At 48.8% G+C, this 143,180-nt stretch overlaps 2 protein-coding genes, 2 long non-coding RNA genes and 1 pseudogene across 13 annotated transcripts; 1 reads left to right on the top strand and 4 right to left on the bottom strand.

Annotated features, from left to right (window-relative positions):
- Positions 1 to 29,230: 29,230 nt before the first annotated feature.
- Banp (BTG3 associated nuclear protein) lies at positions 29,231 to 107,129 on the bottom strand. Of its 7 annotated transcripts, none has more exons than XM_087900509.1 (14): positions 107,024 to 107,129; positions 83,785 to 83,925; positions 81,006 to 81,097; positions 77,439 to 77,638; positions 67,394 to 67,510; positions 65,769 to 65,944; positions 57,308 to 57,547; positions 53,900 to 54,067; positions 47,062 to 47,192; positions 45,758 to 45,829; positions 45,064 to 45,102; positions 35,126 to 35,251; positions 31,685 to 31,828; positions 29,231 to 29,799 (listed from the first exon to the last, which is right to left on the bottom strand). In XM_087900509.1, exons 2-14 carry the CDS (start codon positions 83,852 to 83,854, stop codon positions 29,728 to 29,730), a joined length of 1,647 nt encoding a protein of 548 aa, XP_087756635.1. In that variant the 5' UTR covers positions 83,855 to 83,925; positions 107,024 to 107,129; the 3' UTR covers positions 29,231 to 29,727. The 7 variants fall into 7 exon arrangements, with proteins under 7 accessions (XP_087756635.1, XP_087756637.1, XP_087756639.1 ...); XM_087900511.1 differs by having other exon boundaries at positions 45,758 to 45,820; XM_087900513.1 differs by lacking the exon at positions 35,126 to 35,251.
- On the bottom strand, positions 93,472 to 96,053 carry LOC148118544 (protein PALS2 pseudogene; annotated as a pseudogene).
- A 1,073-nt stretch (positions 107,130 to 108,202) lies between the features above and the next one.
- On the top strand, positions 108,203 to 137,599 carry Ca5a (carbonic anhydrase 5A). 4 transcript variants are annotated; one of them, XM_048437440.3, is made up of 7 exons: positions 108,203 to 108,476; positions 114,060 to 114,257; positions 126,446 to 126,564; positions 129,818 to 129,913; positions 130,509 to 130,571; positions 135,472 to 135,627; positions 136,503 to 137,599. In XM_048437440.3, exons 1-7 carry the CDS (start codon positions 108,329 to 108,331, stop codon positions 136,713 to 136,715), a joined length of 993 nt encoding a protein of 330 aa, XP_048293397.3. In that variant the 5' UTR covers positions 108,203 to 108,328; the 3' UTR covers positions 136,716 to 137,599. The 4 variants fall into 4 exon arrangements, with proteins under 4 accessions (XP_048293397.3, XP_048293399.3, XP_048293398.2 ...); XM_048437442.3 differs by having other exon boundaries at positions 108,280 to 108,476; positions 136,572 to 137,599; XM_048437441.3 differs by lacking the exon at positions 108,203 to 108,476 and adding an exon at positions 108,852 to 109,106.
- LOC146890194 (uncharacterized) lies at positions 114,945 to 120,566 on the bottom strand. The gene is made up of 3 exons (XR_014999075.2): positions 119,765 to 120,566; positions 116,065 to 116,186; positions 114,945 to 115,894 (listed from the first exon to the last, which is right to left on the bottom strand). It is a non-coding gene; the product is annotated as an uncharacterized LOC146890194 (long non-coding RNA).
- Positions 121,093 to 127,805, bottom strand: LOC146890193 (uncharacterized). The gene is made up of 3 exons (XR_014999074.2): positions 127,482 to 127,805; positions 123,357 to 123,579; positions 121,093 to 121,642 (listed from the first exon to the last, which is right to left on the bottom strand). It is a non-coding gene; the product is annotated as an uncharacterized LOC146890193 (long non-coding RNA).
- Positions 137,600 to 143,180: the final 5,581 nt, after the last annotated feature.

Raw genomic sequence — 143,180 nt, 5'->3', positions numbered from 1 at the left:
CCCCAAACATACCATCAGCCCTGAACCTTAAATCTACAGTCACCCCAACACACAGTCTACCATACACTAGGAGACTGGTTAAGAAAAAGACAGATTGGCCTGCACCCCAAACACACAGCCTGTACCCTAAACATGGTTAGTGCTATTATATCTCAAACACAGTCTGCGTATACTGAACAAGAAGTCAGTACTATACCCCAAACATGAAGTCAGCCCTGTACCCCAAACACCTATGCAATTAGGTTCTTGCTCACCCAGAGCTCCTAGAAGCTATTAGCCTGGGATCTACAAGAACACACATGCCACGCAGCTCACTTCAAGTGTGTGTGTGTGTGTGTGCTTGTGTGAGCATGTGCAGAGGCCAGAAGTCACAATGCTGGGTGGCCTCCTCAACCCCTCTCTACCTTACGTTCTGAGATGCATTCTCTCACTGGGTCTGGAGCTCGTCATTTCTGTTAGACCCGCCCACCTGATCCAGCTGTCTCTGCATCCTCAGCACTGGGCTTACAGATGTGTCCCACCACCCCAGCTTTCACGTGGGTGCTGGGAACCCACACAGGTCCCCAACTCCTCAAACGCTTATGTTAAAAAGTGCAAGATAAAACCCGAGAGAGAATGCTACAGACACAGACATGCTTGCCCTCAGCACGCCCTTAAGCTGTGGGTCGCGATCCCTCACTGGGTCATGTAAGTGAACGCGGGATCATGAAAAATCTGGCAGCAGAAAAAGGCTTCTGAGCAGACAACAATCCAAAATTAATTCAAAATTAAACACAAGGAATCAGAGGTGTTTCTGGCAGTGCTCGCCATGTGTCATGAGACTTCACGGCAGCCTGGGGTCTGAACACACATGTGCACTCTGCCCTGCAGATGCCATCACCCAACGCCAACAAATGTTGCGTGAGGAACCTTGCTCAGATTATTACCGTGCATTATGAACAGCAGCATTTTAACTGTATGTTCGGTTGTCTGTTCTTACAGACATAAGGGAATACAGAGAACAGAGGCCTTGAATGTGTTCTTGTATCATTCATTCCTCCGCATGTGAGCACAGTCTAGGAGAGCTTTCAATGGTATTGCACTAAAATGTTTCATTTAAAAAAAAACTATTGTTTAAATTGCTGGCTTGAGTTTCATAGCTAAGTAGTTATTAAATGAATTTTGGCTTGGGATGAGGACAGGCTTTCCAACAGTTTCTGAAGGGGCTACAGATACACGTCCACCATTTTGCATGATGTGCTTTTAAGAGGTAGCTCAGTGGTGATGATTACAAAATCAAAATATCAATCAACTATGAAAACCCATCGGAGATCTCTGTATCCTGTAGTATCAAACGATCAGCCAAGATTTAACCCTTGCATATGCACCTCATTAGTGTGCAAATTGGTTTTGATCTTTAATAAGTGGCCAAAGTTTATGCCCATGAAGGTAAGATAAACCTGTGAGCCGATGAGATGTGCATCGGAGCCTGTCAACATGCCTGAAGACCTGAGTTCAATCCCTGGGACCCACACGGTCATGAGAAAATAGACTCACGCAAGTTATCATCTGACCTCCATGCGGGTGCTGTGACTTTCATGTACCCCACATACACAATAAATAAATAAAATGTAAAAAATACATTTATTCAGCAAATATTTGATTTGTTACAGATTCTGTATATTGGGGTTGTACAAAAGTTTCTCCAGAGGATAGGGGGTATTAGTGAAAAGGGAAAACGGCCCTGAGAGATGTCCAACAGCATCTGCCCAGCACAATCACACAGGCCCCACCAGCATTGCCAGTCCGCTACCCATGGACACAGCATGGGGACAGACGGAACAGAAAGGAATGCCCAGCAATGGAGCTACTCAGCATCCCACAGGCTTCCGAGGAATGGGCCTCCACAGCTCAGTGGTCTGTGGCCAGGCTCACCCACCAGAGTGGAGCAGACAGGAAGACAAAACAGAAAAACGTCCTCCACCCGACTCCCAACACAGACAGGCATCAACACAGGGACCAGCACATAACTGAAATTTTGGAATCTGGGGGTCAGGAGAAAATATTCAGACCTAGGGTCACACAAAGAGTCTTTTTGCTAGATCCAAACCATGGTTCATAAAAGGGAAAATTGGTGAATTGAGCTGCATTAAAATGAGACTTGTTCCATGAGTGACTCAGTTAGAAGGATCACAAGAGGACACAGTGAGGGTGGAGACATTTGCAGAGGTCCCTTCTGAGGAGCTCCCAATCTAGAACATACCAAGAAGTCTCAGAACTCAAGAGCAAAAGCAATGGGTAAGCCAACTGGAAAACGGGCAAAGGGTGTGAACAGCCCTTCCCTGAAGAGGGCAGAAGCTGGTGATGAACGGCCATGAACAATGCCTAGGCTGGGGGGGGAAGCGCAAATCATAGCCACAACAGGTCCTCACTGCTCAGCCACCAGAGAAGTCAGAATGAGATGGTGGCCATCAATGCTGGCAGGGACTTCCAGCTGCCCTCTCCACTGCCTGGGCACAGATGGGAGGAGACGCCATCACAGGACAGTGCTACTATGCCTCCTGAAACTATGTACACAGCTGGCACCAAGCCCAGTGTGTGCACACATGGGAATTTATCCCAAAGAAAGGCAGACCCATCTTCACATAAAAACTACAAGAGGGTCCCCATATTAGTTAATCTTCTCGTTGCCGTGGCAAAGCACCAGACGAGAAGCTACTTACGGAAGGAAGGATTTCATTTGGCTGACAGCTTGAGGGTACAGTCCATCTTGGTAGGGAGGGCACGGCAGCAGGAGCAGAAGGTGGCTGGTCACATGGCATTCACAGTCGGGAAGCAGAAAGAGATGGAGGCCAGTGCTGAGCTTGCCTCATCCTTTGTATTTGGTCTGAGACTCCTACAATGCAATGGTGTCACCCACAATTACAGTCATCCCATCTCAAGTAACACAATCTAAACTCCTTGAGAGATATTCCCAGAAGTCTGTCTCTTAGATGACTCTACAGCCTGTCAAGCTGACAATCAATATGGTCCATCACAAGCCCCAAACTGGAAACAGCCCAAGTGTCCCTCAATAGACAGAGACCTCCACAGCTATTGATGCTTCAAGCCATCTCCCTCTTCAATGGGTCGACACTCAGCACCCCACATTCCAGAGGACTCTGGGTGAGCCTGGACAAAGACTACTGAGGAGATGTAGGTCTGACTGCACCCACTTCCAACTATAAAAATGCCACCAATGCCACGCTCGAGCTGAGAGCCCTAGGGAGCTGACAAAGGAATCATCCCAGAACATCTCTGTACCAGAAATGTGGTCCCCAGATCTAACACTGAAAAACCTTTTGCTGCGGTCCTCTGCTCCTTAGTCTATGTCTTCTGTGCCTGGAGAGCAGCCATGACCACACAGAACACAGGCTCTGTCCTCCTCCCTGGGTCATGTCTGGCAGACCTATGTGAAATCCACTCCAGAACCGCGCAGTGATCCATCAACAGTCAGTCCCAGGGGTGCCAGGCTCACCCGGAGAGTCAAGCACTGTTGACTACGGAACAGAAGAGTGCCAAATCCCAGTGCGAGAGTCCTCATATCATAGCAGGGGTTGTCCCCAACCCGGCATCTTAGGCTGCTTCCATAGACACAGTCACTATGAGAAACACCAAGTGCTCCCAGACCAAGAGCCCTAAAGGTAAGACGATCCTTGGGGTTCCTGCTTCATGAAAGAGTCTGCCAGACATTCTGCAGGACACAGAAGAAAGTGACTGACACACTGCCAATACAGGCAGAACTGTCTTTGAAATTTCCTGCTTTGTGGGAAAGTCTGCTGGATACTACGGGCCTGTAAACTGAAGATGGATGTCCTAACGGTACAGAAGAAACTTGGGTGACCGTCCAGGTAGTGAGATGTCTCTGTCAATTCTAGAGTTTTGGAAGTTTCTTACAATGCACTTCCTGTTTACTTAGGTAATATTATATCTTTCTGGGGTCTTTGATGGAGTTGAAGAATAGATAGAAAGTAGATACAAATATTGTAACTGTAATTCTTGCTTGATACCTGTTTTGTTATATGTAATTTTTCTATGTTAAAGTTAAAACCTTCCTTTTGATTGAAACAGAAAGGGGGAGGTGATGTGGGATTCCCCTCTGTCCCAGGCTTCACTGCACTGCCAAACCCACGCAGGCATGGGTCAAACCCAAATATTCCATCAACCTGGTAGAGCAAAGCAGAGGAGCTGAGGTCTTCTGTCCATGGGTTCTGGTCTTTGGAAAGACTTTGCAGTTTATATATATTCATGTGTGTGTGTGTGTGTGTGTGTGTGTGTGTGTGTGTATGAATACTGCCCTATTTCAAAGTTGAACAGATATATATATATATATACACATACATACATACATACACATGTGTGTTGTGTGTGTGTATAGGAATGTTGTCCTATTTCAAAGTTGAACAGTACCAGGGCAGATTTTGTCATTCAGTCTCAGGACCTCGCACCAAAACAGAGTCCTTTGGTAAACAGAGCATGTGCCACCTCCAGCCCAGGAAGAAAACAACCCCAGGATGTTTCAGCCCCTTCCTAAAATGTCTGGAGCCCCAAAGACCTGAGGTGAGAAATACACGCCCCCCACCAACACTGTTAGGTATGAAGTGCTCCCTGCCAGGCTTGGTGGTGCTGTGGACAGTAAGTGGATTATCAACAGTCGGTCCACTGGTGGATCCCTACAGGGATGCTCTGTTAGGATAAAGCCTGGGAGGAAGAAAGGGATCATTGCAGGAGATGTCTTGTCCCTGGATCCTCCCTCCCTGCCCTGTTTCTCTGCTTCCTGGCAACCCTGAGGTAGCCGATTTCCAGGGCCACACACTTCCACCACGCTTCAGTCTTTCCACAGACCTCGAGGCAATGGAATTCCAGCCATGGATGGAAACCTCTGAAGTCATGAGCCAAAATAAACCTTTCCTTTTTTCTGTTGATTTTTCTTGGGTGTTTTGTCACAGTGACAGAAACTAATAAACCCTCCAGGACAGGCTACCACTTGCCCCTGACAGCCGTGTGGTCGGCCAGCCACGGCTGGACCTGCAGCCCACAGGGCCCCCTGACTCAGGCAGTGTCTGCTTCACAGGTGCCCGGGTCTTGTGTTTATTTACTTTCCCGCCTTCAGAGGAAGCAGAGGGGTCATCCAGTAATGTCTCCCCATTTTCTATTCTAGGCTGTCTCTTTTGCTAATTATAATCACAAACCCTGGTGTGGCACAGGCGGTAACAGGCTCCCTATTCATTATACACAGGACTGGCTAGGGCCTGAGTCTCCTGTGACAGTCAGCGGTCCCCTGTGTGCCAAACAAGCCAATGAAGAGGGCATGGAAGCCAAGGCTGCCAGAGCTGTCATTGGACACGGGGAAGTCTCATGCCACACCTGACAGAAATGATCTTTACAAGGGGGTGGAGTGAAGGAAGCAGCCTTAGGCCAAAGAAATGGCCATGTTTCTTCTTAAGAGACAGAGGATACAGAACACCGAAGAAGCTGGCATCTGCAGTGGCATCCCTGGCCTTTGTGTAGATCTCAGATGGTCTATCAGGCAGATAGACTTCTGCCTGAGTCACTGGGATTCCAAGGTTGTTCTGGCTTCTCAGAGCATCAGAAACATGTTGAGACGCCACATCACAAACATGAGATAAGGTGTGGTAAACACTGGGTCCCTCAGAGGCTCCAAAAGCTACCTACCTCTTCCAGGCAGCTCTGGCAACCCTTGGTATGTGACCACGCCACATCTGTCTCTGTCTAGTCGCTGCATGGCCACTCCTTACACCTTTGCCTCAGATGCCCTTCCGGAAGGACACTTGCTGTTATACTGGGTGGCCTGAACCCTCCAGAAAGATCTCTGTCTATCCTGAATCATACCTGCAAAACCATTTGCTACAAAAGGGGGAGGTCACTAGCTGAGGGGGTCACAGGGTATCTTTGGGGTCCATGATCAGTTTACCATCATCATCTTTTCTCAAAACAGGGAGGTCACAGCACTACCGTGGTGAGTGGACAGAGCAGGCCCCGTGCTTGGCAGAGGTGGACATGAAGCCAATCTGTGCCAGCTGATACTGAGATTGGGCCACCACCCCTGCTCTGCTCTCTCCGCTGTGGTATTGAGTAGGTCGGTTCTACTCTGAAATCTAGGGATTCCAGAGCCATCAAACCAGTGTCTCTCACTGGGGCAGGCACTCTGCCCCCAACAGTTAAATGGAGCTCCTTTCTGGATACAGTGACTCTGGCCAGATGCCGCACAGGGTCAGCAGGGCCATCTCTGGTGAAGCAGCTCTGCTCAACCACTGCCATGCCAAGAACAAAGACTTGGCAAGCATTCACACAAAAGCCCCACCTAGCACACAGCACACCTCAGTGTCTGTCCCTTGGAAATAAGAGCAACCAAGGACAGGCCAGCCCAACTTTGCCTTCACAGGGAAAGGAAGAGCACTGAGGCCTGCGGTGGAGGTCAGGGCAGATGACCTTTAGGGGCGACACTGTTAGAAGTGGCTCCTGTCACCTTCCATGGGAAAGGACTGGTCTTTTCATCCTTTTGTGGTCAAATAAAAAGAGATTTCTTTTTTATTACATGTGTAGGTATTTGTCTGCATAAAGGTATATACATGTGTAAGTGCTTACCCACAGAGGCCAGGAGAGGGCACTGGATCCTCTGGTACTTGAGTCACAGGCAGTTGTGAACCATATAATGTGGGCGCTACGACCCAAACACCCGTCTTATAGAAGAACAAGAGCCAGGCGGTGGTGGTGCATGCCTTCAATCCCAGCACTCAGAAGGCAGAGACAGGCAGATCTCTGTGAGTTTGAGGCCAGCCTGGTCTACAAAGTTCCAGGACAGCCAGAGATACACAGAGAAACTCTGTCTTAAAAAACAAAGCAAAAGGAAGAAGAGCAGCACATTCTCCTAACCATAGAGCTTTTGCTGATCTTTTGTTCTACTGCTCCTACTGAACTGAAAACCAGGCCTTCCAATAGAAATGGATTAGAAGACTATAAACGAAGACAGAGGAGAAACGGCACTGAAAGTTCTAGAACACAGGCAATGACAGGCAGACTCTCCACTCCCTCGAAAGCACACGGATTTTGCCCCATTAGGTGGTCAACTGCAGCTGTGGGGTTCTTCTGAGAACTCTTTCCCATAAAGCCCCTCTGAGCTCTGGCAAGCACAGTGCAGTAATTGCCCGCAGTGGGATATGGAGGTGGGGTGTACAGGAAGGGAAAGACACAGGTCCTCTGCTGCCCTGCTTCAGAGGAGGGGCTCAGGGGCAACAAGCCTGCTGGATGCTGGCACCCATCCATTCTGTCTCCCTCCACAGGGACCCAGCCAGCAAGAAGAAAACACCGTGCCTGCCAAAGTTGCCCGATGCTGCTGGCAGGAAGTGGTTTTAGATCCTCGATTACTATAGGGTAGCTGACCTGAGGCAGGACAGTGGCCTTTCATCTCCCTAGAAGCAGGACCCTGGATCTTGCCAAGACTGTGACCTCAAATTCCAGGGAGCCTCTGAGGCCTGGTGGTATAGCTTGTGCAAGAATTTATCTTTCTGTCCACACACACGAGTTGGTGTGAGCACTGGCCTCAGGAGGCAGCCCAGCCAGTCGTGACTTCTGGGGTCATTTTATTTTACTAAGACAGGATCTCACTATGTGTCCCTGGCTGGCCTGGAACTTATTCTGTAGACCAGCCTGGCCTCAAATTCATAGAGATCTCTGCCGCCTGTGTGCTAGAATTAAAGGCATGTGCTACCATGCCTGTTCCAGGGGTTTTCTCGCTGACTGTGCTTATACGCTTGCTATAACCGTATAGCAAGGATTCTCTTCCTATCCCATAGCAGGCTTTAGCACCCAGTCACTGAAGCACAGACGGGGAGGGCCTCAGAACTTGCACACAGGACCTCCGGCGCCCTTTCCCTGCCTGTTGATACCCATCTGCCAACCTTGCCTGAGATGCTTGCCTCGGGCGCCATGTTTAAATGCCCCCAGGTGGGGACTGGGGCTGAGTTGGTAGAATGCTCAGCTACCTACCATTCAAGAAGCCCCGGGTTTCTCCCCAGAACCCCATACACTTGGGGTAGTGCCCCATACATGCAATCCTAGGGCTCGGGAGGTAGATGCAGAGAGAGCACAAAAGTTTAAGGCCATACTCAACTCCACCATGGGTTTGTCCAACATGGAGTACACGAAATGAAAATGCTACCAGAATATGCATAGGTGACAGAGACGTTTTATGGTTTCAAGGGTCAAATCCCTCTTAATGACCACATGGCTCCTCTCCAGAAGAAAACTAGCCAGAGGCCACACTTTGAACATAAGCAGCAGCTCAGGCCTGGAGAAAACAAAGCGGAAGCTCCCAGTGGGCACAATCTTCTGATTATCTGGCAAGGCTTTAGCTGTAGCATTTCGGCAGAGCAAGGTGTATGTACATGGTAGACAATGGGGTCGCCTACTGGAGAGTGGAACTGGCCACACCAGTCGAAGCCACTAAAGCTGACTTTCCTTCGAGACAATCCTCAAGTCTAGTTGGCTGAGAGCGAAATATTCAGACCTCATCCGCAGTGATTGGAGCTGTACGGGTGAACCTCAGAGCTGGACACCATGAGAACAGCCAGGCGTGGGGGCAGACAGCCAGGAGACTCCTCATAAGATGTGTCCAGACAGATACAGATAAAAGACAGGCAAGGGACGGCCTGGGCTGGGGACATGGGCCGACTGCGTAATGAAGACGGGGCCCTGCTCGGAGTGACGGAAACACTCTAAAGTTAAAGCGGTAACGGGTGTCCCGCTCAGCAAGGACACGGAAACCCAGAGAGCTACACGCTTCAACAGAGAGAACTGGACACTACGTGGGTTGTACCTCAATAAATCCTTTTTTGAAGATCTCATCTGGAAGGCAGATGCTTCACAGTGGGACAGCCCCGAGCTGCAGGCAGGGCTCACGGCTTCCTGGCCAGGTGGCTCTGGCCAGTATCCACACCTCTCTGAGGTCCAAATTTCACTGACCGCAAAGGGAGGTTACAACTGTTTGTCTTGCTCACTTGTTTGGGGCTCTGTGAGGATGGGAAGGTACCACTCAAACTGCCCCGCATACAGAAGACAGAACGGCGGGAGACCTCAAAGAGCAGCCTGGCACTGCCACAAGCACGGAGGCTGAGAGCCTCACGGGTGATCTGTATCCATGCCACCTGAGCCAAGACCAGCTGTTGTCATCGGCTAGGAGGACCAGGGCTGGAAAGAGTCACACGGCAGCTGGACACTGGGGAATGACACGGGACAATAAACACCTCCTAGTCCAGCATCTGACATGATCATCATATAGGCCCGGGGACACTCAGACAGCCCGGCATTCTTTTTTTTATTATTTAAATATTTTTAAAATTTATTTACACACCAACTAGTTTCTCCTCCCTCCTCTCCTCCCATCCCCTCCCCTTTCCCATCTCCCTCACTCCCCATCCACTCCTCCTTCATCTCCATTCAGAAAAAAACAGATTTCCCATGGGGTTTGCACAAAGCATGGCACACCAAGTTGAGGCAGGACCGAGCTCCTCCCCTTACATCCAGGCAGGGCCAAGTAATCCATCATGGGGAGTAGGTTACCAAAAGCCAGCCAAGTGCCAGGGAGAGGTCCTACTATCACTGTTGGAAGCCTTACTAAGAGACCAAGCGCCGGGCGGTGGTGGTGCACACCTTTAATCCCAGCACTAGGAGGCAGAGGCTAGCCTGGTCTACAAGAGGCACCGGGGCAGGCACCAAATCTACAGAGAAACCTTGTCTCAAAAAAAAAAAAATACACCAAAACAAAAAAACAACGATTGTCACACACATGCAAAGGGCCTAGGTTGGTCCCATTCAGGTTTCCGTATTGTTGGTCCAGTGTCCATGAGTTCCTGCGAGTTCAGGTCAGCTGTCTCTGTGGGTTTCCCCATCATGACCCACCCCGTGGCTGGTACAATTCCCTTCTCCCTTTCTTCCACAAGATTCTCAGCACAGAGCTTGTCCGTGGATCTCTGCCTCCGCTTCTATCAGTTACTGGATAGAGTAGCACTGATCAGCCCAGCATCTTTTATATATATATTTTATTGCTTTTAATTGAACTATACATTTTCCCCCACTCCCCTTCCTTCCTCCCCTCTTCCCTTCAACCCTTCCCCCCTTGCCCCCCATGCTCCCAATTTACTCAGGAGATTTTGTCTTTTTCTCCTTCCTAGGCGGATCCATGTATGTCTCTCTTTGGGTCTTCCTTGTTGTCTAGGCTCTCTGGGGCCGTGGACTGTAACCAGCCCAGCGTTCTTAACAGCACTGTAACAGCAACTGGTGATCTGGGCCCGTTTTTAAAAGCAGTCACCTGTGCCCTGGGGATACCAGAGGGCACGTGGAACCATGGCACATGGGCACCACTCACACATGTATCCACCCCAGGATTCTGCACAAAGTGTGACCAGACTTCAGCGGGAAGCAAGGCTGGTGCCTCAGGCGGCCTCACGTGAGCCCCATCCACTTTCGTTCCGTTTTGAGGCTCCTACCCCTTGCTGCTCCTACCACCCTGCTGAGAAATACTGAGGCCGACCCCATGCAGGGACTCTGGCTCCGGCTATGCCCACGGAGGAGCCTTCCGAGAGAGTTCCAGGAAGTTTATGCTTGGAAGCTGCCGTTGTCACTTTCGTTCATGGCCCAGCTTCTTAATGGGAAGCAGACACATCAAATAACTACCAGAGGGGCCTGCTTTGAGTCCCGTCCAAGGGAAAGGACCCGGGCTCGTGAAGAGCCCGGTACTTAGAAATATCGTAAAAACGGGTGTCTGACAGGAGCGTACAGCTAAAGTAGATCGTATGTGGCTGTAAACTGTCTGGTCTGGTCGGCAGGTTAGCGCGGTGGGAGAACTCAGCCCGCCTGCCCCCCTACTTTGTCAAAACAAAAAATAAAAATTTAAAAAAAAAAACGAAACAAAAAAACCTATGACCACAGGCACATGCAATATAATGTCTGGCTAACCAAGTCTGTTTGTGACATCCATACCCAGTCCTGACAGATAATCCTGACACCTAGAAAGCGACACAGAAGACTCAAAGCAGCCATCGGTGAGGCCCTCGCAATGCCAGACCCAAGGTATGCCCAGAACTTTCTTCCTTCCTATTGAGCAAGTCTGCCTTCTGAGCCCCCAGACTTTGATCCAGCAACTGGAATCTTCAACAGGAAAACAAAACACTCTGCTTTGCCTTGAAGATGTTTCCAGATTTCAAGCTCACATGACTCGCTTGTAAGTCTGAATGTATTAATAATAAGAAACACAGATTGCCCTGCCCGCACCAGGTCCGAACCCCTCACAAACGGCAGCCCGCAGTCCCCGCTGCCCCTGAGCTGGTGCCCGTCGTTCCGCTTACCAGAGGTGAGGCTGTGGCATGGCTGTTGTGGGTCTGTGGTGGCAGCGATCATCAAGGCCTGCGTTCGCAACCTCAGTGCCCGCTGTAGCACGTCTGGGTCTGCCTCTCGCTCACTTGAGCTGGCTCTCAGCTGGGAAGTCTCAAGTTCCAGGCGGCCTGGGATTCCCTTTCTGTGCACAGACACTTAACCCTGCTGTGTCTGGGGGAAGGGGGTCTGGACTGAGCTATCTTCTCCGTTAGGACTCCAAGGCGGCTGCCCTCACAGGCTGAGCATCCGTCTGGCTTTCCTTCTTGCTGGCTCCTCAGGAACTCGAACACGTGGCTAAGATGCTGGGAGGCGCTGCTCCAGAGTGGGTGGCTTCACAAAGGCTGGCTCTCCTTTCCAGGGAAGCAGGGGGTTATGCACCTGCTGGCAGAGACACTGAAAGGCCCTTACTTACTGGGAGGTGGGGGAGCTGTACTTGTGTCTGTTCATCAGCTGCAGGGGGTATTCCCAGAAGAGTCAATGCTCAGACCCCCATCTCAGGCTCCGGAAAGCTGTGGGGGACCCCAGCCTATTCCTCACTTCTTCATGAGGTCCTCGGCCTGCCGTGACACTTCCAGAGAATGCATTACAGAAACAGTGCCCATCTGATCGCAAACTCAGGCAAAACTATACTGGCCACTGGCAACCCATGCGTGGGGCAGAGGCCACACTGGCTTCCCTCTGAGCTGAGTGGCCCATTCTGTCCGCTTACAATCTCTCTGGTGCTCCTGAACAACTAGGAAAACTGAGTCAGCAGCTTTAATTCATCTGGATTATGCATATCTACCAAGATTCTGCCACAGCAGCTTTAATTCATCTGGATTATGCATATCTACCAAGATTCTGCCATAGGTTAGGGCAGGGTAAGAAGGAAGCAAGCAGCCCTCAGGCTACTACCCTTCGGCCACATCTCAAGGGCAGAGCCACGCCTTCACCGTTTACTGCTTTTGTAGTGGTCTTTAGAGAGCAGTTAAGGCTTTACAGTCTGGGAAGGGAAATGGAACCCTGGCTCCCCCCCTTTCCCGCCCCCTCCCACTCCACCCCTTGCTTCTTCTGGCTTCTTGCAGTAGTTCTGAAATTCCTTTCGTAGTTTCCACTTTTCTGTCTCAACCCTTATCTTACCATTGGGGATTTATTTCAAGCCCCCTCCATCTGCCTGCAACTTCCCAACAACCGCTGTGGCCCCAGAGCTGTGGCCTACGAGCACAGTGGCCCTTGGTGTGCCATGTGAGTGGGCTCTGCCAGCTCCACACTCCGCACACCGCAGACCAGGGAGAGCCTGCCCTAGTCCGAGCTGAGAAACCACATAGTGTGAATGAAAAAAAAAAAAAGGCTCTGGATTCTAGAAGTTTGTAAAAAAGTAACCTGTGCTTAGGGACAAAAATCAACCACCATCCAGCCAGAAGGAGAGATCTGGGATGGGGGCGGGGGAGGGAAGTATCTGGGGAGCAGCATGGCGTCCCTGGCCTGTGTACTGTGGAGTGGGACCCACTCATTTGAATCTCAAGCTTCAGGCACCGACTGTTTGATGTCAGCTCCCAACAAGGGTAGGGACAGACACAGCCAAGGCAAAAGCACATGTACAAAATACGCACGTGACACACATGTACTACTCATCCCCTGACATGTCTCTTCTAAGTTTTTAGGTGAAATTCAGCATAAAATTGGCTTTTTAAAAGTATCATCGCTGGCATTTAGCCCACTTCCCTTTAATGGTTCCAAAGTATTTTTGTCTCCTCGAAGATTCCATATCCTCTAAGCTTCTCCAACCCCGGCATCAAGCAATCTGTTCTCCACCCGTGTGGAATGTCCTGCATGATTAGCAGGTCACATATGCAGTGTGTGGCTTCTGTACCCCCGCACCAAGTTCTCAGGGTCCACCCGTGTGAGGTATGGGTCAGTGCTTCGCCCTTTTCCTAGCTGAGTCTTGTTCCACGCTGCAGCCAGGCCACAACTTGTTTATCTATTGTTGTTACAACTGGCAACACTACAATGCTTCCGACATTTTTGGTGCTTTGTAGAGCTCTGGCCTCCTGAGGTCCCCCCTCAGCTGTGTGCTGCAGTCCCCTTAAGTTCCGACTCAAGCTGGCCTGCTCTCTGGCACATTCCTAATGGTTCTGTTCACCCAACACTTCCAAATCCTGAAGGTCCCGGAGAGAATTGTGGCCCCCATTGCTCCTGGTCCTAGGGGTTGAGTGGCAGGTGAACCTACACCCTCTGTACATACTGCTTAAGGGCGAATTGTGTGAGAAGAATCCAACCACTGCCCTTCCGGAGGGTGAGTTGTCCTGACACTCAAAACATGGATCTTCATGCTGAGGACCCACTGTGGATGCAGAGCTTCAATGGTTCATGTCCTTGGGTCAAGACGTCCCCAGGCTGCCGTCTGAGGTCCCCATGAGGCCAGGGCATTGCAGGGTTTTCGTGTGCCACCCTCTCATCGCACGGACACCTCCTCTTATCTTGGTCACATCTGCACTGACCACTTCCAGATAAAGTCACACTCATACATAGGTCAGGGGTCAGTACAGGTACTTGTCACTGTGACAGACACCTCGCTAAACAATCAAGGGTCCGTATGAGATACTTTCCTCATTGCTGTAATCCCATATTTATCGTGGCTCACACTCAAGGTATGGTCCACCAAGGCTAGGAAGTCACAGCGGCAGAGACTTGAGGCAGTTGGTCACATTATGTCCAAACTCAAGAAGCAGAGAATGGTGGCTGTTGATGCTTAGTGCCCCTCCCCCTTCTCCTTTATCCAGTCCAGTGAATGGGATGATCCACAACAGGAGGGGCTTCCAGCCTCTGTCGCTCTAACCTCAAGAATCCCTGACAGGTGGCTTCAGGCTTCTGTATGATTCTGGATCCTGTCAAGTTGACAATCGATATTACCTGTCACAGAGGAGAGGCCTCTGGTGTCATGGCTTCAGCCCACTATGGTGAAGCAGTGCTGCTCACATCATGGTGTCCAGGAAGGGGAGAGAACATGCCTGCGCTCCGGGACTGCCCCTCCTGAATCCCCTTTTGTTAGACTTGTGCGGCTCAGGCTACCTTCCGATCTACTGCTATCTCCCAAATGCTAGGATTACAGGTCTGGCCACCAGACCGTCTCACCTCTGTGTCCCCTCTTATTCCATCTGGTCTTCAGGAAAGGGATTCCGGGTTGGCTGATGCTCTCTGGCCCCATCCACACAAACCCAGGCCAGAGGAGTGCCTTACTCATCTCCTAGGGTCGACTCTTTACTTTGTGGGGCAGAGGCCTGTGGGCTGAGCTTGGCTCTGATTGGCAATGTAGGTAAGGACAGCAGGGTGTCCCTGTGGCTGCCAAGGCTGCCAGCTGCTGCTCATTCGACTGTTCACATTTGAGTCCGCCTCTCTGGAATGGAACCCATCTTACCCCTTCATCTTACCCACGGCAGACCTCGCCAGCAGGGAGCATTGGTGACCATTTAGAAAGGCACAGAGCAGAGAGATAGGGATGACTGTGACCCTGAATCAGGACGTGCTGGCCACCCTCAGACAAGAGGCCCCAGGCTCTCTCAGATGTTTTGCCAAACCAGCCTTCCCTTCCCCTCACTGCAGCCCAAGACTCCCAGCCACCACGTCTGCCACTGTCTGAAAGTTGGTAATGAAGAACCCTGACACTGTGAGCCACCATGGTAACTGAAGCAAAAACTAAACTCTCTGTTTAGTCTTGTGGGTATCTAGCTTCTTGGTCTAAACAGTGTCGCAAACAATAGAAGGCTGTCCTTCTTGGGTGGGAGGACTCTCTCTGGGTCTGGTCCTACCTAGGGCTCCAGCAGGCCATGCCCTTCCCCAGACACTGCAGGCGAAAAGCGGCTGCCTCCAGAGCACCTGGTATGAACCCTGGATATCCAATAGATGCAATGTGACAACTGGAGAGAGAAAAGCCAGCCCAGGTCCTCGTGGACACTTGCTGGTGGATAACCATGATAACCATGGTAACCATGGGCACAGTCATGCGTGAGTACTCACACAAAGTGGGTCACAGCCCCTTCCAGGTCCATCTGCTACAGTCAGGCTCTGGCATGCTGTCTCGATGGTCACCAGTACTGTGGAGTGTGAAAAGGGGCAGGCTTGGTGGAGACTGGACGGAGATCTGCAAAATGACATGGAGGTGTGTTCTGGGATATCCGCTTAAGATGTGTTTCGTTCGGTTATGCCGTGGAACGTTTGTTTAATGAGCAAAGATGTGCTGCAGTCGCTTGTGTTGCAACTCTGTGAAGCTGGGTTACTTTGCCTGCCTAAAACACCTGATTGGTCTAATAAAGAGCTGAATGGCCAATAGCAAGGCAGGAGAGGGATAGGCGGGGCTGCCAGGCAGAGAGAATAAATAGGAGTAGAAATCTAGGCTGAAGAAGAAGAGAGAGGGGCGAAAAAAGGAGAAGAGGACACCAGGGGCCAGCCAGTCACAGAGTAAGAAGTAAAGAAAGAAATACAGACTAAAGAAAGGGAAAAGTCCAGAGACAAATGTAGTGGAGGAGAAATGGGATAATTTAGGTTAGAAAAGCTGGCTAGAAACAAGCCAAGCTAAGGTTGGGCTTTCATAAGTAAGACTAAGTCTCCATACATTTATTTGGGAGCTGGGTGGCAGGCCCTGAAAGAGTAAAAATATAAAATAAAATAAAATAAAATAAAATAAAATAAAATAAAATAAAAAACAACTACAGAGGTGTGGCTCACACACAGAGACAGCAGAAGCTTGAAGGGGTGCAGGGCATGTCCACAGCCTTCACATGTCCCACCAGAAGCTAATCAGTAAAGAGAGAGAGAGAGAGAGAGAGAGAGAGAGAGAGAGAGAGAGAGAGGGAGGGAGGCTGCTGGTGGATGAGGGGCTGGCAGACAGCAGCGCAGCTCAGCCCAGCATTCCCTTTGCCAGTAACAGGCTAAAGTTTCGCCTGCCCACAGACACAGGGAGAGAGCTTTACTCCCCAGTTCATCCAGAGAGGAGAGGGCAGCCTCAGTCTCGCTTGCCCGGATAAGATGAGGGACAGGACAATCAGTGCAGTGATTGACAGTGGGCCCTCAAGTCCCCAGGTCTCTAATGGCCCCGCTGGACTGTGTGGATTCCCTGGCTGTGATGGCCAATCCTCACTGTCTACTGGATTTAGAACGAACAAGGAAATACACCTGTGTCTAGGAGGGTGCAGCTATAAAGATTCAACTGCAGAGGGAAGATGTACGCTGGATAGGAGCGGCACCACCCCTAGGAGGCAGGCCCCGGCCATGTTAGTGGGAGATTGTGTTAACATGTGTGAGAAGACTCCTAACTGCGCCTGGGCCCATTCCCTGAGCAGGGGACCCTGGACTGTGTAAGGTGGAAAAAACAGCTAAACGCCAGCATGGATTTGCCATTCTCTGCTTAACAATGTGACCAGTCATGCTCAAGTTCCTGCCACCACGCCTCCTCCACCATGAAGGGCTGTAACCGTGAACTGTGAATAAAAACCCTTCCTTCCTTTAGTTGCATTAGACATCGATTTTCTCACAGCCATGAGAAAAGGAGCACCCAGCAGATGAGGCCAAGTTTGAGCAGGACACTTCGACATCCATGGCTCTGTGGATGGAAGTGCCAAGGCTGTCTGTTCACTTCAGCCTGGCTCGCAGCCACCGCCCATGGGTCCCGCCTCTGCTGAGCTGTCTTTTCGCAGATCCTTCGCCTGCAACCAGGTCAGAGCAGCCTCTAGGTGTGTCTTGGCCTCACCTATGCAACTCTGGGAATCTGGAGAGGCTGATCTGCCACAGACCTTCCTGATGTACCATTGAGCTGTGCCTAGTAACCAGGTCCAAACCCAGTTATTGAGGAGGGGGCCTCTCAGGGCCATGGTTTCAGAAGGACAGACAGGCTCTCTGTATTCTGGGCCTTCATGTTAGTTCCCTGAACTAAGCTGTTCCTGAGGACCCAGTGCAGGACAAAAGCTCTTCTCAGAAGGAACCAGTTGGGCATCCCCTGGGCTCTTCCGACCCTATTACCTCAAGTCTTCTAAGGAGGACATGAATTCCATGTGGATGGGGAGCCCCGGTTTCTCTGAGGGAACGGAGAGTCTGACTTTTCCTTTTTCTCCTCTCTCTCTGCTTCTCTCTTCCCCCGTATCTCCTATACCCAGACTCCATGTCCCTCCCACACTGGATGCCTGCCACAACACCTCTCAGCTGTGACAAGAGGAACCATCTTTAGACACAGGCCACTGTCACCCCGGTCCTGGCCAAGAACAAGATCATCTTATGCCTCTTGTCCAAGGCAAAAACTAGCCCTTTGCCTTGGTCTGACCCTCCTTGGCTTCACTAGCTCTGGTACCCATGGCTGGTTAACAAAACGACACCCAGAACTCTATGGCTTGGCCTGGGGGGTCAGAGGGAAGAGTGGCCTCTGGCTGAGGAGAAGCATGAGAAAAAGGGCCCTTTCAGGGCTTGCCATAAAATTCAGTGGGGAGCAGAGTGGGGCTCTGTCCTGTACCCACACCCACCAAGCTGAGATCATTCTTTAAAATCCCTTTCTTACAGGGAGAAGGCAGAGGCGGGAACAGGGTGCCCTCAGGGACTTCTGGAACTTCTGGCCTCCCAAGATGCTGCTCCTCCAAGCTGCCGCTCCCCCAAGCTGTCCCCCGCCCCCACATAGAGTTTAGCAGGCCTAAGCAGCCTCTCTGGCCCCTGGGACCACCGAGATGCTGTGCCCACTCAGCCTGAGTGGGAGCTAGTTGATTCGTTTGTTCACACCCGGAGGTACTCACAGGCCAGCCAGAAGACCAGGTCCTGTGAGCCCCTCAGCCTATGGTCTGACTGCCTCAGGCAGGAAGGAGAGAGAGAGAGAGAGAGAGAGAGAGAGAGAGAGAGAGAGAGAGAGAGACAGGGAGAGAGAGGAAGAGAGAGAGTAGGTGTGTTCATGTAGGGTCCGAGTGGAGCAACCCTGCTGAGTAGGTTTCCATGCTGCTAACCTGAGGCTCAGCAGCCAGAAGGGCCCCATGGTCACTGAGAAGGGGAATGTGCTGTCTCTTCATCAGGCTCGGGATCCATGATCCAACATCTGCTCGCCCCAACCCCGGTGTCTGAAAGCCTAGTAGGGCTGAACTCCCAGAAACTCCTGATCTGAGAGTTCCAGGGCTGGTCCAGACTTATAGACAACCAGATTCTTTGGGCTTCAGGGATCAGGGCTCTTCTCCAATATGAGCATTGGAACCATGAATAGCACCCTCAACTAGGGTGAGTATGAAGCTACATTCTGTCTCAGTTAGTGATCTGGTGGGCATCAACCCAGTATTCTGCCAAGTATGTCAACTATGGCTAGCTGGGACCTGCAGGAAGCTGTATCCAGACTTGGGTAGCAGTCTTCCTGCTAGACACACCCACCAACCCAACTACACGAGTCCCCAGCTTGCAGCCCTGGCAAATTCCAGACATACTGCAGTCACAGCTATGCCAGGAATGGGAAGGCCAGGGTGATGGGGGACAGAGAAGGAAGCTTGCCTGAGCAGGTGGCCCACAAGGGAGTGCCAAGCGATTCCTGACGCTGTGGCAGGGCTGCCTTCTGGCCCTGAGTTCTGCAGTGCTAACCAGGAGGAAGCAGGCACAAGGGTTTGGCACAGCCAGAGTTAGGATTCCGCCTCTGCATCCTGCAGAAAGGGGCTTTGAAGACAGTCGAGGCCCCCAGATCCTGTGGCTGGAACCTTCCTGGACCCAGCTCACTTCCTGCTGCTTTGGAAAACATCAGTCTATCTGGCTTTGCAAGGTAACATCTTCCTGCCCACTAACTACTGGTCCAGCCTGTGCCAGCCCTTAGAAGCTAAGTCCCTCTGAGCTCGAAGGTTTATACAACCAGGTTTGTTTGTTTTGGGGGGGGGGTGTTGTTTGTTTGTTTTTGGCAGGGGCAAGAAAAAGAGTCATAACCAAACTGACCGGCAGAAGCTAGACACTCCCATGCCAAGCGTGTGGCCTCTGTGGCAGGCAGCCCACTCCTTGGCAGGGACTTGAAGCTCATGATCATCCTGCCACCTCCACACATCTAGGAGGAAAGCCCTACTGGTTCCACAAGTGGTATTTATCTGAGCTGCAGACTCTAACAGGAATGAAGCCTTACCAAAAAATGAGGCTCAAAGAAGCAGCAGAAGGCTCACCCAGATGAGGCTGCTCAGCTCCGGGCACCCGCCGGACCGAGAGGCAGCCTCAGAATTTCCTGGCATCTGCTCACTGGTGTTGCAATGGTGGAGGGCGAGAGTCAGGAAGAAATGGAAGATTATTAAGTGGTTTTCCTCCTGAGTCAGAGGGCCAACTGGGCACACTGAGACCATCTGCAAAACCGCTTGAGCTGACTGGTAGGAAGTGTCTGCCTGAGAATTAACCCCTCTGGGACCTGGTAGCACTTCCTGGGGAGCCGATTGGGGATGGCAGCTGTGAGCACCTCTGCAGGATAGATTATAAAGCAAAGGGTTAGAGATGGTGGTGCAGGGGTTTGCACACATCTCCTGGCCTCTCTGTGCCTCCCTCTCCTCTCGCAGCTGTTAAGATGGGGTGTCCACAAATGCACAATTAGAGAAGTGTGGCGCTGAAGACAGCACCGTTCCCAGCTCTGAACGGGGCATGGCAGGGCAGTGACAGCAACTGGCCTCTCTATGTCAGGTGGGACTTTGATCTTGTTCGTTTGCCTAATAGCAAGGCCACCAGACTTAGGGCCATCTGGGACTTGGGTAGGACCCCAGGGAGCCAGGCAGAGGGGCAGGGGGTGTCAGCACTCTGGACACCAAACAGATGAACCTGAAAACACTAGGCTGAGGCGTAGTTTTCAGCGAACAAGGACACCGCGAGACCCACCCCAGACCCCAGCCATGGACACTGCACACGCTGCTGTGTTCTAGCAGGAGGCACCTGAGGCAGCTGGCGTAGCAACTGCCCTCCATCAAAACCATTTCCTTTGTACAAGCCGATGGTAAGATGTAGGGACACAGGCACGCTGTCCCCAGCCACCTGACAGGCAGAGGCTTCCTGGGGACGGGTGTTGGGACCAAGGTGGTGGTGGGGTTCAAATGCTGAGCTGCATCTGAAGTCATTTTGTTTCTTTCACAGCTGAGATGAGTGATGCCCATGTGAGAAGCTCCCACTGAAAACAGCTCTCTTACCAAGCCAGGTAGCAAAGTATCAAGGTCAACTAATGTTGGCATCTTACAAATACCCAGCTGGAAGTGCAGGAGGAAGCATGCCATGCACGCAACGCGGGGCCAGGAGAGGATGGCATCCCTGAGGATGAGCCTTCCCAGTGGCAAAACTCTGTGCGTGCCAGAGGTCCAACCAGGTCCAGGGCCCTACTGGCCTGGGCATTCTAATGCCGTCGATTTCACCCATGACGGCCTGAAGGACCAAAGGACCTGGCTCCAGAGGACCCAGGTTCAAGCCCCAGCACCCACATGGCAGCTCACAACTGTCCATAACTGCAGTTATAGGTAATCTGACATCTTTGCGTCATACACATAAAAATAAAGTTAAATATTTTTTTAAAAAAATATGGAGTCTGTATATATATATATATATATATATATATATATATATATAAACACACACACACAGATATATATATATCTGTACTTCTGTCTGATCTCTATGTCTCTATTCTAACTCTTTTCTGACCCTCTGCTTCCTGAGTACTTTCAGAGAGAGTTCCAGATTCTGGAAGCAGAGTGGGTCCTTGGGTCTCCAGGCTAAGCAACTTCTTTCTAGGCAAGCAGAGCTAGCCACGAAGGAACCTCATGTGTGAGTCAAGAAGACACCTATCTAAGGCTCCGGGATCCAAGGTGCAGAGCTGTGAGGTCAAACAGGCTCAGAGAAACCAGAGCAGGGCTATCACTCGCCCTGGGGCTGCAGAGCAGTCTCTTCTCCTGTCAGTCCCAACTTGTAAACTCACCAGTCATGTTCTCCGAACCCCTTCTCTAAGTACTTGGTTCCGCCTACCTGCCTACAGCTAGCTGCCTCTGCTGCTGTGTCTGGGTTCATATGTATGTATATGGACTCCAGGGGTCGGACTGGGCATCTTCCTAAGTCATTTTCAGATAGATAGATAGATAGATAGATAGATAGATAGATAGATAGATAGATAGATAGATAGATAGATGGGTTTATTTAACTTTTATTTAATGTGCATTGGTGTGAAGGTGTCAGATCCCCTGGAACTGGATCTTCAGACAGTTGTGAACTGCCATGTGGGTGCTGGGAATTGAACCCAGGTCCTCTGGAAGAGCAGTCAGTGCTCTTAACCACTGAGCCATCTCTCCAGCCCCTCTAAGTCATTCTCCATCTTACTTTTTTGAGACAGGGTCTCTTGCCAAACCTGGAACTCTCTGATTCAGCTAGAAAGTGGCCAGCAAGTTTCAAAGATCCTTCTGGCCATCTCAGGAATGCAGACATGTGCTGCCGTGCCTAGCTTTTAATATGGTTTCTGGGAACCAAACCCAGCCCCTTGTATGGAGTACACTTACTAACTGAACCATTCCTTCAGAACTAATAGGTATTCTTTGTGGGGTTGTTCTTGTCCTGGTTTATCATTTGTGAACCAGCCTCATGATCTACTTAGATTTTAAATGTTGTCTGAGTAAGGAAAGACAGTGACCACAAATCCTATGAGCAGTCACAGGCCTATTCTGATTATCCATGATACCTCCATGCACAAGGGACATGCATGGGACCCACATCCAGCTCAGGAAGACTTTAAGGTACCATTGAACCTACACATCCCTGCAGACGTATGAATGGGTAGCAACCTGAAGGAGCCTAGAGACAGCAAGGGTAACAGTCCTGGGTCAGTACTTGGCATGGCCAGGCTGTGAGGTGAGGCCCATGGAAAGGACAGGAAAAGCAGCGAATTCCCAACTTTCCTGGGAAGGTGCGCTAGTCACCATGTGACACTTGGCCCAGAGCCTCATCTCCAGCTCTTTGGAGCCACTTATGGACAAAGAGGCCCCACTGCACCTAGTGTTTGTGACCTCAGTCTTGAAAGTATGAAAGTCGGGCAGTTTTCCTCCCATCAGGCAGCAGCGTTCCTTCCTCCGGGGTAATCATGACCTTGGCTCACTTGCTTCCTCAGCTGCTATCCTGGCCCATCCATCATCTCCTGTCTGCTGGGTGTGATGGTCTCAGATAAAACTCGATGGGGCTACATTGCCAGCAATCCATCATCCATCCTATCCTCCTGGGTGCCAGATATATGTTGACAGTCTGATCTGACTCCAAGGGACAAGAGATTGAGATGGGTGCTGATGCGGCCCTCAGGCTTCTACTGGCCGCTCCCCACCTTCTCCCCTGCCCGGTGCAGGGCCCTCAGCTCTATGCCCTCCCCATTCCCCTTGTCTGATTGACCCATGTCCAGGCTGTGGCCCATGCCTGCTGTCTGCTAGAGGGAACAGGGTGGGCAGGCAGCTGTGGGAGCAAAGGGAGGGAGATGGCATAGTGAGGCAGAATGGTGGCATTCCCCCCTCACCCCCGATTCGGTAGAATGTGTTGGTGCTGTGATGGTGGAGTGAGGTAGGAGATTGTGGAGCAACCTAGGGCAAGAGAACAGCAGTAGACAGGTAGCCAGTTAGTGTTTCCCTCCCAGCTCACAGGGGTGGGGTAGGTAAGAGTTTGCTTTCTCTAACTTGACAGTATGAGCAGGGGAGGGTGTAACCAAGGGTCTGGGGTCAAGGTTACACATGACTGGAGGTCACTGTGCCTGTGCCAACAAGTTCCTATAGCACCTTATGTGCCTTCAATGGCATTCATTTCTTGGCACTATGATTCAAGGATTGGCATTTATGTTTTACAGACAGGGTCTTGCTGTATAGCCCAGGTGTCTCAAATGCCCAATCCCCCTGCCTCAACCTCCTGAGAGCTGCAATAGCAGGCAAGCACCAGCACACCAGCTAAGGCTATTTTAATGATGGCTTTTATTTTGAAATGCCCACTGACAGAAGGTAGAAACAGTAATATTGAGAATGTTGATTTCTGACCCATTAATTTATCTCTGAGAGTTACTGATACTCTAGATATCATCTTTGGCCAACTACCTGGAATTTTCTAGAATTGTCTGCAAATGAGTTCTGCTTTTTCCTGGGCCTCCTGTTGGTTTTCTTCTCCTGCGCACACCTGAACACAGATGTTACCAGGTCTGTTTCTGATCACAGAGTAAGGTCCCCATGCTGTGAGCTCCAGGTTTTAGTGAAAACCCTCAGCGAAGTAAAGGAAGTTCTTTCTGCTTCTACAATGTCTGGGTTTCTCTAGTGTTTTAAGTGGATGCTATTTTTTTTTTTAAAGCAGCTTCTGCTGAGGGGGTCTCATGACCTGTCCATGATTTACCACTGGATACCAAGCCAAGTCAAATCAAAGTGCACTTGTGCAGGGGACGCCATGTGGCTGTGAGGGGCACCTGGAGGGCTGAGTCATTCTGCTCATCTGTGACTTAGATAATGAGTTAGGATGCTCATTGGGACAGCAAACAACACACACAGAACCCCCACGAGTGTCCTCCACCTGGTGGAATTTGATTTGCTACCCTCTGGCCGTGTCTTGCAGTTGTGAATGAGGGACGAGTACTGTTTCTTTCTCTGCTGACCGCAGGTCTGCAAGGCTAAGACGTGCCTGCCTCCTAAGTGTGGGGAGTGCACTGCCTCCTACTTTCTGCTGCGGAGAACAGGACATCCCCACATTGTCCACAGGGAGAACACACTTCCTTCTGGGTATTTTCTACTTTCTGCCCCGCTCAGCAATCCCCCACCCCGCCAGGCTGGCTCACCTGCCACTACAGCGGTCAGCTGTGCTTCTGTTCGTCTGTTGTCTAGCTGCAGAATCACCACCACTTGGTTCGTTGCTTAAATCCTCCACAAGGCCTTGATCTCTGCGGTGCCGGCAGAGTTATTTTAAGGCCGCCTGCGGTGACTGCAGCATCTGCCTCTCTGGTCTGTTTCTGTTGTCTACCGCTGCCTGGGGCTTTCCTTTCTTTGCGCTTCACTGCTTCTGTCTGCGAGAGTGCCTGCGGATAGAACCTGACATCCTCCTCCTCCCCAAAGGACTGGCACTCGTTCCCACCAGGCTGCTGGGGACACCAGCAGTCTCGGCCACGCAGGCCAGCCTAATATCAGCAAGTTAGCTGAGGGGCTGCCCTGAAAGTCAGGTGTGCCCCACCAGAACCCACCCAGAGGAAAGGGGTCCACTGGGGCCTGGACGTTTTGATGTCTGGTCCCAATGCTTGCTCAATGAGCACATCCACTTAAGCCTGAGAGGCCGCCCAGCCCCACAGAAAAGTGACTTCCATGGTGCCCAACTCCCAAGTGTCCCTTCCTCACCGGAGCCTCCCTTCCTCCAGTGCTTCAGCTGTCCCTTCAGGGGCTCCACTATCACCGTGCCACTCCCTGTGCCCTGTCCCTTCTTGGGACTGGCTGGGCATTCTTCCTGGTTGTAATTATCTCTACCCTGTCCGTTTGGAAGTGATACTCTCTTCTGTCATAGTGACAGCTCCAATGACTAAGGAATGTCCGTCCCATCTTGTATTATCTGTCCAGACTTCCTCATTCTGCCTGTAGCATGCGCTGTTTGGACAAAAGACACAGCTCTCTTCTCTGCCGCCACTTCGTTAGTCTGCCCACAGGGGTGCTCCTTAGCTCTTCCCATGTCCGGCACCCTGCTCCTTCTGTCACGGGAGCCCCTGCAGTACAGAGCTGTTGGCAAACAGCTTCTGTCCTGTATGTCTAGTAGCACACCAGAGGAGAGTGCGGCACTGCCTGGTATACAGCCTGTGGTGCCCCTCCTACCGGCAATGACTGCAGTTAATACAGCAGCAAGGCCATAGTGTCTCAGTCCACGCTACACAATCCAGCTTGTCAGCGACTGCAGGGAGCTACCTGCTCCTCCTCTCTGCCCGAGTCTCCTAGGGCATTGTCATCTGTCTGAAGGTGACCAGTCAAAGGCTGGGGAAGGGTCATCCCTGACCAGCAGAGCTCTGGGCTCTGGCCCTGCACCTGCGCTCCCTAGGAATCACTAGTCCGCCCTCTATGGAGACTGATAAGCCATCAGCTCACCCCAGGGGTGCAGCTGTCCAATCTTCCCTCTGCAGGCTTCTCTAGTAAACCTGAGTGGTTAACAGGATCCCAGTGCAGTGAGGCCGGTCTCTGCATGCTTATTAGGCACACAGAGACCTGGAGGACATGTTCAGTCTTTTGTCTTTTTGCTATTAAAGCAGAACAGACTCTCAGCAGTAAGAGGCAGTCTCACTGTCTTGCAGTAACCAGAAGGCCTCCTCTGCCCCTCAGGTCCTCTTGAACCATGGAGCTGTCTTTACCTCTCAGACCTGCTGTCTCACGAGTACTAAGGAGACGGAACCATCCTCTCCTAGGTGCTGGGATCTCCTTTAATGGTTTTGTTGTTTTAACAGACAGGGTCTCATGTAGGCGAGGATGACACAGAACTCCTGTTTCTGCTGACTCCATCTCTCTGGTGTTGGAATCACAAGCTGTGCCGTCGTGTGCACCTAAGCAGTGTCTTCTGGTGGGAGCTCAGCATTGTTGGCTTTTCCTTTACCACAGACTTTTATACCCAGCAAGGCACCTTTGCCCAAGCCAAGGTCGGAGTCCACCACCTCATTTACTACACCCCTCACACTTGACTCCTGTCCCAGCAGCCTCTGCTCTCATTGTGGGTCTGAAGTCTCACAGGGTTCCACACTATCTGCTGCTGGGCCACACACAGGCCCATCAAGACAGACAACTGTCATTCTTAGAGATTTATTTTTTTATTGTGTGTGTAGGCTGGTCCTGGGAGAGGGGAGTGTGGGGAGTCAAAGGCAGCAGCAGCACTCTTAACCAGAGTCATCTCCAGCCAGCACGCCTGTCCACGGTCACAGAAGGTCCAGCTTGGCTTCTGATGGAAACTTCACCATCTCCACCATTCAGAGAACCCACGCCTTCACCAATAAGGCTTGGATTCATGAGCAGCCCACCCTACGTTTCCTTGGCTTTTTCTCTAGTTCAGTAACATCTGTCTCAGCACCTCTTGTTAAGGTTTATTTCTGTGGGTAGAAGCTTCTAGGAGTCTGTATAAACAACATTAAGGAACAAGTGTGCTGTTTCTATACTGAGATGGGAGCTGATGTCTAAGTGGCCTGTGGCTCAGGAAAGGCCCACACCCAGCTTTCTCGGTCAGCGCCTGTGATGTCCGTCAGGTGTGCACACCCAAGCCATCTACAGTCAGAGGAGCTGCCCACCCGGCTTTCCATCTCACCTGGCTACTCAGTGCTGACTAACCCTCGCCATTAGGCAGAGTAACCAAGGTTTCGGGCATCTTCATCTGCCACATATCAAAGTTTTCCAAATCCAAGTTCAGGGGCTATTCGTCACAGGTTTCTTATGGATGCCTTTAATCAGATCAGCTGCAATTTTGCTGACAGCCTCTGTAACCATTAACAAGTGAATTTTACACAGCATTTTCTGCTTAAGATAACCATATGGTTATATTACCATTGAAACAATGCATCAAGCAGGCATGTGTGAACCCAACTCAATCTGGGGTGGGGTGACATGTTACTTAATGCCACTGTTCATGCTTTTGGGTCACTCAGACACTAACAAGCAACACTCTTCTCCTTCCTTCCTTCTCTTCTTCACCCCAGTCTAGTGCCACGGTCTTAGATGTCATCCCATCTGTCTTTCCCCAATCCATCGACACCGTTCTGAAACTGCCTCGTCTCCCAGTGCCTATGGAGACCCCCACAGAGAGGACTAGTGTTCATTATCGTTCTTGACTGGTTATACCAGGAATTTATCAACTGTTTGAACATTTGTACGAATGGAATCTTCCCACAGCACTGAATATAGACTCAATTCTCCACCCCAAGATTTTTCTCAGCAGGCCTGATATATTCTGTATGTTTTGACATCTCAATCTGGCATTCAGTGAAGACTATCTTCACGAGTCCATTGTTACTTACTTGACCTGTGGAATGTTTTTTCCTCGTTAAAATGTACCTCAGCTCCATTTGGTCAGAGAGCACACAATGTGGCTCAGAGTCTGTGACAGGCTGAGTTCTTCAGCAACTCCAGAGAACACCTGAGAATACACCTTTCTCAAGCGGCTGGCTGATGTTCTACAGGGTCAAGACCAGAGCTATAAGCCATCTGAGCAGGCTCTCTAGTCTCTACAGTTAACTACGCATCAAGCTTCTATGTGGTTTTCAGACACTGGAGGCTGACAACTGCAACGCCTCTCGTAGTCTTTCTTCAAGTCAGTAAAACTATTTTAAAATAATTCACTTCTCTTTTTCCTGTCCTCAGTCATATTTTCCACTATTTGATCTCTTTAATCTCAGAGTCAACTGTATACAGATCACTTCAGATCTGTTTCTAGTCCACGTGCTCTCTCGCTCAGAGCACCCCCATCAGTGTCCATTTTTCTAGTCTTGAAAATCCCCTAGAACTGCCTTTCCAGGGAGCATCTCCAGCACACAGCCTCAAACTTTATGTTTTTGCCAAATGTGATCCATTTATCAAAAACAATCTTGAGCTATAATGAACACCAAACATTTCACTTGAGTGACTAATGCAGTGACCTGGTGTACAGGACAGAACAACTGTCACCCAATGCAGGCTATTTTCACCACCCCGTTAGGATTCCCACCAGCCCCCTCTTCAGATCCTGACGATGTGTTTCTGTCAATCTGTCCATCCATGTAATCTTCCAGTAAGTATAGTCTTTTACCTCTGGTTTCTTCCACTCACTAATGCTTTCAAGTTTATCACGCCATAGTGTGAGCCAGAGTGCCAATCCTGTGGCAGCTGAATACCCACTGTATCCAGAGGTACGCCTTTGCCCACGTGTTCCCACACCAGACCTCTGAGCTATTTCCTCTTCAGGCTGTCATGAACAGGGCCATCGTGAGCGTGCACACATACCTGTATGTATGAAGACAGAGGGTATTCCTGGGATTACAATTGTGAGGTCATGTGGTACATTGTCACTAGTTTTCAGAACATGTTTTCTGGATATCTGACTCTCCTAAAAGCAATTACCTCCCTGCACTCTGGCTTCAAGGATTCAAGTCTGCTGCCATCTTACATTCTGCATGTTTGGGTGTATAGCATGCTTCTCACGACGGGTGCTTTCCTCTCTGGATCTTTCTGGAGGCATTCTTCGGTTCTCCTTTCTTGCCTGAGATCCTGCCCAGATGTGTTACATAGGTGTGTAGCCTCCAGCCTCCACGCCTTTACCGGTATTCCCCACACGGGGTCATCTTCAGCAGTGGCCAGTCTCCTATGAGGATGGTCACAAACCACGTCAAATTGTCTATTCCAGAGGGCTGCTGTCCTCTGTTACCTCAGCATGATTAACCAGCCCAAGAATTCAGAATGTGGTGGTGTGAGACAGAGACATGGTCATTTGGGATAGAAACTCTGGAGTCTTCCCAAGAAAGCTGCGAGCATGGCACTGTTAGTCAGTAAGGACAACTTTACTAGTGTTCACAAGCCACTGGTGTGATTCTTTGGAACTGCTTTCTCTGCAGAGGCATGGCCTTTTCCACAGGGCATTCTCCAAGGACCCCTGGGGTTGCACCGTATGGAGCCTAAGCATTCAAAGAGAATGGGCTGCAGTGACCTTGCCTTAGACAGCTCCACCATGATAAAATGGGAGCCAGCTGCCCCAAGGGGTACCCACAGCTCATGCTCCCTAGCAGTGAGGGCCAGAGCAGGAATTCCCTGGTAGCATGGACCTGGAAATGAGTAAGCTTCTCAGTACCCATCCTGGGAACGGGCGACCTACAGAAGTCCTCTCATGGTGCAAGCACACTGAGCCTCTGTGGCCATAAATACACTTTATTTCATTAGAAATGCATAATTACACTGTGGAGCACTCCCCTAGCAGCGGGTCCGCGGTGCTCCAGCATCGGCAGCTGGCTCCAACACCTATGTCAGGACCCTGGAGGGAGCACACGGCCAAGGCTTCTGCTACTCCACAGTTGTGTTTCTGTTGTGTGTGGTTTGGATTTTTTTTTTTCATTTTCTTTTTTGTTATAAACACCATAGCAAATTAAAAAAAGCTGTTTAAACAAAATATTGTAGTTCTTGTTTTTCTGAGTGTACTCAACACGTTCTGCATTATGCTTCTCCTCCAGAGACCAGCAGTGGGACTCAATCCTGAGGCGTCTTCCAGCAGGGAGTGGCCAGGACCCTTCCCCAGGAGGAGGAGCTCTCTTGTGCCCTGCAGGATCCGCAGTTACCCTGCTGATGCAGGAGAGCAGGACACAGGGCAGGATCAGTGAGCAGCTGTGGTGTGGTGCTCCTACAACGCCTGGTCTCACTGGATCTGGATGGCTCCATGTTCAAGCTGCATTTCGGGCTGCAGAGTAGGCTGCAACGCTTCAGCCGTCTGCAAGGCGGGGGACAAAAGAAAGCTGTTCTAGAAAAACACAGCAGCACATTGGGTCAGCAAGCTACTGTGTGTTAGCACAACCACAGCTTCACATACAAGCAGAACACATGTCAGTCTCAGAAGCTCCATGTGTACCAGTCGACCCCTGGCCTGATGGGAAACAAGCAGGCCTCACACTTGCCCAGGAGAATGTGGGCTACTGGGGCCAGGCTGCTGCCAGCTTTCCACCCTTACCTCAAGGTGCCCAGAGAAGCAACTCAGATTAGCCATGCCATGTTCCTAACCCAACATATTTGCCTAGAATTTCAGGGTCACACTGACTTCCTACGGAAACTGCCCCAGTGTTCTAAAGGGCATCTTGGGACAGCTTATACACATGGCACTGGTCAGTGATGTACATTAGAAGAACTATGCAGTCACCCTTCCAAGGTGCAAACTTGAACCCTGGAATGAGTCACTGATCTATCCATCACTGCAGGGGCACCAAAGAATAAGTTCTCTGGGCTTTGATGCTGAGTCAGGAACAGGGTCTGCACCACAAGAGGCAGAAGTCTCATAGCTACATCCCCACAGCACTGGCACCCGACAACTCGTACTGTACATCTAAGTCTCTGGTCTGTAAAGACAAAAGACTTAACATACTGTCTTCTTTAAGAAGGGAGGAGAGGAGCTGGGTGCAGTACTGCACACCTTTAGTTCCTGTACTCCGGGGCGGGGGGGGGGGGGGGCGGGGAGCAGAAGCAGGCGGATCTCTGTGAGTTCAAGGCCAGCCTGGTCTACATAGTGAGACCCTGTCTCAGAAGGAAAAAAGATGGCTTGTTTCCTCTCCCCAATGGGGATGGCATGGCTGAGATTGTGTTCAGTTCACTTCTTTAAAAAAAACTAAATAAATAAAAAGAAAAGGGAGGAGAGGAAGAGGATTGCTGTCCAAGTGGAAGGCTGTGGACTACAGAAGCTTTCTATGAAGCTCTGTGCTCAGTAGGCAGAAAAGAGACCCTGCAGCTTTATCAAAAGTTTGCCCAAGTGAGATCAAGTGAGAAGCTGTGTGTCAGGCTGAAGGGAGCAGTCTCTTGAGGCTTGACGGGGATTATGGCTGAGGCCTGCAGATTGGGAGGCCTTCACCTTGGCCCAAGTTCCTTCTCTGAGAACCTGAAAGAGTCATTCCGAGACTTTCAGGGAAGAAATCCCACAGTGCCCTGTCCTAGGACGCCTGGTCTGGCAGCTCCATAAGCCCTTCCAACTCCTGAGACAGACAGGCCTCAGCAGCTCCTGGAAGAAGTAAAATCACGATCAACCCACGACCAACGCCTGTCTCTCAGGCTTGGGGGACCAGAAACTTCTGTGAAAGACCATACTGCTCACGATACCAGGCCCACAGCACACGAAGGAAGAAGCCCCTGCTGGAGGTAGACAGAGGAAGGCAGGAGACTGGGGCACATGACGCAGACTCAGACTGTGTGAGCCTTCTGCCCCCTACCACTGGCACCTATCCCGGCTGGACTGAGATCACATGAGCCCATAGCTTCTGGCCTGTGGGATGATCTGCCTGGCAGAGGACTGTGACCTTCAACAGAAGGGGCAATGAGCTCACAGGAACCAGGAGCAGCTCTGCGGAAAACGGGGCAAGGCAAGGCAGGGCTCTGGTCTAGTTTTAGATCTAGATAAACATTTCCAGACAGGTATCTCAGGTAAGGCTCACACTGCAAACTGCTCTCACATCATGATTTCAGGAGTTCAGAGTTAACAGAAGATCCAGGCCTGAGCTGGACCTGTGTGCTTCCCTTCAAGGGTTCCTACATAGAGGAATAACAGACCCAGCCCCAAGGGCAGCATCTACTAGCGAGGCTTGTGGAACCGTGCCTAGGAGGGACAGAGGACTCACCTGTGCTGCAGCTGTGTGGTCGCTCACAGGTGCCAGCTGGACGTACTGAACCTGAATGTCACTGCCCTGGAGAGGCGACCCATCTACTCCTGTAGCAGCAGGGTCTGAAGAGGCCACGGCTATGAGCTGAGCACCCTGCAATACCTGGGGTGGGGGACAAAGCCAGACTGGTCAGTGCAGCTTGGGTCAGCCGACCCCCATTCTCTTCTGGTCCAGAAGCAGCAGGAGGCCCCAGGCCCACAGTGTGATTTAAGTGCAATGTAGCCTCACTGTCCACTGCAGAGAGACACCTGGTTAAGGGAGTGCTGAGTGTTTGACTGCCATGAAATCTGCCACCGACACATATAGCCTTCTCAAACATCCTTGTTACACATAGACATTAGTCTTTTAAAGCCTGTGTAAAAACAAGTAAGCTAGAACTTGAAAAGAGCTGCCCAGAGAAAACTGCACAGGCACTCTGAAGACACAGCAGCACAGCTTAACAAAAGCCTCGGGTGCTTTAAATAGAAAACAAAGGGAGAAGAGAGGGCTGCAGACAGGACTTGAGTTTGGACAGTCAGCATCCACGCACAAGTCACGAATAAAGCTGTGTATGTCTGTAACCCCCAGCAGGAAGACCGCTGGAGCTAACTCATCAGCCAGCCTAGTCAATACTGTGGGCTCCAGGTTCAGTGAGAAACCTCATCTCAGAGAAAAGCTGAATACAGATGAGGACACCAACATCCACCACTGCACATGCAAGCACAGCCGCACGCACGCACGCAAAGAAAAAAGAAGAGAAGAGCTACACTATGGCAGGGAGACTGGAGGAGTGACCAGGCTCCTGGGGGAGGGTGTGACCCAAGAGGACAAGACACCCAGGAGCAAGTCACTACAGAACATAACCTTCCGTCCTTTTAGCTGCATCCTTCCATCATTCTGACCCTGCCTCAGAAAGGATCTGGAAGAGTGGGATAGGTCTGGGGTGACTCCATTTATGGCTACCCTTCCTACTGGCTTACTTCCCACAAAGTCCACTTGGTGCTCACACAACTGGTCAGGAGGCTCTAGCGAGGCAATGCAGAGCCTCTGTCTGTCATTCATAATTGCCAGGAACCAAGGAGTCCTTCATCAGGGCTGTGTACTATTCTAGGAGAGAAGGCCAGAAGTCCCAGACATGAAACTCCAACAATGAACAGAACTGTCTATAGCAGAGACACCTTTGGCAAGATGGCACACCCATTCTGAAGAACAAAGACAGCATGTGACATGGTTCCCCACAACCAGAGACAACAGTACAAACTCACCCAGTGGACGTCTAAGAAGAGCTGCACAAGTGCTGGCTTGTCTGTCAGGTAGCGTGTGCCTTTTTAAAGGACACGTGCCAGTCACGTAAGAACAGGGTCTTTTATGCTAATGAGGGTCTGCCACACCAAAATCAACTCAGGTTTGCAGGCAGTGGGAAAATGTGATGACTTGAAAGCCCTTTTTAAAACTTTTTTGAATAACTAAGAAAAAGAGAGACAACTACTTGGCGATATGAACGCCAACAGACTAAATCCGGCTGTCCCCTCAGAAACCCATGCTGGGTGCCACAGTGGCACTGTCAGGAAGTGGGTCTTTCATAAGGGCCTGGCACCCAGTACTCCTCTGGGAAGCGGTCCACCTCCTTCTTGGAGAACACGGTGGCTGCTGGGTCCATCTTACTCCCAGTTTGATTCTGTTCACATACAGAGGCCCTGAATGACTCTGCTCAGGGGAGCCAAGAGACAACACAAACAGTGACAGCCTACTGTCCAGCCAGTCTCTGCACAGGTCTAGTCCTGCCCACTGTTGCTCGTCTTTACGTCAGCATGTGGGGACAGGGGGACAGTTTCCTTGGCCTCACAGGGGCCACACATCCTGGTCAGCCACTCCGTGGGCCACAGTAATAGGCAGCAGGCTATGCAAAATGAGGGAAAAGCAGGCCTTCAGCCTTCTCCAGGTGCTCAAGGTCAGGTTAATTAAAAGGAAAAGGAGTGTGCAAACATACATCTATATAACTGGTTTTCAGGCAAGTTCAAACTTCAACATAAACACTTGCTTGGTACTTTAACCAAAAATACCTCAGTGCTGGCACATCTCACACGCCCTGCCCTGGCACAGCGACTGCACGATGCTACTGGCCACTCCCGCCCTTTTCAGAGCGAAGCAGGGCAACAGGTGCTCAGTGCCCAACAGTGGGCTGACGTAAACATACCTTCTTTTAGACAAAGCTTGTCCCCTTCCAGGGGGGAAGCCAGAATAGAGTAAAATGATCTGGTTTCTCCAGAGTCACTGACAGAAACCTCGGGCTTCCACCTTCCACTCTGACTTACAGTCGGGCTCATTATTCCTGCTCAGAACTACATTTCTCCAGCTCTGTGCTTTGCTTCACTGGACCAAGCAGTTGAACTTAAAACAAAAGCAAGAACTTTATATTTAGGAGACGAGCAGATGTAGCTCATGTTTTGGGGACAGCCTTTGGTGGTAGACTGGGCTGGAGTCTTGGCTCTTCCAGACCCCCCACTGTGTGAGCTGTCCTTGACCTCATGGGCAGCCAGGGTAGCCTGGGACCTCTCTTCCTCTGCATTTACTCACCCATAGAATCTCCTGTCCTCCCCGCTCAGCAGCTCTTGTGGATCTCAGTGTGTCCCGCATATTCCTGTGCCAACCCTGCACCCCAACAAAACCATGCTCTGCAGAGGGGTTATTCCCACACACACCTGGTCACAGGAGCTTCCTGCTCTGACTGCAGGAGCATGGGGCCAGACAAGCAGGACAATATCTATGGCCCACTTGTGCCTGGCTGTCTCCCCTGCCCTGCCCTAGGTCATCCAATAGGGTACCCCAGCTGGAGGCAAGGGGTGGCTCCCCATGTGTCTCTTGCACAGTAGAAGTAGCAGGCTTCAGATGGAAGGAAGGGATGCTGACAACGGAACTGCTGCAGCAGCAGCATGACCCCGCCTCCATGAATAAAGGCTCTGTGGGCTGAGGGCTCCAGGCTCAGATGGGCCTGTTTTACTAGCCATTAATCAATCTATAAGCTCTTATATCCCATCAATAGTTTCAAGTGTACCTGTACACGTCTTCATACATGTGCACATGCATGCATGTGCATATAAGGCATATACCTGTTCACAGACACCTCATCAGCTCTGCTAAACCCCTAACATGCACCTCCCCTATGGTGTCTCTGGCTACCAAAGCAAGTTCTTATCCTTAGGCCTCTGTAGGCATGGGCAATAACAGTTATGTGGCAGCCTCAGTAAACCCGTGCTCATAGTGTATAGCACTACTTGCTGTAGGTTCTCAAAGGGCCAGATACCTGTGGTAAGCAGGCCCCGCCTGCTGTGCAGGGCTCTAACCTGATCCTTCTTCTCATAATCCCTGAAAAACATTGGTCAGGCCACCCACATCTCCCAACAAGAAACACTTACAAACCTGGATCATCTCATTTCCAGCAGGCAGATCAAGTGTGTCTCCTCCCAGAGGCCAAAGCTGGGAGGGATTAGCCTGGGCCACTGAGTCACCGCTGACAGGAATGGGATTCTGGCACAGTCCCCACGACTGGAAGAGATCAGAATGGGGGCTATAGGCTTGGCAGTGACTTGTCAAGCCACAGACCCCACCTTGTGGGGAAGAGGTAGGAAAAAGGGAAGGTGCTAGCACACTGTGGCTGCCTGGTTTGCTATCTCCTGGGAACTCAGAAGCCAGGCCACCTTTGAAACCCCAAGTCAGGAGTTATAACATAACCAGTTTCCCCATCATGTTACACTTTTACAAATTCCTCCATAGTGAGTCTAAGGTAACTGTAGCTGCTTTTAATTAGGGAACCTGTTTCCAGAAGTCTCTGCCTGTGTTCACTGCAGCAAAGCAGCACCTTCCTTGCTCAGCACCCCAATAGTGCTGTCCTGCCAGCACTGCCAATAAAACCAACTTCTATATGAAACAAGAAGCTGGTCAAATCTGAGGTGCTATACTTTAAGAAAACATGAATTCACAATATTAAGACAAAGGTGTAATTTCATCAATCAACCAATTAATGGAAGCAAGATTCTCATCTGGAAAAAGTTTAGAAAGTTATGGCTTGCAAAGGCCTGGCTTGCAAACTGTCTCCCAGTGAGAAAGCGGTGGGACTGGACCCTGGCTATGGGGTCTGACCATGTCTGTTTCAATTGTGGGGAAGAACTGGTGAGCTGTCACCTTGGCTGGCTGCTGTGAAGAAGAAACTTGAAAACCAAGATCGTGTCAAGGGTGCCATCACCATGCTCACAGGGAGGGCACTTGCCTGGGAAGGCCTGGTCATAACTGAACTGTCCAGTTCTGGCCATCTTTCTTGGGCCTGCTCCTGGGTGTCTCTGGTTCACATTCAGGACTTATCATTCTAGTCACCATTTCTCGTTTAGCAACAGGAGCAGACATTCACCTGTTTTGCTGCCCGTTCCATGCACCTGCCTCCAGCACCAAAAGAGGGAAAGCTCCAAGGCACTTTCCGGGCAGTTACCAAAACAAGCACCTTTTAGCATTATTAGCATGATGGCTAATAATCCTAGCAGGAGATCAGGAGTTCAAAGCCAGTCTTGGCTACTTTAAGGGAGTTGGATGTCAGGCAGAGAGCTATATGAGACCACAACAATCCAAGTATGGTTTCACCGGAAATGCTACTCCGGGTGAAGGGTGACAGCCATGAGGACTGATGTAGGAAAAGTCAGCTGGTGAGCATGGCCTGTTCATCCCAAGAGCTTCTTTGAAACACTGTAGCCTGGGCTAGCAGTCAGGGCAGGGAAAAATGACATCTGGCATCTCTCCTTACAAACGAGGCTGAGGAAGGTCCCAACAACAGCAGAACCCTTGCTCTGTGTCCGACACAGTAATGGTGACTCAAGCACCCAGCAGGTACCTACTACAGTATTGGAAATGCATGGTGCATGTGTTCTGCCCTGTTTAGAGCGGCCCATCACAGCGCTGTGCAGAGTAGCACGGGTGTACTGCAGTGAGCACAGGAAGGCCTGCAGAGCCCCTGATCAGCCGCGACCTGGTCTCTGGCATGTCCTGGCAGTGCCGAGAGGACAGTGCAGCTTGAGGTTTGGATTTAATGTTAATGGTTAATTTAATGATGAATGAGAACCGAAAGTCAAATCTCAGCTGCAGGATAGCAAAGATGAGCTTTTGTTGGGTGCCCAGGGTACATTTTGGCTGCCCAAGAAGACTGACTACTCAGTCTGTTCTGGGGAATCCTTGCTGTGGTAGGCAAGAGTCTGACAGACAAGAGCCTTCAGCTACAAAAGGAACGCAGCAATGCAGGTCACCACGGCATGGCACACGGGCACATTTCCACTCTTCTCCCAATAATGAACTTTCGGTTCCTTCACTCTTCCTGCTCACTCTGCGTCTGGACCAGAGCCCTGATCTGCAGGTTCTCTGAACAGGCTCTGGAATGTAGAAGTGTCTGACTGCAGTGAAGTCAGAGCTGGCGCCCAGGCCAACAGACAGACCCATCACCTCCATGCAGCCAACTCCAGCTAGCCTGCAGCTGACCTCCAATGGACTTCCCAAGGGCCAGCACAGACAGGCCAGAGACAGGATAGGGAGCAGGCATGTGCTATACTCTCAGCTTCACTGGTAGCAGCTCCCCTAACACATTTTTGAAGCAGTAACTTTTCAGACATACGGAAATGTGACAGAGGGCAAGAGTTCAGAGCAGGGCACTCAGAACAGGGAGCATTCTCCTTTGGAGCACACAGCATCTGGTTTTCCCTCCATCCACTGCCAACACCGAAGCTCTACTTAAAACCCAACTGAGATAATGCAAAACTGGAGCAAACCCTAAAATCATGCAAGAAGCCTCAGGACCTTTCAGCAGTATCTACATACGAAACTGAGTCCCACTAAGAATCTACTAGGAGGCAAAACCAAAATAAAACAAAGGAAAACACTTGTGCCAGGGTCAGACACGCACTTGTGTTGATTAGTGTGTGGCCAGCCTGCCCACAGCTGCAGAAAAAGCCCAAGAAGCTTCAATTGTTTCTCTTACTCACTTTCTCCATCCAGACAAGGGTCTTTTCCCACCCTCAAAGGGTGGTTTTCTCCAGAACAATGAGGCGCTGAAGGACAACTATCTGATCACTGAATGCCCAGACCTCAGCCATCCACAAACTTTCCAGATATATATAGACATTCCTATGACAAAAGTCAGCTTATTCTGCATTGTTGTCCCTCTTTCATGTGTGTGTGAGCGCATTGTGTGAGCATGTTGTATGTTGTGTGCTCACGCATGTGCACACAAGTGCACACATGCTTGCCTACATTCCCACACATTTACCAGCCAAAGATCAATGTGACTTGTTCTCCACCTTACTATACTGAGGTGAGATGTCTCACTGAGTCTGGGAACTGTTAGCAAGCCCAACTGGCCAGTGCTCCAGGAAACCTTCTATCTGCCTCCCCAGGGCTGGAATCACAATGTACAGTGCCATACCAGGCTTTTTTATGTGGGTGCTGAAGGTTGGAACCTAGGTCCTCGTGTTTGTGTGGCAAGCACTTTACCAAGTAAGCCATCCCCCCAGCTACTAATAATTTTCTAGTCTCTGTTCTAGTTAAGGCTACTATTGCTATGATGAAACACCACAACCAAAAACAAGTTGGGGAGGAAAGCTTTACTTGGCTTACACTTCCACACTGAAGTCCATCGCTGAAGGAAATCAGGACAGGAACTCAAACAGGGATGGAACCTGGAGGCAGGAGCTGATGCAGAGGCCATGGAGGGGTGCTGCTACTGGTTTGCTTCCTCTGGCTTGCTCAGCCTGCTTTCTTACAGAACCCAGGACTACTAGTCCAAGGGCAGCACCACCCACAATGGGCTGGGCCCTCCCCCAATAATCACTAATTAAGAAAATGCCTTATAGGCTTGTCTATAGCCTTATCTTATGGAGACATTTTCTTATTATTTATTTTACATAGCTTCCCCTCCCTCCTCTCCTCCCATCCCTTTCTACACCTCCCTCTCCCCAGTCTTAACTGAGGTTCCTTCCTCTCTGGTGACTCTAGCTAGCATCGAGTTGACATAAAATTAGTAGCACAGTCATGGAGGCCTACCTGGTCTTGAGAAGTGGACAAGAGGGTGCTGGGATTAAAGGCATTTGTACATGCTCAGCTACTGATCCTTTAAGTCCTCTAGGGGAATTCTACCAAACACATGTCCTTAAGTTCCCGTGTGTGTGTGTGTGTGTGTGTGTGTGTGTGTGTGTGTACTGCATGCATGTATCTGCATGGGAAAAGGTGGTGGCACACACACGGTGAGGCCAGAGGAGAGCATCACATGTCCTCCTCCGTGGCTCTCTGTCTCACTTCACTGAGATAGGGCCTCTCATCAGATGTGAATCTTACTGCCTTCCTCCCTGGATTTGCACACGACAGAAATGGCCCATTCCAGAGACAAGAGTTCAAGTTATAGAGTCACCCACTGAGGAGGCCATGTGCACTCTTCCTTCCTGTCCAAGGCTGGCAGATGAAAGTGCCAAAAGAGTGGGCGAGAGGAGTGGGCACCTCGTGAATAAGGGGTCTTGGAGCTGGAGGGAGCTGCATGAAAACACACAGGAAGAGCCCCCTGTTGTGGGAGCAAGCCAAAGCCTAAGACTATGTAGTGGCTTTTTCTGAAGTGTATGTGGAGTATCTCAAATGTCAGAGGATCTCACAGCCCTGTCATTCAGCCTAACAAAAGAATCAAGATGCCTGGGACAGGAGAGACACTAGAACAGGATTGTGTGAGAAGCAATCGGGGAGCTTGGGGCCTCAGCTCAGTAATACCTGGGGCTACCTAGGTTGGCGCCACCCAGGACTCTGAATACTTAGCACAGATGTTACCTTGTTTGTTATTCCGAGCTGCATTCTGCCTGTTAGGAAACACAGCCCTACGCAGACTCATTTGTCCAAGTTCATAGAGCCAATAAAACCAAATGAACAGAGCAGGCCTTTAAGGCAGTGTCCCAGCCTGCTGTGCTCCATGGCTGGAACCACCACTTGTCTGTGATAGGTTCTTTAGAACAGAGCAAGGGGAATGATGGCACAGCGATCGCGACACCCCCAAAGTGGGAAACATTCACACTGAATTCCCTCTCCTTCAGCATTTGTTATGAAAGAAAACAGCCTTAGGGGTAGGGCACCTACTGATGGCTAGCCTTTCCCTACAGCATGCTCCCCAGCTCTCTAGAGTGGCCCGTTGAGAGCTCAGATTAGAAGCCTCTCTGAATCACCCCCAAATGAGATGGTACTGCAAGAACCAGTGTTTGGGAGCTGACCTGCTCCAGCTCACCATACGGCACTCAGGTACCAGGCCAGCCCAGCAGTCACTGGCTCTACCCACTGCCTTGTGGGAATTCAATACTCATTGCTTTTGTGAAACCGCTACCTCTCTTCCCTCTCAAGGACTCCATGTTCTTATTAGGCACATCACTATGACCTCCATTTTCAACTGGAAATCCATGGATCACCAGACTTGCTGGTGCAGGCATACATATATATACCCCGACTACTCAAGAGATTTGGTGAGGAAGGTTTTCCTGGACTACATGTTAAATCAAGTCCTGAGCTAGAGAATGAATTCAGGGCCTGCCTGTGCAACTTAGTGAGATCCTATCTCAAAATGAAAAACAAAATTAATCCTAGCACTTGAGAGGCAGGGATACACAGATCTCTGAGTTACAGGCCAACCAGAATTACACAGTGAGACCTTGTCTCAAATAAACAAAACAAAACCAAAACTCAAAAAGAGCCAGTTGCATACTTCAAAGTATATAACTCAGTTGTAGAGCACTTTCCTAACAAGGGCAATACTGCAGGGTCCAGTTTCTTCCTAAGCTAAGGCCGAGCTTTCATAATAACAAGTCTCCATGTCATTATTTGTGAGATGGCGGCCCAAAGAAAAATCTGACTACATCTGCCCAATTCACACAACAAGCTTCAGGCCACCCCCATACTGCTGGGGATGCTCCGCTGCTCCAGAGGACATGGAGTTTGCTCAGCTGGAGGCAGAGGATCACCTAGTACTTGTTTTGTTTTGTTTTTTTAAAAGATTTATTTATTAAGAATGCAAGTGGTCTATCTGCATGTGTGCCTACACACCAGAAGAGGATCTGATAGATCTCACTGGAGATGGCTGTGAACCACCATGTGGTTGCTGGGAACTGAACTCAAGACCTCTGCAGCTAGTGCTCTTAACTACTGAGCCATCTCTCTAGACCCAAAATCGCAAGTTTTTATAAAGTTCCTTTTTAGTCTTTAAAATTTATATGTAGGCCTGTGTATCTGTACGTGAGTATGAACATATTAATACAGGTGCCCAGAGGCCAGAAGTGGACATCAGATCCCCTAGTGACACAGCTACTGGTAATTGTGAGCCAGTCACATGACACAGAAGCTGGGAACACAGCAAAGCAGCAAGTGCTCTTAGCCAGCCCCAATAATGTTTAAACAGGGTTCTAATATAATTGAAGAATTACCTTCTGACTTAATCAAGATGAAGAAAAATATATTGATATTACACACAAATGTTATCTGTCTGAAAAACTGGAATATCTTAGACCACTAGGCTAAGCTGACAACAGGACTCACCTACCATACAGTGCTTCAGAGTGTGATGTGTCAGGACCAGTATTCAGGAGCCAATGTGGAGAGGGTGGAGAAGAAAGTGAACACTCCTGAAGCTGCAGTGGAGCCCATGCTGCCCTGAGGAGCAAGTCTGCCCGCACACATCCATGAAAGAAAGACCCTGGAGTTATGTGTGAAATCACTCTCACTGAGGCTGGAAACCCAAACACAAAAGCAGCTTCCAAGGCACACCACCCCGTCTGGCATCACCCTGTCTAGCATGCTGCTGTCCGCTACAGAACCAAACTACCCTCCTCTGCTCCAGGTCAGCTGTCAATGTCAAGAGCCCACAGAGAGGAAGCTCAAGAGGCAGCAGTGGCTCACAGCAGAGCTCAGGTCTGTGGGCAAAGCAACTACCCAAGACCAAACCCAGCCCCCAGGGGCCTTCTCAAGGTAGCCATTATTTCACTGGTCTCAAGAAGTCCTCATAACCTCAACAAAGTCACCATTCACCACTTTCAACGCACCCATCCTCTGCACTGCAACCTTCAATCCTATGGCTCTTGGCATTTAAGGACTTTTATTTTCAAAACCTTCTGACAATGCACACAACTTAAAGACTCCACTATACTGACACCGCGAAAACTGGAATCCCTCTGACAAGAAGGTAGCCCTGCATCAAACCTGTGTCACACTCCAGCCCCCACTCTGGAGCCCTACCCTGCCACAACCCCTTGCATGAGGGGCCTAGATTTCCCTGACCTTGCTTTGACTTCTTACCAAAGCTCCACCCAACCAATTCATCAGACCATAACACCCCTCCCCAGACCACTCCAAATGGCACTAGCTCTGAACACGCTCACAGCTAGAAAGACAGGAGCAGGGGCAGCAGTGTGTCACCCACCTTAAATGGCACCTACCTACGGCTTCACTTGAGAAGAAAGAGATCACCAGTTTTGGTCAGTCTAAATAATCTGCCAATCTCTCAGCCAACTCTTAACAAGAACCATCAGAAATAAAGTATAATGCAGTGAACAGCCAGAGGCCCAGGCTCAGCCCCATACCTTACTCCAGCAAGCTGTTCTTCCCCACGCTGCAGCTAGAACCCGTGACTATATTAAATCTAACTCCAATATACATGGCAATCAGCTTCCTCCTGAAGCCCAAGGTCACATTAAGGATGAGAAGCCATCACCACAAGAAGACACACTGGCCAGAAGCTGGAGGGAGACTGTATTATTGGTCTACGTGGTCTGAGGGTAAAGCCTACACTTAGGAGCCAAGATAAAGCATGGCTTAGAGAACCCAGTCAAAGGCCCTCTGAATCATGTTTTAAAAAATTCTGCTGCAATCTATATTTCAGTATCCAGGGAATCCCCTGCCCCTTCCTTCTATTGACCAGAGATGCTGAATACTGGCCACTGCAGCATAGGCCTAGACACATGAAGTGGGCCGTTCAACTGGCAAATAGCAGTGACCACTAGGGCTAGAATGGCCAAGAACAAGCAGAGAACCTCTAGGGCTGGAGACTGGCCCTTCCTGGCTGTGCTTGTCCAAAGTGGCTGTATACACTGGAAGCAGCTGTGCACTTGTACCCAAGAGGCCAAGTTCAGATGGCTCTGACCTCAAAAACATTGAGTCTCTGGTGCCAAGTCCTCCTGTGACACACAGTCTCCCTCTGGGAACCCAGCCATCCTGTCATCCTGCTGCAGCCTTGATACAGCAGGCCCCGTTACCTTCCCACACCAGATTGACAAAATAATGATGAATTTACGAACTTTAAAAAAAAATGTCAGTCACAGTTGGGCAGTGGTGGCACACACCTTTAATCCCAGCATTCAGATACAGAAGCAGGCGGATCTCTAGGAGTTTAAGGCCAGCCTGTTCTACAGAGCAAGTTCCAGTACAGCCAGGGCTAAAAGAAGAAATCTTGACTCAACAACAACAACAACAGAAATAAATAAATAAAATAAGTAAGTAAATAAAAAGTCACATAAATATCTTCCAGAGCTTTTACAACTGAGGATGATGTCCTAGTCAACACCCTTTCCACATACCTACAGGCAGCGCATGCAGTCAGGTTTCAGGAAAACATTCCAGCATTCACACCTGGATGAAGGAAGACCTAAGACCAACTCAGAATAAAGGATCCAAGATCCACAGGCTCAATCCGCTTGTGGGCCCACGAAGAGGACAGGTGACAGGGCTAACTGTCCCCGGCACAGGTCTGGTGACCTCAGCTCCACTGAGGATATCAAGGGGATGGAGCATTTGTGCCTTCTGAACCATAAATGAAGCCATTCTGAGTAGGTTACTGAGCAGACTCGATAACCAGCCAAATGATGAAACGAGGACAGAATCTCAGCAAGTGGGAAGCAAAGACCACTGGTGAACAGGCCTGCAGAAGACAGCTGCTTCGTGAGCACAGCTGTAGGTTCCCAGCAGAAGGCAAGCTGCCTCCAGGAGAGAAGAGGGTGCCAGCAGTGCCCTCTGATGTGTGGTCCCGGATACGGTGACACTGGGTAGCAGGGAATGGGAAGAAAGTATGAGGTTCACACGTGGAAAGAATCAGATGTACAAGTTATTTCTCAGTGCAGTTTCTTGCTGGGAGGTTGCTTAGAGCAGAGTGGGAAGTGAATCAGGTCTGGCAGCAGTAACTGGCTTTTGCGACAGACTGCACTGGAGACGGAGGCAGAACCAGGTGTCTGCCTTGGAAGCTCAGGCAGTGGCTCTTTCACAGTCTCACTGTCCCTGACTAGAAGCTGTGGTCTAAGCTGCCATGCCTGGGGTTAGACATTGGGCTCTCTGCCCTCAGGTTAGGTGGACAGAGCCAAGGATCAGCAGGCACTTCTGCCTACCATCAGACACAAGCATCACACACTGTGAAAAGCCCACTGTATTTTTTTTTTCAATTCCAGGTGGAACTTTATTCATAAACAGTGAGAAATTGAGGTAACAGGCTTTTCTTTCCTTGTCTATGAAAAGGTGAGTTCTTCCCATGGGGAACCACCAACAAAACAAACACAAAACACAGCATCATAAAAAGCAGAGAGAAGAACCAACTACAAGGCTGAAAACTCCTCAAGAGGAAGGCTATGAGAACCAGCTTCTGCCACTTGCTCCCAACTGCACAATCTTGGCAGAAATGAACAGGGTTCTCCTTAGCACAGGGAAGACACATGGGTCTTCCAGCACAGAGAATGCTAGTCTTACAAAACAAGGAGCAGAGCCTCCTGTATGATGAGTGAGTTCTGTGTGTCTCCACAACTTCGTAAGCTGTACCATACAAACAGGAACGTGGCCTGACTATTCATAGGGACCCAGAGTGGAAACTAACCTTCACAAAAACCCCACAAAAACCCCACAGAAGTACAAATCCCCACTGCCACCACCAGCTTCCCTGTAGCACTTCCCCCCTGGGCACCTATAGCCTGGGACATTTCACTAAGCACAGAAGTCCTTCCAGGTATAGCCAACAAAGAGCTGCTCTCCTTAGCTCAGAAGAACCAAGCCTACCTTGTCCTACCTGTGCAAATGTCATCGGACTTTCATAGAAAGTTGCAGAAAGCAATGAACTTGGCGGGAGTTTCTTCTCTGGTGCAAAGCTAACGTGAGAGCCCACAAAGCACAAGTGCAGGCCAGAGTCCACCTGCACACACTCCTGGACACTTCACCGCAGCTCCCTCCTGCTGGACGCAACCCCTCTCCCACCCTCACACCAGTGTCTCATGCTGAGGAACACAGGCTGGTGAGGAGGTGTGAGGAGGTGTGGATGGGGACAGGTGAGCACTTACCTGTCCATCCTGGCCAACATGATGGATCTGCAGATTGCCCTGCAAAGTAAAAAAAAGAGACAGAGTGAGAACTTCCCTACACTATTCAGAAATAACAAGGAAACCACTAAGTCTACAAAAACCCAACCCCTTTTAGCAATAAAACCCACGAAAATAAAACAAGTATTATAAGCTGAATCTTTTTTTCTCTTGTATTAAAAGCACAAAAGTTTAAGCCTGTTCCCAACTCTGGCTTACAAATAAAAACGTCTTTCTTTTTCCTTTTTATTTTAAACAACTGTAGATTCACAAGGCATGTACACAGGAGCACAGCATGGCTCACAATTGTAGATTCATAAGCTATGTACACAGGAACACAGCATGGCCCACAATTGTAGATTCATAAGCCATGTACACAGGAGCACAGCATGGCCCACAATTGTAGATTCACAAGCCATGTACACAGGAGCACAGTATGGCCCACAAAAGACAGGAAGCTACTCCCACCACTCTGGGCCTACAGAGTCTGTTACAGATCGCGTTTTACACCATCATCAATTGTAAAAGACACCATAAAGACATCCCAGTCACCCCACTGAGGCAGACAGACTCTCTCCTAGAGAGCTCGCTAGGCTCTGCTCGAATGGCATTGGGTCCACACACTGAGCACATGATTGTGTGGCCTTCTGACCTCACAGGGTGACACCTGACTCACCTCACTGTCCTGTGTGATCTGCACCTGCTCTCCTTGAGGCACCTGGGCAATGTGGAGGTGGCCCTGTGGGATCCGCAGCAAGAAAAGACACCAAGAAGCATCAGAGAAAAACAAGCCAAAGGAAACAACAAGCTCCCTCTGCCGACTTCACGCCTATCTGCTCTCAGCCCAAGAGAGGGCAGGGCTGCCAGCTTGGTGCAATGTGTTCACAGCCTGAGCTCATCCACAGTCTCTTAAGGAAATGTTCATCACATGATTTATGTGATTTGCTGAACTCTAAATGTTACTTAAAAACTAAGAATGCGGGGCCACTGGGGGGAAGCTGGTAAGGATGGCAGGTGGGAGGGGTCACCGGTGAGCACTGCACTGAAGTGGAAACACTTCGTGTAAACAGTAATACATGTTGTTCTGAGTTTAGGATCTGACTTCTATCAAAATCCTATGTGGGGCTGGAGAGATGGCTGAAGTCAAGAGCACTTGCTCTTGCAGAAAACCTGAGTTTAGTTCCCAGCACCTGTGTGGTGGCTCACAATAACCCCATAACTCCAGCTCCAGGGCATCTGAAACCCTCTTCTGGCCTCCATTAACACTCACATGCACAAATATCCCCCCCACACACACACACATGCATACACATTAACTACAACTAACTCTTTTTATTTTTTAAATCCCATCTTGGCTCAATTAAGGTCTTGCAGCAAAGAACCTGCTGCAGGTGTTGAGCTGCTTCTGCTTCACTGTGTACACAGCCCTGTGCCGAAGGGATCTATTCCCAGTGCACCCCCAGACTCCCCCACTGACCAGATGGCAGTACCTGTTGATATCTAGTCAGTTACACAGATCAACAAGCCCGTGAAACCCACCACTTATAGTCACTACGTTTCCTTTAAAATAGCCCCACAGCCAAAGGACAAAAAGCACCAGAGTGACCCCAGAGCTGCCCATAGAGCTCCTTGCTTTCCAGCAGTTTCTGAGGTGCATACTTCCTGTTCTGCCACTTCCTACTGTCTGCTCAGAGTATGCAGAAGACTCTGCCTAGCCTTTGTTCTGCCTATGGCTCAGAACACAGCACCCTGGCTGAGGCCTTCCTCTTTACTAACATGAACCATAGGAGCTAGTGAGTGTGTTGCAGGGATTTCTGTCACTAGGTTGCTCCGCAGCGGCCAACAGCAAGGTTGTCATACTACTTCTCTAAGTGAAGCGCTTTCACCTCACACTATCATGTGCTTTCTCCCCGTGCCATCAACACCCCCCCCCAGCCCCGTCCCCCACCGCCCCAGACACCCGAGTGAGAAGGTACGTACTACTTGCACCTGTCCATCCTCTCCAATCTGGTGGATCTGCACTTGCTGTGCGTTGGCCAGCGCGTAGTGTAGAGCCTGTGGCTGGGACTGCTGCAGCTCACTGGCAGGTGGAGGGGTACCCATCATGGTTTCTGTGGAACACAGAAGCAGGTGTTAGTCAGGACCCTTAGGTACCACATACAGAGTGACACGCAGTCATCTTGGTTCCCAAATGTCTCCCTCCCTCAGTTCCTGAAGAGGGAAGGGACCTTGTTACTAGACTCGGGTCAGCACACCTTTGCTCTGCAGAGCTGTCAACAGCAAGTCAGAGGGAACTGAGGTTTGTAGCCGAGGCAAGCATTGCTAAGATTCAACGACACTGTTGGAACAAACTCTTTTCCCTGCAAACACCTAGACAAACTATTGACCTACTGCAGGTCTGTCCACAGATATGACCACAGGACTTCAATCAAACTGCATCTACAACACATTTTATTTCTTATATTTAATTAAAGTAAGGCACATTTGGTTTGATATATGGTATGCTATTTTAAACTGTAATACAAACTATAATGACTTTTCTTCCAGTACTAGAGATTGAGTGTAAGACATCCGGCATACTACATGTATGTTCAGACACTGAGCACACCTCAGCTCCAACTGTAATGACACCACAAGCAGAATTTCCTGAAACAGGATATTAGGGCTTAGATTTTTTTTTTCAATGTATATTATGCAATTCCATGGCAGAGATTTGTGGTAACTGATCAGAACAAGCCTGCTGGGCAAACAGTATAATGCCCTGAGTTTTAAGAAAGTGGACTGACATTACAAACGATGTGAAGCAGACTCTAAAGAAAAGCTCAGTGTCCTTTCCACAGCAGCATCAGAGTGCCATGTGGTTTTAACAGCACCATGACACCAATTAAAGCTGTGGATTCACACACATGTACAGGCAGAAGATGGAAGAGCTGGTCCCTCTGCCACTCTAACCTACTGGCTACTACACAGATGCTGCTTCACGTGTTCAGCACAGTAAAGTTCACACAGTACCCACTTTCAGAAACTTACACGAAACTGACTCTGTGGTTTGTATCCAAACTGACAGGGCCTAACCCATCGCCAAATAAACTAGCTTTTAAATTAAATAAACTGGGCATACTGGCATACCCATGACCCCAGCACTCGAGAGGCTGAGGAGGAGGGTCACAAGCTGGAAGTCAACCTGGACTATACTGCAAGGCCTTGTCTCAAAAAAATAAACAAGGGATGAAAACACAGCTCAGTGGTAGCACACCAGCCTGGCATGCATGAGGTTCAGGATCTCATCCCTAGCACTACCAAACAAACAAACTAGCTAGCTGTCTTGGTTACTTTTTTATTGCTAAAGAGCCATCATAACTAAAGCAACTTGTAAGAGAAAACATTTAATCGGGGGCTTGCTTGCAGTTTCAGAGGATGAGTCTATGACCATCAGGGAGCAAGGCAAGCAGGAAAGCAATATATTGGAGCCGTAGATAAGAGTTTACATCTGATCCACAAGCACAAGGCAGAGAGAAAGAGACTGAGCCTGGCATGAGCTTTAAAAACCTCGAATCCCACCCCAACTGACACATCTCCTCCAACAAGGCCACGACTTTTAATCCTTCCCAAAACAGTAGACCAACTAGGTACCAAGAATTCAAATATAGGCGCCTATGGGGGCCATTCTCATTCAAACAACCATATTATCCTTGGTACAAAACTCATATACAGGGCCAGTGAGATGGCTCAGTCACCAAGACTGTTAACCTGAGTTTGATCCTCAAAATCCAAACAGAAGGAGCAAACCTATTCTCACAAGATGTTCTCTGCCCACCACTCACGTGCAAGCCACATGTGCTCTCGCTACCATGCCTACCCAACACAAGCACACGCGGCATGCACGTGAAAATACACATACAAAGTAAATAAAATGAAATAAAAGATAAATACTTATCTACATAAATATTTTAAGGGAAAAAATTATTTTACAGTATTGTGTTGTAGTCCCTGTCTCTCCACTAACAATCCTAAGGTAACACGGCAACCCAGCTGGAATCAATACCAACTCCAAATTAACAGAATTCTGGCTTAATTACATTTTACCATCACCAAAATAGCCCTGAAAACCAGAATAGTTTTGCTAAGCCAACAGCAGATGCAGAGGATTTTTGATGCATTGTTCTCAACAGAGAACAATGACAAAGATTCCAGAAGTCCCTTTCCTAACCACCCACCCTGTTTAATCAGATCTTCGCCAAGAATGTGGCGTGTAAGTAAGGACAGACAGATGTCTCATTGGTTTACAAAGCAGGGCACTGTCACAAGACCCCATGGATGCTGAGTGGCCAGAAGAGCCGAAACCCAGGCTCTCTTCTGAAAGCAATGGCCAAACCAGTCACGGCTGGAAACTATATCTACTATATCAGGGGCAGCTCTGAGCTCGCCGCAAAGCCACCGGAAGGTTACAAAAGCCATGCCTCACACACCCCCATCCGCATGAACAGCATCCTCCAAGCCATAGGCTCTTTTCTACTCCAAACACAAAGAGCACAGAACAGGGCTAGCACTGCTCTCACTCTAACGATGTCCACTGGCAGGAGGACAGAGACCACAGGTCAAGCAGAACAAAGAACAGCCACCTGGCAGAGCCTTCTGGGAATGATGCCTCGGTCAGACCAGCACACATACTACAGGGCACGTCCATTCCCCAATAGTCACCCTGGGAGGGAGGCACTGACAGCTGCCAGGGCTTCTCAAACATGACATTCCTGGGGACCTGCCCAGATTTTGGGCACTTAATACACTCCACAGTGGCTGGCTGCCCACACAAGAAGCCAGCATTCATAGCATCTTAGAGAAACGCTAATATGTTCATAAACGGAGAAGCAATAGATAGTAAAGAAAATAGCTACTAGTGAAAAAGAAAAAAAAATTGAAAATTAAAAAACAAAATATAAATATCATCATGTGGGTGCCAGCAAAGTGGGTGCCAGTGGCTGCGGGTTAGAAATGTGGGGCTTCAGGCCACTCCACTCTACCTGAACTAGCATATGATTCCAAAATAGCACACCTCCACCTGACAACCTGAGCACTTGTGGAGGGAATGGTCTAAGGGTGGGATATTAATGGATCACTGACCTGCTCTGAAGGCAGTCCAACTCACCAATGCCACCACTCCTCAGCTCCTTCATGTACACTATCAAACGCTGCACGGTTGGAGTGTCTCATCCTTTTGCTCAAGTTCCACTGTCACCACAAACACTGCCTCCTGACAGCCCTCACACTGCCCTGTGACCATGGGTCAGACCATCACTGTGGTGGCTTAGGCAATGCGGACAGTGCACTGTCCAGCGGTACAGGTACCAGGGCTCAGCGTGCATCTGAATGCAGCAGTGGGGCCTGCAGGCTCACTTTTCTGGACCGCACATGTACCTGGCAGGCTCTCTGAGCACGTGTACTGCTACAGAACTGTCTCTTTCCACCCACCCTGTGCTCGTCACTAAGTTGGCAATACAGGCCATGACATCACACTGTCAGATTCGTGGTGAGACCTGGCTCACTGGGAACCTGCCTAAGCTCTACTTGACTGTAATTCCTTTCAAGTCCTAGCTAAACAGCCAGTTTCAACTGCATGAATACCTAGCAACTACTCCTTCATGTTTCCTCTCTAACTCTGCATGGCAATTTTTTGAAACTCTTATTTCTTTCCTTGCTGCTACAATTCTATTCCTCTTTGAAGCCCTTGAGCACAACTTTAATAACATTTTAGTGATGTGGGCTGCTAATTCCAGACTGGGCCTCCTTAGACACTAGGTTTTTTGTTTGTTGGTTGGTTGGTTGATTGATTAGCTGGATCTGGGTTTTGTTTGCTTTCTGTTTTGATCATAGGTCACATTTTCCTGTTTCTTGGTACCGTATCCAAGATCTTGTAAATGTTCCCAGATTAGGTGTCTGGATTTTGTCTTCCTATTAAAGTGCTGATACCTGTGGCCCAGTGAAATCTTCTCAGGTTGTCTTTAAGTTCTGGCTTTACATGGTTGGAGGGATGGTTCAGCGGCTAAGAGCGCTGGCTGCTCTTTCAGAGGACCTGGGTTCAGTCCCAGCACCCACATGGTGGCTCCCAACCATCCATAATTCCCAGTTCCAGGGGATCTGATGCTGTGGGGAAATAGTCTTGTATTGTTTTAATAAAATAATGATTGGCCAGTAGCCAGGCAGAAAGTATAGGTGGGGCGACGAGAACAGGAGAATTCTGGGAAGAGAAAAGAGCCAATCTGCAGTCATCATCCAGACACAGAGGAAGCAAGATGAGAATGCCTTGCTGATAAGAGGTACCAAGTCACGTAGCTAACACAGACAAGAATTATGGGTTAATGTAAGGTATAAGAGTTATTAAGAAGCCTGGGATAATAAACCAACTAGTTTATAGTTAATGTAAGCTTCTGTGCATTTCTTTGGGACTGATCGGCTGTGGGACCAGGCGGAACAGAAACCTCTGGCAACAATTTGATCTGCTCTTCTGACCTCCTCCTTCCCGCACCAGACATGCATATGCTGCACAGATTTACATGCAGGCAAGGCACACACACACACACACACACACACACACACACACACACACATAAATAAATAAATAAACAAACAAACAAATCTTTTTATAAAAAAAATGTTCTGCCTTTACTCTGGGGAGAGCCCAGCCACGGCCCTCTAGCTCTCTCAAAAGTTGGACTTGTACCCACAGCTTTTTGCCCTGGCTGGTGGGCATGTGAACAACTGTTCTACCCAATGGCAGCTTGACTACACTGGCTAAGATGTCCAGCTACTATACACTGCAGGCATGGGAAACCAGCAAGAATCCAAAGGGATTCTGTGTGACTTGGAACCTCACTTCTAGCTTCACCAGGTTCACTACTTGGGCTCTCCCAGCACCAGTCTGCCTCCTCAACGCCTAATCCAGCTATGCACTACCCCAAAGCCCCTTGCTGCTCCACATTCCAAACTGTGCCTTGGGAGGCATGCTGACTGAGGACAGACATGCCAGCTTCCTGTTCTTGGAGCCACAGACCTAGGCTTTCTTGTCTGCACAGCAACTTTCTATAACAAGGTTCACCCCAGTGCCCAATTCTGCAACCTGATGAAAGCAGAATCTCCCTAAACTTTGAACTATCACACGGATGCAGAGCTCATAGACAATAACACGGGAGCCACAGTAAGACAGGCAGAACTGATAAGCCACTGCCAGAGCTGCCACCATGAAGGTGCCATTGTTCAAGTAAGAAAGGAGCAAACCACAGCCAATGTGGGTTGACAGCAATCAAGAGTACATCTAAGGTTAGTCACAAGATGCGTTTGACCCATTCAACAACTGCGTGATACACACACATGTGCACGCCCTCAGCCAGATATACCTTCACCAAACACATTCCACCTATGCCTAGAGGCTCCCTCAGGTTCCCAGGATAGAACTCAAACTCCTCATTCTACATGGGAACAATGTGTGTGGCCCACACAGCTGCCACCTTAGGAACCTTGGCAACAGCTAGAGCCAAGTATCTGATAACCACCAAAATAAGGGAGGAAGAGCACTTTCTGGAAGATGGTCAGGGAGGGCTCCAGGTAAGCAGCTTTGTAGCTTCCAAAACAAAGTCCCTGGACAAAGCCTGTACTGAGAGGGAGCCCTGCCAGCCCCTGCCCACTGCTGCTCTGGGTCCTGAGCTAACCCCAAACAGGACTCCGCTTTCAGGAGCTACTGCTACTGCCAAGAAAGCTGTGAAACAGGGCAGGAAACCCTGACTGCCCTGGGGGACGGAGGGGAAGGAGGGGGGGAGTAGGGGGAGTGGGAGGGTGTTGGGAGGGGGGGCGGAAATGGAAACTTTTATAATTTAATAAAATTTACTAAAAAAAAAATAATAATTATAACAAGCATAAAAATAGAACAGTTGTAAGATACAAAATAACACATATTTTAATAAAAGTTTATTCAACTATACAGTGGTAGAATAGCACGACATAAGTGTTTGTTTTCATAAACCCTAGAAAACTGAAGAGTAAAGTTAAATAATGACAAAACAATTGAGCTCATCTGATGGTTTTTGAAAATGTGCCTTATTTTCTCTTTAACTTGTATATAAATTTTTTGTGCTAAAGAGTTATTGTTTTTTTCAGCTGATATATAAACCAGAGAATTTTTGGGTCCTGACATTCAGTTTGCAATCTGTCACTTACACTGAAGACAGTTCTTCATCTCTGGTGTGGAGAAAAATAAATAAACTCATGAAAGGCAGCGAGAGTCCAATTGTAGTAAACACCTTACATTACCAGTTCAACCAATTAAACTGTTGTTTTAAAAAAAAAAAAAAAGAAAGCTGTGAAAAAGAGTCTAAAAGACTGTTTTAGGTGAGGACATAGCTCAGTGCAAAGTTCCAGAGCCAAGACTGCCTGAGGCCCTTGGGCACAGCCCGAGCACTAGAGAGAAGAGAGGAGGGCAGGCCCATAGGTAGAGCTTGGAGAATCTGTCTCGGGGATCTTTAGGACAAGCCTGAGTCTACAACCTCAGACTAAGTCTCAAGAGCATAATGTGGGCCCTCCACCCTTCACCTACAGCCACTCCGCAAGCAACAGTAACTACTACTAAGGTTGCAAGACACTCAGGAAATGAGTAGCCAGACAACACAAGAAAGGTCACAGACAAATTCTTCCTGTAGGACCTACAGAGGAAAACAAGCAAGCCTCACGCTCTTGCCACTGCCTAGGGAGCCTCACACTGAGTGGGGCCAGAACTGTCGAGCTCCTACACAAGAACAAAGGCTTCAGGGCAGCCTTCTTCTGAGCATACCTGAGGCACTGTATGAGGATGAGGACGGCGTCCTCCGGGAGAAGCTCTTGACCGCCAGGCTCTGGCCTCGCTGTTTCCGCCGCCATGCTGTACGGCACTTGGAGTCAATGCTCTGTTTGATCCGATACCAGTCAGATTCTGTGATTCCAAATTTATAGAAGAGGTGACCTGAAAGAACATGTCCCAGATAAAAGCTATCAGATGCAGGCTTGACCTGGGCTCCCCTCTTGAGAGCTGAGTGCTGCAAAGAGACCCAGCTAACGTGCTGGCCTACTCCTGGAAGGCTGATTTTCTTCCAGAATTCAAGCCAGAAAATCTAACTGCATCAGGGAAGAGTCACTCAGGTCACTGGGTTAGCAGGGCCAGACGCAAATACTTGTCACTCTTCTTATTATATAACCACGAAATAACCCAGCTTCACCCCAACACCAAAGGGACTCCATTTCTCCAGGCTCCAGGCTCCGGGGCCTCCAACTTCTCTTCCCCTAAACTCACAAGACAGCACACACCACCCGGACTGCCTAGGGAATCAAATGGAGACTTCGTACTGTACTCCTGCTAGCGCTGTAGTCCCTTACCCTCTGCCCAGACCAGTCAACAGTACTCTGTCCTCCCTCCTCACCCAAAACTCCCCTCAGCACAGCATGCCTGCTTTCTAGAACACCCATCACTTCCCTGGATATGTAATATATAAATGTGCTGTAACTCCTTCTCCCTTGTAAATGCAGGGAACTTGGTTTTGTTCTCTGTGCTGTAACTCAGCAAACACTGGCTATTTGCACAGTGAGCAGCAGTTATCTGGAGCTATTTGGCCAGTGCGCCTTGTCAGATGCTTGCTCCTGTGTTCTTACCAGGCTGTTTCCCAGAACACAAGTTCCTTGAGCACAGCAACTACTTACTCCGTGGAGTACTACCCACAACCCACCAATAAGGACACCTACTGGGACCCAAACAGTTAATCCTTATGGTACAAAGCATGCCAGGAGCATCACTGAACAGCATGCAGATACTGTCACTCAACAATCAGGAAATCAAACACACAGAAGGCCACCAGAAACAGATGACATAATAGAGATGACAGACTATTCTAAGTCTGGCTCCGTATCTCACCAGCCCATGTGACACCCCTCCCTTTTTTCTTTTTAGAACTTTTTTTTTGTATTGCCACTTCTTGGACTTTGCCAATTAAAAATTTTTATTAAATCATGTGTTAGAGTATATGTATATGCATGTGCATGAATGTTCCTGTGCATGTGCACTTGAGTACAGGTGCCCACAGAGAGGCTGGAGCTACAGACAGTTGTGAATCACTATTGTGGGAGCTGGGAACCAAACTCAGATCTTCTGGAAGAGCAGTGAGAGTTCTTAACCACTGGACCATGTTTCCAGCCCATGGCCCTTTTTATACCCAACAGCAGTGATGATGGTGAACGACACAAGACATTCTCTTCAACAGTGACCTCTGTAGTTGGCCCATGCAACTTCACTGATTAACAGGAAAAATTTAAAACTATAATAATAATAAAAATTCTAAGTTGGAAAACTTCCTGTTTTGACTATTAAAGCCACTGAATTTGGATCGTATCTGAGAGCTAAGTTACCACGCAAACTCTAAAACTGCTCCTATGGATACAAAATACAGAGAGAATGAAAACAAAGTCTTTGATTGCTATATTATGTATCAGGCATTAGGAAATGCCTTGCCTTTTCTGTGAGCACATGATCAGGAAACAGCGACAGCCAGATCTGTGATCTGGAAGGAGGTTGGACTGCGGAGAACACCACATGGGACCCACGCAGCACTTTCCACCCTCCCTCACGAAAGGGAATCTAGGTGTGAGCTGGAGCGCTGGTCTCCTAAACAGACATAGAGTTAGTATTTGATAAACCACTGAGCAATTACAGGTGCTGCGTGTAGCTTTAAGTATGGGTACAGACTAAGGCCCAGGCTAGTTACCTGGCCACCAGTCACAGTCAACACAGAACCCACTATGACCAATTATCTTATTTGATGCACATTTGACAACCTCATGGAATAAGAATGTCATTGCCTTGTGACCATTTAGAAACAAAAACTAGGGACAGGAAAGTAAGACTAGCCTCATAGTATAGTTTCTGGCTATCTGCCTATGCATTCACCTTTATCACAACTGAGGTGAAAACAAGAAAAGCCTGCTACCCCACCTTGCTCAGGCTAACCTAAGGTCTGACAGTAGAAAGATGGCTCAAAACTAGAAACCCTCAGCTGGGTGGTGGTGACACACTCCTTTAATCCCAGCACTCAGGAGGCAGAGGCAGGCAGATTTCTGTGAGTTCAAGGTCAGCCTGGTCTAGTTAGGCTCCAAAGCTACACAGAGAAACCCTGTCTCAAAACAAAACAAAAAACAAACAAACAAAAGAAACCAGAAGCCCTCCCTCAGAAGAACAGGAACAGAAGCTTCCAGTTGCTGCCCTGTGGGTCACCTGTCGCCCAAGGAGTGAAGCACTTACTTAGTTCAGAGGAAGGTCAGGGTACACCCGCACCAAGCTGTGGAAGGTGCCCCAGCATGCTCACCCATTTGAAGCAGAGCCAGGAAGCTCACAGCATTGCTAACGGCCTTTCCACCCTCCAGAACTCCATTGCTGACTCTGAAAACCATAAAAGCAGCTTCCTAGCTCTCACATAGTGAGCTGACACAAGAGCCTGCTAGGAGCTGTGGGAAAGGCAACAGACTAGAGGGAACAAACAGAGCTGCCCCTCAGTGGGTGGCGTATTTCATTACCAGTCACAAAGGAAGGAGGACACTATCACTGCTAAAGTAATCTCAAGTCCAAGGAGAAACCCATGCAGGTAATGGAATGAACAGTCTAGGAAGCTGGGTATCAGACTGGTCACTGATGAGGAGCCTGAGCTTCTTACAAGCTTTCCAAGTATCACCAGGATGACACAGACAACCAACCAGCATGACCAAGTGGTGTTCCTCAAGTAAACCCACCAAGATCGTGTAGGGTAATAAAACTGGTCCTAGAGTGCTACTACCTTCCAACACAGCCAGACCAGCTCGTGAGCAAGCACGGGGCCAAGGCCAAGCCCTCCCTGAACAGACTCTACTCATACCACTGGGCAGCTCAGGAGCACTGTGCCAGTGGGCAGCAAGGAATCCCACCTCTGTTCTCTCTTCTTCAAGACCAGCCTAACGATGACTGACACTGGAATCCGCACTTCCGTGGAGTACATTCCCAGGTGCCCCTCTCAGCATAGGGTGCCACATAGTATCTTGCCAAAGCAAGATCCTGGGTCCAGATCCCCACCTCTGTGATAATCACTTGCCCGGCATCACCCCCAGCACTAGAAACATGGTCTAAATTCAGCTCCCTGACCACCTCAGCAGCCCCGCAAGCCTGGCTGTTATTAGATGTATAACTTACATCGGATGCCATAGATAGTGAGGGGGTCCAACTGCTTCTTCCCGTGCTTGCCCTGGCCCGACAGGTTGGACACGGCCTGCACCTCTCGGTGGAACAGGTAGTCCAGCAGCGTCAGTGCCATCTTCTCAGCCGTGCGACAGTTAGTGCTGATGTGCAGCATGTCGGAGGGGATGATGGCACAGCGTACCCGCATCTCAGGGTTATTCTCATCGCCCAGCCAGGTGCCATTGGGATAGTCCTCTGAAAGAGAAAGGTCTGTTAGTAAAGCTCAGAAGCAGGTTCAGACAGCACAGCACAGTTCAAATATAAGCTCCCTGGGACTGCTGAGCCTGCTCCCAGCCTTCATCTGGTTGCCAGGAACACCAGAGCTGAGATGTAGCCCCTGCCGTTAGCCAGTAGCAGGCCCAAGCCATCCTGAGAATAGACGATGATGATGAGAATACATCAAACAAGATATGCGCTCAAATAACAGGAGCCTCTTGGAATAACAGAACTAAAACTGAAATCATAAACGGGGACAAGGATGCTGGTGATGCAGAGTCCAAGCACTGCCAGTCTCCAGGCTCTATAAGCTCCAGTCAGTGTTGTGTGTGCCTCTCCCAGACAGTTTCTGCCAGATCCCTTTACCACAATACTGTCTTAAAACATCATGGAAACAGCAGTAGCATAGTAGCACAAGCCTTTAATCCCAGCACTCAGGAGGCAGAAGCAGGCAGATCTCTGTGAGTCCGAGGGCAGCCTGGTCTACAAAGCGAGTTCCAGGACAGCCAGGGCTGTTACCCAAGAAACCCTGTCTCAAAAAACCTAAAAGGGAAGCAAGGGAGGGAGGTTGGGAAGTCAGAGTGAGGCATGCTAGCAGGATGGAGAATGGGCATGAACTTTCAGTTATAGCTAAGGATAAAAATAACTGAATTTTGGAATTTGGAACAAGATGAATAAGTAATCTCTTTCTCAGTGGTATCAATAGTATATAAGTGGAGAGATGGTTCTCAGAGACAGATCCTGTTCTGGAAGTCACTCAGTCACTGCTATATCCAGTATGTGTATTAAAAAAAAAAAATCTAGTGGTATAGTGGCACGTGCCTGTAATCCCAGAACTTGCAGGGTGGAGGAAGGGAGGTTATAAGATCCAGACCAGCATAGACTACATAAGGAGACCCCATCTCAACAATCAACAAAAGTGGAAATGATCTAAAGATACATCACAAAACAAACAAACTGTATGTACAATCCGCTCTTAAGCAGGAAGTTTAAGTGAGCTAAGCAAGAAACACCAGTGGCAGCAAGCATGGCAGGCAAACCGAAGAGTACTGTTGTGGGGTGAGGAAAATTATCTCAGGTCAAGAGAGGCCTATGCCTGCTGTCATTCAGTGATACAGGGGACAAGCAAGAGGAAGAACTGTCACCCACGGAGCCATACTGCCTCACCCAGTACATTAGCGTCCACAAACACGCAGATCTGGTGGCCTCTGACCTCAGGCAGACTACAGTAGAGCCAATTCAACTTTAACATCTGAACAATTCAATTTTTTCTTTTAGTGTTTTTATTACACATTTTTCTCCCCTCCCCTCCCTCCCTTCCCTCTCCCCTCTGCTGTGACCCCATGCTCCCAATTTATTGAGGAGATTTTATCTTTTTCTCCTTCCTATTTAGAGCCATGTACGTCTCTCTTAAAGTCTAGGTTCTCTGGGGTTGTGGATTGTAGGGTGGTTTTTCTTTGCTTTATGTCTAAAAGCCAGTTAGGTGTGAGTACATATGTTGTCTTTCTGGGTCTAGGTTATCTCACTCAATATGATGTTTTCTAGTTCCATCCATTTGTCTGCAAATTTCAAGATGTTGCTTTTTTTGTTTTGTTTTGTTTTAACCGCTGAGTAGTACTCCATTATGTAAATGTGCCACATTTTCCTTATCCATTCTTCGGTTGAGGGGCATCTAGGTTGCTTCCAGGGTCTGGCTATTACAACCAATGCTGCTATGAACAAAGCTGAGCACATTCCTTGTGGTATGATTGAACATCCTTTGGGTATATACCCAAAAGTGGTATTGCTGGGTCTTAACGTAGATTGCTTCTAATGTTCTGAGAAATCACCATACTGACATCCAAAGTGGCGTGCCAGTCTGCACTCCCACCATCAATGGAAGAGTGTTCCTTTACCCCACATCCTCTCCAGCATAAGTCGTCATCAGCGTTTTTGATCTTGGCCATTCTTACAGGTGTAAGATGGACTCCCAGTTGTTTTGATTTGCATTTCTCTGATGGCTATAGATGTTGAGATCCTTAAGTGTCTTTCAGCCATTTTAGATTCCTCTGTTGAGAGTTCTCTGTTTAGGTCTCTATACCCCATTTTTTATTGGATTATTTGTTCTTTTGAAGTCAAATTTCTTGAGTTCTGTGTATATTTTGGAGATCAGTCCTCTGTCTGATGCGGGATTGGTGAAAATCTTTTCAGAATCTATAGGCTTCCATTTTGTCTTGTTGATTGTGTCCTTTGCTTTACAAAAGTGTCTCAGTTTCAGGAGGTCCTATTTATTAATTGTTTCTCTCAGTGTTTGTGCTACTAGGGTTATATTTAGGAAGTGGTCTCCTGTGCCAATGCGTTCAAGTGTACTTTCCATTTTCTCTTCTATGCAGCTCAGTAGGGTTGGTTTTATGTTGAGGCCATTGATCATTTGGACTTGAGTTTTGTGCATGGTGATAGATATGGATCTATTTTCATTCTTCTACATGTTGATATCCAGCTATGTCAGCACCATTTATTAACTATGCTTTCTTTTTTCCATTTTATATTTTTAGTTTCTTTGACAAAAATCAGGGAATAATGCATTCTTGTAGCTTTACTTTATAGTTCAAGCAAAATAAACATGCTTTCTCTTCCAGTCATATAAATCTTAATGACATCATCACTTTTGAAAACTCTGTTACAATAAAGATTCTACCACCAATCTGGATTTTTTTGTTCTTCTTTAAAGCAGGTCAGAGTACAAGCAGCTGCTCTCAGAGGCTCCTGAAGTTCCAGAAAAATAAAGTACTCGGGGAAAACCCCCAGGTGAATATTTCCAGCCCCCACCACACCAGCAAGCACCAGTGCAGAGCCAGTCGGGGTCTGTGCCTATGCTTCCCTCCAGAAGAAGGAAACCAGACCAGAAAGTAAGTTCTTCCTGAGCCCAAGCAACAGGGGCACAGATCCTCTATTATCTCCAGGGTCTTTGCCTAGGATGTTTAAGGTCATGTGGAGCATAAAAAGACACTCTGTTCCACACCTGCTGTGCAACAACTGCCACTCATAGACACTCCTCACAGTATGGGCAGCCTCAATACGAATCATTACCTCCCCACTCCACCCCAAACCTCACCTCTGCCATTTCCACCACAATCAAGGCCCAAGGCATCAGCTACACAGAACAAGAGAGGAAGATCCCTGGTGGCAGCTCAGATGAACAAGAGCAAGGCAGCAGTTCCCACCGCTACATACCTTGCTGGACACACTGGGCTCTGTGACAGTCCTGCCTCACAGATGCCCCTTGTCCCTAATCAAGAGCACCAGTCACACTTGTGGGTTTCCTAAGCCATGCCTGGGGCTCTGCTGAAGTCCTGGAGGCCAATGACATATGTCATTCTCCAGTAGAAGGGTAATTAAAAACAAAACTAGAGACGGTGTGATCCATGGAGGCGTCAGAACTGTCCAAATAATCCAAACCTCAGGTCAGTTGACTACCTGCGGCAGCCTCAGCCTCCTACAGGTAAGTTCTCAGACAACAGTCTTGTAGTCATGAGCTAGTGTGTTAAGTATATTTTCCATCCATATGAAAAATTAGTTCCCATCTTGCATTTGTAAAGCCAACCCAAACAAACAGTTTACCAAATTAAGGCACATGAGACACTAGTGGTTCCAAAAATAAAGATAACCAGAATGAAGTCCCATGGAACTTACCAGACAAGAAACAAGAGTCAGCATCCACTGTCTTCCAAGCCATACTGCCCACACAAAGCCCAGAATGTTTTCAGACCCAGCCAAGAATTGGTCATATTTATTTAACCCAGTTCTTCCAGCAAGTGGGCAAAAAGAGCCTCTTTGTAGTCCAGAAAACACCTTCTTGTACATTTATAAGCATCTGCCCCCCAAAGAAGTCCAGGAGCACCCATGGAATATGGGCGACATCTGTGTCCACACACCCATTCTCGATACCTGCAGCTAGACTCTGAGATGCTCTGACATAATCCCCATCCCCATGTGATGGCTAAGTATCTAACCAAAGCTCCATATGGAAAAGGGGAGCAGAAAGCCTGGAAGATGGCATCTGCCTTGAACTAAGGGAAGGCCAGCCACACGCTAGAGGATAACTATAACAGCCAGAAGCTATTTCTATGGCAGAGAAGTGAAAAATTTTTGAAATTCATTCCATAAACTACAAATTTCAATTTAGAAATGGCCTACTCCACCATTTTCTTTTCAAAAAGGGTTTTGGTATGTACGATTTTTCATTTTTCTTTTTTTAGTAGGCTATTTTAGATCAATAATTCTATTATACAGTTGTGGTTCTAACCAGTAATGCACAAATATTTCTTAGCTAACTACAACCAAGGGGACTAACTACAACCAAGGGGACTCTGCTACCCTATACAATGTGGTCATTCCACAAGCAAGAGCCACACATCTGCCGTCAGCTCATTTCTCTATGACTGGGCATCTCAGAAGTGGGTCACAATAAAGAAAAACAAAGCAAAAATTAAGCTGTAGGTCACTTGGAGCCTGCTCAGGCTGCCATTAGCTTCACAGCACAGGAACCTACAGGGCATTTGTCACAAGAGGTTGTACTAAGTCCTGACTGATCGGCAGAATGTGGCATGGAACCATACAGAAACCATGAGCTCCAGAGGGACTATTCTGAACCAGTGATAACTGAAACACAATGCTTCCTTATTGTAATTAAGTGTTCAGCATTTTACGAGGAAGATTAGCCTATCCTCTAGGAATTACCAAATGCCCACACTGTGGGAATGGAAAGCCAACTAAATTCCTTAATTAGCAGATCCTGTTTTGATTCATTTAGCTAATTTGTATCTGTCGCACAGCCAACTTAGCTTCTGAGTGACTAAGTCCCTTACATTCACAAGTGTTTAAGAATGGGGTACAGGAGAACCTGACTATCCACAGAAGATATGGGCAAAAACTAGGTTTAACAATTACTGCTCCAAATCGGGCAGTGGTGGCGCACGCCTTTAATCCCAGCACTCGGGAGGCAGAGGCAGGTGGATCTCTGTGAGTTCGAGGACAGCCTGATCTAAAAGAGATAGCTCCAGGACAGGTTCCAAAGCTACAGAGAAACCCTGTCTGGGGGGGGGGGGGGGGGACGACACACAGACGACACACAACAATTACTGCTCCAACAATTAGGAGATACCTTCTAGTTCACCCAAACTAAGTTTATATCACTAACAAATTACCTAAGTAAAAACTAAAATACAATGAAACAGCATAGGCCTGCCATCCCAGCTACTTCAAAGGCTAAGGCAGAAGGACTGAAATTTCAAGGCCTATCATTCCTCGGTTGCAGAGCAAATTCGAGGCCAGCATGGACAACTTTACAAATACTGTCACAAAGTAAAAATGAAAAGAGGACTGGGTATATAGCACAGCGGTAGAGTACTTGACAGGCATACATAGGTCCAATTCTCAGTACCCTAAAAACAAAACAAACCAGGAAATGATATCCTTGTAATATAACCAACTGACTTCAAATTTTATATAAAACATTTGGAATTAAGCAATAACTGCTTCAAAGTCTGGTTCTTAAAACCTCAGGCACACAGATTCTCACATAAGAAGATAAGAAGCATCTGTCAGCTTGCAATTCTTGGCTCTTAACAGGGAACAAAAAGACTAAATCCTACAAGCTTATCATCCACAGCACCCATATCCATAACGCTGCTATGACATGAGCCAGATGGCCTAACACTCCCTGCCGAGCAAGGAGACAAGACCACAGGTTAGAGGCCAGTACTGTCAGGACTGGTGGGCAAGGAGTCTGGAGAGACACTGTCCGGCTTGGCAGTCCTCTAGCACTCCCGTGTGCAATCATTTAACAACGATGCCATCTGCCTCCAGACACTCTTAAGAAAAAACACTGCGCCAGCACATCGCTCAGCAGGATCATTTACACTGCTAATAAAACAATGTGACCTACCTTTCCCAAGGAACAATAAAGCCAAACAGTTCTGAACTATGGCCTCTTCTTCAAAAGTAAAACCATGAGTTAGGGACCAGTGTCATTGCTGTGGACACAGGCAGCTGTTAGGGTGGCTGTGACACTGCTCAGAGCCTCTACTAATAACACATCTTACTCTGAGATACAGCCTCTGTTCCTCCTTAGGACACTAATAACAAAGCAAGTGCCAAGCATGATTTTTTTTCCTGAGTTTCCCACAATCTATGCCACACTGATCACATCACAAAGTCAGATTCAAAAGGGACAATTCTATTCCTATGATAATCCAGACTCCCCGGATTATCAAGATTATATTCCTTAGCAGTCTGCCAGACAAACACCAGAGCCTGCACGGCTTCCACAGGAAAAGAGGGACATCAGTCAAGTTCCTTGGCTATTACAGGCATGGTCCTTATGTGGCTTCACTGAAGAAGGAATGATCGGCACCTTTCTTCTCAGTTAGTGTTAGAACAGCCAGCTGCCCAGGCCTAGAGTCCATATGGATGCCAAAACTTACACACAAGTGTTCACACCTCACAACCTACAACTGTCAAAAGCAGAAATGATCCAAATGCCTGTCAACCGACAATGTCACACGAGGGCAAGCCTGGAGCCTGGACCATACAGTACCTGTCATACAAAGGGAGGGCCAGAGTATACAGCATGCAGTCCTTGTCAAATGTGGGGAGAGCCAAGGCATGGGGATACAGTCCCTGCCCTAAGGGAGTAGCACTGATAATACAGCCCCTATGTGTATAAGCGAAAGGCCAGAGGACAGGGAATGCAGCCCCTCTCCCTACAGGGGAAGGACAGGAACAGTTATGGCCTCGCAACCTGAATAGTATGAGCCAGTCACGTTCAGGGCTCACAGAAACTCCCATCCACACAAAAGGAATACAGCTAAAAGAGATGGGTAGGAAGACAAGGAGGACTATTAGCTGACTTGAGGTTTCTTTGAGGGGGTGGTTAAAAAAAAATTCTAGATTCAGAAAGAGGTGACATTGTATAAACACACGGATACACTAAACCAGCCTCTGTCACTGTGACAGACACTGTTTCATTGTATAAACACGCAGATACACTAAACCAGCCTCTGTCACTGTTTCATTCAGTCCATGGCCACCGGGCCTGAGTAGCCAGTTATCATGGTGGAAACAAATGGCAGAAGAGGCTGCTCATCCTATTGAATCTGGGACACAAAAAGAAAGGCAACATGGGGCCGAGACCCCAACCTCCCCTTTGGGACATACCCTTGATGGCCCAATTCCTCCCCTGGGTCCACCCCGTGAAAAAGTCATGGTGTCCAACAAGCTCTTGGTACACAGCACTTGAGAACAGTCACAACCCAAACTTCAGCAACTGCTAAAATATGTGCTGTAAAACGATCATCACAGAAAACGCTGCCCTTACTCCCCTACCCTAACACTGCAATTTTAAAGACATTATTTCTAGTATTTCAAATACAGTAACAAAGAATAAGTCATTGTTAGGTAGGAAAAAATACTTGGATATTGAAGCAAAGCTCCACAAGGTCTCATGGGTAAACAAAGTATAAGCTAAGAATTCTCACATAAAGCTAAGTCTGTTGGAGTTCTTTCCTTTTTCTCCACACTATGGTCACTCAGAAGCCAAATGCACACAAGAGCTACAAGTGTCACAAAGCCTTTGAAATGCACATAGGCTGACCGCAGGCCAAGGGATATGCAAGAGGGTGTGTCAGACTCATCAGGGAAGAAGACTATGCCGCACCATGAGGACCCAAAAAAATCATGAGGAGGAGTCTGGGGAAGACAGATCCCAGCACTGGCTCCTCTTGACTCTATGGATCCCAGTGCAAGAGGTAACCCAGTCCTAGGAAGCTGTGCTCCCTAAGCCTGGCAATAGCCAGCCTCCAGACACCTACAGAGAAATGTCAAGGCAGTGAGTGGCTACTGGTGCACAGTCATGAAAGATATTCCTCTCAGGAAGCAGACCTAAGAAGGCAGCTCCATAAGTGCCACTGGAATCACTCTGGAAACCCAACTGACAAGGAAGAAATCGATTTTTGTACACGTAGGGGAAAGCAAACACAAAGTCAATGGAACGTGAGACAGGCACAGGTGCTGGAAGACACAGTGGGATTCTCAGTTGCTTTACCTTTCTCCACCACTTCTGCATCACTCCTCCTAACAATAAACTATATGCCCTTTCAAACTAACAGCACAAAGACACAACATGGCTGCGCTGGCAGGCAGAGCAGCCCTGGTAACATACCTTCAGAGTTCAGGGTGATGAGTGTGACGTTGCTCCCAATGTTCTGGCTTCCCGGCTGGCCGCAGTTAGACACGGAGTCACTGGCCTCTGACCCACTCTCCCCATCTTCATTGTGACTGTCATCCTGACCCGGCACCTTCACCACGATGGTATTCTGCCGACGCCCAGGAACAGCGCTGGCGGGAAACAAACACAGCAGCCCACGCTGTGAGAGGGGCATGAGTGGCACACTGAGACTAACCTGACTCACTGCGCTGTGTGGACTTATCCTAACGCCTGGCTACGCATGGACAATGCACAAGGTGGATCCCCCAACATGCGGAATGTCCCCACACGCACCCTCCATGGAGATGAGCAGCAACGTCACACAAAAACAGTCTAAGGCCGAGAAGACACATAATATAAAGCAACTGCTTAAAAATATGAATAGCACAAAATAAATAAAATCATAACTCACTAAGACTCAGTCTAGAATCCTGCTTTCAGATCTCAGAGGTCATCCTAAGCAGGCTGATTTGCACAGTGGTCATCGTGTGTCAGAGAGCCTCATCCATCATCCGTGCTGTCAGACACCCAAGGTGACTCAGCCTCCAAAACACCTCCACACTCCCCATGACTCCCACAAACAAATCCTAGAAGCAGCTTCCAAGGCCATCAAGAATGTAAGTAGTCCCCTGGGAGCCATTCTTGGTACAGGGCCCTGAAGTACAGCAGCAGCCAACAGCTAGCAGCAGAAAGTGCTCAAAAAGACCCAAGGTTGATTTGTCTTCTGCATGACCCTGTCAACATTTTGGACTATGACCTATTACACACTACAGAGGAAACGAAGCTCTATTTCCCACCAGCAAAGTCACAGGGGCTTAAAACTCTAGTCATCCCCAGAGGCAGGAGCCGCACCAGGTCCTTCCTGGACTTGACCCCACACAACTAACACTCCACACCCATGACCTCAGTGCAAGGCTGGAAACCCCTCCTCTCCCCAGCAGCCTGGCTGGCCTCCAGCACCCCCGCATCACACCCCAGGCCTCCTGTTTCCTAGAGAACTGGACTGGGACAAGAAGCCAGAACAAAACTGGAAAGAGTCACACCCCACAGAGAGAAAAAAGCACGACAGAAATCTGTGAGAACACTGCTGGTAACCAAAAGGTGACAAAGCCTTTCTGAGGCACAGAGCCAGAGCCAATGGGCAGAGGCCCCCACAACAATGGGCAGCGGCCCCCCACAGGGCATTGCTATTGTACACTTTCATTTCTGACTAAAGTTCCATTCAACACATCTAAAAAAAAGGCATAAGAAAAAAGCCACAAACTCAACACACCTCAGAAGAGGATCGGCTGCAGGACAGACAGATGGGAGTGGCAAGATGACCATGTGCAATCCTTGGGCATCTGCACACACCAGATCTAGCCCAGAGGTCCTCACAGCTGCCATATCTTGCGCTCTCTCACCCACCATCACTAGGCACCAGGCTGGCCCTCCCTGACCTAAGAACTATGGTGGTTGCTAACAGAATCAACCTTGTGACCACAGACATAGACATGTGCTTGGACTGTGGTCTGGCTCAGGAATGCTCACTTATCCTCATGACAGTGGCAGGGGAAGGTGGGGTGGTGGTGGCTACTGACTTGCTAATGATATTTTCCAGGGAATCCGGTGCCCTGTTGCTCAATGGGTCTTCCATCTTGGCTACAATGGCGTTCTGCCGATCATTGTTGAGTATTACTGTAGTCTGGGGGACGACGCTATGAAACAAAAGAATCACAAGAAAAAGAAGACCTTAAAATAACAACATTCATTGTCAGAGCACATCGTCATTCAACAGGGTCAGCTTCCAGGGCCTGCGCCAAAGAGCACGGACAGTCAGGGACAAGTACACTGGAGATGGGACTCTCCAGTTTCCTGCTGCTTCGTATCCTTGGTTGACGCAAATGCATAATGTGGGCAGGCTGGGCTGTGGACAGTTAACAGAGTGGAGAGGACAGGCTAAGGCACTCCGCTGCCCTATACACCTGCACGCCATCTCAGCAACAGGTTTACATGAAAAACCAGCTTCCTTTCTTTTTCCTTCCCTTATGAGTAGGTGTGTGTGTGTGTGTGTGTGTGTGTGTGTGTGTGTACACAACTTACATGTGAGTTGCATGCAGAGGCCAGATTAGGACATCAGAAATCTTCCTCTACTGCTTTCTGCCTTATTCTTTTGAAACAGGGTCTATGACTGAACAGTAAGCTAGGCTGGCAAGTCAGCAAGCAGGGGGAACTGCCTGTCCCCAACCCCCCCGAGAGCTGGGGTTATAAGACACGTACAGCCATGTCTGGATTTGTACATAGTATAGGGATTTAGTCTCAGATATTCATGCTTGCAGAAGCATGAGCTCTTTCTTACCACAAACCAGTCTCCTAGTCTGGTTCAACCTCTTCCAACCGCATCCCTCCCAAACAATGACAAGGTATGAGGGTCTCACAGCTGCCCACCTCAATGCTATTCTACAGCTGTACTCTAGAATGCGGCAATCAAGCCACGGGCAGCAGAGGGAAATATGCACAGACACCACCTGCAGCCCTCTGCAGTGCAGAACTGAACAAGAGGCCTTGAGGCCTGACTTTGAAAATAAATTCTAGTGAACAATGGGACATGGCCCAAGAACCACCGCTCAGCAACACCCTGAAGGCAACACTAGGGTGCAAGTGAGCAGGACCAGCCGCTGGCTCTCAAGAGACTTTTTCACACGCCAGTAGCCATGTCAACTCTTAGCACTTCATGGCATCAGGTTATCTAAAGTGTGCTCTGCTCTGAAGAGCCAGGACTGGAAAGAACTGCCACTTGATGCGGTCAGTTTCGTTACCTGAAAGCCCAGCGTCCTCATCCAGAGGAAAGGGTGCTCCATACACATGAAAACCAGCCACCTGCCATGATCACTGGCCTCTCCACATACCCAGGCACAACAGCAGCACCATGTAATGTCTAACACATTCCCAGAAACAAAGCTGATTTTCCAAAATGCAAATGAAGTACCTACATGTCAGGCAATGTTTCTCAGTCATTCTATGTATTCTTTGGTAACACCTACGGTTGCTCACCAAACCATGATGGATCCAAAGTGATCCAAAGTAACCCTGGAGATCTCTGCCTGCTGCTATGGTCCTGTGAGGCCTCCAGCATTCACACTCCTAAACTGACATAAACCATGGAGGATCTGACACATACACATCTACACAAACAGCCATGTGCACACAGAAGCCCCACACGCACATGTTATGAAGCAATACAGGGAGCACACAAGGGCTTGTGAACACTGTCGCCAGCACCCAAAGCAACATAGTAAATAACCCTTAACACTGCATAAGACTGCAAGTCTCCTTCAAATGTCCCCATTTTCCACATGTGCACCTGTATAGCTTGGGGCAGTATGGTCTCCTGCACAGGTCCAAACAATATCCCTTTCACAGAAACACAACTTGCTCTGCCACCTCCTGGGTCTCTCTAGAGAACCATCTAAGTTTGGTCTTTAAGAACGTTATGTAAATGAACTTGTTTGAGCTGCTGAAACTTGTTGCTTCTGTGGCTGGGGATTGCTCCACAGCATGACAATGTCAATCAGCCTTGCCCACTGAAAAGGAGTGTTTATAGGTTTCCACATGACCACAAACTCCTGTGTCTTGGTCACGAGCACAAATGAACCTGAGCACAACTGCTGGGTCGTGTAGGAAGGACACCTAGCTTCCAGAGACCTGGCCATGCTGCTGCCCACCTGGGAGTGCCTGTCTCTCCATATTTCTTCCAGTATCAAGGACTGTCATCGTCATTTGTTTCATCGAACAGGGCATAAGGTCCCCCCTGACTCTGACTGGTATATCCTAGTGGCCAAGGAGCTGAGGACTTGCAGGTGCCCTCAGGCCAGTCTCCATACAGTAACACAGTGGTTCACTTACTGCTGAGCTTAGAGCATCCGGCTTTAGAGCATCTTCACCGTCTGTGCTACTCTTTCTATGCTCTTCTCAGCTTTTCCAGATCAACCTGCCTGTCTGCCTTTCCTCCCTCCTCCCTTCATCAAACTGAAGGATCCTTTGCCTGGTTCTAGGCTCCAAAGACCCCCTGTGACCTTAGATCTTACAGGTGGATCTATGACCTACATGGGGGCTCCAGTTCAAGTCTGCTTCTGCTCCAGGGCCAACTGTACAAAGGCTAACCGTGCAGAGTGGCTTCTGCCCTGTGACTACCAGGGCCGCCCCACAATAAGACTTTTCTCTATTCTGCTCCAGGAGTCAGCTGTCTATCCCCCTTGGTTTGTTCTTTTTAAATTCTTTTTATGACCTCTACCCATTCTTTTAAGATCTTGAATTAACTATATATCTACTCATAGCTACTATTTTTGTATTAAAAAAAAAAACTTAGTGAACTAAAGGCTGAAAAGATGGCTTGGCAGTTAAGAGCGCTGGCTGCTCTTACAAAGTACCTGGCATCAGTTTCCAGTATCCACATGGTGGGTAATAATCACCTATAGTCCAATTCCTGGTGGATTAATGCCCTCTTCTGGCCTCCACGGGTGTTACAGGCATGTAGTACACTTAAAAACATGTCAGAAAAACACTCAGAACAAAAATAAATCCTTTTATAAGACTTAATAAAAAAATTAAGAAAAATGGAAACAATGTAACCCATAGACTGTTGGGACTTTTGGAGATGGGATTTGGTTTTTGAGACAGCATCTTGCTATGCATTCAAGGCTAGCCTCAAACTCACAACTCCAGCCTCCACCTCCCAAGTGCTGGAATTACAGGCAAGTACTGTCCAGTTCTCCAGTGACATTAATTTGTAACTGAGATTACACAAGCTGAATATTCCTGCCTTCACATGACATTATTCAGTTGTAAAACATGCTCCACACCATGGCAAAGTGCAACTGTGGGGCAGGCTGTGAATTAAGTCCCTTTCCTCTGCCATGACCAGAGGAGTGTCAGCAGCCAGTGTCTGGCATGCCTTCTGGGTCTAGAAAAAGGACAAGCACTGACTGCAAAAGCTAAGAGAAGCAGGTTGTTCTTCCTAGTACTGTGAGACAAAACACCAGGGTGCCTTCCACATGGACAGCATGAGATGGGACATTGAGTAAAACAAACACACACAGCATGAGATGGGGCACCACCGTGCCTTACACTTACAAAGTTACACAGGCAAACACACACACACACACACACACACACACACACACACACACACACACACACAATGAGAGGGGGTACTGTAGTATCTTCCACAGAGGCTACAACCCAAAACAGACAGGGCAGCCATAGAAGTCTCTCAGAAGGACAACTCACCTGCCTGAGACCACAGAGTTGGCAAGGCACAAGTTAGACATTAACCCAACATTCTCTTACAACAACTTCCTAAAACAAAACAAAAGGCCGAGCTTGCACTACTACTCACAACTCAGAACTTTCTGAGGGGAGCCAGAGCCCCCGTAAGAGAGCCTAGGACTATTATCACTTTTACAGTTTCCCTGGGTAATTCTCAGAAGACCTCTGGCTTAAAAGCCAAACAAGACAAAAACTATTACAACAACCTCCAAGTTACACACACCCAGGACACACTGAGGTGCAGCTCTGCTGGATTACCTCCCTCCACCGCTGCTCCTTCCCTGCTAGTGGCCACTTAGCACCTCTGGTTTATGGTGGTCCCTGCACAGGGCCTTCTTTCTCCTTTGTGTAAGAATGCACTGCCAGCACCTGAAGACCTCAAGCCACAAAGCCTGCTCATTTCAGGCCCAAATGAAGTCAAGACTGGTCTCATACTGAGCCAAGTGTCTTGGGGTTCTGGGGTCTTCATGTTGCTGGCCAGCACCCCAAAGAAAACAGAAAGATGGAGCATCATAGCCTACACGCAGCACTAAGCACACAAGAAACAGAGGCTATCTTGAGACGTCTCATCCACCAGTCAGAAGTCAACTTTAGGCATGGAAGATAAGGGAGGTTTTAAGTCCAGTGGTTTCCTGGGGTGTGACCAGCAGGACAACTAACTTAGCTCAGGGCCACTGGGGCTTGCAGAACACTGAGCAGGGCCAAGAATCACCACAGCCACAGCACTCCAGCCTTCCACTTGATCCCCTCTCCTGACAGAAAAATGGCTGTGTCTGTAATCCGAGACTGGTGAGACTGAGGCAGAAGACTGCTAGGAGCTGAGGCCTCCTGAATGAGAAATATTGATCCAGATGGCTGCACTGGAAAATCTCTAGATTTAACACTTATTAAAGGCACGGTACTAGTCATGTGACATCAGAATAAAGGGTATGCTGGAAGGACAGACCTTCTGAAGATGAACCAAAACTAACCCTGTGAAGCACCTTCAGAAAACAAGGTTGGGAGTGGGGCAAACATAGGACTGAACACATGGAAATGAGCTCACGGCAGATGCAGTGAAGGCAGAGAAATCTAAGAGGAGAAGGAAAATTCCAGTTAACAGGGTCTTGTTACCTAGGTCAGGTTGCTTTCAATTCACAGCATCCTCTAGGTTCATCCTCCTAAAGGTTAGGATTAAAACTGTGCACCATGAGAGGGAGCCCATGCCTGACACTGCCTGGACGGCCAGGAATCCGAGGCAGGACAGCCCAGAAACCAGGATAGAACCAAACAAAAAAAGTGTACCACATCCCAGGCTCAACTCTTTTCAAATCCTACAAAAAACCCACTGAAACAAGGGTACTTGGGGCTGGAGATGTGCCACAAAAGTTGAGTGCCTGCCTCGTATGTGCCAGACTTCATGCCAGTGTTGGAGGTGAATTTAGAAATGAGCAAACAATTGGAGGGGATGGAGTCATGGCTCTTTCAGGACACGAAATTAGTTCCTAGCACCCACATGGAGTGGCTTCCAACTACCTATAATTCCAGCTCCAGAGGAGCCAACACGCTCTTCTGGCTTTAGAAGGGCACACGCGCACACACACAGACACACAGACACACAGACACACAGACACACAGACACACACACACACTCGTACACAGACCACACACTCATACACAGGATACACACATACATGTAAATTTATTTTAAGATTTATGGGAGCTGGGGATGCAGTTCAGTCAGTAAAGAGCTTGCCTAGCATGCACACACCCTGGGTTTGAGCCCCAGCACCTCATAAACCTCAACACTCAGGGACAGAAGGCAGTCAGAAGCCAGTCTAGGATACCTAAGACCTTGCCTCAGAAAAGGGGTTTGAACAGCATACACAATTGTAAAATACTTAGAAATACCAGGACATGTACAAGAGCTGTACTGGGAGAAACTCGTGAAACAACCTCAGATGGTCATGATGACAACTCTTCCCGGAGCAACCTGGACCAACCCAATTCCCTTCAAGGAGCATGCGTTCTGCAGGTGCTGAAGAAGTCCTCTGAGATGTCAGAACACTCACAATCTAACAGGACAGCTCGCTCTGCTGTGCTGGCTTTGGGGGCTGGAGCATGTCTCTGAGTCAGCAAGGTTTGCTAAGGACTCCCCAAGCTTTGTGTGTGTGAAAATGGTATCTCACTGGTTAATGCTCAGCCCTGGTGTGTACAGAGGAACGTGTATGGCTGTGCAAGACAGCAAAGGCCAGGCATGAAGATCAGGCATGACATTAAACAGAAACATCCAGAACTCAAAATTAGATAAGAAGTAAACAAGCCCATCACGACCGAGAGACCAGACACTCCACAGTCAAACAGCCCTGTCTTGATCTAGCAGGCTCTGAGCCTCCAGAGCGGAGGCTTCTGAGAATGCTGATGGCCCCAAAGCAGAAGCACGAGACACAAGTTTCCACGGCACTCCAGAAGGAATGTGCAGCAGGAGACCAGCTCTCCAAGAAGCAGGTAAGCCAGGAGCCAGAGCAGCTTCACCGTGACTTTCCTTCAATGCGAGACAAAAGATCTTGGGCACTAAGAGTCATTGCTTATTGTATAACCATTCTCCGTCACACACTTCGTCTCTAAAGTCAGTCCAGAGAAAGGGAAAGAATTCTTGAGGAAGTTTTGTGCAATTGCGCTGAGGGAAGTTTTAAATCACTTTTTTTATTTTTAATTTTGAAAACCACTATTATACAAAAACTTTTCATTCATCACAACTTTTTTTCATGTGTGTTTTGTTTGGGTTTGCTTTTGAGGCACAGTCTCATGTAGGCCTCAAGCTCACTGTGTATTTAAGAATAACCTTAAGCTTCTGATCTTTCAGTTTGCATCTCCTGAGTGTGAGGATGACAGGCATATGCTACCACATTGGTTTACACAGTGCTAGCTATTGAACCCTTTACCCACTAAACCACCTCTCTAGTCCTAAGACATTTTTAAACCTTTAAAAGCAAAATATCTATTGCTTTTAAAAAATAAGGAACAAACACTGTCCGAGGTAAGAGTCTTAATTAAAAACAAACAAATTTTAAAAGTTGTTATCAAGCAATATGGTTCTACAAGACAACCGTGGAGGCAGCATGCTGTCGCTCACTCTGTCTGGGTACTGCCTGCATGGCTCCTGGCCTGCATCTGTACTGTACCAACACTGCCTGCTCAGCTGTGCTATAGACCACAGCCTTCCTTCACCGGTCTGTGTCTAACTGCAGAGAAGAGCAGGAAGGTGACTTGTTTGCCATCTGTATAAAGATGCCTGTACCAGCCCCTGAGACCTTCTGGCCAGGGAACACGTTACTGGCTTTATTGGAATGCTTCAAGCCCAGCTTTAAAGGATGGCTTATAAAATCACAGGCTTCCACAAGGATGTAGATGCTGCAACACCTACTGCTTCTCCAAACGTCTTCAGCATTGACATACCTCGTTGCAATCCCTCCAAGAACAACTATTCAAAGTCAAATGACATACCTGCAGGAGAGACACAAGCCAGGCGCAACAGAAGCAAAGTCCATTTCCAATTCTGGAAGCCAAATGCCACTGCTGGATGAAACCCCATCCCTGTAACCTCACAAACATTTTTATCATGATTAAGCTTTGGCATCAAAGAAAACAGGCCTTCTTTTATTTTTTTTTCTTGAATTTACTCACTCAGGTGCAGAATCTGAAAATCTGGACCCAACGCCAGCTGAGGCTGGCAGTGTTCCACAGCCTTCTGTCTGCCAAGGAGCACAAACAATTAGATGAGCACTCCTTGGAGCTCACAACAGCCTCAGACTGTCTTAGCCAGGTGTCAAATGACCAGCAAAGGGCATAGATTTCCAGAGCAGAGAGAAGGCCTTGGGTAGACCACCTGCTAGACCTCTGTAGCCTCTCCAAATGGGAGACAGTGTCCTTCAGGGACTGGCTCTATGTGCTCTCTGGAGGCCTCTTTAGAGCTGAAAGACTGAGGCCGGCACCATGTTGGTCCTGTGAGTTACACCCGCAGAAAGCAGTAGCACCAGGTGTCTAAGGTATTTTCAAGAGTATATCATCCGACATAAGACCATTCAGCTTATGTCCTCTTACGCGTCCAAGGCCCAGATAAATAGAGCACAGTACTTTATCATCCAGTACAAAACTACCTTTTAGCTGTTTCTAGAAAATAGTCTATGCCCCACGGCCCAGGTTCTGTGTGAACAATTCTCCTTTCTTCTCTGTGTCTGTACATCAATGAAGTCATCCACCCTTCACTGAAATCCTGGGATTCAGCTCTCAGCCTCCAGGCAGCTCTCAAGCTTCCTATTAACAGTCTTCTAGAGAACATGGTCCCTGTCACCACCATACCAAAGTAGAAACGTGGCCCAGATTCCATCTTTCTAATGAGGAAACTGGGACTTAGAAATGTCTAGGACCTGGGAATATCTAACCAGGTGAGCCTGGCACCCAGTGCTTCCAAACACATGGAATTCCAAAGCATGTGCCCTTGAGGTAGGGCCACAAAAACCACCCTCTTCTACTCCAGGTCCTCCCATAACCCAGCAGAACTACAACAAATAAAAAGATGTTCTCCGGCTCCTGAAGACAGCCTATTCCAGGAGTGATAAGGACTGAGAACTTATCACTAGAGGTTAGAACTTATCACTAGAGGACCACTGCCTTTCTAACCTCCCGCTGAAGACACCAGTGCTGTGTGCTGCAGGCCCCAGAAGCTCGGGAGTCAGTGTGACAGACATGGCTACCAGAGTCTGAGTGTGGACAGACAGGCTAAGGTGTCCTTCAGTGCCAGAAACAATCTCATCTAACACACACCCTCCCACACAAATGCTCCAGGTCCTGAGCATTCCCGTCAGGACCATGTCATCCCATGTAGAATTCAGACAAAAGATGTCCTTGCGGTTTATATGCAACTTGGACTTTCTAGGAATTCAACTACTGCGTCAGTCTAGAAAGACCTACACTTTGTTTGCATCACTGGAAACGGCACAAAGAATTTGCCATTCTCAGTGCTCCACTGCCCACTGGAGATGTCAGAGGCGCTACTCGAGGCTTGTCTCCCACCCATCGCGTCTGCCGTCCCTTCACCCTCCCCCTTGGGAGGCAGGCCACTCCGCCAACTCTTACAGCTGTATTTCTGAACAGTATGTTTGGGACAAAAGGGTATTTCAAAAGCAACTGCTTTAAGAGTCAGTCTGTCATTTTGCGAGCTTAACAGAGAGCCTGCACAGACACTGGCAAGCGTCTGTAGGGAGACACGTGGTGAGCTGTGCAGTCCACTTCAGTCTCAAGAGCAACTCTGCATCCTCGGAGAAGCTAGACACCCAGTTTCCTCCCAGAGCAGGTGAGAGTGAAGCTGGAGAGCTCCTGAGAGCTGCAGGAGGCAACGAGTGGCTCTGCCCCGCAGGCCTCATTAGGAGGCATCTCAGAAAGAGGACGAGGAGGCATTGGTACTCCTGAGCACCCCAAAACCATCCAAGGTAACCCTACTCCCCCTTCCCACATACTCCCTTCCAAATCCACAAGGCCCCTACTGCTGCTCTAGATACCAGCACCCAGCAGGGTGGCACCCAGCCACCACCCACACTGCAGCAGTCACTGGTGTCCCTCTTAGCTTGCTGTGGCTTTCATTGTCACCCCACTGTTCTGTTCTTCCCAGACCCAATAGGCAAGAGGCTGCGGAGCTTGGAGCACAAAGATAACACCGCCCCACTAACACAGCGGATTTCCTCCTATATGCTGTAGGAAAGAAGAAAACAGCAGGAGCACTGAGTGGGTGCTGCTGCCCGGAGGGATCTCATGCCACACTGCCTATGGACCCAGGGATTGGAAGGACACCTTCTGAGGCACCTTTCCATCCCACTAAGCCAAGCATGAAACATCCAAGCCAGTAGAATACAAACCATACAAAGCTCTCTAGGAGGAGGCTACAAACCTTCTATTTAAAAATTAGGCACAATGTAAGTCTCAGAGTTAGCAGAAAGTTTGCTATGATCAAGTGAAATTTATAAATATCAGCCCTAAAGAAAGCATAGGCAATGACCAACCAGAGGTAGGAAAAGAAAAGAAGCAACATACATGGGCCAAGTTTAAGGCCAGGTGCAAAGAAAGAAGAGTTCGTCTGCTTAAGCCAAGAAGAACGCTGGGGTAACTCAGGTCGTTCCAGCACAGAGCCTGTGTTTGGTTTCGGTCTAAGTGAAACCAGCACCATGGAACCACCAGGGCAGATATCCGGGGCTAGGGGAGATCAGTAACAGCGGCGCCTGGGTTGGCACAGAAGCGCTTTTCCCAAGGTGGCCTGTGGAGCCTTGGCTCTTTGGTACTTACCATCGCACTTTGTTGCAGGTCTGGGTGGCGCCAAGTGGGGAACCAGCCACCATGGGGACCTGGATGGGACTGTGCTGTTTGTTGGTGACCAGGTCTAGCTTTTCTTCCAAAGATTTGCAAGTAGCCTCAAGAGCTTGCAGCTTGGCCTCAATGCTATCCAACCGCAAACATATCGTCTGGTTAATAGAGTACAGGAAAGACTGGAAGTGAAAACAGAAAAGCTTCAGAGAGGATGTCTTACCCTGGGAGGGACAAGTCCATGGACCTTAACAGCTGGCTCCTAACTCCACCCAATCTAGCCCTGGGCAGTGCCTAGAGATTCAGTGAGAAGCCCAGCCCTCTGTACCAAACAAGACCCTTTTGCAATCTCACCTACACTAAGACCATAGAGTAATAAGCTTATCACTGTGTTCACCTGTAGATTCACACATTAAAACTACAAAATCTTTCTTATGATGACAGACTGTACCTAACATCCAAACAACACCTGGAAAACATGAGTGCTGCACTCACATTGTATCAAATTGCACCAAAAAAAAAAAAAAATGGCTTGCCACTCACAGGTATACCCCACAGAAACCTGGCAATGACCCTACCCCCTTTCAAGGACCTTATAAATAGCAAGCATGCCACCTAGTGGCCCACAAAAGGAGCAGCCTTCAACTACCAAGCTGAAATCAGTAGCCAGCCATGTTTAAACTCAGGAACATGCTGACCAGAGGGAAAGGCTTTGCTCCTTCAACTGCCAGTCCTGTCAGAAGCCACCACATGCATGACACTGGAGTTCTACTGTGAAAAGAGACCTCTAGGCCAGCATTCAGGATGCTGGTTAGCAAGAGAAAATGCAGGAATAAGGCCAGGAACATCTAAAGGAAACAGAATAAGGATTCGACTGGAGGAGAAGTGTAGACTTAGGGACACATCAGAAGGAAGAAACAAGCCTGAGAGAGCAGAAGCTGCAGCCTAGGCTGACCCTGGACCTCAGGGCACAGGCAGTCAGAACAGACTGCTGCTCTGCCCCCACTACAAGCTAGTGGGGGCCAGTCTCTCCTCTAACTTGAAAGGGAACTGCAGAATACAATCAAAACCACAACAGTTGGGGCTGGAGAGATAGCTCAGAGGTTAAGAGCACTGACTGCTCTTCCAGAGGTCCTGAGTTCAATTCCCAGCAACCACATGGTGGCTCACAACCATCTGTAATGAGATCTGGCGCCCTCTTCTGGCAGGCAGACATGGAAGGAATGTTGTATACATAATAAATAAATCTTTAAAAAAAAAAACACACAACAGTTGCAGCGGCATATCACCAAAGCCTAGCGCAGCAAATCATGAATGCATGGGTCCAAGGCACTCTGACCCGCCAACCTTGGCTCTTAAGAACTCTGAGCATCCTTTATTCCCTGCTATGCACAGCAGTTAGGAGCAGCTGCAGGAATGCCCTACATACCCAACCCTCATATATACCTCCGCTCAGCACAGCACAGCAATACCAGTAAGGAGAAGGTCAGAGAGAAACTTGACCCTGTCCTGCTAACCGTTCCACAGAAGCAAGCACCAAGGTTGTGTTAGGAAACAAGCAGCAGCAAGGAATCGGTTCCAAGTGCCCTGCTCATCAGTGGAGGCAATGTCAACAGCACAGGGACACAGATACATCATGAGCACTAAGTGGTGGCCAATTCTTGAGACAAAACCATGGACCACTATTTTTTATAATTGGAGAACATCAACTATTTGCCTTTCAAGTTCTTTTAACAGTTAAACCATTACTTTAACTGAAAGAGAAATGTTCTGCCTAGAGTTTGGGTAAAAAAAAATCACGGTTACAGGCTAACTAATGTCTCAAGAAAATCCATAATGAAAGAGGGGAAATAATATTTTCCCTAGCATGGCTCCGCAAGTGAAAATAACCACAAGCAGCTTGGACCTGTCTGCTGTGTTACAACTACTAATGCGGCGTGTGAATGTCTTCTGTCCCCTGTCAGCTCACGGCTACATGCGACAGCATGCACACAGTGTGCTGTCACCAGAACCCAGGCAGCTCCTTCTCTTCTGCGTGGCCTGTTTCTGTTCACAGATGTGTCCTATGGCACAGTGACGGTCATACTTCACTTTGAAATCTGGTGCTGGCCTTCTGCCCACTGGTCTGAAGTTGGATTTCACTGAACAGACTGTTTGCTTTTTCTTTCTTCCTTTCTTCCTTTCTTTTTTCCTTCCTTCCTTCCCTCCCTTCCTCCCTCCTTCCCTCCCTTCCTTTCTATTTTTGGAGACAAAGTCTCTCTTTGTAGCTGTCCTAGAACTCACTTTGTAGACCGAGACGGTCCTGGAACTCACAGAGACTACCTGCTTCTGCCTCCTGAGTGCTAGGATTTAGAGTGTGCGTCACCAGCCCTGGTCTGCGTAGACTTTTCAGTCCCCACTGCAGCTGGCACCACTTTTCCTTGTTACCAGAGTGAACTGAGCACCTCAAGCAAATGCCCCTGACACAAAGGAAGCACGAGAAGAGGACTGGAGTCATCTGAGTTGCTCCTGCAGACTTCTTCTATGCTGATACTTACCTCTGGTTCTGCAGACACTGACTCGCAAGTAAGCAAATCCAGAAGCAATTCACTGACTGACTGAGAGGCCTTGAACCCCAGCCGCAAAACTCAGGGCCTGGGGCCATAGCAACCCTCAGCTTTCCTCACATCTGAGGCAGGCTTATGTGTACATACAGGAAGACATCTCATTTGTCCTGCCAGGAAAACCCGGTCTGCACCTTTTTGTTTGTTTGTTTGTTTTGTTTTGTTTTGTTTGTTTTTCGAGATAAGGTTTCTCTGTGTAGCTTTGGAGTCTGTCCGGGAATTCACTCTGTAGACCAGGCTGGCCTCGAACTCACAGAGATCCGCCTGCCTCTGCCTCCCAAGTGCTGAGATTGAAGGCGTGCGCCACTACCGCCCAGTACTGGCCTGTGCTTTATGTAGCATTTCAGGGGCATCTCTGTGCCACTTACTGTGGCATCACCTGGGAAGAGGGTCTTCATAGCAACATTTCAATAAATAAGATCATCCAGGCCAAGGTGAGGGTGGGCCTCAGACATAGACTTTAGTGACAAGACTGGGCTACCTGGAGGTCACAGCACAGAAGAGGCAGGAAGAGCCTCCCCTGGGATTCTAGAAGGTATGGCCCTGCCACTCCAGGGCTGTAAGAGGGTCACTTCTGCTGTTCTAAGCCTAAATTGATGGTAGAAAATCAACACAGGCTGGGCGGTGGTGGCGCACGCCTTTAATCCCAGCACTTGGGAGGCAGAGGCAGGCGGATCTCTGTGAGTTCGAGGCCCGTCTGGTCTACAGAGTGAATTCCAGGACAGACTCCAAAGCTACAGAGAGGCAGGCGGATCTCTGTGTTTCAAAGCCAGCCTGGTCTACAAAGCAAGTTCCAGGTCAATTAGTTACACAGAGAAATCCTGTATCAAAACAACAGAAACAAAAAGGAAGGAAGGAAGGAAGGAAGGAAGGAAGGAAGGAAGGAAGGAAGGAAGGAAGGAAGGAAGGAAGGAAACTTGACACTGGACACAGGACCACATGGTACCTTTATAGAGGGATCCTGGCAATTGATCTCTAGTCGCTGGCGCTTCAAGGCAGGTTCATCATCATCTGTCACGACATGATTCTCCAAAACAACTGAAAAGCAACCACAGAGACAGCAACTGGGGTGAACACAGCAAGATCCTCAGAGCTCTTTACAGCTACAGCCAAGCACAGGGTTAGCACCTTAATCACTTTGTTAAAATTCTCAGCCAGGCAGAAAAAGGCCCTCCCTCACCCCACAACAACATCAGAGCACCCAGCCAATGCTCGCTAGAGTCTAGTAGGTAAAAACCACACTAAACTCCATTCATGACATTTATTCAGTGTGTCTGTGGTCAAAAGCTTCCTCACCTAGTCTTTGGTCCTGGGCCCACTCCCAACATGGGGCTGAGATGCACATATGTGCTGACAGTCACAACTCTCTCTGCGAGTCATATATGCCCCCAAACTAGCACAGCAAACATGCTGAGTTATGTGGAAGCTGCAGCCGCTCAAGGGCCGCCCACCAGCAGCTCCTGCTGATTTTCCAGACCTGCTTTCAGATGAGTAAGGTAACCCCAATTCCAGGCTCTGTAGTACCATCCCAACTTCCTAATCTCATCTAAAACTAAGTACAAAACAAGGTCAAAGAGTGCCAGAGTCAAAGAGCAGCAGCACCTCCGTGACCTTCTCTCTGCAAACTGCACTTCTGTTGACCTCAGCCATCTAGGCCTTTTCTCTACACAGAAGCAATCCTCTCTCTCTCTCTCTCTCTCTCTCTCTCTCTCTCTCTCAATACACACACACACACACACACACACACACACACACTTGTTTATTTATTTATTTTTGCTTTTTAATACAGGGTTTCTCTGTGTATCTCTGGCTGTCCTCTGTAGACCAGGCTGGCCTCGAACTCCTAGAGCTCTGCCTGCCTCTGCCTCCCAAATGCTGGGATTAAAGGTGTGACCCACCACCACCCAGCTAGCAATCATTTCAAGATTTCTTTTTATTTATGTACATACATCTATGTGAATGTATGCCACATGTGTGGGGTACCCTCAAAAGCCAGAAAAGGGTATCAGATTCATTGGAGTTGAAGTTACAGGTGGTCAAGCTGTCTAACATAAGAAAAGAACTCATGTACTCTGGAAGAGAGGGAGTACTCTCAACTGTTGAGCCACTGAAGGCCTGACACAAGTCACCTTCATAGATCTACTAACTTACAATTGTGGAATTCCATAGTCAGTATTTGTTACTGACTTTATGCCATGAATGTTTTCATTCACTAGTTCAGTTTTCTCCCATCCCCTTGCCTACAACAGGTGACACTGACTGCATGTGCACTTCTCCAGCCTCTGTGTGCTCACTCACCTTGGAGAGGACAATCTGCCATCTACAGATCTGTGTGAGCCTTACCTCCTCTCTTAGCAACACACGCATCCCAAGGGCAATAACCTCAACTCCTTTTTGCAGAAATTAATATGTGTGTGTGTGTGTGTGTGTGTGTGTGTGAGAGAGAGAGAGAGAAAGAGAGAGAGAGAGAGAGAGAGAGAGAGTATGTGCATACACGTGCATATATCACATGTGTACATGAGCAACAAGTCTACTATTCTAAAACAGTACAGGCATGGTGTGGGAGAATTGTCTGTATTCTGTCAATCATATTTTAATAAAATGCTGATTGGCCAGGCAGGCAGTATAGATGGGAAAGCCAGACAGGAAGTAGGGGTGGAGCAAAGAGACTGGGAGTATTCTGGAAGCAGAAGCTCCCTCTGCCACTCCTGCGCAGACCACCGAAGAGGCAGCATGTAAGCTGTCACGCTGAAAAAGGTACCAAGCCATATGGCTAACGTAGATAAGGATAATGGGGTAACATAAGTTATAAGAGCTAATAAGTAACCAGAGCTAAGGGCCAATCAGTTTATAACCTAATGTAGACTCCGTGTGATTTTCCTTGGGACTTGCTGGCTTGTTGGGGTACTGGGCGGGACAGAAACCCCAACAAGCCGGCTCTCATGTTACACAGGCAAAGGTTTCTCACAGATGATGCTCCCCAGAAGTCTTAAATTTGGATTATCACTTCTGTAGAGTCTCCTTAAAATAGACGCTTGGCTAAGGTTTCCAAGTGGCTATGCATTTATAATCATAAGAAAATGGCTAGTCTCAGCAGAAGTCAGGGCGTCTGTTTTCAAGCAGTCAGGTACCAGGACTTTTCTGGAAAATAGTGTCTTACCAAAATGATACATGCTCTACTCTGGGAACTGGCCCTGCAAAATATTTGCCCAGATGCATGTGCAAGATCTTCCCTAGCAGAGTCCACAGAGAAGAGAAGCAGCGCTAAACACATCACACAGCATCTGGGCGATCAATAAACTAGCGCAAGCCTGTGAGGAGAAGGCCACAGTCACTGAAGAACCATGGTTACCAGACCTCCAGTGTAAGTCTGCAGGGCCCACTGCAGCAGCGAGCTACACACAGTCCCACACATGGCAGCAGCATCAGAAGGATCATACAACAGGTACCAAGTACATGACGGTACTAATGCTGGGCATGAGTAGCTGTACTGCTGGAAACAAACCTGAGGGCCAGCTAGAAAAGTAAGAAGGTGCTGTGTGTGTGCGCGCACGCATGTACCCACACACACTCACTCACGCAGCACTGCTGATATCCACTGAGTTTTTACACAAAGCCGGCACCACTGTGAGTCTGCTTTACTGAGGGAACAAGGTCCAGCAGAGAGGCTTTTGATCCTGAGACGACACGAGAGCAGCAGTTTATCTACTGTCTCACAGCTCTACCTGGGTGGTCAGGACTCAGGTCTTCCACAGCAATCTGAACCACATCCGCCAGGTCCTGTTCTGACATCATCCAGAACGCAAGAAGAGGGGCACACCAATAAGCGAGAATCCAGAGGTCCCAGGGTTTGGGCTTTCTGTCACCTGCAAGAACCACAAGGTAAGATTAACGGTTACAGTGCAGAATAGATCACTAGCCCTGTGTGGACAAGGAGTCTTAGAAGTCTGCAGATGCTTCACTACAGGGCTCTACTTGTTTTCTGAGCACGCAGAAATGTTCAGAAACATAAATAACTAGCTGCTTTTCTCCATTAAAAAAAAAATAGAAAGAAATGGGATGGGCTAGCCCCAGCTGAAAGCCTCGCATCCCCACTCCCTCCTCAGGCCTCCCGTCCTAAGCAAGTTTGGAGCCCTCACATCAAGTCTAGCATCTCCAAGGGCCCTAGCTGCCTACAGGAGCACTCTGTCAATCACTACCTGTGACCCATCATGCCTCAGCTTCCTCAGTGATTATCACAGCCCAGAGAACCAACCAGCTGCACGGCCCTCCAGATACCCTGCCCCCAAAAACCTCCCCTAGCAGATCCATCTGTGACTTTTTTCCAACTGCTGTGATGTTTTGATTAAGCCAGAGATCTTAGACTCCAACATGAAAGTGAGGCCAGGTCCATCAACCTAGATCTAAATAAACTGTTGCAAATAAATAGCTAGAGAGACCAAGATAGGCAGAACTCAAAAGCAAACAAATACAAGGTAGAGTCATAACAAAAGCAACGGGAAAACAACTAGGAACACCAAGAGAGTAGAAAAGATTAAAGGGAATGTTCAAACCCGCACTACAGAAGACAGGTGAGGAAGGCCCAACGAGTGCACTGGGACACAAAAGGAGCGAGTCAGGGCAATGGAGTGGGATCTCAGAACTGGTACCCAAGAGCCTCCTAGGGCTGGGGTGCAGGTAAGAAGTAACAAGCACAAGGTCCTGGGTTCCAAAGCCAGGACAGAAAGAAGGAGAGGGGGCTCCTGAAAGTGCAAGTGGGGCTATGGGTTGCTGATATCGCTAACTGAAAGGGTGTGTCAGATACCTTGAGGGAAAAGAATTTTCCCTTATACATCCAAGCAAAAGACTAGGTGGTTTACAACACAAAGAGAATTCAATCAAACCAGGAAAAGGAAAATGGATCAAAATATTTAAGCTACTACGGGAGGGACTGGAGAGATAGCTGAGCAGTTAAAGGTACTGCTCTTCCAGAGAAGTCCAGGTACAGCTCCAATACCCATAGAGCAACTCACAACCATCCTTCACTTCAATTCTAGGGGATCTGATGCCCACTTCCGGCCTCTCGTGGTACTGCATGCACATTACAGACAGGCATACAGACAGACAAAACACTCATACATATACAATACAATAAGATGATACTATCAGAAAGAAATGTGAGCCAAGAATTTTATATCTAAACAAAAATCACTATAAAGTCTAAAGGCAGCAGACTCTGATCCACATACACTGTCTAGGAACAGCACCCCCATACACAAACTCATTGTAAAGACTCTGAAAAGCCAGGTGGTGGTTGCACACACCTTTAAGCCCAACATTAGGAAGAAAAGGCAGGCAGATCTCTGAGTTTGAGGTCAGCCTGGTCTATAGAGCTAATTCTAGGACAGTTAGGGCCACACAGAGAAACCCTGTCTCAAAAAAACTATAAATAAATGGATGGATGGACGGACGGACGGATGGATGGATGGACAAACGGACAAAGAATCTGCCCCCCCCCCCCAAAAAAAACTTCAGAAAACCAAAATCAGTAGAAAAGACAGTCTGTAACACAAATTCTAATTGGTCTTAATAATAAAAACCTGGAGTCAGATATTATGGGTGAAAGCTAAAAGATCAGAAAAGAGCAACCAGTCACTAATTCTCACCTCTATGAAATCCTCAGATCGAATGGGGTACCCTGTCTCTACAAGTCCTCAGACTGGATGCTGAGCTCCTGTCTCCTCCCGCCTTATATTCCTCTTTCCGAGCAGTCATATCACTTCCCATCTCCATCTCCCTAGTGCTGGGATTAAAGGTGTGAGCCAGCACCACTTGGCTCTGTTTCTCTTTTAGACTGGATCAATCTCACTTTGCCCAGGGTGTCCTTGAACTCACAGATCCTTCTTCCTCGGTTTCCGGTTTCCTCGGTGCTGGGATTAAAGGTGTGTGCTACCACTGCCTGGCCTCTATGGCTAACTAGTCACAAAACTCCAACAGTGCTGAACACTTCTGAGAGTGGAGAAGCTGACACAGGGGCCTGAGAGTGATCCTGTTTATGTCTAGGTTAATCTGAGCAGGAAGGGCAATCGTGGATGTCGGTATATGGTGGCACACTGTGCCCTGTCCAGTGCAAGGGCAGAGGTGGCAGTGAGCCCTGCAGCAGTGTGTGTTCCTGGAGCCTGACTGTGGCGCTGAAGGTCAACAGGAGGAAACCTGACTCCTTGAAGAAAGGGGTAATTACAGATTTCAGGCAAGAAACACACAAGGTGGGCTTGGACTTGCCAGACCACATGTAAGACACTGTGAAAACCACGGGGCTCCCATCTGAAGGAGGCCGTCATCAAACTGCTAGTGAGGACCCCACAAACACTGCTAGGGCACACGGACCTACTTGAAGGAGCTACTCTGAACAAACACAAAAAAGCTGACAGTCACCAAGTGTAACAGCTGCAGTGGGGTGAAGAGACCCTTGAAATGCATGAGCTGTTTTCTTCACCAGTACTCTGGGAAAGAGGGTGCCAAGTCTCACCTTGCAAGAAATGAAATAGATGATACCCCCCCCAAAAAAAGTGTTATACTCTACCACAGATGACACATCTCATCACCACAGTAATGGGAAATTTCTGCAGACAATTCAAGCAGACTTTAAAAGCTGACAAAACTGGTCAGGCAGTGGTAGTACACACATTTACACTCAGCATTTGAGAGGCAGATCTCTGCAAGTTTGAGGCCAGCCTGGTCTACACAGTGAGTGCCAGGACTATTTCACAGAGAAACCCTGTCTCAAAAAACAAAAGGGGGGGGGGGGTGACTGAAAAGATAGCTCAGAGGTTAAGAGCTGCTCTTCCAGAGGACCTGAGTTCAATTCCCAGAAATCACAACCATCTGTAATGAGATCTGGTGCCCTCTTCTGGTATGCAGGTGCACATGCAGGAAGAACACTGTATACATAATAAATAAATAAATCTAAAAGGAAAAGACACAGTCCCTTTGTCTAAAAACCAAAAAATTAAAAAAAAAGTAGACAAAATTAAGGAAAGGGCAATACAAGCCAACAGCTAAGACACAGTCTGGTCATGCAGCGGCGAGACGTGAGAGACACAGACATAAGCACGCATCACCACATCCTAACACTCAATTTTGTTTGCATTTTATTTAATCAAAAGGGTTCTTTAAAGGAAAACTGAAACTAGGAAAAAAATTACTTGTTAAACATAGGCCAATTCTTTCTTTCACAGTAATGGGAAAGGCCAGGAAACCTATGAAACTGAGTATAAGGAATCAATCAGGCACAAGAAAAAGCCAAAACATGGACAGGTGCTCCACCTGCTGGGTAACTGGAAACACACAAAGCTGACAAGGCACTGAGCCCCAAACAGCTTGCAGGGCCTTGGAGGAACCTCCTTCCAGCATTTACACATATTGTGTGAAGATTCACTCAAAAAAGAACCATAATGGAAGCCCAAGCTGGCGTTTTAGCAGCAGCAGAACAGCTGAGCAGTGGGGTACTATGCACTGTGCAAGGAGTGGCTCCGAGCACTGCTCTGGGAGCAGAAAGAGCAGGAGAGGGGAAGGAAAGGAGACGGACTAGAAACGCACAGGACACGCAGACTCTAGGGGCTCGATGGCCTGAGACACGTGGGTGGAAGGGAGCGCACTATTACACTACTCCTCCTCTTCCTTCCAGCAGATGTACACAGTGACAGGGTCAGGGTGACACCAGGACAGCGCCGTCTGCCATCCCAACTCTGGTCTGTTCTGCTGTCTTCATCCTCAGTCTGAGTACAGGTGCAGCTCCCCAGATGAGAAAAGACAGAGCTAGGCCTCGGTGCACACACCTTCCCAAGGCTCTGAGGAGGAACTGGAAACACAGAGCTGAGAAATAACAGATAACGTCCCTCACGCCATCCACAAATCCTGTCTTCTCGCTTCCTAATGGAGAAGCATCAGCTCTGGGCAGAGGCAGCGATCTTCACCTTCCTAAAGCCGCCCAGACAAATTCAGCACTAGACTGAAAACAGTCCAGGGTCTAGCAAATCCAAAGAGCTGGAAATGCACTACAGACCCTTTTCCAGGAAAATGTAGACAGGAGAATCTGCAATTCTCAAGGCTGTGCAGATACTAGAATCACCAGAATCCCTGCCTGAGTATCTCCAGGCAGATAGTCACCAGACAGACTCACCTTTCCAGCGTCACCTACATCAAGTGCAGCTACAAGGCCTCTCCAACCCATGGCCCACAAGCCGCGTCCACCCCCAGAAGAGCAATAAATGCTGCCCCACACAAAATCATTAATTTGCTTAACACAGCAAAGTTTTGTTTGGGGGAGGTTTACTTGATTGTGTGGTTTTTGTGCATGAACTTCATAGATGACAATGTCTGTCACAATGTCAAAAGAATGGACAGTCCTAGAAGCCTACCCAAAGAGATACAGGTACAGAAACCTCTGGGAACAAACCCTCAAGAGAGAACTGGTCTACAGCTTTGGCCTTCTCCAGGCCCAAACATGGAAACCCATGAAGAGCAAAGGAAAGAGCCAGTTCCTCACGTATGTGGATCTGCCCTGTTCCTAGGCCACCTGCTATGGACAGCCTTATGAGAAAGATAACCGTCTGGTCTAAAGCTGCCTACTCTGGCCCTGCAGTCTACTCACAGACGGGCTCTACCACAGATTCCATGAGCAGCGCCTGCCTCTCCTAAGGAGCCAATGGAAGTGGATTTCCAATGCCCAACTCCAGCATCTTCCTGCTTTTGAAAAACTCTGCACGTGGTTTAAGAAAATACTCTGAAGTGGCCATAAAATCCCGAACCCTGACCTCCTCCAAATGAGGACGCCACTGCTCCCCTAGCTGTTTACCCAAATGCTTCTGTTGCCAGGATAAAAACATTTAAAATTCTGCTAGCAATGAAGGTTTCAATAGAAAAAACTAGGGCAAGAAGCCCAAGAAAACTGGAACAGAGAGCAGTACGTGCAGTTACCATTTTGGCAAATTAACTTTGCCGTTTCTCAGAAGGCCTGGGGAGAATCCAGTCCTAATGTAATAAAACAGCTGGACTAAGACTAATGTTCAATAAAGACTCGGAATGCAATTACCAGCTAGAGTACTGGAGCTCCCAGGGCGCACGCGGAAAAAGGCAGTCCACCAAAGGCATAACCCAAAGGCACTCAGCGGGGGTACAGGAAGATGAGGGGTGGCCCAGCCATGTGTTAACATGGAACAACGATTTAATCATGCCCCCCAATGCACCACAGAAAGGAGCAGCAGTAGAGAGGTCAGCGGGTAAGAGGACAGCTGTCCCTTCCACAGAACTGCATGTGTATGTCCTGCTGTGCCTACGAGAGGTGTGCAGCAGTACAGGGTTTGCAGCAGAACATTTCTTCCCCAATGCTGGGTCTTGAACCCAGAGACCCAAGCCACTGATCTAATAATCTAGTAAGGTCTTCTTTAATCCATCTCACTCAGTCCACAACCTTACCCCCACCTTGCCCCCAACCCCTCACCCTGACTCCTCAGCCCTCCTCCCTGCACCCTCAGAGCTCCTGGATTACAAGTCACACTTCTTCCACTTCCAGGGCTCCCTCCAGGGTACCCAATGCCCTAGGGCACTCGGTGAAGTCACTCTTCTCCCTCCTGGCACTGCTTCTGAGCCCCTCTCCTCTGAGTTTCACACTTCTCCTTCCTACCAGGCTGATCCAGCTCCAAGGCTTATCTCTCTCCCACAGGGCTCTCCACATGCCACACAGCACCCTCCCTGGGCTTCCTTCAGGACTATTCCCCTGGGCCACTGTTCTTCCATCCCAGTCTGCTCCGTATCAGCTCCCTGTCAGGATGTCCAGGGAAGCACCCTCTCTGCTCAATGGGCCCTGCCCTGCAGGCCTGCTACTTGGCCAGATGTGCATGCCTAGCTGGCACTGCAGCACTCCCCCAGCCCTAACCTCACTAAAGGCCAGCACGTCTCCTTGGACATGAGCTCCAGGTACCGATCACAGTCCTTCCCACCATCTCAACTGTCACCAGTGGCCAGTGGTACCCAGCAGCTTGGGGAAAGCCTCATGCCTGGGTGGTTCTTCCATGCCTTCTACAGACTCTGGCTCCAGCTTTTCATCACCTAACACCTGGACTTGTGCAGTTCCCCGGGGTTCTCCACCTTCTGCTCCAGAGCTCTTAACGGCAGTTCAAGGGCTACATCAGACAGACGAGATTTCCTTGGCTCATTAACATATTGCAAAGGCTTCTGTTCCCTCAGCAGATGGCTGTCCACCAGCATATTTCTGTTGGGAGTTCTTCCTGCTCATTCACTGGACCTATTCAGTTACCCCGCCTCCTCCCCCAGCTTATAAGGAACAACAACCCAGTCTAGGCCCTTTGAGCCAGTGGCCCCTTACCCCTTTCCCACATTCTCACAGGCTCCTCAGTGACACCAACCATACCTGAAGGACACGTGCACCCACCTTTTCAGTCCCCCGCCCTGCCTTGTGATAAGCACTTTCCTCGGGCTTACAAATACCTGCTTTGCAGCATCTGCCCCCCATACCCTGCTGAAAGCTGAGCCCCAGTGGAGCATATGAACAGCCTGCACAAAGCCTGGTCAATGCTGGCATCCAGTATATATGGCTGAGATGGGCCCAATGGAAGGCACAGTGCGCATGCCAGACACAGATGCCATATGACGTCAACACTGCCACTGAGAACCCACTAGTAAAGAGAACCCCATCTACCCTGAGCTGGCCAGTGCAGATAGTACACTGTGTAGAAATGTCATGTGCTTCATTACTACATATGATCGTGTCAGCACCACAAAAATTAGCATTATCACATTTCAATAAAAACTAAAGCCAGGGGCTGGTGAGATGGCTCAGAGGATAAGAGCACTGGCTGCTCTTCCAGAGGTCCTGAGTTCAGTTCCCAGCAACCACATGGTGGCTCACAACCATTTGTAATGAGATCTGGTGCCCCCTTATGGCCCACAGGGATACATGCAGGCCGAATATTGTATATATAATAAATAAATAAATTAAAAAACAAAAAAACAAAAAACTAAAGTCAGACATGGTGGCACACAACTGTAATCCCAGCACTTGGGAGGCAGAAGTAGGCAGATCTTTCTATGAATTCCAGTCCACCTTGGTCTACAGGACACGTTTCAGTCAGGCCAGGGCCACATTGTGAGGTTGTATCTCAAACACACACACTTAAAAATATGAACTTCAAAGCCTTTGTGCCTATGTTCTGTTCTCCACAGGACTGAACTACGGTCAACTACAAAAACCCAACTACTTAGCTATATATGAGTGACAAACTGACTGTCACAGCCAGCAATGAAGTATGGTGACTCAATATTTAACTACAAACATATTTTTAAATTTTCATGTATGTGCAGCCTCCATAAGAGAAAACTAAAAGTATTGATACAGAAATTTTTAAAAGCTATTTTGAGGAATTTGAGATGAAAGAGTAAGTTCAAAGTCCACTGGACTACAAGCCTGTCTCACTGGGCAGTGATGGTACACATCTTTAATACTAGCACTTGAGAAGTAGAGGCAAGTGGACCTTCAAGTTCAAAGCCAGTCTGGTATATATAGTGAGTTGCAGAACAGCCAGAGCTAGAGAGAAACCCTGTCTCAAAATAATAATAAATAATAATAATATAAAAATAAAAACAAAAAAATTAAACAACTAATTTTATTGTTTTGTTTTTGTTTTGAAGACAGGGTTTCTCTGTAGCTCTGGAGCCTGTCCTAGAACTAACTCTTGTAGATCAGGCTGGCCTCAAACTCACAGAGATCCACCTGCTCTGCCTCCAGAGTGCTGAAATTAAAGGCGTGTGCCACCGCCGCCTGGCTAGTAACTAATTTTTAGAAAGACTGTCTCAGATACAAAAGTAAACAGAGGATTGCAGGGGAAGCTCAGTGGTGAGGCACAGGTTGGATCGCCAGCACAGGTGGGTGAGGGGGACAAACAACACTACTTAGGCTATAAAGCTTCACTCTAGGGGTAAAGGTTCAAAGGAGAAACACCACAGAGTGTCAGCGCTCATGACATGAAGAAACAATGAAAGCAGCACAAAGACAAGGACTGAACCAAGGCTCACTGCACTTCCCCGCCGGGATTTTCTCGGTCAAGGCATGAACCACATCACACAGGAAGTTCAATGGCTTCTTTCCCGTCAGCCTCGAGGGCGGACTTCTCAGAGCTGTTTCTTACATCAAGCCTCTCCAGGAGCTCTCAGGCCACATCTGGCTTGGTGGGGGTATTTCCACAGGAAGCAGGATAAAGCAGTCAGACAGACACACAGCCCTGAACTGGAATGACACACCGGTCACCTGATGCCTGTCCAGCAGCAAGTCTAACAAGCCTACTGCACATGCCACCAGGGAAAAGTCCAGTATGTTCTTGATGTGTCTGGAAGGGCTGTGGAAAACATCTACACCTTGCCTGGTCTCACTATAGAAAAAATAAAATAAAAAAAATTAATGCTTGACTGTTGGCAAAAAGCCGTAAGACCAGGAGCAGCCCTTATTACAAGAGAAGAACAGATGTAGACGGCACACAGTGTGTGGAAAAGGCACTCAGAACCAACTGCAGGAAAGAGAAGAACGCATTCTGGGCCCTGAGTCCCACAGCGTTCCCAATGTACCACTTTGCTCTAGAGACTTCAGAGTCCATGAGAGTTGGAAGGCCAAGTTCACAGTGCCATAAAAATCTGGACAGACAGACATAGTGATATGCACTTTCCATTCTAGCTCTTGGGAAGCGGAGGCAGGGGGATCACTGTGAGTTCAAGTCCAAACTAGTGAGCGTACACAGCAAATTCCAAGTTGCCCAGGTTACAGAGTGACTGTCTCAAAAACTAAATTAATTAAATTAAACATAAATAAGAATCAGGACAGTGGTGACACTGCCCGTCCACTTAAAGAAGTAGCAAACTGGTACTCAGGCAGCCTAGTCTCCAGGAATATGGGAACTCCTGAGGCATCAAAGATTACCCCAATCCTTTCAAGACACAGGAGCGCTAACCAAAAGAAATAAAAATCCAAAAGCCAGGAGGTCAGCAACAGGATGTATCTTAGTAACTACAGTACGTGGAAAGGTTCAGCTTGCTTCTTCCCCCAAAGCATATCTGAGATGGAATATAAAAAAAATGAGATGGGGGCTGAGAAGACGGCTCAGCTGGTAAAGCGCTTGCTGTGCACACGAGGATCTGGGCTCAGGTTCTCAGCACCCAGAGAAAGGCCCGCAGGGCCAGGGAGGCAGAGGCAGATCTCCAGGTTACTTGGCCCGCCAGTCTAACCAAAGTGATGAGCTGTAGCACGATTAATAAAATCCCAGAGACAGATATTGGGGTTCAGCCTGAAGGTCAGAAAAGCAAAGCAGCCAGTCACTGGCTCTTACCTCTACCTCAGTCCAAAATGGCGATCCTGCCTCCAGGAATCTCAGAATGAGACTGTGTGGGAGAGCTGTCTCCTCTCATTTTATAATCCTCTCTAGTGCTGGGATTAAAGGCAAGCACCACCTGGTTCCTATGGCAAACTAGTGTGGCTACTGGGATTAAAGGTGTGTGTCACCACTGCCTGGTCTGGAGGCTGGTCAGTGGGGCTGCTTTACTCTTTGATCTTCAGGCAATCTTTATTTATTAAAATACAAATGAAATGTCACTACAATACACTCCAGGTTCAGTGACAAACACTGGCTCAGAAAATAAGACAGGATGACAGAAGATACCCAGTATTATCTCTGACATTCACATGCACACCCACACACCACAGACAGAATGAATGAAACTGAGTTAGACACTGGCAATCAGACTATAAGTGATGGTCAGTTGTGAGGAAAACAGAAAGGAAAGAACTACTTCTTCCAGGGGTCCTGCCTGACCCTTGGGGAAGCATAAGCAACACTGTTTTTGAGGCAGAACCTCTAAAAAAAATGCTTCAAGGTACAACTAGGAAGGAACAATAGGCCTGGACATCAGGCCATTTCTCTTAGGTTGATACTGTTTGATCTATGTGTCATGTTCTCACACTTCCCCACACACAAACACCTCACCAAACAAGTCCATTATACCTCCCACAGACCTGCCCCAAGCTGGAACACGAGTAGGGCAACAACTTCAACTACTCCTTTCTGCCCCAAGGTTTTTCTCCCAGGCAGTGGACAACAGGCCGTATGTGGCACGGTGCAGGCAGCCTTCTGGACACACAGGAACAGCTCAAGATTACCTTTTTTCTTTTCACTTTTCCTAAGTTTTATTTAACTGATAACCTTATTGAATGATCAGTACACCCAGCTATCAGGGACCTGCTGGGGCTCCATTCTTAGTTTCTCAATGGCAGTTTGTAGTTTCTCAGACTTTGTCTAGATTGTCATTTATGATGATCATATCAAAGTAGTGGCTGTATGCTCTCTGAATTCGTGCGCGTTCATCCACTGTTTTCTTCAAATCAGAGCCCATCAAAAGCTTGCTGGTGGTTCCTGCTTCCACCACAACCTTGTGCGTGGCACACAAGGTCTCTAGCTCTGGAGCAGCAATAAATACCATATAAGGCATGAACTCAGATGTCCTCAACACTTTCAATGCTTGTGGGTTGACGTATAAAATGCAAGTACGTCCAGTTTGTACAACTTCAAGGATAGAGTCAACCTTCATTCCATAGAGGTTTCCTTCATATTCCCCATGCTCCAAATACTTTCCAGCTTTAATATCTACTTCCATCACTGATTGGAACACAAATTTATATGCCTGCCCATCCTTTTCATCTTCTCTTGGCTTCTGTGAAGTAAATGGCACCATTGTTCCAAATCTAGCAGGATTCAGCACTATGAATCTATTTTTCAAGCTTCTTCTGCCCACACCTTGAGCTCCTATCAACACTAATGTTTTTCGCTGGAAGGGTGGCGTTTTTGTTACTTCCTCATACATCTGAATTTCATGACGATCAAACTCCTCATTCCTAGATGTGAGGTACATCATCTTTTTTTGTTGTTGTTGCTTATAGTTCCACAAAAGGGTCCTGAATTGTCCCAGTCTCTGCGAACAAATGCCTTTCTCTTCTCTTCCAGGATCTGGCTTGGGATCAGACCAGCACTTCTGCCCTCTTTCACATGGCTAGCCTGCCACCAATTTGGGTCTTTTCTGTTTACAATCTGAAGAATTTCTCTTTTAGAAAACTTAGTCCTGCTTCTTTGCAGGGTATCAGGTTATCATTGAATGGATTATAATTGAAATGACTCTTGACAAACACCTGTTGAGGAGTACTCTCTCTGTAACTTGACAAAATTTTGGGGTGACACTTTCACTAATATTCTTCAGCAGTTCTTGTAATTCCTTTGGATTGTTTCCAACCTCATTTCCACTGGCTTCCTTAATGATATCTCCCACATGAAGCAGACCTTGTCAATCTATCATTCCTTCATGAAGGATTCGGGAAATTATTAGATCATTATTTTAAACCCTAAATGTTACACCCAATGGCTCGCCAGCTCTTTTGTGAATACCAAGAATGAGATGGCACCTACTGGCAATAACTAATTATTGAGAGAATTATTCATTTCTAGGCTTGAGAGAGGCGAATCATAACATTTTGATGCCACAATACCAAGGGCCTCCAGGAATGACTGGAAATGAGGTTCCCTGAGTATTTCTACCAGTTCTGCCACATTTTCATCCACACTTATCAGAGGACTGATATCTTCAAGAATTTCATTTGCTAATTCGAAGTTATTACCACTGACAGCTTCTAATTTTGAATCTTCAAGCCCCTCATGAGCCTTTTTTAGCAAGGCAGTCACATCTTGCTTGCTCTGTGTCTGGGTCACGACTGTAGACTGAATCTTTCCTCTTCCCAGAATTTTCCTGTTCTCATTGTCCCGCCTCTACATTCAAGATTATCTTAAGAAAGCCAAGTATCAGGGCAGATATGATGGCTCAGCCTTTAGTCAATACAATAACAATTAGGCAGCAGAAGCAGGCGGACCTCTGTGAGTTTGAGATCAGCCTGGCCTACATGGCAAGTTCCAGGACAGGAGAGTCAGAGTTACAAAATGAGACCTTGTCTCAAAACACATAAATAAGAGAGAGAGAGAGAGAGAGAGAGAGAGAGAGAGAGAGAGAGAGAGAGAGAAAGAGAGAGAGAGAGAGAAGTATCTAGGAGATGGAGATTCAGCTTAAGTATGTGGCCACTCAGGTCCTAAACACAACAGTCCCAGGTACAGCTGCCGTGGGAGACTGAAATGGCTGGTGTGCTGGGAGGCAGCAATTGGGACTTCTGGGCTTAGGATCTCCTGCATACCACATTTGCTATCCTATCAGAATATGTTTGGATATTGTGTTATTTCTTTAAAAAAAATAAGTTACTGAAAGTTTGTTTATTGATTGATTGATTGATTGATTGATTTTTCAGGGTTTCTCTGTAGCTTTGGAACTTGTCCTGGAACTAGCTCTTGTAGACCCAGGCTGGCCTCGAACTGAGATCTGCCTGCATCTGCTTCCCGAGTGCAGGGATTACAGGCATGTGCCACCACCGCCTGGCTTATTTTTCCTCTTTTCAAGACAGTCTCTGTTTAGCCCCAGCTGTCCTGGAACTTGCTCTACAGACCAGGTTCAAACCCTGAGATCTGCCTGCCTGCCTCTTCCAGTTGGAAGTGTTGGAATTAATTGTACCACCACCACCCAGCTGAAATTGTATTTTTTATGCATATTAACATACAAAATACTTTTTAATGAAAAAGAACTGCAATTCCCAAAATAAGAAAGACTTAATAAGAAGTGGCATTGCTTTGCCCTTTACAGGCCTGCTAACCTCCAGGTTACAGCTGCAGTCTACAGATTCTACTCGTACCCTGGCAGAGTGACTGGCTCTGGACGAAGCCCTAACTTCAGCCAGCCTCATGGGGAGATGCAGCTGGGAATGAGAGAGAAACGCAGGAGCTTTTGTACACAGCTGTGGATACACGCCTTTGCAGTGACCCTAAAACTCAGCACTTGTTTTCGTTCTTGATCTAACTGCAGCCGGAGCCTGCCACCACCGGAAACTTGGCACCTGACTTCTTCAAAGCCCACTAATCTGTTCTGCTTGGAAAGCAGATTTCTGAGGCAAATGTAAGCTCCCATTTATCACTCAGAAAGTCCTGCTCACTAAAGTATACATAACCTACAGGTGCTACTCATGATACATGATACTAAAAGCATTATGCCAGGCATGGTCAAGTAGGATCATAATCCCAGCACTCAGGAGACTGAGCAGGAGTCTTCCAAACTAGGATGTCATGAAACCCTACCTTCAAATAAATAAATAAACCTCGCACACGCATGTGTATGTTAGCATTAGTACTGACTCTTCTTTGAAGGAGCTGTTGGGCTCATAGAAGTAATTACATCCTAAAAATTCCAATCCCACTTGACAATTTGTATCACTGACAATAGACTCCTTTGGAGTGACAGGCTTTGTATATTTTGTAGGAAGATCGATGTTGGTCAGGCTTTCTTTTGTGGTGGTCCATGAGAAAGCAGCTAGTTCAGTTCATAGCTTCCTTTACTACAGAGAGCTGTAGAAAGGAGCTGCGGGCAGGCCTGCTTTTCGCCTCACCCGGCTCCCGCACGGCTAGCTTAGTCCCAGAAATAACAACATACAAATTGTATTCATTTAAGCACTGCCTGGCCCATTATCTCTAGAGAGTTAGTTACTAACTAACTCTCATATCTTGATATTAACCCATTTCTAATAATCTGTATCACACCATGAGGTGTGGCTTACCGGGAAAGATTCAGCATGTCTGACCTGGTGGCAGACTCCATGGCTTCTGGCTCATAGCCCTCTTCCCAGCATTTTGTTCTGTTTACTCCGCCTACCTAATTTTCTGTCCTATCAAGGGGCCAAGGCAGTCTCTTTATTGACCAATGAAAATAACACAATAGACAGATAACCCTCCTCCATCAGAGAGCTATCCTGGGAACAATCTCAGTACACAAATGCCCTCGCTGTCCAGTTCATCAGAGTGTTGATGAAGTGAGAGCTAATGGCTTCACTGTGACATTAGAACAATTTTTTAAGAACATCTCTTTATTTTTATTCCTTTTAATTATATGTGTGTTTGTGTGTGTGCGCGCGTGTGTGCGTGTGGGTATATGCACATGAGTGCAGGTGCCCTCAAAGGCCATAGGCATCAGATCTCCTGGAACTGGAGTTATAGACAGTTGTTAGCCACCTGACACGGGTGACAGGAACTGACCTGGGATCTCTGAACAGCAGCAAGCAAGAGTTCTTAATCACTAAGCCAGGTCTCCAGCCCATCAAGGACAGTCTTGGGTAAAAATAAGGCATTTGATGCTTCACTGTCTTGCAGAGAGCATAGGACACGGTGTGGTGCCACAAGTCTGACCTGTGCTCAAGCACCAGCAATCTTACCACCACCAGTTCTGAACCATCGGTCCAAGTGCTGATACAGAAAAACATAAACAACCTCTCAGCATTCTTTTGGCCTCACAGGCCCCTAGGAAAGGTCTTCCAGCTGTCCCAGAGACTGTGGGCCACCCTGATAACCACAGTACTTGGGGCTGGCAGGAACAGGCATTGAGTCAACCTCTATCTCTGCCTCTCTCTTCACCTTGCCCAGGCTGCAGGACTCCGAGAGTCTATTCCAGAGCTGCAAGCCAGGCTTTCCTGAATTAACCAGTTCTCCCCAGCTTCTACTGCTCAAGGGGACCACCACCCCACAGCTCCTTGGGAAAGAAGTCTGCGGGACCAGGACATTCTGGGCCTGCTCCCTTCAACAATCCTAAGGTACCCTCCTCCTGCTGGTTTCTCTCAGCCTCCCTTCTCTGCTCATACGTCACCGTACTGCCAAGGACCCTGGGTCCAACACAAGTCACACCTCCCCAGCACACCTTGACGGCAGACTGAGAGGAGTGCACCTGTCAGCAGCTTCTGAGCACTTTGTCCCACCATGCCTACTCCAGCCCTTCACAGGCATCATCCACCCCAGCATTAGCCTTCCACAGCTCTGAAGGGCTCCAGCCCTCCCAGTTGGCCTACCTATGACCTCTGCCTGTTCCTCACTCACAAACTCCATAGAGGCCACACAGCAGCAAACCAGGGCCCACAGAGCAGGTCTAGCTCCCACCTGTTTCTGTGCAACCCATGAGCCAAAAGTTGACCTTATGTCTTAAAATAAGGGGGGGGAAATTAAAGATCGCCTCTTCTTTAGGATATAAAAATTAGATGAAATTCAAATTTCAGTCCCCATATATGGTTTCACTGGAGCACACAGTACCCGTTGTCTACACTATCTGCTGCTTCTGCTATACAGCACATTCAAGAGCGGCAGGGCTGTGCCAGACTACCGGCATCCGCTCTCCAGCAGGTAACCTGCAGCAGGCAGGGGTGTTTGCACACTGGGTTCGCCAATAGGGGGCCTAGTGCAAGGTTATTGGTTGCATTTCCAGAGATTATGAACAACCTGGACTAGAGATGAAGAGATCATAGTATATACTGTAACCGTGAACCATGGCTTTCAGAACCAGTGGCCTAGACCAAGGAGATTATACTTGATGGCTATTGTCTGCACCTTCTTAATCAAGGGCGGAGCCACTTCCACACACTTCAAACCGTGGCCTACGAGGCCCAACCTGCACGTTCATGTCCGCTACATAAGCCAACACTCAGGCATTAGTACAACCCAAACCCCAGTAGTCGTGCTCCTCTGTTGAATGTGCTAATGCTGGCCCACTAAGGTGAGGCTAGACCAAAACAAAAACTCATATATACCTGGCCAGACATAGTGGATCACACCTTTATTCCCAGCACTCCTGAGGCAGAGGCAGGTAGAACTCTAGAATTTTGAGACTAGTCGACATAGTGAGTTCCAGGTCAGTTAAAGCTATAAAGTGAGAACAACCTTTTATTAAAAAAAAAAAAAAAAAAGTTCAAAGCAATTTATTGTCAATTGAATTTCCCATTGAAATGTCAGAGTGTTAGAACAAACCCCTTGAGCCCAAATAATAACAGCATCGTATTTGAGAAGCTCAAATGAGCAAGCAAGATGTATACACAGCACATGTGTAAGAATAAGACACTTCGCTGAGCAGGGGATGACTCACACCTTTAATCCCAGCACTCGGGAGGCAGAGGCAGGTGGATCTCTATGAGTTCAAAGCCAACCTGGTCTACAGCGTGAGTTCCAGGACAGCAAGGACTACACAGAGAAACCCTGCCTCAAAAAACAAAACAAGAAAACAAAAATAAAAAAGCAAAACAACAACAAATAAACAAGGCACTCTAGCTCGGAGAATCCATCTCAATAGTGGTGTCTTCATTAAACCAGACCACGTCCATGCCAGAACCTGTGTATAAAATGCCACTGACTGATCACTCCAAACATGTGGTAATGGCCAAAGATGGTGGACCAGGATATGCCCCACTCCCTGCTTTACAATAGAGCAAGGTATCCTGCAAGTACACCAGGGTATTTCACCCACAAGGCTCTCCCAGGTTCCCAACTCCAAAAGCTCCCAGGTATCTGGATGTGGGACTCCAATGACCATGAGTAACAGAAGATGACTAGAACGCTTGTCATCAGTTTCCACTATGGAGCAAGAATCTGTTTGCTTCACAAGAAAAATGAAAAAGAATCACTTAGGGCTAGCGAGATGGCTCAACAGGTAAAGGTACTTGCCACAGAGCCTGACCTGCCTGAGTTCCATACTTGAAACCCACACAATGGAAGGAAAAAACAGGCTCCTGAAAGTTGTTCTGACCTCCACCCACACATGCACATGCACACACACACACAGAGTTAAAATTTGAAGCATAAATTACTTAGAGCCATGTATATGGTGCACACCTTTAATCCCAACACTAGGAGGCTAAAGCAAGAGAGCTGTTGCAAGTTTGAGGCCAACATGGTCTATACACTGAGTTCCAGGCCAGGAGGGATACATACAGCAGACTTTCTTTAAAGAAAAACTTTAAAAAAAAAAATCCATTCATCTTTCTGCCTTTGAGAACGTTTTCTTTTCTTCATCATAATCTTCAGGATGAAGACTGCATAAACCAATGAACAGTTGAGCTCTGAGCTGTAGGGACTCCCAGGAACCACTCTACCCAGCCTAAAAGGAATATGGATACGAGTCCAGGCTCCTTCACCTTTCAAATAATGTAACAGAAGACATGGAAAGGCCATGCTCTCAGTTCATGAGAGTCACCCTGCATTTGCACTTAACTTCACCCGTGGCCTCTGCCACCAGGCTCCCCTCAGTCTTCCTACACCTCAAAAGGAAATGGCTATTCCAAGTCAGCAATAAATGTTATAGATGTTGTATTTTTCTGAGCTTATACTCTGTAGAATTACACAAGGTGTAGTAAAGACCCAGGAAAGCATCCACATCAGGAATCTTTTTGCAATTAAAGACATTACTAGGATAATCAGTCAAGTGTAAGACCTAGTGTTTAAGCAGCAGAAATGAAAAGCCCTGGTGTGGTAATTACACTGAGATTGGAGAGGAGAATGCCTATGTTTTTAGAAATTGTTACGTTAAGTATAGAAGGCTTTAGGGACACCATGGCATAAGTAAACTTGTCTTCTCTGAGAACTGACACCTGAAACACAGGTGGAAACTACACAACCCATTCCTGGGATTATTTAAAGCAAATATCCCAAACCTATTCCTGTTCAAAAGACAGTGGGCTTTTATAACCCCAAGGCTGTGATGGAAAGGAGTGGCCTCCAGGTTTTAAGTGGTAGGAAAGGGTGGCCCCTGGATCTGGTGATAGGAAAGGGTGGCTCTTGGGTCTGAAGATCATAAGCCACATTCTGAAAGGCTATCACTGATGTATTCATCTTTCAGGAATAAACTATAATCCCATGAGGTGCCTGAGCCAGCGAGACAATAGCTTCCTCCTTATACTTGCTGCCCAAGTCAGCAGGAAAGAGCCTGGACCCAGAAACACCTGAAGAGCCACTGCAACAGGCAGCATAGCCAAGGCCTGAGTGTAATGCTGGATAGCACATTAGAGGGCACCTATACCCAAATGTCCCCACTGCCAATCCACTCCCACCCTAGCCTGTGTTCAACTTGTATCAACAATTAGTGGAGGGCACAGGCCTCACAAATCACAACCCCAGGCCAAAGGCAACCATTGTCTGCCTCTGGAGTACAGATAGTTTCCTGGGAAACACGTATGTCCAACTTCTGATGTGCAAGGTGGAGTCGACCAGTGAAGACAGACCTCAAAGACAGACAATTACTTATATGCCCAAAACAAAAGGATCCCAGGCTCTGAGTTCGGGCTCCACCAGATTTAATGACACTTCAGACCACTCAGAGCCTGAGATCTAGCAGGCTGGGTATTGGCACGCCTCTAACGAAATGAACCTCTGAAGAGGCAGGACTTTTCCAGTTCCTCCTCCACTTCCTATTGGAGGGATCCCTATGGGAATAAGAGAAGAAACGACGTATCTCCACGAGGAAAAGCAGTCCCCAATGATTCCGGGGACCTGGGGAGCTCAGAAGCAGGTGGAGCTGAATGGGTTATGACATCGGCCTGTGAGCTCATCAGCAGAGGCTTCCATCCTTGATCTCCTCCTTTCTTCCTGCTTCCTTCTTTACATGGCAGATTTGCATTTTAGACAAATCTAAATTACAAAATTCTGAAATACATTGTAAATATATGTAAATATTAAACCCTTACTTTGCAAAAATGTGAATAATCTGAATCCTACAAATCTTTAAAACCCATTTCAAACCTGGAAAGGTAATGTCACTGAATTCTCAAGGACAGGCTCTAGGAGCTACTGCCCGACTTTGCTGGTTTCACAGACATCACTGGGTGTGTTTGCAGAACTTAGATACCCTGAGGTCAGGGGTGAGATCATCTTGTCATTCACTGAAACATGGTACATGACCATGACTTCATACTGACCAACAGTAGCAACGTTCAGCTGGAAAACAGGTCACAGAGCCTGAGATCCATCCTGAGCCCACGAAGGTGGAGTTATACGATGTCTTCACAGAAGGTGGTCTGCAGCAATGATCACACCAAGCCATCTCTAGCTCTGGCCAAAGCACAAGCTGAGCTCAGAAGAGGGCTGTTCCCATCCTGGAGACCTATAGCCCAGTGAGGTTCCTTTGGGGTAAGTCGATGTCTGCTCCACCATAAGCTAATATGTATGTAATCAAATCGGACAGTTCTTGACTGTGCTGACATGAAAGTTGCAGAAGTTAATTCAAGATAGGTATCAAATCCACTGTATTTCAGCAATGTTCCATCCTCCTTGGTGGTGGTTGCATGCTCTGGAGGCACCAGCTCCTCCATCAGGTTCCAGTCAGTTCCAAACCCAGCCCTAATCTAAGACTAACTCCATCCATGCAGAACAGTGCCAGTCGGAGTTTCTAGATCTGCCCTTGAGAAATAAGGATACGGGAGCAGCACCTCCCACCGATATTTCAAAGCAGATAGCCACCAGATGTCAGTGCAAGCTTCTGCCTGGGATGAAATGAGCTCTAAATGATAAGCTGATATGGCCTAAGGAGGCAACTGCCGTGGTTCAGCTCCCACACTTGCTTTCCTAAAACTCTCCTCCTTGCCAATCAACAGGGCAGGACAGTTAGGAGTCCCGCTGCTGACCACATCTCTGGGAGCGATTGTCTGAAGAGAAACTGTAACATTCTTCAGCCTGACACATTCCTGTTGGGGCCCTCAATGTATCCAACTATCTTTTTTTTTTTTTAATACCAAGGGAAATGTTTTTTTTTCTTTTTTCCTAGATATAAATTTTAAATTATGAAGGATTTTTACAGTCAGTCTTGCATCACGGAATTCAGTTGTACCCTTAAGGTTTCTATAGCATAGACGATTCTGAGGATACAGGGTATAAGCTATATAGCACTGGTGGCATTAGTAAAACCTGTTACAAACTCATGTAGTAATCTGTGCCTGGAGCTTCATTTCCCTACAAACCACCTCACGTAGCAAAGCTGTGGTTTTCATCCCGCGTGTCAGTGTGCACACACATGCCATGACCACATGCAGATTCCAAGTCCCTCACCTGGAGAAGCACTGGTCAGAGTTCTAGTGAACATTCCTCCCCCCATATGCATTTAACATTTTCTTGTAAATATATTGCATTTCTAGCAGAGAACTGATGTGTCCTTGGTTTATCTCTTGGGATATTTGACACCAGTCTCTACTGGCCACATTACCCTCAATCATTTGCTTTGGATGTGCAGTACCTGCTGGACTTTTTCCAGAGATAGTACTTTTTTTCCTGTCAAGACTTAGAAACACTGGAGGATACTTAGGGATGATAGAAATATCAGATTAGAGGAGATATGGCAACTAAATGAAGTATGGGGTTCTGAATTAGATCCTGTAACAAACAAACAAACCATGTCAGTGGAATACTAGAACTTGTGAAAGGTCTATAACCTAGGTAACCTTGCTGGTAGAAACATTTCTGGCTTTCTGTGGACAGTTCCTTGTATAAGATATCAACACCAGGAGAGGAAATGAAAGGGAAGAGAAAGCTCACCTACAGTTTCACTGAGATTCTTAATCGCAGACTGAATCTGCAGGTGGGCCAAAGAGTGCTCATCAGCGTGTGGGTTGCTGCAGACTCTGCTCAGACTCTGGCAGATGCAGCCTATTCCATTAAGCACAACTTGCAAGTGTGCCAGCCCAATGCATCGCCTTCCTATCCCTGTACTATGGGTACAGCAAACACTGCACTGCGCACTTCTGGGTCAGTGAACCATGGTTTGCTGAGCTGCTTACATTGACACGGGGGGGGGGGGGGGGGGGGGGGGGAGTGGCTACCCTGAGTGCTCGCTACAGAACAAGACAAAAGAAGCCTAAGCTCAGCGTCTGACCAGTCTCCTGCATCTTGGTGCCCTGCCAATATAGCAGAGCCAAAAGAACCATCCACTCAACTGGAGGCAGTCACAGAGACCATGCTCTGGCACACAGCCATCATTAAGGCCAAAGGAAGGAAGGAGAGAAATGGTCTGAGACAACCAGCTTTGGAATTCTTGTGCATAATCTCTATTTACCCCACTGGAATATTTTAACATAAAGAGTACAATAAACCCACAAGAAAACAGCACAGAAAAAAAGACTTCAATTTCTGACAGAGGGTCTAATCTAGGTAAGAAACAGTGGGCCTGGAGCACACAGAAGTGGGGCTCTCGGCCTCACCAGTCTCCAAAGTCACCTCAGAGACAAGTAGAACATCTTTCCAGCAAAGGGAAACCCTTGAAGACAGACAAAACAGCCTAGATAAAAGGTGTCTGCAGCAAGTCCTCCAGGTCTTAAGGCAACAAGCTCGTCAAGTCACTATAGGGGAAAACCATTTTTAAAACCCTCTCCACAGGTCTATGGACCTTGGCCAGTTTCCTCCTGCCTTAGGGCTTAAAGCTTAGGAAATAATTACCAATATTGGAAGACCTGCTGTGCAAAGGAAGAAGCTGATATTTACCACCAACCACCCACCCCAAAGAGTGACACTAAACAAGAAACCAGAGAAGAGAACTGAAGAGAGCCCTGGTATAGTCTACTCAGCCTGAGGGAAACTGCACTCAGGAAACAAACTACAGGACAAAGGACAAATACACTCAGAAACTACAATTCTGATTGACTGATTGTGGGTCTTTTTCTTTTTTTAAAAGATTTTTTGAGACAGGATTTCTCTGTATAGTTCTGGCTGTCCTGGAACTCACTCTGTAGACCAGGCTGTCCTTGAACTCAGAGATTCGCCTGCCTCTGCCTCCAGAGTGCTGGGATTAAAGGCGTGCGCCACCACCGCCCAGCCAGAGGATGACGTGGGAGCATGGCATGGATTTTTTTTTCTCCTGCACCACTGCACCAAGCAAAATAGAACGATTAAGGCTTAAAGTTATTAATTGAAGCTCTCTCCTGGAACGAGAAAAGGAATTAGAAAGAAAGATGAAAAGATTCAAGTCGTCTACCCAAAATGTGTGTCACACATGACAGGAATTCCTAGAAGAATAAAACCGTGGGAATAAATTATTAAATTCTCTAATGACTCAAGAGAATTTCCCAGGCTCATGGACACACCTACTGAGCACACCTGTGAACTGTAAAGGTGTACAAATGCCAAGACGACCTTAAAATTGTCCAGGGAGGAAAGAGTTACCAGAAAGGAAGAACTTGGCAGAGTCCCTACGGACTGAAGAAAGCCAGGACTGAAACACTGTGTCCTGAGCTAACCAGGCGTGCAGGGAAGACATCGGGACCTACCTGAACGGGCCCTAAAACTCACTGACCCAGATTAGAAAAGGACAAAGCGGAGGTGGAGGAAAGCCGAAGATTTAACACTATCTTCGAAAGGTTACAATGTCACCGGGAGCAGAAACACAAAGGCCACTACGAACAACAGGAAAAAGGCACGGCTGTGCGGGACAGGGACGTGACGCTAGGTGGGGAAGAGAGCTCCGGTATCAGCCCCGATGTAAACAGAGTGCAGAGCAGAGGCGGATGCGCCAACGAGGGCCAAGCCACCCTCCCGGGGCAGAAAGCCAAGAGCTACCGGGAGATGCGGCCGCTGGAGGCGGCAGGGCGGTGCGCAGGGCCCGGGAACACTGCGCGCGGCTCTGCACGGACCGACTGGGGTAGCCGAGCGCGGGAGAGAGCGTCCGCGCGCCGAGGCCGCGACAGGGCCGCCGGGCGCGGGTCTGGGCGGCGCCGAGGCTCTGGAGCCGAACGCTCCCGGCGCCCCGCACGCCCAGCCCGGAGCCCGCAGCCCGGAGCCCGCAGCCCGGAGCCCGCAGCCCGGGCGGGTGGAGGCGCGGAAGCGGCGCACGGACATTCCGCGGCCCGCTGTCCCCGACCCGGCCAGGCGTGCGGCCCGCGGCCGTTGGCGACGGTTGGCGGCGGGGCGGGGCGGGGGCGGACGGAGATCTCGCTCTCGCTCTCGCTCTCGCCCCGCGGGAAGGGGGAGTGGAGGCGCGACCGGCTGCGGGAGCTGCAATTACCGTGTGGGCTGCGGAATTCTCGTGGTGTTTGTCGGGGAGATGCGATAATGGCGTCCGTCCTCGCGAGAGAAGCAGCCGCTCTGCGCAGGCGCGGCGAGCACCTCCCCGCGCCCTGCGCCCCGCTCTCAGCGCAGGCTCCCTAGGCTCTGGGCTCGAGGGAGGAGCCAGGCGGACAAGGGGCGGAGCCTGCCCGGGGCGCCTCTAGCGCGCGCTTTGCTCGACGGACTCCGGCGAACATGCGCAGTTGTCCTCCCGTGCTCCGAGAGTTGACTCCCAAGGCCCTTAATTCCCCTATCACGCCCGTGATTTTTGCTAAAGCGGTAAATTCTCCTGTGAGAAATCTGAGAAATGTACGTCCTTTCTGAGGGGGGAGTGAATAGACGCTAATGCTGCCAAATGACTACAAATCCCAGGGTAGGCTTGTGTGGCGCGATGCATTTTGGGGCAGGTAGTCTCCGTAGTTATGATTTGCCTGCTGGGATTTGTAGTTTATCCGGATTCTGGCAGCCGCGTCCCGTCCCTGCCCTTGAGGGCTGCTGGGACTTGTAGTGACAGCTGCTCAGTTAGACTGTGCGTCTCAAAACCGGTCCTACCTACTCGCGCTGCGGATCGGTCTCGGACGTTCCGGGCTCGTCTAGTGACATTGTCGCAAAAATGATCCTACTCCCGTGTGGGCAAGCTGGTGGCGCGGACATTGTCGCGGTGATAGAGACTGTATGTGACATGCTTATGTATACTTCTTGAATAGGAGCTTCTGCGGCATTGATGTGCACTTACTCCCAGAAATGCCACTACTGGCTGTCTCTGCACTTGGTTTCTCATTCTCGTTCCCCTCCGGGCTCGCTCCTTCCGCATGTTCGCAGTGAGCAACCCTCCAAACCAGGATCCGGGAGCTATTTTCACTTAGAAAGAAAAACTTGACCTTAAGTTTCCTGCTCCCTTCCCCTGGTGCCGATAATAAAGTCATGACTCAGTGACTCAGTGCAGCCACCAGTTGGGCGACCCTACTGAGTTAACACCCTTCTAGACCACTGCGCTCTGTCTGGGGGGCTGGTCCTGGGCTGCTTTGCCTCACAAGTGTCTTGAAGACCTCGACCAGGAACTGTGCTGTTAAAACGAAACTTATCATTTACAGAGACGAGAATGAAGTCCAAAGAGGCTGAGAAATTGCTGGAGGTGGCGGCTGGAGCCAGGAGGGCAGGCTTTGGGCGTCTTACCCTTTTAAGTTGCCCCGCAACCATGTAGAAAGGAAGTTGACGCCTTCCTGTCCCTGTGGGCCCTTTAAGAAAGGCTTCTCCAAGCAGCATGGCCAGGGCCATCAAATACACTGTCCGTATGTGGAAGCTTTCATACATGAGAGGGACCCTGTTGGTGCTGCTGGCAAACCTGTGGGCAGAGTCCAGGGTCTCACCCACTACACAGCATCCTGCCTCAGGAACTACATGTGGATCAGGTAGGGTCTATGCTGTGGAGATGGGTCCAGGGCATCTCCAGCCGCCTCCGCAATCGGAACATCCAGCCACAGCCCTGCCTCAGCCATTGTGGCTCCACTACTCCTTAAGCTCTTGAGCCTGCCCTCTTCTGTTCACTTATGTGAGAGTTCTGTGTCTGGGCTACAAGTCCCCAGAACAGGGTCAACACCACAGGGAACGGGGACTTCACCCTCAGCCATCCCTCACATCCTTCCTGGTGCTCTCAGGGATTCCATGTCAAGTTTAACTCTCTGGCAAGCTTGCCCAACTGTTTATCAGTGACCTGAGTGGCCTGTTCCCAGCCAAGGCCACTGGTCCCCAGTTGTCCACTCCTGACCTGGGACAGGCAAGAGTTGAAATTTAACCTCTAGGTTCAGAGGTTTCAATGAGTGCCTCAAAAAAACAGGGGTGCACCCCCACTCCACAGTAGCCCTGATCAAAACAAGGGCAGACGGTGGGGAACTGACACACTATGCTCAGAGCCACAAGGCTGGGGAGAGGCCCCCACAAGCCCTTAGCCATCCTCAGACACATGGGGCCTCTCTGTGCTGTGAGGCCACAGCTCTGGTGCTTCCGGCATTCCTGTGCAGAAAAACGCGGCAGCTGTGTCCGTAAGTAGACCATTAGGCTCTCCCAGTTGTGGGTTAATGTCAGCGCAGTCCTTAGGGTGGCTTTAAGAGGCAACACAGCCCAAAGCTGACTGGCTCCTGTCCTGATTTGTACAGTGTCTCTGGTATCTGGTGGGCCTGAGTGAGGCACTTCACTCTGGTTTGAGGTAAAAGAGAAGGAGAGGCACGCTCCAAGCCTCCAACCGGGCCTAAGGCACTTCCTGTAAAATGTGTGTCCTGACTCAACACTAGAGCTGCCTGGCCTAAAGACTTCGGGCTTCTGCATTTGGAAGGGCCAGGCCCCAAGTCCTAAGTGTAGTCAACAGGTGACTTTGAAGAGGTCACAGCTTTACTAAATGCCCTGCCTCCCTAAGCCTCAGTTTCCTTATCCACAGGACAGGCAAGATGGGTGCTGTCTCCAGCATCTGGCGAGAAGCCAGTGTGGAAAGCCTGGTGCACACGGGTTCTGCTGTTCATCCCAGGACACCCAGCACCACACAGTTCTGTCTGCAAGCCCCAAGGCAACCAAAGAAGCACCCAGGCCTCCAAGCCTGCCCCTGCCAAGCAGGAGCTCAGGCCTGGATGGATGACAAAGAGCCTGGGTGATGAACCCCATCCCCCAGTGACCCCAGCACAGTGTCCAGACTCTGGAGGCAGGAGCTACTCAGAGATGCAGGGAATAAGAAATCCAAGCGGCCCTCAATAAATCAGCCATTGTGACCCACGTGTCACACCCCCACCCAGGAGGATCTAGGGTGGAAACTCTGTCACCCCTTTCCTTTCCTGTCCTTTCAGGGTCACAGGTATTCCTTAAGGGTTCCCAGGTGTGTAATACTTTCTGAGACCCTGCTGGAGACAGAGAATCCAGCTCTGACCAGACTTCCTATAAAGCTAGCCACACTGGAGGGGTACACGCACTTAGATTGCCACACAACCTGTGCCTGGACCCTCTTTATAGTCTAGCACCTTCCAAGACCATGTGCAAGTAGGGAAGGATTACATACAGCCATGGAGCAAGGAGGGTGGGAATGGCTGCGATCTTAGGTAAGGGTCTGTCTCTTGACTCTCTTCCACTCCATCTGTGAGAAAATGTTAATGGGAACATATTCTAAGTTTCCTGGGGAAGATCACAACTGCTCTAATTCCAAGATGGCTGTAGTCATGTCACACCCAGAGGACCTTCCACAGCTGTCACGGAAGGGTAATAGGAGTATTTACCACTCCAAGTTGTTAAAGACAAAACAAGGCCATTGTTTCTGGTCAGCAAGCCCAGGTCCTGTTCTACCCAGATACATACTATGGGCAAAACAAAGTCATTGTTTCCGGTCAGCAAACCCAGGTCCTGTTCTACCCAGACACACACTGTGGGCAAGCAGCTTTTGTGGTGCTGGAAGCCTGGGCCCTGAGAGTCCAAAGCCTGGGGGTAAGACTGGCAAAGCCAGAGGCTCACAACTCCACCCTCTGAGAGCCGAGGGCCCACTGCCCTGGGTTTTATAAGCCAGAGTCTTCTGGCTCCAGGATCTCAGGCTCCAGGCTCATGGCTCTGAGCTTTAACCCCAGCACTGGGCAGGCAGCTGCTGCAGTCCTTGGCTCTAACAGCTGTGAGAAGCAGCAGGCAACTGTTGCTAGTGTTACTATTCCAGAATGTGCCTAGGGCGGAGGCGGGGATCTTCAACCTGGGGCAGAAGTTAGTGATACAGCTGTCGTGCCTACAGGGTCTGAAGCTTGGCCCTTAAGGTTTGCCAGCTCCCTGGAAGTCATCTGGTGACAGCGGCTGGCAGCTTCTCATCTTCCATCTTCATAAGGTCCAATGTCGCCACTGCTGTGCCCCCCACCCTGCCACTCTCTGGAACTCTTCAGCTGTCTTCTCAGTGCTTCTGTGTATGATTGTATGCGTGTGTCCACATCAATACTGCTGCCCCCAACAACTGCCTCTTCTGTCTCCTCTTCCTGTTACCTGCTCAGCCCAAAGACAAGGTCCTTGAGAGAAGCCTTCTCCACTCCACCCTACCCTACTCCACCCCTGAGACAAGGCTTCTCTGTGTAGCCCTAGCTGTCCTGACACTCACTCCATAGACCAGCCTGGTCTCTCACTCAGAGATCTGCCTGCCTCTGCTTTTCAAGTGATGGGATTAAAGGAATATGCCACCGTGGCCCTGCCTGAGAAGTCTTTTTTTTTCAATTGGACCTGATGTTACAAAATGAGAGAACAGAGCAGAAAAAGGCCCCCCAGGTGACTTCGAAAAGGAACTAAGTAAATTAAGTTATATAGTCAGAGGTGGGTGTGGCAAGGGTTTACACCAATCACAGGCCAACTCTGTATGCAAATGAAGGATTGGGTATGTACCAATCACAGGCCTTCTGCTGGGCCACCAAGCTACTTCCCCCTCTGGTCTGGGTGGGCATAGCTACAAGGGGCAACTGGAATTCACTGAGGCTGGTTCTATAATCTGCAGTGCTGGGGAAGCAAAGACAAGCAGATCCTTGGGGCTCAATGATGAGGTAACCTAGCTCACTCAGTGACTTCCAGATCAATAAGAGAATATGTCTAAAAAAAGAAAAAGGAAAAAAAAAAAGATAGGAGACACCTGAGAAATGACATCCAAGTTGTCTTCCATTCTCCACAATCATCCAGGCATGTGAGTCCCCCTCCACAAAGGTTTTATGACCCAGGAGAACTAATTATCAACCATTGTCATCCCCTGGCTGTGTGTTCCTGGAAGTTTTTTGGTTAAATTTGGTTTGGTTGAGACAGGGTCTCGTCATTACGTATTGTGAAACGCTCAGGCTGGCCTGAAACTTTCTGTGTAGACCTCGCTGCCTTTAAATTTGGAGATCCATCTGTCTGTCTCCTGCGGGCTGGGGTTAAAGGTACTTGGGCTTGAACCTTTCAATAGGTTTTTCATACTCACAAGTTGGTGGGTCTTCCAGGGTTTGGTTCATCCAGGTGGGGTTGGGCCATATCCCAGCAGACAGGTGAGCTGCATCTGTTCAAGGCATTTCTTACACACCCCAACTCCCTCATCCCTCCCCACCCTGCCAGCAGCCACCTACGATGTAGTTTTCTCATGGAGAGCCCAATCATGCAAACATAAAGCCCCTGCTCAGTCAGAAGAGGCAGAGGCAAGTAGATCTCTGTGAACTCGAGGCCAGTCTGGTCTGCATAGTGAGTTCAAGGATAGCCCAGGCTATGTAGAAAGATCCTGTATCAAAACAAAGCAAAATATAAATAAATTAAATTAAAAAAATAATGTCCCTGCTTACATCATAGCCACTGATGTCCCAAGTGGAAGCGAGTTCCCAGAAGTCACACCCAGTGACAGTTGGGTAGGGAGGGTAGTTGCCCCGGGAGGGTGGAAGGGAAGGAGGAGTAGGTAGGTGTCTGTTGTTTGATCAGCAAGTCTGGTGAAGGGAAACTCATGAAGCAGGGGGTCCTGTTGGGGCTTCGCTCTTGGCGCTAGGTTGGTTCCCGGGGCAGAGGCTGTGGCTGGATTGTCAGCTCAGACCACCTGCACCCGGGCCACATTTGCACTGCACGGCTTTGTTAAATGACTGAAAAGAGAAACTCTGTTTCATTTGCATTACTTCCCATCTGAAACCAAACCAACTTACTCTGATGGCGATGATATATTTCTTTGTTGAGACAAAAGTCTCCCCATGTTGTGGCTTTGTCTTTGGCACAATGGCTGCACCTTAATCTACTGCTGTTTCAGCCAGCGATGGTGACTCCGCTGTTAGGGCCTCATTCTCTAGCAGCAGCCTGGCGTCAGGTCGTAGTCTGGTGGGAATTCTGTTCCTGCAGGTACTGGCGCTGTTGCTGTCACTAAAGGTAGCATTAACTAAATCTTTATGTTCTATTTATAAATAAAATTCAAGACTCAAAGACTGGGCTGAAAACCTGCTAATTTAAAGAGGTTGGGGAGCAACTAGCTAACCTTCTCTCCTGGCTGGTGTCTCCCAAAAAGCATGTCCTTCTGCTCTGCCAAAATAAATAAATAAATAAATAAATAAGCAAGCAAGCCACTCCAAATCCCTCCCCACTACTTCCGGTGTGTCTCATCTCTTCCAGGTGCCCTCTGAGACTCAGTAATTACTTTCTGTCAACTAGTTGCTAACTTAGCTTCCTGACCCAAGGTTAATTTTATTTAATTAATGTAAATGCTAACTCGTGGTTCATAGTGTAATCGAATATCCCCCAACACTATGTAGACCAGGCCAGCCTCAAACTCACAAAGATCTACCTGCCTCTGCCTCCAAGGGTTGGAATTAAGGTGAGATCCAGCAGGCCGGAGCATGAGGCCAACTTTACCTAGGCGAGCCTTATCTTGCTCTGAGAGGTGGTCGCATGAGGCCAATATGAGTAAGTATTTGAGACTTATTTCATATTCAGGTGGCATCGACACTTTGGATGCACCAATCAGCAGCTTCCCCTCACATCGCAGCAGATGCTCCGCTCAATACAGATGTTTCCCTTTTGGTGATCTCATTTACACAGCTCAGCTAACGGATCTGAAAATATCCACACTTCTCACACCTTGAGTTTCTGAGTCAGGGAAGCCTGAGATGCCAGACTGGAAAAGAGCTCTGCTAGGGCCTTTGGACATGCCTGCATTTGGTTTCAATTGAGCCTTCTGCAGCTGTGTTAAACACCCGTTGCCCAGTGGGAAAATCAAAGGCATGGTTTGTGACGTGTAAACTCTTGAGTCTCTCTTACCCCAGATGTGGTCGAGGTCCCTGCTGTTCCAAGGCCCTCTTAATAGAGCACAGGTATTCCAGGCTTGGGGACCCAGCTGGCCTCGAACTCCCAGAGATCCCCTTGCCTCTGCCTCCTGAGTGCTGGAATAAAAACCATGGGTCCCCATGGTTCCCTACTGGGTCTTTTTCTCAAAGCTGGGTCCCTGTTTCTTCATGCCTTCCCTACTGACCCCTCAGTGAAGGTATCCTCTCTGTCTCCAGCGCAACCCCTCTGGACTGGTCCTGTCTCCTCACTGGGAGGCACCCGGCAGTCTCCCATCAACATTCAATGGAGGGACAGTGTGTATGACCCACAGTTGACACCGCTCAGGGTCTCCTATGATGCGACATCCTGCAGGTACCTCTGGAACACCGGTTACTTCTTCCAAGTGGAGTTTGACGATTCCTCTGAGGAGTCAGGTGAGCTTGGGTGGGGGTTCAGGAGCTGGGATCCTTTGAATCTGAAATGTTCCCCTAGGCAGGAGCACCTGAGTACCTTGTCCCCCACTGATGCCTCTGTTCATTGAGGTATAGAACCATTGGGAGATGGGGCCTTTCTGGAGGAAGTGGGTCACCAGGGCAAGTGTTGGGGTCATACATTATCCCTGGATCCTTCCCTTTCCTCCCCTTATATGTGTGTGTGTGTGTGTGTGTGTATGTGTGTATGTGTGTGTGTGTGTGCAGGTGTGCAGTTGTACATGCATTTGCATACAGAGGTCAGAACAGAGGTCAGAGGTCAACCCCAGGTGTCATCCTCAGGATGCCTTCCACTGTTGTATGAGAGTGTGAGCTGCATCCCGCCGCCTGGCTAGTTTATGCCTGAAATAATCATACGGAAACTGTACTAAATTACTGCCTGGCCCATCATCTCTAGCCTCTTATTGGCTAGAGATAACTCTCACATCTTGTTTTAACCCATATCTGTTAATCTGTGTGTTACCACGAGGTTGTGGCTTACCAGGAAAGATTTAGCATGTCTGACTCTGGCGACTCCATGGCGGCTCTCTCCGCCTGCCTTCTTTCTCCCAGCATTTTTTTTTTGAGAAAGTAGCCTTCTTTTTTTAAATTTATTTATTTATTTATTATGTATGCGATATTCTGTCTGCGTGTATGCCTGCAGGCCAGAAGAGGGCACCAGACCCCATTACAGATGGTTGTGAGCCACCATGTGGTTGCTGGGAATTGAACTCAGGACCTTTGGAAGAGCAGGCAATGCTCTTAACCTCTGAGCCATCTCTCCAGCCCCTCTCCCAGCATTTTGTTTTGTCTACTCTGCCCACCTAAAGAAGACCAAGGCAGCTTCTTTATTCAACCAATGAAATCAGCACAAATACAGAAGGACCTCCTACACATTCCACCTTGATTTTTGAGACACAGGATCTCTCTCTGGCCTGAGACTCACCCAATAGCCTAGGTGGGCTGGCCAGCGAGCCCCAGCTCTGCCTGTCACCTCTCTAGCACTGGGGTCACATACACAAGCACTGTGACTTGCTGTTTATGTGGCTTCTGGGGATTAGGTCCCCATGCTTGTGTAACTGAGTCATCTCCCCAGCCCCTGGCTCCTTTCTCCAGTTTCTGCTCCTACCAACACGGAGCTGCTCTGCCCTCCTTCCCCAACACAATGGACACAATTTCCCCTCTGGAAACCGAGAGGCAGCATAAACCTGGAGCAAATCTTAAGTTGCTTCTGGGAGGGACTGGGCCTCAGGAATCTACAAGTAACTAACACAGCGGCCATTCTTCTCCTCCATGACGTCACAGACTCAGCAAAGAAGGGGAACCTGGGCGGGGCTGGGAGGCGGTGCTCACCTAAGGGGGGGAAAGCATGTCACCAGCAGTCACCTGAGTCTTGATGTCTCAGGAGGATGAAACCAGAGACAGAGTAGGGTCCCTTCCCGTGCCAGGCAAAGGAAAAAGCAAACTAGCTAAGGCTGGTGAGGGCCGGGAACTGGCCTTCTGGGGCTGGCAGGGGCATAAGAGTCACACTCTGTAGACTTACAGCTCTCCTTGGTGTGGCCATTGCACGTTGCACCTTCAAGTTCCAGGGAGCAGCTTCTCTAATGGTGGAGTCGGGAGAGCATTCCCAGTCACTCTGTGGGCCAGTCCTGGCACTACTGCTGCCACTGTTCCTGTCCCTCTCAGTCTCAGACCCCTGATTTCACCCCACCCCCACACACTCCCACCCCTCTTTAAGACGAAGGTCTGCAGTGGCTGAGACCAGCCTCACCTCTTGACTTTGACCTCTTGACCTTCCTGCTTCCACCTCCCCAGTGCTAGAGTTCTGGGCCTTTTGGTCTCTTTCCCAGTGAGCTGTTTGTTGTGTTCGTTCAAACTTCTTTTGGTTGCGCACTGCCTTAAGCAAAGAAGAGAGCACTTAGAAGGCTCCAATTCAGAGAAGTCCCACAGGGTCCAGAGTGACAAATGACTCCCTGGGTGAACTTCCTAGAGGTAACAAAATGAACGGCCTCAGTTCAGCGCCAGCTCCCCCCACCGAACGGCTGGAGAAGAGGGCTATGTCAAATTCTGGCCACTGCCCAGTGTCCCACTGCTGGTCACCAAGCAGGGGTGACTCCCACCGGTATGTTGCCAATGTGAGGGTGACCCTGACCTAATGTGCACAAGTGAAGGGAACATGGCCCCCCACCGGACCTCAGGGCATGGCTCTCGGAAGAGGGAAGGAGTCTAGAAAGCCAGCTGCTGAGAATCCTCACTCTCTTACCCCAGTTGACCTTAGCTCTTTCATAACTTGATTGCTCCAAGCCCCGTGACCCTTCCACTTTGACCTCAGCCTGACCCCACCCCTGGCATCACCACCTTCCCCATCTGGATCGAAGGGGTGCTCCCTACCCTGCCGCAGACGGCAAGAATCATCTGAGTGTCTCGCATCACGTAGACCAGCAGCACATCCTTGGCTCGCATCCCCCAGGCCAGTCTGCCCTTACTGTGTCCCCGCTGTGGCTTCCCTGGCTGGGCTCAAGTTCCCACGTTCCTCATTCTCTTGTCTTCTTCATTTGCCTCCATTGGAAATCAGGAAGAGAGGGTGGGAAACACCAGGAAGGGGGTAAGGGGGGCGCCGGGAGGGGATGACACCACCAGAAAGTTTCCAGTCAGAATCAGGAAATGACTCTTCCATTTAAAACAAAACAAAACAAAAAAAGAGAAAACGAACAAAAACTGAGCAGAAAAGAAGGAAAGACAGAGGCCTCTCCTGAGAAGATAGTTAAGTTAGGGGTATGGGGGCGGGCACGTGGTATGGAAGCCATTTTATGTAAAGTGTGATTCTCTGGGTCTAGTTTTGTGGTCAGTGCTAGCAACTGCGATCACATACCCGCAGGGGGCACAGAGCAGTTGCCCAGGGAGCCAAAGAAGGCACCAGGAACTGTTCCCGGAGGTAAGGGATGTGGTCCCTTATAGGTTGTCATTGCCACGGCGATGAATCACAGAAACAGATAGAGCCTGTGAATGGCTGAAGACCCCTGGACTAAAGGCCTTGCCAAGGGAGGCAACAGAGAGACTGTAGGGAGAAAAGGATGAAGACAGGGGGCGTGGGGGCAGGGTTGTCACACAGGACATAGCAACCAGGCCTTAATGCTCATTAAGCCGTACGTGAGCCAATGCCCCATGGAAGCTTCCCGTGGAGGGGAGCATGAGATGGTGTTTAGAGCAGCAAGCTGCGCCTTGGGGAGCAGGAAGGACAGAATATGCCCCCATCTACTTATCAATCGGGGGTGTGAGAGGCCAGCAACCCTCTGGTCAACCCTCTTCTGCTCCGGTACTGAAGCTGCACACTGGCTCCATGGAACTGGAAGGGCTTGAAAATGAGGGCACCTGGAATGCCGCCAAAGGATTAAGCATTCAGTACAGGACCTCTTCGCCCACTGCGGTTACAGCCAAGTGCTGGCTTCATGCCCTCTGCAAGGCTGTCCAACAGAGGGAACGCCAAGATGCAGGAAGCAGACACTAGCCCAGAGCTCAAGGGGGCTTCCTCTGACCGTAGAGAGCTTGATCACTAAAACCCATTCAAAAGTCAGTTCAAGCACCTGTGTAACAATGACACCCTGAATTGCTGATGTGAACTGAGGTCACTCTGTTACAGTCCTGGCCAGAAAGAAAACAACCGAGAGAGATGCTTCAGTTATCAGAATATGGAAACATGGACCTGGAAGAATTATATTTCCCCCTAGGAATTCACAGTGGAACGAAAAGCCTGAATCCTGGTGTCGGCCAGAGGACGACCTCACCTCCTGGGATGGTTCTGACAGCTGTGTGAGGTCCCATCTAGAGACTAAACTGAGACAGGGAAGGGTTGCTGTTGGGTGGGACCACACCGTGACTAGGTCTGCTTAGTTGTACATATCCTTTACCCTGAATTTAACCCCAAATCTCCTGTTAGGACCCTAGGGATGGACTTGAGGGTAGTTTTTGAACCTTTGTATTTCTTCCCCTTCCCAATGTGGCTACATTGAATGAAACCCCTTTCTCTGCTTTTCACTATTACCTGTCTCTTTAAAAAAGATATTGGGATGAGAGACTGAATCTAGCTTGTTGGGGCTGCCAGGATCCAAGCTGTGCCTGTAAAAATTTCCATAGCATCTCAATAGTCCGCCAAGGCTTCTGATCCCCTAAGTAAAAACTGATGGTTGTTGATCGAGGCTGTGTGTTGGTTTCCTGACTTCCCAGACTCAAATACTCACACAGAAGATATATTAGTTACAACACTGTTTGGCCTATTAGCTCGGGCTTCTTATTAACTAACTCTTACATCTTAAATTAACCCATTTCTATTAATCTGTGTATCACCACAAGGCTGTGGCTTACCAAATGAGTTCTTGCGTCCTCCTTCAGCAGTTACATGGCATCTCTTTGATTCCGCCTACTCTCTCTCTATATATCTGAGTTTGGATTTCCTACCTGCCTTTACTCTACTAAGCCATTGACTAAAACAGCTTTATTCATCAACCAGTAAAAGTAACACATACACAGAAGGACATCCCACATCAGATAGTCATCATTATAGTTGGTTTTTTTTTTTTTCTCCTTTAGGGGCCTGTCACCCAGCTTCCAAATAAATACATGGAGACTTACTTAGTCTTAGTCTTGCTTATGAATGCCCAGCCTTGGCTTGGGTTGTTCCTAGTTAGCTTTTCTTATCTTTTTTTTTTTTTTTTTTTTGTGAGACAGGGTTTCTCTGTGTAACAGACCTAACTGTCCTGGAACTAGCTCTTGTAGACCAGGCTGGCCTCAAACTCACAGAGATCTGCCTCCCGAGTGGATTAAAGGCATGCACTACCACCACCTGACTCTAGTTAGCTTTTCTGGCTTAAATTATCCCATTTCTCTTTAACTACATTTTGCCTCTAGGCTTTCAACCTTTCTTTATCCTGTCTATCTTTCTTTCCTTCTTCCTCTGCAGTTGACTGGGTAGCTGGCCCTGGCATCCTCATCTCTGCATCCTTTTCTCATCCCTCTCTTCCCTAGATTTCTTCTCCTATTATTCTCTCTGCCCACCAGCCCCACCTATTTCTCTCTCCTGCCTAACTATCGGCTGCTCAGCTCTTTACTCGACTGATCAGTTGTTTTAGCCAAGCAAAATAACACCAGGTTTACAGAGTTAACCAAATACAACATGAAAGAATGTTAACACATCTTTGCATCATTAGACAAATATTCCACAGCATAAACAAACGTAACACATCTTAAACTAATATTCCACTACATGTCACCAAAGCCAAGAAGCCCTAGACAGCTTTATTCTTGAGAGCCCAAGTCCGAGGGTGCTGCCTTTGGCCACCACAGCCACGTGTCTGGGAATTTGAAGTTACAGATTTCACTTCTGTCCACCAGGGGTCACCAGTTGCATATCAGAGAAAACTGTTAGACTAAACCAAAAGGAAGTATGAAGCACCCAGAAAAACCAAGGCTCCTACCTGAACAGGTGACCTGGAGTCAGGTCAGTAAGAACAGTAGCAAGAAATCCTTCCTTATCTCTGTGATCAGATTGGTGCTTAGCTCAATTGTCATCAGAGAGGCTTCATTCAGCAACTGATGGAAACAGATACAGAACCACAAACATTAGGTGGGGTTCCGGGAATCCTGAAGAAGAGGAGAAGAAAGGATTGTAGGTGCCAGAGAGGTCAAGGACATCACAAGAAAACTCACAGAATCAACTAACCTGGGCTCATAGGGCCTCAAAGAGACTGAACGGACAACCAGGGAGTCTGCATGGGACTGACCTAGGCCCTCTGCAGGTTACAGTTATTGTTGCTTTTTTTATTTGTTGCTTTTTCTTCTTTTTTAAAATTGATTTTATTGAGCTATATATTTTTCTCTGCTCCCCTCCTTTTCTCTCCCCTCCCCTTAAACCCTCTCCTAAGGTCCCCATGCTCCTAATTTACTCAGGAGATCTGGTCTTTTTCTACTTCCCATGTAGATTGGATCCATGTACATCTATCTTAGGGTCCTCCTTGTTGTCTAGGTTCTCTGGGATTGTGATTTGTAGGCTGGTTTTCTTTGCTTTATGTTTAAAAACCATTTATGAGTGAGTACATGTGATAATTGTCTTTCTGGGTCTGGGTTACCTCACTCAAAATGATGTTTTCTAGCTCTATCCATTTGCCTGCAAATTTCAAGATGTAGTTATTTTTTTCTGCTGTGTAGTACTCCATTGTGTAAATGTACCACATTTTCCTTAGCCATTCTTTGGTCGAGAGGCATTTGGGTTGTTTCCCGGTTCTGGCTATGACAAACTATGCTGCTATGAACATGGTTGAGCGCATGTCCTCGTGGCACGATTGAGCATCCTTTGGATGTATACCCAAAAGTGGTATTACTGGGTCTTGAGGAAGATTGTTTCCTAATTTTCTGAGAAATCGCCACACTGATATATCCAAAGGGGCTGTACCAGCTTGCACTCCCACCAGCAATGCAGGAGCGTTCCCTTTTCCCCACATCCTCTCCAGCATAAATTGTCATCAGTGTTTGTGATCTTGGCCATTCTTACAGTTGTAAGATGGAATCTCAGAGTTGTTTTGATTTGTATTTCTCTAATGACTGAACATTTCCTTAAGTGGAAAGTCAAGGTTTTCATAGCTCAGGGGTAAGGGGTTTCCAAATAGGGAGAAATAGGTGGGATTACTGGAGCAGAACATAACAAACAATGAGAATAAGGTAATCACAACCTAGGTGGCCTTCTAACTCTTTAAAACAAAGTTGCAAGACGGTTATAAACAACTTTTGAAACAAAGACACGACACGATTGCCATTCCTGGAACAGTCTGTTCAGAACCATTGTAGTTAAGGTTACAGGTGGGGCATTGCTCACTGCTTGAGAAAGAGGTTTAATCACAAACCGGAGTGAACCTAGTTTGTCTTTACTATAAGATACTTTTTTAAAAGTTTATTATTTCATAATTACACGCACACATCTCTAAATTTACTTATTTTTTTATAGTACGTGCATTGGTGTTTTGCTCGCATGTCTGGATGAGGGTGTCATATCTCCCGGAACTGAAGTTACAGACAGTTGTGTGTTGCCATGTGGATGCTGGGAATTGAACCTAGGTCCTCTGGAAGAGCAGTCAGTGGTCCTAACCACTGAGCCATACTTTAAGCCTAAGACGGAGGCAGGCTGGTTCTTCATTTGTAACCTTAATTATAACATTATCATTACTGAGTAACGTTCTCAGTAGTCACAGTAACAGTGAGAGGCTGTGGCGTGCCAAGTCCTTTGGGACACCAGGGACCTTGCGTTCCTTCTTTCCCTTGTTCCTGTAAGACAGGTCTTCTTCTGCTGCTGCAAATGTCACCTATGAGACACAGAGAAAACACCTCAGTAAAACCCACACTCCGGCTGATCTTATCTTGGCCTGGTGTTCAAGTCTGGGTTCTGTGGGGCTCAGCACTGCCAACAGCAGTTGGCCAGCTGTGGCTTGCCCTCACCTAGACAGGATCAGGAGCAGAGAAGCTTTGGCCTTGGTCTTCACAGGTTGGCAACTGGTTAAATTCAGAGGTGACATGGGAACATGCTACCCTTTGCGAGATCCTCTGCTGTTCCTGGTTCTGACTAACAAGAAGTTTCCCAAGCTTCTCTTATTCTAATTTTAAGCCCTAAAGCAGCTGCTGTTCCTGCCAAAAGCCCACTGTGTCCTGGGGAAAGACTGGAATTACAAATAGGTGGCTATTAACAGACTTGTAACAGAGAGGTGACCAACGCTGGGCACTCTTAGCCTTGAATGTCACTGTTATTTTACTTGGAGAGTCTGACTCTGGCTGATGTAATCGCCCAATTTTATCTCCATTATCTCAGAAGTACCTGCTCTCAGAGAACACAGGGTGACGGGTAGTCAGGCCTCAGTGGACAAACCATGCTGCGGGCAGTCTGGGGGCTGAGGCTGGCAAGCAAAGGGCTCTATTTCTCAAGACTCGGCTTGCCTCTTCTTTTAAAAAAGTCACTGTGTTATCGTTATGAAAAAAAAAGTCAGTTATACATTGTTTCATCTGATTCTTTAGCCTTCTCTCAAGTTCCTTACCTCCAAGGAAAGTAGCAGTGCTTGACTTTGAACTTTGTAACCAAAATCAATTGCTGAAGTGTTTAACAGGATCTGGGGTCAACACTTCACCTGAAACATATGCCTTAACTCCTAAGTTTCTGGTTAGCTTTGTGTCATCTTGACATAACCTAGAATCCTTTTAGCAGAGAGAAACTCAATTGAGAAACTGCCTTCACCAGATTGGCCTGGTATATTTTCTCGAATGACGACGTGGGAGGGCCCAGCCCGTTGTGGGCGTGGCCACACCCTGGACTGCTGGTCCTGGGTTCTATAAGAAAGCAGGTTGAGCAAACCATGGAGAGCGAGCCAGTAAACAGCACTCCTCGCTGGCCTCTGTATCAGCTCCTGCCTCCAGATTCCTGCCCTTCTTGAGTTCCTGTCCTGACTTCCTTCAGCGATGGGCTGTGATGGGGAAGTGGAATAAACCCTTTCCCCCCTAAATCATTTATTATAGTGCTTTTCATCACAGTCACAGAAGCCTGAGACACCCCGTGTCCTCATCTCAACGGTGGCCTTCTAGTGCCTGTCCTGTAGAGTTGTCCCCTGGGAAATACCCAGTTCCCTACATAGTGTCCAGCCTATAGCTTGTCATTCAGTCACCTCACCCAATGCACTGATTGTTCACCACCGACAGCTAGAAGAGCTGGAGACCAGAAAACAAAATACGGGGGCATGGGAGATTTGGCCAGTGACACTTGTTCCCAGCTATCTTACCCCAAACACACATGTGAGCGGCTATTGTCCTGTTTCCTTGGAAGGCTTCCTACATGGACAGTATACCTCCCGTGGGACTCAATCCTTACTGGAACTCTACTCTTGAACAGGGAACCCAAAGTTGGAAGGTGCGAAGAGCTAGGCAGGCCAGGATCATCTCTGTAGAAGGGGTCCAGCTAGAACCTGTATGCCTGCAGACCCAGACATGGAAAGGCCATGAAGGATGCCTTCCCAGTCCTGAAATAAGCACACTTACCTCTTGGCTGTCAGGGCTAATTTTAGAAACACCAACGCAGTGAGTTTTCTGTTCACTTGAAAGGGCCCAAGACTGCTCCTCCGTGTGTGTATGTGCACTCGTGGACGATGAGGTTGCACTATGGCCGCAGTGCACTGGACTCAAAAATGCTCCAAGCTCTGAGTCCCAGAGATCCCCAGATTTCTGGCTGCTCTCTCACGACTTTGCTTCCCTGGAGCCTCTTCTGCCCAGTGCAAGTCACGTGGTCACTTTCCTTTGCTGGGAGACATTGAAACCCTACTTGCCTTTCCACTGAGCCTCCTCGGCAGGTCACCAAGTACTCTCTCTCTTCAAACACCCTTGTCTTTTGTCCAAACAGGATGTCCCTATGTAGCCCCGGCCAGCCTTGAACTTACAATGTAGACCAGGCTGTCTTTGAACTCTTAGAGATCTCCCTGCCTCTGCCTCCAGAGTGCTGAGATTAAATGTGTGCATGACCACGTCTGGCCTTCCCTTATATACTTCAGCCTTTGGGGTTGTTTTCCAGTGAGCTTGCCTCAGCCCCAGTGCACAGTAGTCCCCACAGAACTAGCAAGCTCCTTGCTCAGATATAAATGATGCCTCCTGGTTGGTATGAGAGAAGAGTCATCACTTCCTGTCCCAGAGGGTCCCCAGCACCCTGCAGGGCTGCCCTTCATCAGACTACCCACTTTTGAGGGGCTGCCGTGTTTCACTGAAGCAGACAGGACCTCCAATGCACAGGGGCTACTTTGCAAAGGGTCTTCTGATGTTGTCAGGGAGAGTGTGGAGCCAAGGCCTGGCCTCTGTTGGGCTAAGTTGATGTTTAGACTTCATCTATCAAAGGGCCATGATTGGAGTTCAGGTTCCTTCTTGTCCTAATGGAGTCTGGGGTGACTTTCTTCTCCAATCCAGGTGGGTACTCAAGGATGGTCCTGGAAGACAGGAACCTGGAGCCCCTTCCCTCCGCCTCTGACCAAATCCTGGTCATCCCTGCCCCCAGGAAGGGAGAGTGCGGGTGACTTTGCAGCAAGGATTGTTGGTGCAGGCCTGGCAGACATGCAGCTGCTCCTTCTTTGGCTTCATCATCATCATTTTGGTGGAGACCCTAGCATGTCGTCACCCCTCCAGTGAAAACTGCCCCTTTTGCATTTGTACCCCAAGAAAAATCAAACAGAATCCTGGAATGTAAACTCCACCATAGATTCGACTTAGCCTGGACCCTTTCATCTGCTGATCAGAACCTCAATACCCAGTGTGTAACTGGCATCTGCTGATCAGACTGTCCCTCACTGGGGAGAAGACTGGTTCTGGGTATTAAAAATTCCAGATATAATTCAGCAGTGAATGTGTTGTGTACATGTGTGTACATGTGTGTACATGTGTGTATGTGTGTGTACGTGTAGAAGCCTGAGAATAACTTCTTCGAATCAGGTGTTGTTCCTCAGGAGCCATCTACCTTGCCTTTTGGTTTTGTTTGGTTTGGTTTTGTTTTTTTTTTTTTGTTTTTTTTTTTGAGACATGATTTCTCTGTGTAATGGTCCTGGCTATCTTGGAACTCACTTTGTAGACCAGAATGGCCTTGAACTCACAGAGATCCACTTGCCTTTGCCTCCCGAGTGCTGGGATTAAAGGTGTGCGCCACTACACCCTGCCCAGACTCGGATATTAAAGTGTTTGCAAGCAAGCGCTTTACTGACTGAGCCATCTCTTTATTTCTTGGTCCTCGTCTGTATATTTATAAAAACTTTTGTGTATGGGGTTATTGCCTACATATGTGTCTGTGCACCTCTTGTGAGTCTGGTGGCCATGGAGGCAGAAGAGCGCATCAAATCCCCCAAATATGGAGTTATGGATGATTGTGAGCTGCCACGTGGGTGCTGAGCACTGACTCCTGGTCCTCTAGAAGAGCAGCCAAGGCTCTTAAGTGCTGAGCCGTCTCTGGAATTAGGTGATAACAGCACAAGTTCTAAAACTGCATGAGACTGACGACACTCTCAAGTGATCAGCTTGCTCTGGAGTAAGGAGATAGTAAGATTGTGCCAGCCTGGGACCTGTCCAGACCCTGTCAGAAGCACAAGCTACCTCTGTGCCTAGTGTGTTGTGTGGTGCTATCTGTTGCAAGCTGTTTCCACAGGGAAAAGCAAGCGCACTCCATCAGCGGGTGGCAGTCAGGGCTCAACGGCACTTCCACCCAACATGGCACTGTCCCCGTTTGCCGCTCTGTGTTCTGGTCAGCCTTTGACACAGCCTAGAAGGGATGTCAATAGAAGGATCTCTCAGATGAGATTGGCCTGAGGGGGGTGTCTTTGATGGCTAACTGATGTGGAAGGATCCTGTCCATTGTGGGTGGGGTCCTGTTTGCTGGGCAGATGGTCCTGGGCTGTCTAAGAAAGCCACCTAAGCATGATCCCAAGAGGAAGCTAGGGAGCAGCATTGCTCCATGATTTCTACCTGGCAGCTGAATGAAAATACGTCACCAGCAGGAACAAAATGTGATTAGTCACCTGGAGCTTGTCAAATGGGTTCCCAGCCCTACACTGGATAGCAGTGACTTTGTCTCTGTCCAACCCCAGGACAGCAGAAAAGCAGATGTAATGACACCCCCCTGTAATCCCAGAACTCAGGAGGTAGAGGTGAGAGGATCAGAAGTTCAAAATCAGCCTCAGCTACATATGAAGTTCAGCACCACCCTGGGCTACATGAGCTCTTGCCTCAGAAGAAAAGAAACTCTTGGAAACCGTTGTAGGATTAGCACATCTCAGAAACCCCACCCGTGTCTATGTGCGGCACAACCTGCAGGGACTCAAGATCCTTACTGCCATCCAGCGGCTGTGCTCAGGCATGGTCTTTGCCTATCCTAGAGTTTACTAGGCCCCTGCTGTGGTAGGCACCACCCTTGGGCCTAGGTAGCCAAACCCAGGCCAGGTTCACCTTTCACAGACCTCCCTGGCCAATCCCTTGGGGGTAGAATGTTTCTGTCACCCCCCACCACACACACATATGCATGCACGCGCACGCACACACACATGCACGCACAATATTGAGCCCACACAAAGCCCAGGCACGAGTGTCCCTTCTCTTGTTTCCAGGGATCAGCGGTGGGCCCCTGGGAAACCACTACAGGCTGAAGCAGTTTCACTTCCACTGGGGAGCAGCCAACGCGTGGGGCTCGGAGCACGTGGTGGATGGCCACGCCTACCCAGCTGAGGTTTGTAGATGCCAAGAAACAGCACACATGTGGGTGCTCTCTGTCAGGCCTACTACAGCGATCAGCACTCCCCCCTCCCACCCCACCTCACCCCATCACACACACACAGACACACACACACACATACACAGTTCCCAGACCTAGAGGATTTCCAGAGACCTGGGGCTGCCTATGTGCCAATTAGAACATTAGGAGCAGCTTGAGCATCTGAATCATGGCCGCCTTGTCCTGGGGTGGAGGGCAGGTGTGGTAGGGTGGACAGAAGAGACAAAACTTCTGAGAGGCTATGTAGCTCGCTGAAACTCAGGACTCAGCTGTGGGCTCGCTCCATTTAAGGACTAGTGGCCTAATGTCCACTTAGAATGAAAACCTCCACAGTAGGATCTCCTCTCCCCTTCCTCGACTCACCTTCCTCTTCCTTCCCATCTTCTCCTTTCTCTCCCTCCTCCTCCCCTCCCTCCTCCTCCCCTCCCTCCTCCTCCCTTTCTCCTCTTCCCCTTACCCCTCCACCTCCTTCTTCTCCTGCTCCTCCTCTACAGAGCTGGGGATGCCACCCATCTTTGAGCCACACCCCAAGCCAGAGATCATCTTCTCAAAGGCCCTCCGTGTTTTCAGCATCTCAAAGTGGGGCCACCACAGAAAGTTAAGGAAAAGAGCATTAGGCGTTGGTTCTGAAGTTGTGGCAGGCAACAGGCAGTGCCTGGAAACCGCCCAACATGAAAAATTCCCAACGCACAGAGAAATGGAGAGATCCGTGTGATGACAAACCGCGGGGTTTCCATCTCAGCTCTGGAAGGGCCAACTTGCCGTATTCACATTGTCAATCCTCCGTCTACCCCTCCTGTCTAGGTGCTGCCTCTGTTGCCCCTCTCATCTCTGCCCGCCCCCGCCCCATCCCTCTGCTTTCTTCTGCTCACCTTTTCAACATATTGACTTTCCATTTCATCATCTTCTGGTCTTAGAAGTGAACCAGCATCAAAGCCGCCGCCAACGCCCAGTTCTTGTTCATTCCGAACTGGCAAACACTGCCACTAGAGGCCCACAGTGTCTCCTCCTCGCCCATTAGTAATCCTTCCTCAAAGTTCTCTAGCTGCGACCTTGTTTTTGTGCAGAGACTTGTCTACTGAAGGCCCTTGTGATTGAAACATTGTTGATTAAAATGAGAGGTCTTGGACCCTCTCCAGCCTCCCTGGTTCACACCCAGACCCTCTCTGTGACCACGTGCAGGTGAAGAGGGAGGAAGGAAGGCAGGCCCGGTACAAATGGAGGCCAGAGGTCTGCAGACCAAGACTCTCAGCCAAGAGATCTGATGCAAATGAGGGCTCCATCTAGGAAGTCTCGAGGAGACAGGGCAAGTCCACCCTGCTGGTCGGTCCTAGACTCCAGATCCCATGCCAGGAGCGCCCATGCTTCCCGGGAGTGAGGACCCAGAGTTTCCAGCAGAGTCCTGGATGGCAACAGGCAGAGCTTGCTGACCATGATGCCAAGGACTTGCTGGTCCTTGTCCCTGAGGACTCGTGGTTGGGCACAGTTAAAAATGCCTCTACCCCAGTCTTGGGCTTAGGGGACACATGTGTCCCTGCTGTATCCAAGGGGCTCTGGAGCACTTCTGGTAAAGCTATCACATTCTCATGGACCCACGCACATCCTCAGTCCACCATCCTCACCTCTAGGTCACGAGCACACTGTGAGTACCACATGCTGTTGCTATTTGTTTCATTTCAAGGAAATCAAGGAAAGCACAGACACAGCATTTTTATTCCAAACAGTTTGTCCGTTATTAGTTCAACAGATGTAGACTCTGTGGGTGAGAAGGAACAACTGGATACATACTCAGACTCCCCTAGGTGAAGCCACAGTATTAAGGCTACAATTTCCAGTCAGGGCCCATGATTCCCAGAAGTCAAGGCTACCTCCCTCTTCCCTCCCCTCCCTCTGTCCATTCCCATTCTCTTGCAAAAAAATGTCACCCTGTGAAGTCCATAATCCCACATCCGGGAAATGGGAGAGTTACAAAATAAAGACAAGGCAGAGTTCAAGGTCAGGTGCCAGTAGCGTACTGAGGATTCACCTCACTGAGAAACCCAAAGTTGACAGTCCTGTGTCTTATCTGGTGATCCTTGTTCCTAGTGACTCATAGATACAGGGGATCAAAAAACCTCATTTCTGGCTTTCCAACTCAAAAGACTTGGAATGACTACTGGTGACTGTTTTGTTGGCAGGGGATTCTTTTGATTATGCTCATTAATATGAGAAGACCTCTGTCTCCATTAGTTTTCTGTTCCTGCAATAAAACACTGTGACCACCACCTTTGGTGGCGCACACCTTTAATACCAGTATCCGGAGGCAGAAGCCTGCAGGTCTCTGAGTTCAAGGTCAACCTGGTCTACAGAGCAAGTTCTAAGACAGCCAGGGCTACACAATGAAGTCCTGTCTCAAGAAACAATAACAAAACAAAACAAAAACCCCACCACGACCAAGTCAATTATAAAAGGAAGGGCTTATTTGGGGGGCTATGATTACAGAAAGGCATGTATGTCATCTTAGTAAGTGACAGGCATAGCAGCAGGAGCCGAAGCCGAGAGCTCACACCTTTAAACACAAGCATGAAACAGTAAGAGCAAATTGGAAATGGTCTTTACACTCTCCTCCAATGACACCCTCCCTTCTTCCTCCACCAAGGACACCCTCTTAAACCTCCCCAAGCAGCACCACCCACTAGGAACCAAGTGTCCCAATGCCTGAGCCTGTGGGGGACATTCTCCAGCACACCATCCCAAGTCTTCTGGACTGCGGGAGGGAACACGCCCTGGGGCAAGGTCCAGGCTGTGTGAGTGGGAAGAGATGATAAATGATAGAAATGCACGCACTGTTCCCCTCTTCTGATTGCGGGCCTGATGTGACCAGGTGTCGCAGGCATGATGTGACCAGTTGTCGCAAGCTCCTGCTCCCTTGACTTCCCCACCGCGGTGGACAATAACCTTGAATCATGAACTGAAATAAACCCTTTCTCTTTTCAGTTGCTTCTGTGAGGGTGTTGTCTCACAGCCACACGGCAGGAAGAGAAACTAAAGCAGGTCTTCTCCCTCGCTGCGAAGCTCTTGGCACCTGTGTGTGGGAAGCTCCCCCAAACTCTGGCCACCAGCCCTTTATGTAGTGACATGACATTGGCGTGACCCTAGGGTATGCTGCACAGAGTGGCGTGACTGCTGTTTCTGCTGTATTACGACACGTTAACATTCTTTGTTTCAGCTCCATCTGGTTCACTGGAATCCCGTGAAATATGAAAATTACAAGGAAGCCGCCGTGGGAGAGAATGGGCTGGCGGTGATCGGCGTGTTTCTGAAGGTAACGTCCGCTGGGCGTGACTCTCCCGCTGAGAATGGTTGCGTTTGGTCATCAAGAATGGCCTTTTGCAGGGGGGGACATGGAAGGCTTCTGTGACAACCCCACCCTCACACCCCAAAGTAACAGTCTAGATAGTAAGCCACTGAAGAGAACGCTTCGAAAGTGTGACAGGGATGCTGAAGGGTAGCTCTCACAATTGATCGTTTCTGGAGGAGCGGTGGGAGAGAAAGGACTCAGTTCTATTTAAGGGGCAGGCCACTGAGCATTTGACCATGCTCCGGTGAGTTTATAGATAACACAGAGAAAGCTTGTATCATCATCATCATCATCATCATTATTATTATTATTATTATTATTATTATTTTGGGGAGGGAGATCACAAGTGGGGCTGGACATGGAAGGACCAGGAAAGGATTGCAATTGGGGTGCATGGTGTGAAACTCCCAGAGAATCAATCAGTAAAAATGCTATGTGGAAAAACGACAAAGCAAACAAGCACAAGAGATAGTCTTTTGCACACTGTCCCCTGGAAGCAAGGTGTGTTTCCACTGTCCACTGCCTCCCAGTCTAACGCTTGTGTGTCTGTGCTGTGCAGCTTGGGGCCCGGCATGAGACTCTGCAGAGGCTGGTGGACCTCTTGCCAAACGTGAAACACAAGGTAAGAAGCACGAAACCAGCAAAGTGGGCACCGAAGTTGCCAGAGCAACGACTCACTAGCGAAAATTCAAAGAGTTTGGCAAAGGGGTGAGACGCCGGTCCTAGGAAGAGAAGTGAGGGGCCAGTCCTAAGGCTCTTGTCACGAGCTGAATTTGGAAGCTTTCCCGCTGAGCCCTGAGAGTGGCAGATGCCTTTAATTCCAGCACTTGAAAAGGCTGAGACAAGAGGATTGCCAAAAGTTCAAAGCCAACCTGAACTACATAATGAGTTCCAGGCTAGCCTGGGTTACAGGATGAGAGCCTTCAAAAACAAACAAGAGGACTCAGATGTAGCTCATCAGTAGAGAGCTCACTGAGCATGGGTGAAGCCCTGGGTTCAACTCCTAGCACCGACATAAACTGGGTGTAGCAGGAGACAGCTGCAATATTGGGAGGTGGAAGCAAGAAAATCAGAAGTTCAAGGTCATCCCTGGGATACTTGAAGCCCTGTCTCGGGAGGAGAAGGAATGACGTACGTTCCGTCTATTACTGCTAATTTCCCCCTCAGTGAGACAAGGGTGCTGGACTACTTGGGACTCCCCCAAGTCCAGCCACCCAGGGAATCCTAATTATTCTTGCTTTGCTCAGACGCAATGTCCAGTAGTGATAATGTCTTCTAAAATAGACAGAAGTGTCTACCTGCTGCGTGTGCAAACCCAGACCAATGCATCACCAGCACACCCTGGAGAAAGAGTTTAACAGAGACCAAGGACAGAGCAGACCTGGGGAGAGGAAGGGGCAGCCTGGGTGATGCACAGACCGGCGGCAGGGCCCCAGTTCATGCTGAAGGTGGCTGGGCATTCTTTGTGTGCCTTGGTATGTTAGGCTGTCTTAAGAAAATGACAGAGTAATGGTGTCACTTTTCTTTAAGACGAACTCAGAAGGGACTTTGATGGGAAAATGGAAATTCCAAAGGGATAGGTTTATTTATTCAGTACCACAACAAAGAATTCTGAGGCAAAGGGAAGCAAGGTGGCCATTGGACATAGGGACACGGGGACAGAGGAGGCTTCCACCTGTCTTAACAATGGTCAGAGCTGCCCTGCAGGAAAGCGTGGCCGCCCCTTCCTCAAAGCTCACAGGAATGTTTGATCTGCGTCTTGCCTCCTCTTGATGTTGAGGTTCAGATGCCCCCTGGGATAGAGACAGATTCCCCTACCCCCACTGTTCTGTCCGCCCGTTCAGGAACACCTCAAGGCCAAGGTACCGGGCGCCCAGCTCCTCACCCTCTTCCGTGCTGGTCCACAGCCAGAGCAAAGCTGGAAGGCGGGATGTTTTCCCAGCTGGCCTCTGCCTCCCACGAGGGTGGGAAAGAAAGGAGCTGGCTGGGGAGTGTTGTTTACTCAGGGGTCTGTTTTCCTTCCTCGGAAGGTTCTGGAGCTACTTTTCCCTATAGGCTGACTACAGGCGAAACGTGGGGTTTGGGATGTAGTGCTAGCCCAAATCATGCTAAGTCCCCTGAAAATAACCCACTGACTCTAGGACATAAAAGGACTTTAAGACATAAAAGGACTTTAAGACATGAAAGGCCCAGTCTTGGAGGGCTCCTTAAGCTAACAAGTGGAAGACACTCAAGGACCTCTTGTTTGTGGCTCTCCGTCTGCAAGTTTAGGACTTCTAGGAGTTTGGGGTGTGTGGCGGAGAGCCTCAGTCAAGATATCCTGGGTCCAAGGCCCTGGATCTGCCAGGAAACTGTGTGGCTTTGAGCCAGTTACTTAACCTCTCAGAGCCCCAATTTCCCTATTATGTGATTTGGATACTGAGAGAGGATATATGGGGGCCTTGTTACCCAGATGGGCGTGAGATAGGCCCAGTGTTGGTCTTAAGTAAATGGGCTGGGTCCGGGCCCAGCTGTGGTGTGGCTGAAGAGTCCGGATGACTCACACCACACGGGCTCATCTACTGTTGTGACAGGGTGGGTGGGTGGGGCTGTGGCCCAGGACAGGATGTCTCCAGAAGCATTGCTAAACTCAGAACTGTCTAAGATGGACTCAAAGAGTGTTCCTACCTTGGGGAGCTTGTCAGACTTTAAAAGGCTTGAAGCATGATGGCTCTAGGGAGGATGGGAGAGAGAGAAAGGAGGTGGAGGTCAGGTGGCCTTGGGCTCAAATCTCTGTGGCTCATCTGTTCAGTAAGCCCGTCCCTGAGGATGGTTCGCTGCAGCTCTGGACTACACCCTTGTGGTTCCCCAGCAGAGAATACAATGTCCTTGCTCAAGCAGGATGGACTACCTGGGGTCTGGGATCTAGACCTTGGACCCTAGAGCTAGGGACTCAATCAGCAGGATCCCTGACACCCTGCATAGTACTCAGTATTGCGGTCTAAAGGGTCTTGACTGGGTTCATAGTCTCTGTCTCTCACCCTCACCAATGTGGAGGTCGCTGTCCCGGACCTACTTGCTTGAGGACTCTAGGGACCCCTGGGCCATGGAGGCTCATGGGGAGGAGGGACCTCAGTCTCTGGACCCTTGAGTGGTGATATCTTCATAGGATGAGCAAATCCAGGCAGTGAGCAGCTGGCACTCCTGCTGTCGAGGTGGATTTTCACAGGGATCCCCAGTCCCTGGCTGAGGCAAGGTGTCCCTCTCTGCTGGCTTTTCTCCTCTGTCACCTCTTCTGATATTGACTTTGTATGCATGAATATGTGGAGGCCTCAGATGCTGTTCCTTAGGTGCCATCCACTGCCCACCTTAGCTTTGGAGGAAGAGTCTCTCGGTGTCCTAGAGCTCACAGTGTAGGTGAAGCAGGCTGGCTGGCCCAACCGCGAGCCCCAGGGAGATGCCCGTCTCCACTTCCCCAGTGCTGGCTGGGATTGCGTGAGCATACACCATCCTGCCCAGTTTTTTCACGTGTGTTCTGAGGGTAGAGCTCAGGGCCTCCTGCTTGCCAGGCAAGCTCTGTCCTGACTGAGCCACCCCTCCTGCGCTCCTTGCTTTGCACTTCAGTCACTAATTGTGACCACACCACATTCTTGGCGTTCCTCAGGTCCATCTGACTGCTTCTGCCTCAGGACATTTGCAACAGATAGAACAGTCACAGTCTGTTCCTTGGTGCCTTTCTGTGTCTTTCCTCAGATGTCACCCACTAGGCCTCTGGGACCATGCCTGTCAAAATACCCACTGCCTCCCACCTCACCCTGCTCCCCTAATTTGCTAATTTTCTCCATCACAAAGTCCCCAGTGCCAAGTGCTGATGCTTATTTATCCCACGCGAGCTCCACAGAAGGGAATAGTCCTGTCCGCTTTTCTGCATCTGTACCCTTGACACCCGAGGCAAAGCTAGGTTCACAGGGGCTCAGACAAACACTAGTGAATGCATGCGTGCGTGCATGAATGAGCAAACAGACGGTGACATCCCAAGAGAGCTCAGAGAGGCTTTCTGAAACCCAGGAAGCAAGCAAACATCAACTGGGAACACAAGGCCTGAGGCGGAGGCCAGGCTGACTCCAACTGTCTTAGGAGGGCGGAGAGCGTGAGCTGCTCCAACCACCTGCTCCCTGTGAGAGAGAACATGAGGCTGGGTGGGGGAGGGTCCCACAGCGCGTCCAGTTTTAGAGTCAGGCTGCTTGAGGGAGACAGGCAGTTGTTTTAAAACTAAGAGATTGGTCAATGCAGCCACAGTTGGAAACACATGTTTGGGGGGTCTTAAATTAAAAACAAAAAAATGTCTTTCTGATCCGGTCATCTTGGATATGGATATAGACCCTGATAAAGTAGCCGTGAAGCAAACAGCTCCCACCCCATCCCATTCCAGAAGTATTCTTTAAAATAACCAAAAAGGGGGAGCAGGCCAAATGTCCAGCATGGGTGAATGCAAATGAAACATGGGCCAGCCACATGGTGGACGCTTTCCATCAGGCCATAACACAGAAGGACACACAGAACATCCTGGTTCACATCGGTAATCTTAGAACTCAGGAGGTAGAGGCAGGAGGATCAGGAGTTCAAAATTATCCTTGCCCAACACAGAGATTTCGAAGACACCCTGGGCTCCATAAGACCCTGTCGCAGTCGGGTGTTGTGCCTCACATCTTTAATCCCAGCACTCAGATTGGAGACAGAGGCAAGTGAATCTCCGAGTTCGAGGTCAGTCTGTCCACAGAGTGAGTTACAGGACAGCCAGGGCTACGTAGAGAAACCCTATCTCAAAAAACAAAAACAAAAGGCCCATAACAAACAAGCAAAAGCAGGGAGAGAAACAAAGTCAGGAAGAAAGGCTGTTCTAACACTTGCTGTACTGCGGGTAGACCCTTAGGACACAATGTCCATTGGAATAAGTCAGGCACGAAGACAGCTGCAAAGCCATTTGTGGACACACAGGTCTTTAATCCCAGATCTCTGTGAGTTCGAGGTCAGCCAGGGCCGCGTGAAGGAGACACATTGACGTCCACGGGTCTCCAGGTTTAGAGTTAGAAAGTAGACTGTGGTTCCCAGAGGTCAGGGAAAGATAGGAGTCAGTGTTTAGCGAGGCAGAGAAAGTTCTGGAGATAAATGTGGACTGTGGCTACATGACGTGAATGTCTTTAATACCACCCCCAAATTGCACACTTGAAAAATGGCAAAAAGGGCCATACATACATACACACACACACACACACATATATAATATATGTATATATAATATATCTATCTTCCCAGTCAAGGTATATATAGAGGCTTAATTTTAAAGAGAAATATAACTATTTGGTAGGAGTCCCTATCTTGTAAAGAAGAATCATCTTTTCTTTCTGTTTCCACGTACAACAATGGTGGTCATGTAGCCATTCTTCCTCATGCTTTTTTGTCCATCAGAGCCATGGGAAGATGGGCCTCTTCCTGGCCTTCTTATGCGGAACCCCTGACAGGGCTGTGATTCTTGTCCTCAGGATACACAGGTGGCTGTGGGCCCCTTTGACCCGTCTTCTCTGCTGCCTGCCTGCCAGGATTACTGGACCTATCCTGGCTCCCTCACCACCCCACCCCTAGCTGAGTCAGTCACCTGGATTATCCAGAAGATGCCCATTGAGGTGGCTCCAAGCCAGGTGAGTGCTGCAGCCGAGTCACAGTTCCGAAGGAGGTCATTTTGACCTCCGTCTTCATCAAGGTGTCGTGGCAGGGCATCACTAGATTCCATCCTCTGGTACATCTCTTGCATGTGCAGTGGAGGTCTGAAGTCACACCTTGGGTACCACTCATCTTGTGTTTTGAGGCAGGCTGTCTCATTGGCCTGAAACTCATACATTAGGCTGGGCTGGCTGACTAGCCCCAGGATCTGTCTCCCCACCCCTGAGAGTTGAGATTGCTTGAGCACACCATCACGCCAGCCTTTTTCCCATGCATCCCGAGGCTCGAACTCAAGGCGAGCGCTTGACTGACTGAACCACCTCCCCAGCCGTACTGGCACATTTCGGATGTTCTTGAATGGCTAGAAGGATTTTCCGTTTGCGTGAGAGTCTTGAGTACAAGGCTCCCATGATCACACTCGGGGTATCGATGGGTTACTCGGGGCTAGTAAACATCATCGTCCTTGAGGTCCAGGTGTGGACCTCCTTGAGGTCCTTGAGGTCGCAGCTAGTGTGCCTGGGAAAGTCCGTGTAAGAACAAAAGTGATACCAACTTGGACCTGAGTTCTTGCCCAACTCATCACAGTTCAGTGGGGGCTGGGGGGGGGGGTGGAGGGGTGTATATCATGGCACACAAAAGACTCCTTCCCTACCTATGTGGCTCACTCCATGGCTAACAAGTTGGTATTGGCTATTGGCTGGGCCTCAGTACCCTTCTGTGGCCTTTCTATGGGGCTACTGGGGTTCTGTCATGACTCTGGGCTCTCCAGTCCCAACAAGATGACAGCTACGGTGCTGCTAACGAACCTTCTGGGGTCACTGGTCCATTATACTGTGTTATGTTGGTCACGTAGGGAGGAGATACCTGGCACCTGTCCCCCTCCAGGCTGGCTTCAGCTCACTCTGGCTGCCCTCTATTCCAGCTGGCAGCATTCCGCACTCTCTTGTTTTCTGGACGTGGTGAGGAAGAAGAGGCAATGGTGAACAACTACCGCCCACTCCAGCCTCTCCTGGACCGGAAAGTCCGTGCGTCATTCCAGGCCACTAGGGTGGGAATGAGGTCCTAAACACAGGATGACGTCTGCAAAGATAGGCAGAATGGAGTGAAAACGAGGTGTGCATTTTGCAGGGGTATCATGTGATGTGACACCTGGATTAAAAAGAAGACGAGATCATTACTCCAGTAAACCTGCTTTTTTTGTTGCAAGTAAGGGAAATGCTTGAAACAGGGCTGGAGGGACAGCTCAGCCTACAAAGAGCTTACCTGAGGCCATAAGGACCTGAGTTCAGATCCCCAGTATCTGCCCAGAAAGGGTGCACCTGTAAACTTCAGTGGAGGTGATGTGGAAAGTGGAGGCAGGGCATTCCTGGGAGCTTGCAGGCAGCCAGTCAGGACTATGTCATAAAATTCCAGAACAAAGAGAAGTCTTGTTGTCTCAAACAAAATGTGGAATGTATCTGAGGACTGATGTGACACCCTCTGACCTGCACATGCAAAAAGTACACATTTGCATCTGTACACTCATATGCACCAAAATACCCAAATCATTCACGTGTGCACATGCACACACACACACACACACACACACACACACACACACACACACACACACAGAAACTTAAGCTCATAGGGTAGAACCCTGGGCAAGGCCATCTCAGGAGACCCAAGACAGATGGCCTTCAAGGTACAAGATGGCCTTCAAGACTGAGCAAGTTGCCAGAGGTGGTGGCTCATTCCTTTAATTCCAGCACCAGAGAGGCAGGTGGTGGGGGTGAGGGTGGGGGAATGGATCTTTGTGAGTTTGAGGCCAATCTGATTTACATAATGAGTTCTAGGACAGTCAGAGCTACATAGTGAGATCCTGTCTCGGAAACAAAACAAAATAAAAAAACAAAACCAACAAAATCCTAAGCAAATTAAAAAAGACTGAGCGAATCACCTACACTCGAATTGTTTTGTCTGGCTTCTCAGCTCTGTTCTCTCCTCTTTGTGCATGGATGTCTTCTGTGCATCATGGCTAGGGCCATCCAGAGTCCTCAGCAACACAGAGGGTGAGACCAATATCTTCTTCTTCATTGTCAAACCCAGGGCCCCTATAACACATTATAGGGCTTGAAGAACCCCAAGTCCATTCAGAGTTCAGGAAGACCAAGGCTGTAGTCAGGGTGTGGGCAAGGCCCGTTCTTCCTAGAGGCCCTGGAGAGACTCAGTATACAGCCCCAGGCTGGTAAGGAATTAATCATCCTCCTCCTCCTGTGATATAACCCTACGGCCTCCCTCCAGAGAGAGCCCTCCTGATTATCTGAAGTCCACACACAACCCAGGATCAGTTCTTCATAACAATGTCTTTCACCCCATTGCAGAGTCCCTAAGGCCAAATCACACATCCTTAGGGTGAAGATTAAGACGTGGGTATCTCTGAGGAGCGTGGTAGTCCTCCCCTTGGACTCCTTGAGTCCCTTGACATTCAGGAAGGGATACAGTACAAAGTAAGAGGACCTGGAAAAAGAATGCCTGCCTTCGCCACCTGATTGCCCCAGACACCCCTCTGTTGTATGCCCTTCATGTATGTTGTCTGCTCTACTTTACCGGAAAAAAACAGATGGCATGTTCACTTGCCAGAGCCTGGACTGTGTTTCCGGATGCCTCACCTGGTTGTGGGGCCAAGGAGAAAGAAGTGCCTTTAGCAGGGTACACGGCCTCACTCCGCTCCACTAGCCAAGTGACTGTGGTGACCTGGGGCCTCCGTGATAACCTCCCTAAAAACATCACCCCACATGGTATCCTGGCCTCCAGCTACCTCACCCTGCTCCATCAGGCTGAGCCTCCAGCTTCCGGCCTCTTCCTGTGATTCTCCACCCTCAGATGGCCCTGCAGCTCATCCCTTCCTGGGTCTCTGGCAATGGCCCATCACAGAGTGCTCACCCTTTGTCACACTTGGCTCCTTATCCCTACTGTTTCTTCTTGTGACCTCTCAGCCCAATGGACCCAATGTGTCCTGGGATCCCTCTCCCTCTGTTAGCCTTTGTTATCAGCCTCCTAGGATTCAAACTCCATCAGATTAAAGACAGTTCTGCCGAGTCTCTAGAAGAGCTCTCGGCATATCAAAAGACCCTCGGTGTTTATTTCACAGAAGAACGGGAGCTGACGCCTGTGCCTGCACCTGCTCTTTCCACCACAGAGGTGAGCCTGCCCACATCACACAGCATCAGCAAGCCAAGAGGACTGCCAGGCTCGGGGGCATCACCTGCACTCTGGATCAGGACTACCTGAGGCTCCACCACCTCTTCCAGGGGCCAGCAGGTGTCCTGTCACCTCAGCCATTCTGGGCTCTTTTTTTTTTTTTTTTTTTTTTTTTTACTGCTTGCTTGCTTGGAAGAAAGACAATCCCTATCCATATGGTAGTTATTAATTTCATGACATTAAATTTTTTTCCCCTCAGGTAGAAACACAGCTCAACCAACAACCTCCTCGTGCTAGCTTCAAACATCCCTTTACTGCCAGGTACGCAATGAAAAACAGCACGGAAAAACAAGCAAGCACTAATCTGCTTCCCAAGGCACAGTGTGTTTCACTGGGGAAAATAAAGAATAAATATGTATTCTGGTCCACAAATAGCATGCTGAATCAAAGAGAGCTCGCGTAGCCCCTGGGTTTACTTTGGCAGGGGTTCATTCCTCTCCCACCCCAGCGCTTCCTATGGTATCAACAACGTACAGCCAGGCAGTGTCCTGGAATCACTACAGAGAAGGAGCAGCCTGGGCTTCCTGACACGCTTCCCCCTGGAAGAGCAGTGTAGAGGTCAGTGCGCATCTGTGACCAGGGCAGTAGTAGCGAGCACCTGAAGGCCACCCTTGACTTCCAGGCACTTTGAGTGTCTTGGTGTCGTGGCTAGCAGCAGAATACCAGAGGGCCAGGTGGCTCTGTCAGTTCAGATGCGACACAAGAGGGGAAGTGATCTTCGTGTCTTCAGCTGTCGCCCAAAATCCATTCTTGAAACTTAAGAAAATCCACTCATCCTCAAGTCCCTAGTGAAGGATCTTCAACCCACATGAACAAGTGGCTCCAATGAGAAAAGACCACACATAGACATTTCTGACATCCTGATCATGCGTGGGAGTGCATACCCATAACTGAAGCACATGGGGTGCTGGGGCGGGGGATCTCATGTTTAAGATCACCTGTCTGCTCTCTGTCTCCCCAGGGCTGAGGTTACAGGTGAACACCACCATGCCCGACTTTTCATAAAGATGAAACTCAGGTCCTCAAGCTTGCATGTCCTGCCCTCTGTGCATCATACAAGGGAAAAAAGGCAGCATCAGTGGGAGAGAAAGTCCTGAAGTCTAAATGCAAGCATAAAGCTGTTTCCACTGGACCAGACCCTTTTGGAAACTGTCAGAAAGGCGCTTGGACCTCGGGTTCTGTGAGCAAGAGGCCTCTTTTGTGGTGTGCCAGGAAATGCGATTGGGACCCAGCTCTCAAGATTTGAGCTTGGAATGAGCCAGAGAGAGGAGCCATGTTAACTATCCATAGGCGACCATTGTCATGGGGTCTTTGAGGCACAGAAGGCAAGATGGGGGCACCTACGGAGAGGGAGGGGCTTAGCTCCAGTGTGGCCACCACATCACATTCAGCAAGAACTCAGGCAGGATCCTGCAGCGACTCTTTTCTCTGAAGGTACGGATGCCTTAGTCTCTGAAAAACATTCCCCTTTGTTAACTATTTTTAAAAAGCCATGTTAGCCTGGGGACACTGATACACTCCCAGGAAGAGGACTGAGCCTGGACACATTGCTACAAAACTACAAACAAAATGAGAGGAAAAGGCTTTGATATCAGCCCTCAAAGGCGACTCAAAGGGCAAAAAACAAAGGAGACGCCCTCATAGCCCTGAGTGCTCTGTCCAGAGCCCACACACGCCATTGTCTTCAGACTATCTGGCTCAGCTTTGAAAGTTCAAGGCTCTCTCCTTGGCTCTTGTGTTATTTTCTCTAGTGGTAAGAATGCAAATGTGTGAGAACTCTGGCTGGGTCCACGTGAAGAGGCCACACCAATCTCCCAATACCATCTCCTAGGAACAACAGACAGTCTCCTTAGCGTGCCCATCCCTGTGCCTACTCTGTAGCCCATCGTGTGACCTGGGTCACCACCCTCTCCCAGCCCCAGATCATGTATGGCCATCTGAAGCGACCCGAGAGTAGCTTCTCCCCTCACTGGATACCCATCCTTTCTTCCCCTGAAGTGGTACCCTTGGGGAAGCCCCCAAGGTCTAGGCTGTGTCTACATCCAGCTATGGTCTGTGGTCGATGGGTACCACACAACTGCACAACTCAAGACATGTCCCTCTGTGGACAGCTGGGCTGTTACACCTGCCATCATAGCCCAGTTTGACACTCAAAGGCCCTTCCACGCCAATGGCTCCTACATCCACCTAGTGCCACAGACAGACTTAAGGATGCCTGCCCTCTTCAGCTTCTACTCACTGTGTCTAAGGAATCAGTGAGGGCCTGTCAGTGGGACACCGAGATCATCAACCCTTCCAGATCCCTGCTGTTTCACGTAACGTGTCATGCCCTGACCAGTCTCCCCGACTTTCGACTTAGCCACTGTCCTTCCTCTCCCTGATCTCACCAAATTTACTGCTCTGAACGCAGAAGTGTCAGTGTGTGTGGTTGTGAAGCAAACAATCCTTTAGCTTCCCTGTTCCAGATGCTTCTTGTGGTATTGAGGGTTAAGCACCTGTTTCTCCCTCTGGGAGCCGGGACCCCTCCCTCTCTTACAGAGACCGACAGCTGTGTATGTGGCTCCCTGACTGTTTGCAGGGGCCTCTTCTTCCTACCCTTAACTTCCTCCTCAGCCATCTTCCCTGTGGGGCCTCCCAGATTCTCCCTGAGCACCGACTACAGGGAATAGCTTGCTTTCTCCGCAGGCCCCTCATCACCTAAGGAGCTGCAGAGGAATAACAGCAATGTGTTCCACTCCCTCACACAGACCACACTGACTTGGAACACGTGATCCTCCTGCCCACTAGCATCCCAAGGCACCACCAGGCCCCATTTGACCACAGCCTTTTTGGGTTCTGAGGAAGAGTCCTTTCTGTCCACAGCAGAAAGGAGAGAGGGTAGATATACTTCTAGGATGAAGATTAATCTCTTCATCAGAATTTCCTGTCATTTTAGGGATTTTTTTTTTAGCTACACTTAAACACTTCTGAACTTGGAAGTTATTCTTAAGCAAGGTAAATTATACTGATCCTTTTTATTGAATTCCAAAAATTCTGAGGGCCATCTAGTACACATGCTCTCAAACATATAAACTCAAATCTGGTCATGCACTGTAATGACAGATTTGTGTGTGTGTGTGTGTGTGTGTGTATCCACTCACAAGTGGCACAATACTCCCTTTGTTTTATTCCATAATTAAACATGGAGTTGAGTCTAATTGTTCAGTCCAACGGCTATTTATTGATACTATGCAGGGCAGTTAGGGCGCATCCAGAAACAAAAGAACATGGGGTGGTGCAGGCATGTAACCCCATCAGCACCTGAGAGGCAGAGGCAGGCAGACCTTGGGGAGCTTAAGGCCAGCCTGGTCTACATAGCAAGTACCAAGCCAGGGCTACATAGTGAGAAAGATCCTGTTTTTAAAAAACAGCAAGCCAATGACCCCAGGTGAAAGGTATATGCTGCAGGGAGCTTTGAACCCAGAGTTGGGGGGAGCTCGGTTGGTCTACACTAGAGGTGAAGCAGGGTGGGGAGGGGGCATGTAGGGCTGGGACTCTCTGAGGAATTAAAGCACAGAGGACTGGGGCAGAGGAACCAGTAAGACCTGAGAGATGACAAGGAGCAATGCAGAAGCCTGGGGGGCCTAAGGAGCTGCCCAAGAGCAGGGCAGGGTGCTTCACTCCTGGCATTTTGTTTTCTGAGACAGGGCTTTATGTAGTCCAGGCTGGCCTGGAACACATGATCTTCCTGCCTCAGCTTCCAGTATGTTTGATGGGTTTATAGGTATTTGCTGCCCATGGGTAAGGGGATCAAATTTCTTCTTCTTCTTCTTTTCCAAGTAAGCCCGTGGGATCAAATTTCTTCTTTCCCAGCGCCAAAATGATCCCAGTTTGTTCCTCCACTGGCTTCATAGTGCAGGATCCTGTTCTCTGCAAGAGTCGTTAAGAACCAGGGCTGAGTGCGCTCAGGGCGTTGCAGTTCTTTGGGAAAAGGGCTCGTCCTATGCACCTGCTCTGTGGTTTCTTTGCAGGTCTGAGCACCTGCAGTTGGGGTTTCAAAAATCACTAGTGAGACCAAACAGAAACAGGCTCACAGAGCCCAGAGACCCGAGAGGGTCCAGCTATCTTCTCATGCAAGGCACAGTAGGCTCCAGACACTCCGCACACCGACCATCTCCACTGTGGGGAGGCAGGGCTGCTGGAGGGGGTGTGCTGTCTCAGTTCATGTGTACCAGTGTTCACTCCCACTGCACAGACACAAACGAAAGGCCTGCTGGAAGGACAAGCAGAGACTGCCGTTCACAGAGGC

The sequence above is a fragment of the Myodes glareolus genome, chromosome 22, assembly GCF_982192425.1.
Source record: "Myodes glareolus chromosome 22, mMyoGla1.1, whole genome shotgun sequence".
NCBI classification, from domain to species: Eukaryota; Metazoa; Chordata; class Mammalia; order Rodentia; family Cricetidae; genus Myodes; species Myodes glareolus.
The sequence above is the reverse complement of the archived record's forward strand: the minus strand, read 5'-3'. Positions and strand labels throughout refer to the sequence as shown.

What these genes read in the sequence shown, in the direction of transcription:
- Banp (XM_087900509.1), bottom strand. Translation starts at nt 83,854, where the DNA reads ATGATGTCAGAACAGGACCTGGCGGATGTGGTTCAGATTGCTGTGGAA. An exon ending in CACTATCTATGGCATCCGAT is followed by an intron (nt 54,068 to 57,307) that starts GTAAGTTATACA and finishes ATGTTCTTTCAG; the next exon opens with GTCACCTCTTCTATAAATTT. An exon ending in ACCACACAGCTGCAGCACAG is followed by an intron (nt 29,800 to 31,684) that starts GTGAGTCCTCTG and finishes CCCGCCTTGCAG; the next exon opens with ACGGCTGAAGCGTTGCAGCC.
- Ca5a (XM_048437440.3), top strand. Translation starts at nt 108,329, where the DNA reads ATGGCCAGGGCCATCAAATACACTGTCCGTATGTGGAAGCTTTCATAC. An exon ending in TGATCGGCGTGTTTCTGAAG is followed by an intron (nt 129,914 to 130,508) that starts GTAACGTCCGCT and finishes TGTGCTGTGCAG; the next exon opens with CTTGGGGCCCGGCATGAGAC. An exon ending in TGCCAAACGTGAAACACAAG is followed by an intron (nt 130,572 to 135,471) that starts GTAAGAAGCACG and finishes TCTTGTCCTCAG; the next exon opens with GATACACAGGTGGCTGTGGG.